General features: G+C 48.5%; 4 protein-coding genes across 5 annotated transcripts; 2 read left to right on the top strand and 2 right to left on the bottom strand.

Annotated features, from left to right (window-relative positions):
- Positions 1-3,114: 3,114 nt before the first annotated feature.
- Positions 3,115-17,351, bottom strand: slc37a4b (solute carrier family 37 member 4b). Of its 2 annotated transcripts, none has more exons than XM_056285105.1 (10): positions 17,133-17,351; positions 15,934-16,465; positions 14,386-14,618; positions 10,944-11,190; positions 8,860-9,012; positions 8,671-8,756; positions 7,521-7,634; positions 5,033-5,098; positions 3,677-3,815; positions 3,115-3,568 (listed from the first exon to the last, which is right to left on the bottom strand). In XM_056285105.1, the coding sequence occupies exons 2-10, from the start codon at positions 16,079-16,081 to the stop codon at positions 3,402-3,404; spliced, it is 1,353 nt and encodes a 450-aa protein (XP_056141080.1). In that variant the 5' UTR covers positions 16,082-16,465; positions 17,133-17,351; the 3' UTR covers positions 3,115-3,401. The 2 variants fall into 2 exon arrangements, with proteins under 2 accessions (XP_056141080.1, XP_056141081.1); XM_056285106.1 differs by having other exon boundaries at positions 15,934-16,427.
- A 62,036-nt stretch (positions 17,352-79,387) lies between these two features.
- On the top strand, positions 79,388-103,269 carry b3gat1b (beta-1,3-glucuronyltransferase 1 (glucuronosyltransferase P) b). Its single transcript, XM_056285060.1, has 7 exons — positions 79,388-79,437; positions 92,816-92,885; positions 96,630-96,772; positions 97,132-97,643; positions 97,805-98,101; positions 98,414-98,515; positions 102,749-103,269. Exons 3-6 carry the CDS (start codon positions 96,661-96,663, stop codon positions 98,498-98,500), a joined length of 1,008 nt encoding a protein of 335 aa, XP_056141035.1. The 5' UTR covers positions 79,388-79,437; positions 92,816-92,885; positions 96,630-96,660; the 3' UTR covers positions 98,501-98,515; positions 102,749-103,269.
- Positions 103,270-105,619: 2,350 nt separating this feature from the next.
- LOC130116985 (beta-galactosidase-1-like protein 2) lies at positions 105,620-128,029 on the bottom strand. The gene is made up of 18 exons (XM_056285104.1): positions 127,932-128,029; positions 127,763-127,831; positions 122,277-122,372; positions 120,401-120,509; positions 120,220-120,312; positions 119,985-120,066; positions 117,310-117,374; positions 117,121-117,205; positions 114,510-114,647; positions 114,236-114,316; positions 112,856-112,962; positions 111,996-112,142; positions 108,272-108,343; positions 108,094-108,172; positions 107,906-107,993; positions 107,709-107,820; positions 107,072-107,188; positions 105,620-106,194 (listed from the first exon to the last, which is right to left on the bottom strand). Exons 1-18 carry the CDS (start codon positions 127,967-127,969, stop codon positions 106,108-106,110), a joined length of 1,665 nt encoding a protein of 554 aa, XP_056141079.1. The 5' UTR covers positions 127,970-128,029; the 3' UTR covers positions 105,620-106,107.
- Positions 128,030-129,686: 1,657 nt separating this feature from the next.
- On the top strand, positions 129,687-143,548 carry ei24 (EI24 autophagy associated transmembrane protein). Its single transcript, XM_056284795.1, has 11 exons — positions 129,687-129,837; positions 132,186-132,322; positions 135,853-135,998; positions 136,131-136,191; positions 137,561-137,627; positions 137,740-137,864; positions 138,090-138,209; positions 139,825-139,936; positions 140,709-140,820; positions 140,991-141,065; positions 142,546-143,548. The coding sequence occupies exons 2-11, from the start codon at positions 132,281-132,283 to the stop codon at positions 142,706-142,708; spliced, it is 1,023 nt and encodes a 340-aa protein (XP_056140770.1). The 5' UTR covers positions 129,687-129,837; positions 132,186-132,280; the 3' UTR covers positions 142,709-143,548.
- Positions 143,549-143,803: the final 255 nt, after the last annotated feature.

The following is a 143,803-nucleotide window of genomic DNA, read 5'->3' as shown; positions in this document are numbered from 1 at the left end:
TACTTTCTGGACCGGGTTTTTCCCCACCTCCGCTTATATTGCAGAATAGAACAACTAAACCCAAGAAAACAAATAAAAAGCACGGCTTCAGCACCAAGGCCAGCTCCGCCCGCATCCGAGGCTGAAAGGTTAACGTCGTTTCTCCGGCGTCAACGCATCGTTTCACGTCCAACGGGGTTTAGGCTTCGAGGTTCCGCTACGCTGAGACTCGTTATTTATTTGTTTCCGGCGTCACCGGTTGACCGGTCATTTAAAGCGTAACGTTTCCCCACGGATTTATTTTTGGGGGACACCAACTTCCCTTTCCGCCTGATCAATCAGGAAAGGTGGGTTTTTGTAGTCACCCGCGTGACGATTTCCTTCGAATTAATTTTTTTGGTGAAATCACTCATAAAAATGCAGCCCTTATTGTTTTATATATATATATATTCTTACATATATATTAGAAAAAACAACTCGCATTTAGAGGCGCTGCTCAGCAACCAGCGTGTCGGACCGAAGCAACACAACCGTCCCCCTGCCCCCTCGCGTTCCTGTCCGTGGTTCCGCTGGCCGGACTCTGGGCTCGGCGTCACAAAGTACGGCCTTCCGCTCGGGTAAGGAGCCATTTCCTCCACCCGCCGAGTGGCCCGAACCCGCGTGACGCCGCCATTGGCTTGCTAGCCACCCCGCCGACGCCACCTGGCCCTCGGATGACGCCACACGGAGGGGGTGTGACGTCACTCCCTGCCCAGGACGCCGTCACGCCGGCTGTTGGCTGCTCCGCTCTAAATAGCACACGTGGCGTCTTTAGATGACGAAAGAGCGGCTCGGGCAAAATCCACTTTTGAACGGCTCGCTGGAGCCCGTGAATGCGTGTTCTCTTTACTTCCGGTACATTTTGGATCTTGCGCCGTTTCCTTTTCAGAAGACCATGTAATATTCTCTCGTGTGACGTCATGTGGTTGCCAATTTTCAATGGCGACACTTGAATAGACAACTCCTCAGTTATGTCATGAAGGATGGCTAAACCTGGATACTCACTGGTTTAAATCACTGCTGAAATCTCTCTCCCCCCCCCTCTCTCTCTATCTATCCATCCATGCACATATATATATCAATACAGATGCAGGAAAAAAAGTTTTAAGACACAGCAGCACAGGCCTGTTTCATGCTTAGCAGCTGATGGTTGATTTAAACGACTGCTGAAATCTCTCTCTCTCTATCTATCCATCCATGTATATATATATATATATATATATCAATACGGATGCAGGAAAAAAAGTTTTAAGACATAGCAGCACAGGCCTGTTTCGTGCTTAGCAGCTGATGGTTGATTTAAATCACTGCTGAAATCTCTCTCTCTCTCTCTCTCTCTCTCTCTATCCATCTATCCATCCATGTATAGATATATATCAATACAGATACAGGAAAAAAAGTTTTGAGACATAGCAGCACAGGCCTGTTTCGTGCTTAGCAGCCGATGGTTGATTTAAATCACTGCTGAAACAGCAATTATATTTATGAAATATAACTTAAAAAATAAATAAAACCAAGCAATAAAAACAGCTGTGCTGCCCGGACTCTTTAGCAAGCGGATATATCATGCTGCAGACCACTTAAAATGTTTTCCTTTTCAATGAGCTGAGTCACTATTTTAATGTAATTCATCAAATTAAAGCGCTCTCTGTGACATTTCCCCCTTCTTTGCGTTGAGAACTTCTTAACCCACCAAATCCAGCTTGTTGCCATCCTGGCCATAAATAACAATGTTTATCAGGTAGATTTTAAATTTCAAAAAGATTTATATTCAGGTGTATGGCATTTAAACATTCCAACAGCTGCTTAAAACAGTCATACTGTGCGAAACCCCACAAGGCTGTGGAGGCAGCCAAGTAAAACTCCCATTATTGTTGTTTTTATTTCTATTGCTTTTATTATTTCTTTTACTGAGTCACTGTGAGATAGTTATTGAGAATGACACTCTGATATGTAAAAAAAACTAAGTTTATTATTTAGGTTTATTAATTGAGCATTAGAGAGGGGGCAGGAAATTTTAAGGAGCAACTTCCTCCTGCTCCTTTTCAAACATATAATTCTTGTTTGATTCTCTATTGGTTTTATTTTTATCATTTGCTGATTTGTTTTATTTATGCTTGGTTATTTTCTCTTTTATTTTGCACGTTCAAAATAAAGATATTTGAATCCATACTTACCTCATTACATCCAAAAGCCTCAGTGTTTAGTTTGTCTTCCACAAAATAAAAAAAGAAGTAGGGATGAACAGTTTAATCGGGGTTGAACAAGTTTGAAATAGTAAAATAAATGGACAGAAAATGGACATTCATTGATTCTTTTTCCTATAGAAGTCAACACTACAGTTCCAGTAAATGAAAAATATGCCACAGTGGTGTTGAGTGTTGAGCCTCGGTAGGTACGACACTTTATCATCCAATTTCAGAAACCGTTACTTCATGTTGTGGCAGTGACACAATGCTTGTTTTCCCTGGCACAGGTTTGACGTAAATTCCAATAATTGAAAAATATGTCCGCGTTCAAAACTTGATAGGAAATACTGCACGGATGCTTGTGCTGTTGGCGTCGCATGCAGTAGTGTTGTGTATAAAAATATGAGTATGCTCTAGTATTGTTTTTCTTCAGTGACTACACAATCTTTCTTTTAAATCTGTGAGGTGAATGAGATGCAGTGAAAAGGAGCTATCGTGGATACGCCACACGATCACATCTGTGCAAATACCTAGACACAGCGGTCTAGAATCTGTAGACCCGTCAGTAAACATTCAGGAATTTAAAGATAACCGACCTCCAGCCGAAGGCAAGTTATGCAACGAGCTGCACACAGTCACATTTACTCTACCCGAAGACCAACCCGAAACATCACCTCCCCGACTATGTCGTCCCTTCCGCATGTAGCTTCACAACCCAACAGGCAAATCTTAACAGCGTCTTTTGGGTCAAAGGTAAAAATACAGTTCTTTCAAGCATCGCCAGAAGCACCAGAGATGAATCTCATGTCTCAACCACCTAATCTGTAGTTTTGCCATCCTATTATGATTATTATCATTATCGTTATTATAATTATTGTTATTATTATTATTACTATTATGTGCATGTAAGACAACTGGAGCTTATTGTGTCTTCAAGGTGATTTAATGTCCAACACGGAAATATCATTTAAGAATATCCTAAGAGCAACCGTCATCTATATCCATTCGACTAGTCAGCTGCGGTCTGGAGATGAGTAACCTACTGACACGGGGGTTGAGTCTGTGTGTTTGGTGGAAACTGGAGTTGTACGTAATGTGCAGGATATTCTGTGTGAGATGAGAAGTCAGCAGTCCAAGCACACCCGTCCATCCAGTCGTGTCACAGCGACCAGACAGCCGGCTCAGCCGAACCCATCAGTCCGTTTTCTCCACGACCCGGCCCATTTTGGTGCGCATGTTGCGCATGAGGAAGAAGCCGATCGTGGCAACGGCCATTGTCACCTCAGCTACCCAGAAGGCCACGTCCCAGCTGTGTTGTTTGGCAATAGTGCTGAAGGGGAGTCCGGCCATAAAAGCCCCAACTAGGAAAAAAGGGAAGCTTGGTTACCAGTATGAATGTGTCTGGGAAAAGTTTGCTGAAAATTCAACCAACACTGTTGTTCTGCAGGGGAAAAGAGCGAGCAGCCTACCATTGGCCATCAGAGCTACGATGGCATGGGAGGTTCCACAGAAGTTTGGCGGGGCACACTCGCTGGCGATCACTCCGAACAAAGCGATCGGTCCATACGAGGAGAATCCAAACATAGCCCCGAGGAAGAGGATCCAGATCTGTGTAATGCGAAACAGGAAATACATCCATCACGTGTTCCTGGATGTTCTCCCTGGGTTTCAACAGACAAGCTCGACTCCCTGTAAAGTGTCAACTGATCAAGGGTGCGGTCGCACATGTGCAGAATTAACATTGGCGAATATTCACCCCCCGTTCACTTCCATTCTACGCGAGCGAAGGGGAGAATAAAACATTCGCTTCCGGTGGGGAAGGAAATGTGCATCTTCGCTTCGTGCGAAGGTCAACTTTGGTGAACTCTGACCGGCGAATTCGCAGCCTCGCCCAATAGCAAAGAAGCGTGTGTGGCTGACTCGGCTGTAGTTTTCTTAGTGAGCCAGGATGGAGGGGACTGACTGTTGCTGTGTCTTTATTGTACGACATTGCCCATGAAAACTACAAATTGCCCCGTAAGAGAGATGCTGCCTGGCCGGCAGCGAGTCAGGAGGTGGGCACTGAAGGTAAATAAATGGAGAATTTATTAATAACATCAATTCATATTTCACAGTATAAAAATATAACTTGTACACCAACGTTCTTTGTCTAATTATATATATATATATATATATAACCTTTCTCTGGACTTCAGTGTACATTTTCCCGTCGCAAAAGCAACAACCGCTCATGTGTAACCGAGGACCACCACCACTCAAACGGACCACAAACCAGCGAACGGATCTCTGTGTGCGTCACATCTTGAACTGCCCACATTCAGCACAGCAAGATAGGAATCTCGCCTCGCGGGTGACGGTCATTCGCCGGCATTCGCGGGGTGTTCGAGTGGCGTGGCGGTCTATTCCGTTGCCTACCAACACGGGGATCGCGGGTTCGAATCCCCCGTGTTACCTCCGGCTTGGTCGGGCGTCCCGACAGACACAATTGGGTGTGCCTGCGGGTGGGAAGACGGATGTGGGTATGTGTCCTGGTCGCTGCACTAGCGCCTCCTCTGGTCGGTCGGGGCGCCTGTTCGGGGGGGGGGGGACTTGAGGGAATAGTGTGATCCTCCCACGCGCTACGTCCCCCTGGTGAAACCCCTCACTGTCAGGTGAAAAGAAGCGGCTGGCGACTCCACATGTATGGGAGGAGGCATGTGGTAGTCTGCAGCCCTCCCCGGATGGGCAGAGGGGGTGGAGCAGCGACCGGGACGGCTCGGAGGAGTGGGGTAATTGGCGCATGTGTGAGCGTAGCCTGACTCGATCAAGAGAAAACGGATGCATACCTCTTTTTCTGACACACCAATGAGGACGGAGAGAGGGTGGATGGCCTGGACCCAAAGAGGAGCCTCCTGCAAAAAAGATGTATACTTTTAGAACATTTATACGCAAAAAATCAAACAATGAAGGGCTTTTGTAGTACACACAGTGAGTACACACACACACACACACATATATATATATATATATATATATATATATATATACATACATATACAGAGGGTGGTCAAAATAGTGCAAAAGTCAACTAAACGATGGTTGAATACCAGTTAGCAGCATGTGCTAACTATAACGCCAGTTAAAGCAACACGAGGTGACTCACAGAGCTCATTCAGCGACCAAACCGTAGGTGCATCGGTCAAAAAAGTGAGAAATCTGGAAAAATCATGAAAACAAACGTCGAACAAGGACGGACGGCGCCGACAGTGAGGCGCTGCAGGTGCAAGTCAAAAGCACGGGGACAGACGGACAGCTCACAGGACTGAGACTACACACCAGAAAACTACGGCCTCAAAATGACCACAGAACTGAATCAGCAGGTTGGTCATCCGGTGCACAAAAACTTTGTGTTGTGCTTCACAAAGCCGGAAATCACGGCGGAGCTGCAGTTTGGAAATCAGCTGCACGCAAATCCAACGCACAAATCTGCACAAACTGGCGTGAAGACCCACCAGACCCGAACCCCGAGGCAATGGAAATGAGGATTTGGTCTAATGAGTGTCCCCCCCCCCCCCCCACCAATTTCCCCATATCTAGGCATTTGGTCTAAAGAGTATTTTTTTTTCCACATCCAGGCAGGTTCACGTTTGGAGAAACTCAAAGGACGCCTCCAACCCACACCTGCTGCCACCCGTTAAACATGGCGGCGGACTCGTGGCGGCGGCGTCGTAATGGTCCCTCAGACGAGTTATGAGCTCTGATGACTGCTCTGCGCGGTTGTGTAATGACCAAGAAACAGGAAGCCATTTTAAAGGACCAGGTGCATCCTATGGTGCAAGCACTTCCCTCAAGAGGTTCCCGTATTGCGAGACAACACCGCCCCCCCCGCACACGTGGTCGAACAGATTCAAAAGTGGTTTCACGAACACCAGGACGGCGTCCAACGCCTTCCGTGGCCTCCTCCGCCAGCCGACGGATTTAAACGTCACTCAACCTGGGGGTGTGATGAAACACAACAACCTGGGGGTGTGATGATACACAACACAACAACCTGGGGGTGTGATGAAACACAACCTGGGGGTGTGATGAAACACAACACAACAACCTGGGGGTGTGATGAAACACAACAACCTGGGGGTGTGATGAAACACAACAACCTGGGGGTGTGATGAAACACAACAACCTGGGGGTGTGATGATACACAACACAACAACCTGGGGGTGTGATGAAACACAACAACCTGGGGGTGTGATGAAACACAACCTGGGGGTGTGATGATACACAACACAACAACCTGGAGGTGTGATGAAACACAACAACCTGGGGGTGTGATGAAACACAACAACCTGGGGGTGTGATGAAACACAACAACCTGGGGGTGTGATGAAACACAACACAACAACCTGGGGGTGTGATGAAACACAACAACCTGGGGGTGTGATGAAACACAACAACCTGGGGGTGTGATGAAACACAACAACCTGGGGGTGTGATGAAACACAACACTCAACCTGGAGGTGTGATGAAACACAACACAACAACCTGGGGGTGTGATGAAACACAACACAACAACCTGGGGGTGTGATGAAACACAACACAACAACCTGGGGGTGTGATGAAACACAACAGCTCCTGCACAATGTCTTCTGTGCAGGAGAAGACAGACCTGCAGACACAATAGGCCGTGTCTGCGGATGGGAAGCCGGATGTGGGTGTGTCCCGTTTGCTGCACTAGCACCTCCTGTCAGCTGGGGGTGCTTGCTCGGGGGGGGGGGGGTATCATGATCCTCCCACGGGCTACGTCCCCCCGGTGAAACTCCTCACTGTCAGGGGAAAAGAAGCGGCTGGCGACTCCACATGTATTGGAGGAGGCACGTGGTAGTCTGCAGCCCTCCGCCGATCGGCAGAGGCGGGTGGAGCAGCGACCGGGACGGCTCGGAAGAGCGGGGTGATTGGCCAGATGCAATTGGGGAGGGGGGGGGGAAGGGGGGGGGTAATAAAAAACAAAACAACCCCCCCCCCACTATATTTCAACCTTAGTGGCTGTTCATCAGGGAAACATCTTGTTAAGTTGCGGAGGTGTGAAATAGATTTCCACCTCCTCCACCCTTCAACATACCCGGAGGCTTTTCTTCTGGAAGACCTGCCGCTACACACAGCTGAGGACTCGAATCCAATTATGCCAGGAAGGACCGAACATGTTCTGAAGGCAAAAAGTGACCCTACTCCTTATTACTTACTTGGTATTAACACACTGTCAGGGGTTCTGGTTTCTTTAGCCCCCCCGGGGTGTGTGAGTGTGTGTGTGAATGTGTGTGTGAGTGTGTTTATTACCTTAGGCACTTCAGGAGTGACGGTGACTCTGAAGAGGTACATGGACACACACATACCAGACATCATTAGCAGGAGCAGGCCGTGGCGAGGGTTGCCATGGGTACCCAAGCCTTGCTGCAAGGGCAAAGGGACATTTAAAAAACACACAGGATGTCCAGAATCCTAACGAGTAATCAATCTTTACCCCCCCCCCCAAAAAAAAAGCAAAATTACAGTGTGTAACAACCCGGGTCTCATTTTTGCAGGTTTTGCCCTCGTGCATGCGGGTTATGATATTTTACCCCCCCGGCTGCATTTTGGAGATTATGGCTGCGGGACCGCCGCTGGACCCGACGACACGAGAGTCAGACACGTTTCAACGAGTCCAGCCCAAACCCGACTACCCAAACCAGGGGTTCCCAAACTCTTTAGGCAACGCACCCCCTTCTACATCCTGACCGGACTGATGCACCCCCCCCCCCCCAATCCCCCAGTCATGGATAATGTGAGATCACGTACACAGTCTAAATGAGACACTAGAGTGTTGTTGTTGACGACTTGTGTTCAGTCGCCCTGTAAGACGCCATTGTAAAGCTGTGTCCAGCAGTGCTGCCACGTCCAAAATCTCCAAAATGGAGCCAGTGAGTAACATGAAGATATAACCAATACACACCATGGCAAATACTACAAATATGAGAACCATCCGTCCATCCATCATCCAAACCGCTTATCCTGCTCTCAGGGTCGCGGGGTTTCCTGGAGCCTATCCCAGCAGTCATTGGGCGGCAGGTGGGGCGACACCCTGGACAGGCCGCCAGGCCATCACAGGGCCCACACACACACACACACACACACACACACACTCACACTCATTCCTAGAGACAATTTACTAGTCACCTGACCTACATGTCTTCGGACTATGGGAGGAAACCGGAGCCCCCGGAGGAAACCCACACAGACACGGGGAGAACATGCAAACTCCACACAGAGGACGACCCCCCCCCCCCCCCCGAGGTTGGACTACCCCGGGGGCTCAAACCCAGGACCTTCTTGCTGTGAGGCGACCGCGCTAACCACTGCGCCGCCGTGCCGCTCAAAATAAGAACCAGCTTGCAAAAAAAGGGGGGGAATGTTCCTTTAATGTTGTTTCTCGAAACGAAGGGTCACTCACCCGAGACACAGCTCTGTCGGAGACGAAGCCTGCGGCCAGGCTGCCCATGAAGCCTCCCACTTCCAGGGCGCTCATGTAGGAACTGCCTGTTGGCAACACATTTGACAATCAGCACCTCTGCCCCACCTGTTTTACACGAACGCACATGAAGGGACTGAGCGGGGACTACGATTCGGTCAACATCCACACCCATGAGCGCCGTCTGCCCCTTCTCCTGGATGAGGAAGAGCTGTCCCCAGTCGGTGGCGGCCGTCTTCACCCCAAACACCACCAGGTAGCCCAGAGACAGCACCCACAGGAAAGGAGACAGCAGGAACTCCCTGAGGGTGCTCTCAATATTTCCTGGTGAGGGAGGGCAAAAAAAAAAAGGTGGGGTAAGAAATCTGTGACCCGTCCACACAGGCCGACAACACACCTGCAGAGATGCAACATTCGACACCAACAAGGCCGCACATGGCGTGATGCTGAATGAATTCATCACTCTCGCAACGATTATGATGATTTCCGAGGAGGGAATAAGGGAGTTGTTCAGGTCAGCAAACCAGATTTATTCATATTATTTGTCATAATGCAGCAAAATGTTTTTCTTTAAGAGCTGTCATAAAAAAGTGGACCTTGCTAGATTTCATTTTCTATCAACCAGCAAGTTTCAGCCGAGCAGTAAAGAGAGACTGACGTGCCCTTTCTGAACACATTTTTTTAACATTGGGAGTTTGAATCATAACCGAAAATAGGCGTGGCTTTAAGAATTCAAAGCTATTGGCTACTGTCTTCCTGGGTGGGCGGGGCTCGGTGCTACTCGTCACTTGTTATTTACAAAAAATGTTGGAGAGTGAGAGCGAGATCCTCCGCGAGGATTACAGTTTCGAGGAGGAGGATTCGGTGATACAAATAACTGTTAGCTAGCTAGCTACCTAGCCTATTGGCTACTGTCTTCCTGAGTGGGCGGGGCTCGGTGCCGCTCGTCACTTGTTATTTACAAAACATGTTGGAGAGCGAGAGCCTCTGCGAGGATTACAGTTTCGAGGAGGAGGATTCGGTGATACAAATAACTGTTAGCTAGCTAGCTACCTAGCTAGCCAGCCAGCCAGCCAGCCAGACAGATAGACAGATAGATAGATAGCAATACGCCGTAGCAAGATCAATAATAAAGTCTCAGCAAAATAGCACAAACTCGAGCCCAGTAGCCAGCAGGAGGGGGTGAAAGAACGGCTTCTCCGTGGGTTTACAGCATCTCGCTAAGGACACACCCTATATGCAAATTGACTGGGGTCTACGTATCCACCGGCACAATTTGTCATTGGACACCATCTACAGTCAATCACAGGTCTCTCTCGAGTGGCCGCAGACGAGCCGTTTTGGCCACTGAGTTTCTCCGTGGTCACATTCCAACTGGAACACAGCCTGTCAATAGGAATATTCAGATTTTCACATTGCAAATTGGGCCCACTTTAACGATGGGCCCAATTTCCCTCATTTCACTTATAACATGTGCCTGCACATTGTTTGTAATGACAATAAACTGAAGTGAATTGAATTGAATTGCAACGTGACTATTGCACATGATGGATATACAGCAAAGGCAATTCTGGAAGAAAAAAACAAAACACATTGTTCTCCTTTAGCTGTGCAGTGGAAGTCACAGTCCTCCTAACAGCTAAAAAATATTGTGGTACAAAAATAGTGTTGAACATTAAACCATTAAAAAGTTGAACTGTTTACAAAACAATGCAATTTTTTTTGGATTTTTTTTCTTCTCCCAATTGTATCCGGCCAACTACTCCACTCTTCTGAGCTGTCCTGGTCTCTGCTCCACCCCCTCTGTCGGTCTGGGGAGGGCTGCAGGCTACCACGTCTCCTCCGATACATGTGGAGTCGCCAGCCGCTTCTTTACACCTGACGGTGAGGAGTTTCCCCAGGGGGACGTAGTGCATGGGATGATCACACTATTCCCCCAGCCCCCCCCCCCAAACAGGCGCCCCCGACCGACCAGAGGAGAAACTAGTGCAGCGACCAGGACACATACCCACATCCGGCTTCCCACCCGCAGACACGGCCAATTGTGTCTGTAGGGACGCCCGACCAAGCCGAAGGTAACACGGGGGATTCGAACCAGCGATCCACGTGTTGGTAGGCACAGGAATAGACCGCTGCGCTACCCGGATGCCCCAACAGTGCAGATCTTGACTGTATTCAGGACACTACGGTAGCAGAGAGGGAAGCGGTCTTACCGTCCACTCAGATCAGAGGCAGGTATCGTTCTCTTTACGTACCTCCTTTCGCTCCCTTCTTGGCGGCGGCTTCGACGCTCGGCAGGCCGACGTCTTTCGGCTCATTCTTCACAAACACCAGACAAACGAACGAGAAGGCGGCGCAGAAAATGCCGGACATCGACAGGATGGTCCTCCAGTCGTAGTACTGCAGCAGCACCGTGGCCAGGATTGGGCCCAGACTGCCCGCCAGGTTCATACTGCAGGACAGCACAGACCACCAGGTCCCAAACTGGGAGGGCTCAAACCACTGATGGAGACGGACGAACACAGAGAGACAAACATGTTCAGGTCACAACAGCCAGGCTGATATGGTCGAATACTGGATCAACGGGCCAGTGTACCATTACACCTAAATCAAAACTGAAGGGGATTGTTTGGGTTACTTGTTTTCTCTGACAGCAAACAGATACCCCCACCCCCACCCACCCCACCGAACGTCCTGCTGAGCAACACAGCCATAGTAGAGACAGCACCACATTCAGTAGTCACCTTATATAATATCCATCCATCCATTATCCAAGCCGCTTATCCCAACCGGGGTCGCGGGATGCTGGAGCCTATCCCAGCAGTCATTGGGCGGCAGGCGGGGAGACACCCTGGACCGGCTGCCAGTCCATCACAGGGCCCACACACACACACATTCACACCTAGGGACAATTTAGTACGGCTGTTTCACCTGACCTACATGTCTTTGGACTGTGGGAGGAAACCCACACAGACACGGGGAGAACATGCAAACTCCACACAGAGGACGACCCGGGACGACCCCCAAGGTTGAACTACCCCGGGGCTCGATCCCAGGACCTTCTTGCTGTGAGGCGACTGCGCTAACCACTGCGTCACTCGAGAGCGAACGCCAGCCAGAATGACTGACGGGAACTGCCGGTCTGCATGAGCTAGCAGTTAGCTTAGCCTAACCCGCTTCTGTGTCCTGTCAGACAGCCCTCGGTGTTTCCTCTGTGTTTCTATAATGTATGACAGATATTCATAAAGACACCTACAACAGATTATTACTATTTATACTGTGAAACAAAGGGTTCAGCACACTTGTTCAGCACAATGCGATTTGTGAATTTATCCCCTACAGTGTTTGATGGAGATCATATTCAACGGTACTTTATAATGACCAGGACGCAAACTAGAGATGCAGAACAGCCCCATATTTTACTCACATATTACTCAGTAATCGCCTCCCATCAGGGTTCAGTTACACCTGTTTCACTCGTCTATTACTTGGTTATTTCTGTGCAGTAAGCGGCCTGTCATTTAAATGTAAAGCGTTACAACAACAAAAAAAAACCCTCAAACCCCAATTAGAATAAAGTCATAAATCCACAACAACTCTTATACCCCCCACCCCTGGAGTCTCAAGGATACTGACTTAGCATAATAATTTGTGTTGCTTCTAATTTTGATGCCTGGATTTTATCTTTTGCCAAAATGAGCAGATGTGAAAAGAGGTGCATCATTCCGACACAGGTCGGAGTCCCCGAGATGCTGACCGGGCTGTCGTTTCCGCCCGGTCCCCCTCATCCGGCGCTCACACTGATCACAGCCCGGTTCTAACAAAGGCCGACGGACGCGTCATTATGATAAATCGAGATACCGCGGCAAGTACAGAGAGGCAAAAATACTACCGCATAGTCTCACGGCCCTCGCGCCAGGAAATCGGGAGGGTTTTTTTTTCAGCAACGCCCTTTATTTTTTTCTTTAACCACGGACGTAGTGTTTAAATTTCCATTCACGAACACGCGGTTTATTGCCTCCGGAGTTACGCAGACATAATGTAATACAGCTGCAGCCATAAACACTGAAGGCTCGGGCACAGCGTGCGCTAAAGAGCACCTCGGCAACCGGCAACCCGAGAATCCGCCGGCCAAGAGACCACCTTATGTGTTCACAGGCCAGAGGTGCATAATAGAAAATTAACCGGGGGTGGGGGGTGTCGTTCATATCGGCTGCAGTGTGCACAAGCGGGCAGGATGAGGTGCCGTCAGTCACCGGTGTCTCTCCAGTAAAGAGAAAAACACATGCAAGGCCTCATGTTTATGTGAAACAAGCACAGGAACCTCTATATATAGCTTCCTGTAAGCCGATATACTCTCTCTCCCCCCTCTCTCTCTCTCCCTCTCACGCACAAGCCTATTTATTCCTCACTCTTTCAACGCTACGACTTCTACGCTAGTTTCTGATGCACAGCGGGTTGTTCGCACGTTTTGCAAAAAAAAGAATTGGCGTCTTGCCAAGTAAAATATGCTCAAGTATTCAAGTATGTTGGAAGCCCAAATAAATTCACGAGCGATACAGACGAATGAATGGTGTGCCCCAACTGCAAGAAAATAAGAATTCAGTGACATTTACTCCTCTGTTGTCCGTCTGTTGGAGCGCCGTATCGGGTCGAGATATCATCGAGTTTGCATTCATGCCAACGCGCGCAGGATAAATTCGGCATCTGTCATTTCAACCTACGTCTCTCTGACCCACATAAACAGTGTGTGTTGAAATTAAATGTGCAGTGGCTTGTGGATTAGCCCAGCTTTACGATAATGACCATTTGAATCAACAAACAGCTTGCCAGAATTTGGTCAATTCATGCAACTGTACGATGTCGGCTCAGTGGTTTATATACTTCGTGTAAAGCCTGGCATTAAACTCGTTCAAAAGACTTCAGTGAAAGTTTCAAAACTTTAGTGTTTTTATTCCATTTGGAAAGTTTCACACTGAAGAGTTCAAACTGACAACTGCCCCATAGAGCAGTTCCCCTTCTGACAGTAAAATGTGCCGGTTATTTTCTTTCGACATGTTTGATCTGTTCCCTGAGCGGTATCTGCCCTAACCAGTTCTTAAATAACACATCCCAGTGCTTTCTATACTGGGACCACAACGTGTCCGACTGGCTGGTTTACTCGGCCGGTGTCTGTGAAATATGGCTGCAGGCACGCACGTTATAAAAAGCATTTGTTCAGAACGAATGACGTCATGCCGGCGACTCGGGAGTCTTCAAACATCAAATCACATGTCGCACCTTTTAACCTGGACAGCATGTCGCTGCCGACCAATGACAATGCAGCCAGAACCAGCTGACATGTCCTCAAGTGGGCAAGTTCTGTGTCTGACCCAAAAGGTCACGACTATCCGGATAGATTTCCTCACCACCTTTATAACTGGGTCAGCCATAAAATGACAGGTGCTCGGTTGCCCACGCTCATTCGCTCTCTCTGACAGACAGAGAGAGAGAGAGAGAGAGAGAGAGAGAGAATATGAGTGGATGGTGCAGAACCTGAACTTGAGTTCTGCACCATTGACTCCCATTCTCTCCTCTCTCTCTCTCTCTCTGTCAGAGAGTGAGAGCGAGGGAAAGAGAGAGAGAGAGAGAGAGAGAGAGAGAGAGAATGGGAGTCGACGGAGCAGAACTCGAGTTTACGAGAGTTAACGGTGTTACCTTGCGCAGCACCCTCCCACAAGGTGGCCAACCGCAGCCTTGGCCGAGGCCATTGATAAACCAAAGCAGCGAGAACATTGCCACAGTAGAGGACCAGGAAAACGCCACGTTGATGCCGCCAACAACAAACAGGCCGATGGAGAAGAGCCAGCGGGCGCTGATCTGGTCCGACAGCACACCACTGATGAACTTACTGATGGCATAGGCCATGGTCTGGCTGCTGGTGATCAGACCTATAAAGACACAGTGGGAAATGACGACAGTGTTAGAACAATCCACAAATATATGGCGGCGCCACTATGGGCAAGGCTCAGCGTTTTCGGATTTTACCGACTTTCACCGAAAAACACCCAGATTTTTAAATCGATTTTCACCCGGATTTCATGTTTTCACGGATCCAAAAGTTGTTCCTGTTCGTGCGAGGTTATATAACAGTTTTCCTCGTGTGGCGAAATCCGGCATGCTGGATGGCTTTGAAAAATAAAAACCGAAAACGCTGAGCCTCGACTACGGGAGACCTCAATAGTTACTTAATAGTTAACTACAAACTCACTTTATAGTTAGAAATTCATCAAATGATGTCTACATGCAGCCCAAAAGATCCGGCACGTTTCAGAAACAAGCCGACGAGGAGACTCATGGCAGTTCAATTTGGGATGTCTATTTAAATTATTCCCACTCTTTTTAGGACATCAATGTCCAGGACTTTTCAGAGACATTTGCCGTGACTTTTCCTTTGATATACATGACAAACACTGCTCAAAGGTTATATTATTGAGTATTGACTATCGGAGGATGTCTCAACAGTCTCTGACGGAGTGTGTAAAGTTTAGCTCAGTGTTTCTCAACCCAGTCCTCAAGGACCCCCCCTATCCTGCATATTTTCTTTGCAACCCTGAATAGGTACCTGTTTGTAGTTATTCAACCAATCAGCGATGAATTGTCAGATGTTGCACACCTTGCATAATTAAGAGCTGCGAGATGATTGGTCGAGTAAGTACAAGCAGGGCTACCTATGCAGGGTTACAGTGAAAATCTGCAGGATCGGGGGTTCCTTGAGGACTGGGTTGGGAAACACTGGTTTAGCTGCTCACGGCACATACCGCCCAAACTACCGAGCACCGATATCACAGCTCAGCATCTAAAAACACTAAAAATCATGCTGCAACATGTCATCTCAGCGGGGAAAAGCCCGATTTCACAACCTAACTTTACAGTTTTCCATGAGCTCGGTCATTTTTCCAGGACATTTGATCAATTTTATACCTTCCCAGTGTTTTTCCGTGACTGGACAACTGGTCTATACATTTCTGGGTTTTCCACGGTGCATGGGAACCCGCTACAGTGCATGCTGAGGCTTTCGTACGTCTGTGTAAGTTTAGCGGGCAGTAGGAGCCAGCATTGTGGAAACCAACGCCAGCTCATACAACGCCTTTTATGAGGGAAGCACTGCTGCACACGTCAGGGATGAAACCGGTGCCCGTGTTCTCGTGGAAACGCTTGCCACTAGACAGGAAGCAAGGTGCTCAAAAGATGCTGTCGCCTCACCCAGGTCGTCCTTGTCCAGTTCAATCTCCTCCATTACAGCAGGCATGACAAAGGAGAAGGTCTTCCTGTTAAGGAAATACAGCGAGTACCCGGTGAACATGCACATGAAGATGACAACACGATAGTAGCCATAGCCCGTGGCAGCCATGATTCCGGGTATAAGAAGAAGAAGAAAAAAAAAAGGCTTCTGCAAAAGTGAAAAGGTTTCAAGGTTGTCGAGGGGGGTGACGAAACACTGATTTCGTCACAGTCTAATCCTGTGAGATTCTTGGGTCCTCTTGCGTTTGGGAGACAGGGAGTCCTGCTCGAGCTCAGCGTGGATCTCAGCCGGTGCGTTGCTGGGACTTCTGCAGACAGACGGTCAACGCTGTCCGGTTGATGTCTGCCTTGGAACAACGGAGATGCGAAATCAGACGCAGCACCGGCCGGTCAGCAGCGAGGGAAGGGGAGAACTATCGTTCCAGGGCGGCTGCTCCTTCAGTCTGTGGCTGCCCCTGGGAGACGTGAAGAAGAGCAGAGAGGACCCTTACACCTGGAAGATAAAGAAAACATGTCACCATCTAAAAGGACAATGTAAACATCTGCAATGAGGGCTGCTTAGCCTCTCTTGGAGGGTCATCTCCACCCTCAGTGGGACGATTAAATCCAGTGGAATCTGCTACACAACGGCAATCGTGTACTTTAATTCATTGCACAACTATGAGAAGAGCTGCCTTGCACCTACAATCTCAATTCTCAACCAGGCTCGGCTTGTTTTAGCAGGTCTCTGCCAAGAGCCTGTCATAGAGTGACCCCTTTAAATGACTTGGGGTGGGGGGGGGGGCTATTCGGTGTGCAGGCCTGCACAGTCAAACGTCAGCAAGTGCTGGGATATCAGATGTCGCTCCGTGGGAATTTTAAGTCAAACAGCAAAACTCTAAGAGCTGTAAAAGGGTCCGACGTATATGCATATATTAAAAAACCCCTCTCCCCAGTCCAGCCTGAGCAGCGTGTTTAGTAAGGTCTGCTGAAGCGCTGGAAGGTCAGGTGATCAGTTCCCGTTCTGCTTATCGACGTCACGGCCGGCTCCCCCCCTGGGGTGGCGAAACAAAGCCCCCCCCCAAAAAAACCTTCATTCTCCGGTTTGCACCGAGACGCCATAGCCGCCTGCCCCCCTGTTGATGAAAGCGTGTCATAACGACCCGGTTAATGAGGTTTACCCGTCCTGCGGATCCCGCTGGCAGCGCGCCGCCGTGCTCCGCTCCCATCCGCGCAGAAGTCCCGACTCCCATCCAAGTCCGCGTTTAACCCCCTGCGAGCTGCCGGTCCGGTCCCGACCCCCCCGCGTCACGGTGCGGGTTTCCCCTCAGCGCTGTGACGTGTCAATCCCGCGGGTGCGTGTTCGATTCCCTTTACGGCGCGGGGTCGTGCGGTGCGGTGTAAAGAACTGCAAAGGAGGGGGGGGGGTGTTATTTCCTCGTGTGTGTGTGGGTCGTGAGGTGCCTGAACACGTGTTCTGCCGCCATTGTTTTGGGGGACAAACGGGAAAGGCTCGCGACGCCCTCGCGTTATCGACCCCGCGTGACGAGGTCACTCATTGTCGTTAAACCACTTTGATTGTTTGGTCTTACTCGCTCGCGGCGAATTTGCGCCTGTACACGTCACAAACGCGGGAGCCAATGAGCGCGCCCTACATCGCCGGGGGAGCTATATGACGCAACCGCGCCGCCGGGCAGTCTGGTTTCTTATTGGACTGCGTAGCTGCCACTCAAATGGTTGCGCCCGCGGGGCAGGAAGGGGCGTTTCCAAAGGCTACTCTCGGAGCCAAACAAGGCAGAGGGGCGCAGGTTCGACCCAGTTTAACTTTCCTTAAGAGGTTAAAAAGACGTGTAGTCTGAATGCTCATCTTGTATGTATTTGTGTTCTTAATGTTTTGTATTTGATAGTTTTCAATAAAGTTTGTAAAAACAAAACGAGATCGAGCTTCGTCCCTCTTCTTCTTCTTACGGTTTCCATCAGGACCCTGTGAGGCCACAGCGCCCCCTCTGGCCGCTGTTAACGCGGCCTCCGAGGCCTCTTCTCCCTCTCTGTGTGTGTCTCAGCCTGAAACTCGCTCATCTCTTGCGGCTTCCTCGCCAGCCGATGGTGGAAGGATATTTCTGGATTTCTCCGTCCCTCTTCTTCTTCTTACGGTTTCCATCAGGTCCCTGTGAGGCCACAGCGCCCCCCTCTGGCCGGTGTTAACGCGGCCTCCGAGGCCTCTTCTCCCTCTGTGTGTGTGTCTCAGCCTGAAACTCGCTCATCTCTTGCGGCGTCCTCGCCAGCCGATGGTGGAAGGATAATTCTGGATTTGCCGTAGTCAGACTGCATTAGGAGCACTTCTGTTTTTCTATCGTCTTTAACGACAAGGGAGAAAGGGAGGCTTATTGTCATCACTTTACTAACTGAATCTCAGACCCATAAAAACAGGTATTTACAAAGAAACACCACTGTTCTTAGTATTCAAAACACTGAAGAGTGTTACCACATTAACACAACACACACACACACACACACACACACACACACCACAGTCTAATCACTGAAATGCTGTGATTTTAAAATATTTTGATCACTTTAACCTGATTTAAGTTGCTCCAATTCTGTCCTGTCTCTGTTTGCCCTTTGCCCTTTAAGTCAAGTCAATTTTATTTGTACAGCCCAATATCACAAATGACAAATTTGCCTCATGGGGCTTTAGAGCAACACAACATGCTGTCCTTTGACCCTCACATCGGATAAGGAACACCTCCCTAAAAAAAAACCCTCAGCCAGAACATTAAAACCACCTGAGGCCACTGCCATCGGGGAACACCGTCGCCATGAAGGGGTGTACCTGGTCTCCAGCGATGTTTAGGAAGGTGGTACGTGTCACGAGTAACATCCACATGAATGTCAGGACCCAAAGTTTCCCATCAGAACATTGCCCAGAGCATCATACTGCCTCCACCGGCTTGCCTCCTTCCCATAATGCATCCTGGTGCCATCTCTTCCCGGGGTAAACGACGCACACGCACCCGATCGTCCACATGATGTAAAAGAAAAGGAGATTCATCAGACCAGACCACCTCCTTCCATCGCTCCGTGGTCCAGTTCTGACCCTCACGTGCTCATTGTAGGAGCTTTCGGTGGTGGACAGGGGTCATCATGGGCCCTCTGACCGGTCTGCAGCTACACAGCCCCATACGCAGCAGGCTGTGACGCACTGTGTGTTCTGACACCTGTCTATCATAGCCAGCATTAACTTTTTCAGCAATCTGAGCTACAGCAGCTCTTCTGTGGGATTGGGCCAGACGGGCTCGCCTTCGCTCCCCACACGGATCAATGAGCCTTGGGTGCCCATGACCCCGTCACTGGTTCACTGGTTGTCCTTCCTTGGACCACTTTTGGTAGGTGCTGACCACCGGGAACCCCCCACAAGACCTGCCGGTTGGAGAAGCTCTGACCCAGCCATCTAGCCATCACAACTGATCGGGCAATTCAATTTCAGGGAGTTGCCATGAGTTCAGTGGTGCACAAAATAAGATTGTCGTAAAATAGATGCCATCTCCTTTACACAATCAGTGCAAGCTAACAACAAATTAGAAAATATGTTGTACACAGTACCTTATAACCAGCCAATTAATATTTGTTTGAGATAGTGGAAGACCACAGAGTGAGCATCCCTATTAACCACCAGCTGTTGTGCTAATGAAGCTACTCTTACAGTCAGTCCTATTACACAGCACATCGTTATGAATGAAGATACCAGGCAACATAAATCCCCATCTAGAGCCACAGGGCCTGACGCACGGGACAAACGCATTGCTTTGGGAGGGGCAAGTTCTCCATCTTACCACTAGATGGAGCCCGTGGACTGGACCGCATTATTGCTAGACGACTATGACGCTGCGTTCCCATAACACCGATGCTGGTTTTTTGAACTTACTGGGTTTCAGTTTGACATCACGAGTAATGATTTTGTGGTGTTGCATCGTGGCTTTTGATATTTCTGAACCCTTTATTCTTTCATTATTGTATCATAAGTCTTTGGCGTGCAGTTAAAGCTACAGGCTTACTGCAAAAACAGCTGCGGTAAAAATTGCGTATCGTTGCCACAAGAGATGCATGCAAGCTCACGTTTCCTCGTGTAAATTTATCACGTGGTGTCATTCGGGTCAAGTCAAACCAAACTCATGTGTACAGTCCTAAACGGGTTAATTCGCAGAGGGCTTTGCAATCGCAATACATTCACATCACAATTTTCAAAGCAGCTAGGTAGACTAGATGATCATGACCGCCACTCCTCTATTTGTAGACCCTCAACCGGAGTACAGAAAAACACCACAGGAAAAAAAAAAAGGGGGGGGGTGGGGAGAAACCCCAGGACGAATATGTAAACAGATAACGCTGCAGTAATGGATGCACAAAACAACTCAACGAGGCCCCGGAGCACTATATGCAGCACGGCGCCGAGGCAAAACAGAGGAGGCTCATTTGCGCTGTGGCGAAGTGCTGCGGCCACCCTCAGGTACGCATTTTTGCATGCGTTGAAGGCAAACCGCTGTACTTCAGTCTCAGCAAACAGGTCATCGGATTCCCTTTGCGATGCCGAGAGGGTTCGCAGACGGTATCACGTCACTCGCTTCTGCACAGAAACAACTGGCGGGGCGAAAACGGATCATACGCGTGCAAGAAGTTTTTCCTTCACCTGCACGTTTGTATGTTTCTCTTCTTTCTTGATTCGCCTGCCCTTGTTGACTCCCGGGCCATTTCATCGGTACTACTCTTTATTTTCAAACTCTTATGTGGGTCAGCCTACTTGTTAATCTGGTTTTTTATGTCTTTGCCAAAAAAAGGTGTAGGATTTTGGCTGTTTGAGTTGTGAGCTGCATTTATAAAGGCCCGTTCGTCCATCATCCAAGCCGCTTATCCGAATTCGGGTCACGGGATGCTGGAGCCTATCCCAGCAGTCATTGGGTGGCAGGTGGGGAAACACCCCGGACAGGCCGCCAGGCCATCACACAGCCCCCCCCACCATCACACATTCACACCTAGGGACAATCTAGTACGGCCGAGTCACCTGACCTACATGTCTTTGGACTGTGGGAGGAAACCGGAGCCCCCGGAGGAAACCCACGCAGACACGGGGAGAACATGCAAACTCCACACAGAGGACGACCCGGGACCACCCTCAAGGTTGGACTACCCCGGGGCTCGAACCCGGGACCTTCCTGCTGTGAGGCCCCCGCGCTAACCCCTGCGCCACCGTGCCGCCCTTACGAAGGTCCATTTCGGTGAAATATGTGATTTCACAGCCGGTAATAATCTAGAAAGATCCTTCCAACACGTTTTGTGACCGAGTTTATCGGTTTGATATCAATCACCTTCTGCTTGGGATTCATCGACACGGCACGCTGGCACGCGGCGCCGTTCCTTCAACCCGCTCTAACGACTTGTGAGCCGTAAATGCTGTGAACTCATCAGGAAACGGCGTTAAAACTCGCAAAGCTCGGTAGCCGGTAATTGGTTCCGATGTCCAGCCGTGTTTATGAAGTTGTACGTCAGCCGTACGTTTGTTTCCGGGTTCGTGTCGTTCCATTGCCGAGCAATTCGCTCAAATATCTGCTCAACGCAACAGGAGGAGTGTGTTTTATTTTACGTGGTTTCTGCAGGGACCGCTGGTGCGCTTCCAGCTCCATGAACTCTCTCCCAGGTGGGTCGTGTAAACTGCCCATGTTCAACCGGGCAGGGTTGTTCATCCATCCATCCATTATCCAGACCGCTTACCCTGCTCTCAGGGTCACAGGGATGCTGGAGCCTAGCCCAGCAGTCGTTGGGCGGCAGGCCGGGAGACACCCCGGACAGGCCGCCAGGCCATCACACAGGGCCATGTTGTTCAAAGTCCCGTAATTCTGCTCAAAATCCCTTTGAACGTACGCTTCCATGATCTCTCCACAGTATCTCATCAGAGCTACCTGCATGACCCCCCATGGAGCAGGCCTTCGCTATCTGGCCTTCGCTATCTGGCCTTCGCTATCCGGCCATCGCTGCAGGAAAGCATCGTGTCCAAAAGCGTGCAGCTCCTTCATTATTGAGCAGATATTCCAAATACTCCGGTTTCTCCATAATTTACCACAGGCTGCACGGTAACGCGCCACCGAGCACCGAGTGAACCCGGCATTTAGAAATTGTCCCGGCAGCTCGAGGGACGTTTGTTTATGAAATGCTCGCGGTGCGTTGCCTCGCGTGAATACAGGCTCGTTGAAGTCTTCCCGTTTCGCATGCTGGTCAGCTGGGAGACCGCGCTGTTTTGTAAATATTGCATGGCCGTGTCCCAAACACCATCACGTTATTTTAAATTATTGAATTATTTCACAACGCAGCTGTATTGTCGAAAGGTAAAATGCTCCAGTAATGCATATATAACACCACAGAAAACCCATTTAGCTTCTCCGGCCGTCCACCAAACAGGGATTGGTCCTTTTAAGGTTGTCGAGGGACAAGTGTTTCTATGTGTGTGTGCATGATTATGTTTATATATGCATGGCTGTGTGTGTGCTGGCATGGGCATGTGTATCCATGCATATATGTGTGTGTCTTTATTTTGTAATAATATACTATCGTGTCCATCTGTGTGGCGTTTGCGTGTTCCTCTGGGTACTCGGCTTTCCGTCCACCGTCTGAAGACATGCATGTCGGGTGCATTAGAGCGTCTAAGTTGTCCTTAAGTGTGAGCGGTGTGTGAGAAATCACGGGTGTGTGTGTGTGTGGGGGGGGGGGGCTGTAATGGACCGGCGACCAGTCCAGGACGTTTCCCTGCCCTCCACCCGATGCATGCTGGGATATACTCAAGCACCACTCGACCTTGAGTTGCATTAAACAGGTATAGTAGGTGATGGATGGATGGGTGGATGGATGGAGGGATACTGTTGTACTTGTGAGGACCAGTTAGAGTTCTGGGCATAAGTACTATACTTTGGACAGTGAGTGAATTGCAACCAGACCCCATTTTGAAAATTTAGCTAAAGGCTAAAAAATCAGGTGAAACTAGAAGCTGTGTCAAGCATTTAAACCTACGTTAAGACATCTGTAGCTCAATGTTGTGCTTGTCTGTTAGGTGAGAGGAGACGATTTTACGTCTCAAATCTCCATTTCCTGTTGTGACGAGACTACGGTCTCTAGAGGGGGTCTGGATGGAACGGAGGACACGGTACCGCAGGCTTTATTTATTAACAATCTCTCTCGATGTTGGGGGCGGCACGGTGGCCAAGTGGGTTTTCCGCTTCCGGTGTGGGAAGACGGCGGCGTGAATTCGCGTCTGTGTGGCGGCCTCACCCAGCGCCGTCCATGCAGCGTCTTTGTCCACGTCTAAGTTTTGTCTTCGTTTGATGACCGGGAGAGCTGGCGCTGGGTCGGCTGGGAGAGCGGGGCAGGGCTAAGCTAACTGCTAGCCCATGCAGGCCGGCATTCTGCACAGATGTATGTGTGTGGCGGACTTCAGACTACCTTTGGTCAAAAACCGGGGGCGAGCCTAGCTCAGTTCTGATTGGCCCAAAGCCTGTGTGAAGTGAGGCGGCGTTCCGGTGGGGGGAGAGAGAGTGAGGAGGAACGACACATCCATGGGAGGAACATTACGGTGAGAATGTCGCTGCTGGAGATGGCCTTTTCAACACTCATCAAGGCTGGATTACGGACCGGGCATGCCGGGCGAGTGCCCCAGGGCCCTGGGGCCCCGGACCACAAAGGGCCCCAAAAGGTCAGGGGTATTGTGTTCATGTATAGTAGGGATCCCCAGTCATACCCTACAAGGGACGTTTGTTCCAACCCTGCGTCATGATGCAGGGCTCCAAGCTATAGTCTCTACTGATGAGGGGGCCCCCAAGCGACAGTCTCTACTGTTGCAGGGCCCCAAGCTACAAAGTCTCTATTGATGCGGGGCCCCAAGCTATAGTCTCTACTGATGCACGGCCCTAAACTACAAAGTTTCTATTGATGCAGGGCCCCAAGCTATAGTCTCCACTGATGCACGGCCCCAAGCTACAAAGTCTCTATTGATGCGGGGCCACAAGCTAGTCTCTACTGACGCAGGGCCCTAAACTACAAAGTTTCTATTGATGCGGGGCTCCAAGCTATAGTCTCTACCGATGCAGGGCCCCAAGCTATAGTCTCTACCGATGCAGGGCCCCAAGCTATAGTCTCCACTGATGCACGGCCCCAAGCTACAGTCTCTATTGATGCGGGGCCACAAGCTAGTCTCTACTGACGCAGGGGCCTAAACTACAAAGTTTCTATTGATGCGGGGCTCCAAGCTATAGTCTCTACCGATGCAGGGCCCCAAGCTATAGTCTCTACCGATGCAGGGCCCCAAGCTATAGTCTCTACTGATGCACGGCCCCAAGCTACAAAGTCTCTATTGATGTGGGGCCCCAAGCTATAGTCTCTACTGATGCAGGGCCCTAAGCTACAAAGCTTCTATTGATGCGGGGCCCCAAGCTACAAAGTGTCTATCTATGTGGAACCCCAAGCTACAAAGTCTCTATTCATGCGAGGCCCCTAGCTACAGTCATGATTGATGCGGGGTCCAAGCTACAGTCTATATTGATGCAGGGCCCCAAGCTACAGTCAGGGGGGCACTGTACATGCGTGCCCTGGGGCCCCCTGGTGGGTTAATCCGGCCATGACACTCATACAAACACAACGCAGACTGAAGAAGAGTTACAATGTAACGTACCATAAGCCCAATTTGTTGATTAAGCACACGTGATGCTAATTAGCCTCCCTATTATAGAGGAGCGGAGCAGTGCTCCTCTCTCCGCGCTTCCACCCGATGGTAAACCACACCCCACTACCACACCTACATTTCTGATGTCCTCTGGTCCCTTATCTGGCTTCACGGTTGTGAGGATTAATTTACATGGCATTAATTCAAAATACATATATAAAGTGTTAAACACAAATCAAGTCCCTACATGTAAGCTGGGCGGTCTATTATCCGAATGGCCAGGCATCGGACGGGAAGCGGTGACCGATGTATCGCCACGATGCTGAGAGAGAAACCTCCAGCACCGAAGTCTTACTCTCATTACAAAGACACAAAAGTCCTCTCGGGGGCCCTCGGGCCTTCATATGTGTTCAGATGGGCCAGACGGCATCGTTGCATGGCACGGATGAGGCTCCCTCGTAAAGGGCCACCTCAGCAGGGCCCCAGAGCAGCCCCACAGCTGGGATACTCGACGAGACAGTCAATCCATCATAACGCCTTGCCACGGCACTGAGAAATAACAGCTTGGTGGAAAAGGAGAGGAATAATGAGTCTGGACCCACCACCGCCTGTCTCGATATGACACCCAGGGAGAAATTAGCCCACTTGTTCATCCCACTTCCACCAGTGGCAATAACGCCACCGCGGCAGGAGAGAGACAGGGCACACTGGAATTGGCTCCATATTCCAATTAATGCATCAAACTCGAAGCCCGGTGCGAAATACTTGGCAGGCCATTACGCCGCTGTCTTCCTCCCTTTCACCATCTTCCTGTTTCCGAACAAAGGACTGCCCTCCGGGGTGAGATATATTTCCCGAAGATCCAATTTCACCTGTGTGGAGCACTGTGTCATACTGTCAGGGAAATGCCACTCGCTTTCAACCCCTCCTCTAATAATCACTTCATTCTCCTTAATTGTGTTTGGGTGATGGGGGATGGGGGACGAGGGAGCCGGCGCAGCCCTCATAATCTATGGATGCATATGGAGAATAGGGTTTTCAAATAAGCACAGCACGTGGAGATTCATGGTATAGACGGGTGGTGTTGTGTGTTTGTGTATATGTGTGTGTGGGTGGGTGGTATTCTGGCTGTTTTTAATGTAAAAGAAGAACATCATTAGAAACGAGTCTGTTGTGTATGGAACTCAAAGCCGTCTCCCTGATCTAGAGCACATACGGCGTCATAAGGGTCAGGACTCTGCTAGGCTGATGTTTTCTCTCAGAGCCTGGCTCCTCGGACGCTTACGCCCCCCCCCAGCCTGGCAATCGGCACCCGACGGGGGCCGAGAACGCGGATTACAGGTGCAACGGCAAAGCCACGTAAACAAACCGCAAAATTCAATAAATATGCAAATTTCCTTCCATTTTTTTTATTGAGGGTCATTTTAAGACCTTCCGACCGACGTTTGAATTAATTGGATTGTACGAGCGTTGTAATAACGGCGCGCGTCGGTCGTTTATTAAACGGAGGCAGCGCGGGGACCGCAGGCTGGCCTCTGGGTGTCAACGCCACTTCCGTCTGGTGTAATTCCATCACAGCAATATAGCATTTCTGACTTATTAATGCATAACCGCATCAGAGGAGACAAAGCTCCCATCAAAGGTGTGCGGTCAAGTTGTCAAAGGGTTCAGGACAGCAATCGCTGGATTTACCAGGGACCGGCCAGCCAGCATGGAGATTAGTGCTGGTTTTTCCAGACAAGATTGGACTTCATGTCAAACCCATCACCCGGCAACTACTGTTAAACCTCATTCACCTGATATGATGTGTAGGTGTATGCACGGTTATGTTGGGCTGTGTTGTGTTGTGTTGTGTAAGCATAAAACATATAGAAATATATATATGAATTCATGCGTGTTATCACCTACAAGTCCTCCAACACATACGACCAGATATAGGTTGTATACCCTCTAATACGGCCCACAGGAGCGTTTCCTAAATTAGCGCCCCTACCGGCGACAGGAGATATGCCACAGATACTTTTTGCCTCTGTGCAACCCCTCATACCCAGGCTAATAAAGGCAAGTAGTCAGTAAATAGTGATAAAAACAACTTGAGACCGGCAGAATATGTAGTTAGTGCGTTTTTGTGTTGTTTCGCCGTCTAGTATAGTAACCCAGATTGCTATTGGCAGCACGACCACTAGAGGTCGCTTAACTTTAAAACGTAATCACGTATTCATAATCATCTGATGTCATTTTTCTTGCCCCCCCCCCCTTTTCTCCCCATTGTATCTGGCCAATTACCCCACTCTTCCGAGCCGCCCTGCTCGCTGCTCCACCTCCTCCCGCCCTCAGGTGTTAGGATTGGCCAGCTCTGCCTTTGAGTCAAGGCCGATGCGAACGTGCAACAACCCTAACCCTAGCCACATTTGCTAGCTGTTAGCCATTAGCCATGTTTGCAACCAAGCTAACTGTGCCAACTTAACTGTGCGTGTACGGTAAGCGAATATTTTTTTCCTAGGATGAATCCGGAAAGTTGACTGACAGGCAGATCTGGCCAATCCCGGCACCTGAGGGCGGGGACTTTCCGAATTCATCCTAGGAAAAAAATATTGGCATCCAGGGAGGGCTGCAGATCACCACATGCCTCCTCCGATACACGTGGGGTCACCAGCCGCTTCTTTTCCCCCCAACGGTGAGGAGTTTCACCAGGGGGACGTAGCGTGTGGGAGGATCACGCTATTCCCCCCCAGTTCCCCCTCACCCCTCCCCCTTGTACAGGCACCCTGACCGACAAGAGGAGGCGCTAGTGCAGCGACCAGGACACATACCCACATCTGGTGTCCCACCTGGTCTGTAGGGATGCCCGACCAAGCCGGAGGTAACACGGGGATTCGAACCGGCGATCCCCGTGTTGATAGGCAACGGATTAGACCGCCAAACCGCCCGGGCGCCCATCTGATGTAATTTCAATTTCTGATTTAGTAATCTAAAATTATTCTGTAGTAAATCTAAAAGTAACAATTCTGTTTTCGTAATCTTAACCTGAAGTTAGAAACCAGAGTTATCATGTGTCGAGGGAGACCGCATTCTCTTGTCATCCACACGTCAGCACACTTGCCCATTTGTACTGATCAAATAATGACGGTGGTCCAGGTCCGAAACCCAACCAGCACGCCAAGCAGGGCCTAATTCTGGTGTTTATTTACAGCAGCGTCCACCCATCCACTATCCAAACCGCTTATCCTGCTCTCAGGGTCGCGGGGATGCTGGAGCCTATCCCAGCAGTCATCGGGCAGTTGGGGGGGGAGACACCCTGGACAGGCCGCCAGGCCACCACACACACACACACACACACACACACGCACACACACACATTACACACCTAGGGACAGTTTAGTACGGCCGAGTCACCTGACCTACATGTCTTTGGACTGTGGGAGGAAACCGGAGCCCCCGGAGGAAACCCACACAGAGGACGACCCGGGACGACCCACCAAGGTTGGACACCCGGGATTCGAGCCCCGGGTGTCCATGAAATGTGAAAATTAAAAGGTCGTCGTAAGACTAAACCAAATACGTCGCTGGAAAGGTCCCTACATACAGAGCAGCATGATGTCGGTCTGAAGATTGTAAATGATCCTGCTTTGACATGTTGACCTCTGAACCTTGACCTCAGTGCATGTTGGAAGGCTCGTCTTTCAGCAACAGAAGTGGCTACAGACATGGGCCCGGCCCATCTTATTTTATTTACAGTGGCGTCAAACCTTAAAAGGTGAATTTAACTGAACCTAGCCTGGATAAAACTGTCCTCTTTTGGGATGCTGTAGCCTCCTGCAATCCATAGAATGTTTTTTAAACTTCTGTTGCCCTGCAGATATGTATGAAACTGCCATTTCAATTTTATCGGTATGATTCATTTTAAGAGACAACTGCCATATTAGCTTAGTGTATTTCACTTGTTAAGTGGTAACTGAACTGATTCTAAGGTAACCTGCAGTGAATAGCAAGGTAACTTTTACGAAATGCACTTCCAGTCTTAACAGATGTATCCTACGCATATCATGGATAAAACAACTTAATGCTATTTTAATGACCGCAGGGCCTCCCTGGTCACCATTTTCACAAAACCTTATCACGTCCCTGCCAGCAGCAACAACCTTCATCCACATTCCAGGACAGTAAGCTCACTATCCCAGACAGCATCCGGATGTGGCCCACTTCAGGCAGTGATGCGGCACTGGCGGCCTTCTTCTGGCCCTGACAAAATGGATGTGAGCCTGAAGTGGCCCACATGTGTAACAGCAAATATGGCCCAAATATGCCAAATCAAATGTGGGACTTTTCTGGCAAAGACGTGGTGCTCTGGGCAACATGTGATCTGGATGTGACCCTGAAGTGGCCCATGTGGTAAATGGTGAATATGGCCTAACTATCACAAAACAAATATGGGCCACCTTTGGCAAATATGTGGCACATGCGGCGTTGCTATGGCTTGGTTCTGACCCAGATCTGGCAAACAGGAGCGGACCGCCCAAGTGCCATCCTTCCACGCGGTATGTGGGCCGGATGAAGTATCGGGTGTGGGACGGGTCCGGGCCACAGCAGTTTTGCTATCTGGGATCCGATTACTTGGTGAATTTGAGTGAGTCTGTAGCAAAGGTCTTGAGGGAAAGAAATGCCTCATCTCTCAGCCTTTAGGTGTTATGCAGAGCAGACGAGTAAATCATCCATCTCCTCATTGTTAATTGTTGTTAATCTTGTTCCTGAGGAGTGTTGGAACAGCTGCAGAAATGCTCCCGAGCAGAAACGAAGACAGATTGTCATGGCATCGTAACAGATAACGATCTCAAAGACGGCATCTCAGGAAATGAGGGCTACGATAAAACATGTAATAGATTACTGGTATGTGGCGGTCAGTGGAAAGCATATTCGTATTCTCATTTATCAAATCGCTACCCCCTTTCTCTGTATTCAAAACAAATAAAATTAGCAGTAGTATGTGGTCTCAGAGCTTCCCGCAGGACTGGGGGGAATCCAGTGACGCGTCCCTGGATTCCTCCCAAAGATTCCTCAAGCAGTTAAAGTAGCGGTAAGCGATCCTGGCCAGAAGTTGGCAAGAGCTCGCTTTATTATGAAAACCGAAGAAGAATCCGCCCCCCTCACTTCTGTCTCAGAGCACAAAAACTGATTGACAGCAAGTAGTGACCAATAGAGGACAGCGGCTCGCAAAGAACTCTGCTGACTGGCTGATAAGAAGCAGGAACAGAGCACGTTTTCCGTTTCCATTTACAGCGGCTAAGTTTATTTATTTATTTGTTTATTATTTTAGTATTATTTATTATCATCTCATTATTTCTCATTATTATTTAATTTATTTATTATTTATTATATGCTTAGCACAAAAAGTAAGGAAATGTGTGTTTGGTAGATGATTTCTTTGTTGTACCAATGCTTCTTGGCAATAAATCGTATACGGTTGGAAAGCCTGTTTATTTGCCTTTTAAATGGGGCCACATGTGTAAGGAACATGTATTTGTGGGATGAGCGGCAGAGCTGAGTATGTGGGTTGCGCCCATGAAAAATTTGCCAAATCTTCTCTGCCAATGCCAAACAGCTTATTTTGCTGCTGCTATTGACTCTTGTGTTGAGCTTCTGGCACCCCAGGTGCTGACAATCAGCTGCATGATATAAGATTTATTGCCAAGAAGCATTGTTACAACAAAGAAATAATCTACCAAACACAAACTTCCTTACTTTTTGTGCTAAGTTTATATTATTTATTTAGTAGGTTGTTATTTTATTGTTACTTTACGTTTTATTCTGCTTAACTGATTTATTTTATGGTTATTTCACGTTTTATTCTGCTTAGTTGATTTATTTTATGTCTTTTCTGTATGGTTTGTGTACATGTTTTACGTCTCCTGTGGCGTGTGCTCATTGTTTTCATTCTAGAGGAGGAAAAGTTTTCAGCTGTAATGTTTGCCTTACTGTTGTAAATTTATCGTTTGAATAAAAAAATAATTTAAAATTTTTTTACAGCGGCTAGCTGGGCTACAGAGACCGGACCCAATTCTCAGTGGGTGTACTTACTTGACAGCTGTCAGGATGTAGAAAGAGTTTGACCAAATACTATGGAAACCATTCTGAATTAAAATCACTGACAGCCACTTTAATTGCGCTTCCTTTCACCCACACCAAGTCCCGAGAAGTCTGAGTCGTGCTTGCATCTCTTGCAACTGAACGTTTCATTTTGTTGCCCCACTTGTTTAGGTTCACATCCTGGAGGACTGACGTGTTTCGTCTCGGAAAAGACAGGAAGGTTTCTAACCAACCTGTAAGTCACATTCAGGGGAGTCACTACATCGGCTGACACGTTTACCGTAGTTTTGCCATTTACATGTGTGGTTATGTTTGTGAAACACAAACTATACAAAGCTGTGCGGTGCTACATAAATATAAATTACCACCAGTTTCACCACGTGTGGATATTAGCAGGATTTTCTGAGATTTGTTCCGTTTTCCTCCTGCCTTCAAACTCCACGTCCCCGTAGAAGTGTTAAACTTCACAGCACTCTTCAGCGGTTTCGACTGGAAGTATTTCTGTCCCGCTGGTCAGCGTTGTTTTCAACAAACAGCTCTGCAGCATAGACTGCTGTATTTGCTAACATAATCGCCCGCCTCCTTTTCTATTTCGGTTAAAGGATTGTGTAAAAACTTGTAAAATTAAGCAAATGGCTACGATAAGCCCATACTTATATATTTAGTTTGTCATTGGCCTTAATGAAATAGCAGTGCAAGGCGTTGCATAATCATTCTTGATTAATTCAACCCACTGCATATGAGAGACAGCAGTGGCGCGGTGTCCAGGGCTCTCCTTATTAACACTGCAATGAGAAAAGCTGCATTCCAGTACGCATTTATTATCAAACGGAGGGGCACCAAAGACACCGCTCATTATGCAGCAAGGGTCAAAATAATGCAGAATAACGTGCGTGGCAGGTTTTATCGGCTGCTTTTCTTCCACCACTTTCATTCTGAAGCCTTTTCTTGTGAGTCAAAACATGCAGGTCCTGTTTCAACTCTCAGCTCAGGTTTGTGCTTGTAGTCCATCACCACCCGGCCAGTGTTGCATAGGAATATAAATACGAAAGGAATGACTAAAAATACACTGAGTGAAGCTACACTTGGGAGAACACATGGGGAAAAAAAACCATGGAGGTCATTTCTCTTAACTAGAGAAACTGCATTTCGAGACGAAGAAAGGACATAACGAAAGAACACAAATATAGATTTGCCTCATCCACAGGCATTCACACCTGTATCGAACCACCCATCCATCCACCCATCCATCCCTTGCTGCTGCTTGGTGAATAGAGGTGAAACGAGCATCTGCCATTCTTGCGGCTATGGCAACAAGTCGTTTGTTTCTACCCTCTACGACCCACAGGAGCGTCTCCTAAATTAGCGCCCCCTATCGGCGGCAGGAGATGTGCCACGGATACGTTTCGCTTGTGTGCACTGTGGGTTTTCATCTACTTGTTGACCTCCTTTTTACAACGCCTCATAGCCAGGCTAATACAGGCAAGTAGTCAGTAAACAGTAATAAAAACAATAGAAACAGTTTGTTTCTGTGTTGTTTCGCCGTCTAGTAACTAAGTCTGCTATTGGCAGCATGTTTACCTACACAAACTTGACAGTACACAAACTTGCCGCACTTACCACAGTCATGACGTTCAGTGAAATGTGCAGACCACGCCCCCCCCTCTCTAGGCTCGTCGCATTTTGATTGGTAGCGAAGGTCAAAGGTCACACGACGACGAGGCACCCGAGACACCAGATTGTGGTTATTTACACGAGCGCTAGAGGTCGCTTAACCTTGAAACGTAACAACGCATACGTGGCGCTCAGGTGCGGGGACGCAGTGGCTGTTGGTCATGATAGGACAGGAATTTTAGTCTGACCAACAGCTTCGAGAAGTGTGGCTCTCACAAGGAACCGAGTCAAAAAAATTCGCCGAACGGTTAATATTGCAAACTCCGCTCCTCAACCGGAATCGATTCAAGACGGGCCGAAGCCTTCAACCCACCGAGCCTGCGATGATCAAAACCTAGGCCGACAGAAAAGATCACACAGCGTGGTCAGAGCCCAGCCGGCACACAGGGCTCGTCATTCCTGGATTATTTAAGAGATGCATTGGGGGGGGGGGGAAACAAGGACTCATATTGTGGCGGATATAAAGCACAACTGTTGTGTGTCTTTGTTGTGAACTGCATGATACGGGATCGGTCTTCAGTTTGTACCTGGAGGTAGGCCTACTTATTGACTGCACATTTCTCCATCGCACAGCAAACGTTACATATATTATTGTAACCGGTTATTTTCTTGCCCGGTGCGGGATTCGATACGTGGTGTGCTGCACCACAAGGCGACGTCACTAACCGCTCGGCTAAAGGGTCAGACCCGTTAGCTAGGGGCTAACGTGTCTTATTAGTAGTTTCCAGTCGTCACCCTCCCCGGAAGCGCGCCCTCGCGCTTTGTTCTTCCCGCGCTCCGGAGAGACTTCTGAGGATCTGCACACTTCCGGATCCCACCGCTGCAACCGGTTATTTTCTTGCCCGGTGGGGGATTCGATACGGGGTGTATTGCACCACAAGGCGGCGTCACTAACCGCTCGGCTAAAGGCTCAGACCCGTTAGCTAGGGGCTAACGTGTCTTATTAGTAGTTTACAGTCGTCACCCTCCCCGGAAGCGCGCCCTCGCGCTTTGTTATTCCCGCGCTCCGGAGAGACTTCTGAGGATCTGCACACTTCCGGATCCCACCGCTGTCACCAATGTAACCGGTTATTTTCTTGCCCGGTGCGGGATTCGATACGGGGTGTGCTGCACCACAAGGTGGCGTCACTAACCGCTCGGCTAAAGGCTCAGACCCGTTAGCTAGGGGCTAACGTGTCTTATTAGTAGTTTACATTATTTACATCTTATCCTGCTCGGATGCTCCGCACTGACGTTGTAAAATGGATGCTTTTGGACCGGTTCCAGTGAGCTAACGTTTGCTCACGTTTCCCGTTTTTAGCTAACCGACAAAGTAAGCTGACACATCAAGTACACTTGAAAACTTTTGGGCATCCGGGTAGTGTAGCGGTCTATTCCGTTGCCAACCAACACGGGTAGTGCTGGTTCCAATCCCCATGTTACCCCCGGCTTGGTCGGGCCTCCCTACACACACGATTGGCCGTGTGTGTGGGTGGGGAGCCGAATGTGGGTATGTGTCCTGGTCGCTACACTAGCGCCTCCTCTGCTCGCTCGGACTCTGGGCGCCTGTTCGGGGAGGAGAGGGGTAACTGGGGGGGGAGTAGCGTGATCCTCCCACGCGCTACGTCCCCCTGGTGAAACTCCTCACTGTCAGGTGAAAAGAAGCGGCTGGCGACTCCACATGTATGGGAGGAGGCATGCGGTAGTCTGCAGCCCTCCCTGGTTCAGCAGAGGGGGTGGAGCAACGACCGGGACGGCTCGGAAGAGTGGGGTGATTGGCCAAGTACAATTGGGGGGGGGGCAAAGGGGGTAAATTGTACTTAAAAATATCTTTTATCGAAAGATTGATTTGCTTGTTAGACGGTTAAAGGTGACTTAAACGTACTTACATCCCTGCCGATGGCGTTTCTGTTAAATCCTACCTACCGCATGGGCAATATACCAAGCGATAGAATACGAGGGAGAGGCCAAGAATAAATAGAGATGGGGGTGTTGAAACATATATATTTTGCCAATTTTTTTTAACCAATGACGACATATATATTAACTCGTTGTTTCTCAACCCAGTCCTCAGGGACCCCCTATCCTGCAGATTTTCTTTGCAACCCTGCATAGGTACCTGTTTGTAGTTATTCAACCAATCAGCAATGAATTTTGTCAGACGTTGCACACCTTGCATAATTAAGTGCTGCGACATGATTGGTCGAGTAAGTACAAGCAGGGCTACCTATGCAGGGTTTTACAATGAAAATCTGCAGGATAGGGGGGTCCTTGAGGACTGGGTTGAGAAACACTGTATTAACTGATAATGTTAACTGAAAATAATACAATTTCATTAACATCTAACAACAGCGTATGTTTTTCAAATGTATTCACTCACAGACCTTTTTGGAGGGGTAGCACCCCCACCCCTCACACACACACCCGAATCTATTCAGATGGTGCAGGGGTGAGCAGTCTTATCCAGAAAGGGCCGGTGTGGGTGAAGGTTTTTGCTCCAACCACGCAGTTACACACCTGATCCCACTACTCAACCAGTCCAGTCTTCGCTGAGGAACTTGATAAGGAGACATAGGTGTGTAACTGCTAGGCTGGAACAAAACCCTTCACCTACACTGGCCCTTTCCTGATAAGATTGCCCACCCCTGGAGCTAAATGTGAGAGGCTACGTGTCAGTGCGTGAACGAGAAAGAAGACGGGTTCATCCGGTGCATCGCATCCGGAAACACTCGCACAGTATTGACTTTATTAAAATGCTACGCTGGCAGCGCAAAACCGTGTTGTAGGGCTTCTCAAAAAGTCCTGATGCGTCTGAAATATTCTGACACGCAACATCGCTGCCAGTCAACTTAGGCATGTCAACAGCCCGGACACCTACTGTTCTGTGCTGAATTATGCAATGAGTTTTGTTACAAAAACAATAAAGAACCACCAAACAAACCCTTACATAAATAGGGAAGTTGATTTAAAGCACGCTCCTGCAGCAGTAAGGGAGGTGCGGAGGGGTGGGTGCAGTCAGAAATACACTTTTGCAGCATATTACAATGAAAGAGTGACAACAGTTGGCGCTCACGGTATAGGAAGGAGCCAATCAAGTGTGAATGCCAGTGGCTGCCACAATGGACTGCACTACAATGGATCTGTCAGCACACACTAGATACCGTTCTCCATCACTTGTCAACGGTGGAGGCATTTCCGCGAAGCTCAACATGATAAAAAATGTGATACTGTCAACTGCGTTTTTGTGTGAATCAGTGTGAAATGTCACGGTGTGGTGTTCTCGGGTGTAATACAAAGGGGCAGACCACTTTTTAAACAATTGCAGAACTTTGCTGGAGAAGCTCAGGCTCAACGCATACGGCCGTACTGTGAACTACTGTCCGACTAACTCATTTCACGTCATTGTCGTAAATATTAATCACTGTAATGTTGTACACATCTGTAAACATTACACAGGGTACGAACGCCGTGTGTGCAGCGCTGATGTGCCACTGACTGCGTTTACATGCACAGTGAAGTCGAGCTATGGTTAGGCCATGTAATTGGACTACTGTCGTTGTCCCAGTATACAAGAACCGGGGAGAATCGATTAACGGAAGTATGTCCGACCCCGGTACGGTAGGTGGCGATATGCCCCCTTTCAGCTGGTTGCTATTGGACCTTCTTCCGGTTGATCTATTGCATCACATACCAAACATGCGACAAACAAGCTAGCGAGCTAGTGTAATCGGTTACTTTCTTGCCCGGTGCGGGATTCGATACGGGGTGTACTGCACCACAAGGCGACATCACTAACCGCTCGGCTAAGGGTCAGACTCGTTAGCTAGGGGCTAACGTGTCTTATTAGTAGTTTCCAGTCGTCACCCTCTACCGGAAGCGCGCCCTCGCGCTTTGTTATTCCCGCGCTCCGAAGAGACTTCTGAGGATCTGCACACTTCCGGATCCCGCCGCTGCCACCAATGTAACCGGTTATTTTCTTGCCCGGTGCGGGATTCGATACGGGGGCGTACTGCACCACAAGGCGACGTCACTAACCGCTCGGCTAAAGGGTCAGACCCGTTAGATAGGGGCTAACGTGTCTTATTAGTAGTTTACACTAGCAAGCGGGTTCCATGTGGGGCGATGAAAACATGGACAACTTTACAGCGCCGTCCGGAAATGCGTGGTTCTCGCTCTAGCGCTCGCCATGTTGATACTACGCTGTTCGACTTCCGGGTGAAAGACCGCCGCGGGAACTATGGATCATGCGCGGAACGCCTAGGCCGGTTCAGGGCCTGTTGAAGCGTGTACACGCCAGAGTACATCGATCCCCGGCCGTATTATCAAGGTGTGTTAGCCCGACTTGGAGAAATTTGATCTTAGTACGACTTCAGTCGCACTAACACGTTTACATGCATCTTAAAAGTCCAGTTTTAGTCGGACTAACACAATGAATCGACTTTCTCTAACATCATGTAAACCAGTGTTTCTCAACCCAGTCCTCAAGGAACCCCTATCCTGCAGATTTTCTTTGCAACTCTGAATCGGTACCTGTTTGTAGTTATTCAACCAATCGGCAATGAATGTCAGATTTTGCACACCTTGCATAATTAAATGCTATGACATGATTGGTTAAGTACAAGCAGGGCCACCTATGCAGGGTTACAATGAAAATCTGCAGGATAGGGGGTCCTTGAGGACTGGGTTTGAGAAACACTGATGTAAACGTACCGACTGTCAGCTGCTGATCGGCAAGACCACTGCGCAGCGTTACAGTGTTCACAACTGCAGAAATAATCGGACACAAAAAATGTACCTCGATTTCCCATTCTGCGCCCAGTCTGCCGAGGCAGTTCTGCTCTCGCTTCAAACAAAGAAAATGCATTTGTTGCCCACTGCGGCGTGCTTTATGTGATGGGGGAGGAAGAAACTGGTCCAAGCTACATTCTGCTCCCCTGTGAAGTTACCCCATGGAGGAAGCCATTACAAGGTTCAGTGCCTTGTACAGCATTTTCCCTCTAAATAATACACGGTATTTACGCCTACATGATATCGATGTTGCTGGTTATTCCAGACATGTTGGTTATTCCACAGCACTGCAGGAAACCCAGACCTCTCTTAATGGCCTTTTTCCACCCAGTTTTTTTTTTTTGACGAATGGGGGATTTATGGGATTAAAAACGGACAAATAAACATGGATACTCCGGGATGCCTTATATTCTCAATCCTGTCAGCAGACATAACTGGCAGTACTAGTGCCAAGTTAGCTCCGCTGGACCATGCATTTAAATAGAAATACATTTCCTCTTGCCCCCTCAAAAAAATATGCTAATATCATTCGGTCACAGATAAAGAGGACTTGAAAGTCGGTTTTAGTGCAGCATCTCATTAATGACCGAAAATACTGCCTCCAGTATTACGTTTGAAACCCATGCATGATTTAAAACATGGTCCAAATTCACATTAATCGTCTTACTGGTTTGTGTTGCAAGAAGTGTGCTCACTTTTTATTTTTTTATTTCCTTATTTGTGTGTGTGTGTGTGTGTGTGTGTGTGTGTGTGTGAGTGAGTGAGTGAGTGAGTGAGAGAGAGAGAGCAGGAGAGAGTGAAAGAGAGCGAGAGTGAGTGGAAAAGACAAAGAGACAGAGTTAGTGAGAGATATAGAGAGACAGGAACGCGAGAGAGTGAGTGAGTGAGTGAGTGAGTGAGAGCGAGAGTGAGAAATACACAAAAAGAGAGAGTGGGAGAGAGAAAGACAGTGAGAGAGAGACAGAGAGAGAGCAGGAGAGCGAAAGAGTGAGAAAGACAGAGTGAGAGAGCGAGAGAGCGGGTGAGAGAGCAAGAAAGACACAGAGACAGAGTGAGTGAGAGAGAGCGAGAGTGAGACAGAGAGCGAGAGTGAGACAGAGTGAGTGAGAGAGCGAGAAAGACACAGAGACAGAGTGAGTGAGAGAGCAAGAGAGCGAGAGTGAGACAGAGAGAGAGAGCGAGAGTGAGACAGAGTGAGTGAGAGAGAGCGGGAAAGAGAGAGTGAGTGAGAGAGCGAGAGTGAGACAGAGTGAGAGACAGCAAGAGAGCGAGAGTGAGACGGAGAGAGAGCGAGAATGAGACAGTGAGTGAGAGAGAGCAAGAGAGCGAGAGTGAGACGGAGAGAGAGCGAGAGTGAGACAGAGTGAGTGAGAGACAGCAAGAGAGCGAGAGTGAGACGGAGAGAGAGCGAGAGTGAGACAGAGTGAGTGAGAGAGAGCAAGAAAGACACAGAGAGTGAGTGAGAGAGAGCAAGAGAGCGAGAGTGAGACAGAGTGAGTGAGAGAGAGTGAGACAGAGTGAGTGAGAGAGAGCAAGAAAGACACAGAGACAGAGTGAGTGAGAGAGAGCGAGAGAGAGCGAGAGTGAGACAGAGTGAGTGAGAGAGAGAGAGAAGGAGAGGTCGGCGTTCTCCCAATTTGCGCCAATACTCTCCAGATGAAATGTTATTTGTCATGTTGGCATGGCTGACAGTCAAACAGAGAAGAATGGATTACATGTGTGAACACTGCAAATAATCTCATACTTTACTTCCAGGTATCTTGAAATAGAGAGAGTGTGTTGCGGCGGCCTCGCCCAGTGCCGTCCAAGCTGGACGACAGCAGTCCAGGCCATTTAAATTCACTTTGCTTTGCCTCAGATATATTTCACAAATATTTTCCCCAAATCAGAAATTGTTATGGTGGTGCTCCGGACGGCTGTCATGATGTGTTGTGAACATGTGCATACTGTATATCAAAAAGATCTATTTCATATTCTCATTCTAACTTTTAGTTTACTTATCACTGATTATATGTTCTAATTGTATAATTTACTACTTTTATACTCACTGTGTTACATTAATTGCAGCCAATGAGCAACCCACAAAGCCAGATTCCTTGTATTTGAGGCACTACCGGCCAACATCGCTCATTCTGACACCGCTTCCGGTGTGGGAAGATGGCGGCGCGAATTCACATTTGCGGCGGCCTCACCCAGTGCCGTCCATGCAGTGTCTTTGTCCACGCCTGTGTCTAAGTTTTGTCTTCGTTTGATGGCTGGGACAGCGGGGCAGGCTAAGCTAACTGCTAGCCCACGCAGACCGGCAGTTCCGATAACACCGAGGGTGTCTGGCTGGGGGAGCTGGCGCTGGATCGGCTGGGAGAGCTTGGTCTGCTTCGTTCGGTGGACCCGGGGGACCACGGCCCCTGCCTGGAGCTGCGGCCGCGGAGCAAACCCTGAGGGCGGTCTGACAGGACGCGGAAGCGGGGCGGGCTAAGCTAACTGCTAACCCATACAGATCAGCAGTTCCGACAGTCATCCTGGCTGGCGTTTGTTCTCCTAACAGTGATTTTTTTTTTGTATGTTAGTTTGGGTATGTGTGTTCTTGTAGTTTTTGCATGCGTTTGTGGCTTTGTGTTGTACTGCCGTGGGCTGGGGGAAACAGCATTTCGTTTCATTTCACTGCAAGTGCATGACGTGAAACTACAAATGAAACGTGCCTGATTCCTGAACAGGGTGTGTTGAAAATGAGACGCTTCACCTTGGAGAAATGCACTGATTTAAATGTGTCACACCGCTCACGCTCCTTATATTTAGGTGAATGATGTCCACTAAGGTCGCTGAACATAAAATGCACAAGAAACTGGGCACGTTACCAAAGTGCTTCATCACAGACGCTCACAAAAGGCTCGTTGTTTCACCGACATCATAAAAAAGGAAATTATTCGTCAATTGTGTGTGTGAGGCCCTGACTTTAAGCTATGAATCTCTCTTGTCTGACCCCCCCAGCAAGCGACAGAGGGATGCAATACACTGCAATCCTGCAGCGAACATCAGCCGAGCACGTTCATGTCAAAAAGGTAGCCCGGGACGGCGTGCTTTAATTTCGCCCTTGCTACCACAAACTGGTAGTAATGCCATTTTCCATTTCATCGTGACACCATCTTGTTGCTCCTGAGCTGGGGATCTGAGGTTTGTCAGAAGAGCTTGTTTACAACAGCTGAGATATCCGGTCCTCTCTTATAACTCGATGTCAGTCTCAGGACGACCACTGCTGTCTGCGGTGTGGAGCGAGTGAAGCTTCACCCAGGATGTCCCCTTTGGAGAGAAATACAGCTAGGGCTGTGTATTGCCGAGGAATCTGGCGATACGATACGTATCACGATAGTGTCACGAGTCCATATATCACGATATATTGCGATACTGTAAGAAAGGCGATATATCGCGGTTTCATAGGCCTGTATTATTTGCGCTTATGCTACTTCCTGTCTCAGTTTACGGTGTTGGGTTGGAGTGGAGGAGTCAAATGGCTGAAGATAGATCACAACACTGCCATCTAGCGGTCGTGGGGTTACACACAACACAAAATGTTTGTCTCGAACCTTTTACATGTAAAGAATTAAAGATTGATTCAGTGGTTTTGAGAATCGATACAGTGTCACCAAAGATAACGTCGCGATACTTGAGTGTATCGATATTTTCTTACACCTCTACATACAGCCAGATCCTATATTCTTGTCTTTCAACAAATTCGCTTTTAGGATTAAAGGAGTCCTACTCTAATAACCCGAGTTTCTTCTTTCCTCCCATAAGTAAGCACTTAATCTGAGAGATGGGGAAATATCAGACCTAGATGCTGTCACATTCTGCTATGGGTTTCAGCATTTCAGGGACATTTTGTCAACGAAATATTGTTTCCCCCGGCACACAGCAGTGCAACACAAAGACAAAAGCACATCTAAAAACTACAGGAACACATACATCCAACTACCGGAAAAAAAAAAATCACTGTCCAAGAGAAGAAGAAAAAACGAACGCCAGCCAGGATGACTGTTAGAACTGCCGGTCTGCATGAGCTAGCAGTTAGCTTAGCCTGCCCCGCTTCCGCGTCCTGTCAGACCGCCCTTGGTGTTTCCTCCTCGGGTGCAGCTCCAGGCAGGGCCGTGGTCCCTGGGCCCACCAGACACAGCAGACCAAACTCTCACCATCAGACACACCTCCCCACACTCCACACGATGACACTAAAAATAGTCAATGCTAGGCGAGGCCGCCGCCAGACCACCTGCAGTGTTATCAGAACTGCCAGTCTGCATGGGCTAGCAGTTAGCTTAGCCTGCCCCGCTTCCACGTCCTGTCAGACCGCCCTCGATGTTTCCTCCTCGGGTGCAGCTCCAGGCAGGGCCATGGTCCCTGGGCCCACCAGACACAGCAGACCAAACTCTCACCATCAGACACACCTCCCCACACTCCACACGATGACACTAAAAATAGTCAATGCTAGGCGAGGCCGCCGCCAGACCCCCCGCAGTGTTATCAGAACTGCCAGTCTGCATGGGCTAGCACTTAGCTTAGCCTGCCCCGCTTCCACGTCCTGTCAGACCGCCTTCAGTGTTTACCTCTTCAGGCGCAGGTCTGGGCAGGGCCGGATGTGGTCCCTGGGCCCACAGGACGCAGGAGACAGCTCTCCCAGCCATCAAACGAAGACATAAACTTAGACGCAAACGTGGACAAAGACACTGCATTGACGGCACTGGGTGAGGCCGCCGCAAACGTAAGTTCGCGCCGCCATCGCACCAATTTAAGAAGTCGCATGGTTTTACATGCTGGTTCAATATTTTGCTGGTGGCGCCGTAATGTTATGAAGATTCTAAGGGCGCCAGACTAGAGGGGGCCCCAACAACGGTGCTCAAAAAATATTGAAAAGAAAAATAATTATCCCACCCGATTACCCAACGGCATATGGCCAGATCTTGTTGAAGACCCCCCTGATTCGCGGTCCACAGGAAGGAGAGCTCCACAGGAAAGAGCCCACAGGTTCAGTCTGGGCTATGGTGGCACCACATTCCTTTTTGTTAAGAGCATTTTATATGCAAATTTGTCAAACTAAGAAGATGGGTCCCTTGTTGGAGAAGCTGTTGATGAGGGGATTGTTGGGCAAGCTGGTAGCATGCGATGAAGGAGTTGAATGTTTAGAGAAGTCAGGAAGATAATAAATTAATTATTTGATTGATTAAATAAATAAAGGGCGCTCAGTCATATTCTTTATAGGGGCACAAAATCCCTGGCGGCACCCCGGCGTTTTGCTGCTGGTGATGTCACAACTGGGAACACCTGAATACCTCAACAGCTCCAACCAGCCAGGCCAGACAGCCAGCCTGAGTAGCATGTCTAAGAAGATGTGCTACACCCACCAAAAATGGTGTGTTTTCACAATGGGGAGAAAGAGAGGACATAACAAGTTAACGGATGTTGATAATGAAATAATTAAAGATTAAAGTGGTTGTCCTTAATTTCTTCACGGTTTCGTTTTTGCTCCTCAAATCCCAGCACTCCGTTCAAATGGATGTGATCCAGAACGTGCAGAAATCGATCGCCAGCAGATCACAACTTCCAGTGGTCACAGATTTTAGTGAAACGCCATCCAGATAATCGAGCAGTGGCGTGTAATTTGAAGAAGACTCATCAGTTAGGTCATCCAACATGGGAATACTGGGCAACATATCAGTCCATATAAAACATTTAATTAAACATTAGATAATTCTGAGCTTTGTGTTTTAGCATTAGTGGAGTGTTATTATTCCTTGTACATTGCTTTCTCTTCCCCATTCAAAATGCCACTTCCGTCTTCTTCTTCAGCTTCTTCTCTTCCTTTTGTGGCAGACTTGATGTTTTTCTTCTGTGAGCACCATTTGAATACTTGGTGGGTGCAGGTGGGTGGGTCTGCTGGCACCAGTGAAAATTAGCATATAGAGGAGCAATTACAGAATGCTGGTACGTTGAATGGCTGTTATCAAATGTGGTATTATTAAAATGAAAAAATATGGTTAACCATTTAAATTAATTTCAAATGTTTTTTTCCCCCCAAAGGAACCTTATTAATATGCTTAATATATGCCTGGAAATTATGCAAAAATTACCAAAAAATAGATGAGGTATGTCTCCTTTAAGTTTCATTTCATATATATATATATATACATATACATATGTGTGTGTGTGTGTGTGTGTATATATGTATATTGTCACCTTCTTAAAATAATGGCCTAAGTCATATTTTCAAGTTTTTCAAAAAACAGAATAAACTGACTAAATCAGTTTATTCTATGTCTAGTTGGTACCGCTCCACCTCTCGCACCAGCTCAGGCTCCTTCCCTGCCAGAATAAACTGACAAATTTTGTTTCAGTTTCAGTTTATTCTGTTTTTTGAAAAACTTGAAAATATGACTTAGGCCATTATTTTAAGAAGGTGACGATATATACGTGTGTGTGTGTGTGAGAGAGAGCGAGAGAGAGAGTTTTATATATACTGGCTGCAAACTAATTTCTCTGTGAAGGACAATAAAGATACTTTGACTTTACTTTATATATATATATATTCTCTGCTCATTTGTTGACACCATTGACAGTTTCTAGGGGAAAAAATGAATATATATATATATATATATAAATTGCACATCCAGGGCAGAAGGTTTGATTTCACGAGGTCCGCAAAATATAGACTTGACAAGAGACAGCGGAATCTGGGCGTCCGGGTAGTGTAGCGGTCTATTTCGTTGTCTACCAACACAGGGATCGCCTGTTCGAATCCTCGTGATACCTACTGCTTGGTTGGGCGTCCCTACAGACACAATTGGCCACGTCTGCGGGTGGGAGGCCGGATGTGGGTATGTGTCTTGGTCGCTGCACTAGTGCGTCCTCTGGAAAGTCGGTGTGTCTGCTCAGGGTGGAGGGGGAACAGAGTGATCCTCCCATGCGCTACGTCCCCCCAGCACCCCCTGTCAGATGCAAAGAAGCGGCTGGCGACTACACATGTATCGGAGGAGGCAGGTGGTGGTCTTTAACCCTCCCCGGATCAAGGGGAGTGGAGCCACGACTGGGATGGCTTGGAAGAGTGGGGTAATTGGACAGGTACAATTGGGAAGAAAAAGGAAGAACCACCACCCCCCCCCCCCAAAAAAAAAGAGATAGCTGAATCTGAACACTTGTGACTGCTGTATATGACATATACTGTATATGACATATAGATATGCCTTATAAGAGGCATATAGATAGTGTTAGTGCACCGTGATGCACCATGGCAGACAAATATCTGCACTGGGACGATAACAAGAAGGAGTGCGGTGCAGGGATGAAACCAGTGGGGCACAACACGGAGACAGGAATCATCAGACAATCCGCTGATGGAGTGACTTTATTGACTGGGGAAATAGGGCGGGGATCCTGGGGTTGATTCGGCGGCAGAAAAGGATGCAGCTGCTTCGCCTGATATCTCTGAGCTGCTCCTTTAGAGGCTGCCCTGAGCAGGCCAGACTGGCTGCAGGGGTGCTCCTCCAATTCAGCCAGATTGACATGGAGTGATGGGGACGTATGCCCTGTGTTGGGTTTTAAGAGGGGTGCTGGTCAGGGTACCGAGGCCGTCTCAAAGCAACATGATGTAATGTTTTCATTCATTTATTAAGAGCTGGAGTGTGGGCAAAGCAAATTGAAACCTCTCTGGTGCTTCAATGCACTGCTTAATACCACGGCCCCGGTGCAACAAGCACTGGCAGTACTGCAGCAACACCAGCGAATGAGACGGGATCCTTTATTTGCGCACAGGAAATGACGCTCGCTACAAGGCATGACAGAAATGAACGTGGGATTTTAATTTTTGTTTCTTTCTTCAGTAAAATACGTGTGTCCGTTTGCAGAAATAAAACATGTTGCACATCCCATGTTCATTTTTATCATAACTCATAACGAGCATCATTTCCTTTACGTGGGTGAACGACTATGTCTCGTTCACTAAATTAATAGAAAAATTACACAATGTCACTTCTTTTTTTTTGGGGGGGGGGGGGGGTTCCCCCCAGTTGTAGCCGGCCAATTACCCCACTCTTCTGAGCCATCTCGGTCGCTGCTCCACCCCCTCTGCCAAGCCGGGGAGGGCTGCAGACTACCACATGCCTCCTCCGATAAATGTGGAGTTGCCAGCCGCTTCTTTTCACCTGACAGTGAGGCGTTTCGTCAGGGGGACGTAGCGCGTGGGAGGATCACGCTATTCCCCCCAGTTCCCCCTCCCCCCTGAACAGGCGCCCCGACCAACCAAAGGAGGCGCTAGTGCAGCGACCAGGACACATACCCACATCCGGCTTCCCACCTGCAGACACGGCCAATTGTGTCTGTAGGGACGCCCGACCGAGCCGAAGATAACACGGGGATTCGAACCGGCGATCCCCGTGTTGGTAGGCGACAGAATAGACTGCTATGCTACCCAGATACCCACAATGTCACTTTAAGGGGGAAATGATCATGATTTTTGATCTGAAATTGTGCAGAAACGTGGCTGCCAGTGATGTCACTGGTGGACAATCTGTGAATTGCCATAAGGCATTGGGTTGCATACGCTACATCAACTGAATGTAGCATTGTTGTCTGCATTTTCTTATACAGTATGTCTATATACCCTAACTGTCTCTAGCAGTACAATATGCAGTATACATATGCCATATTGTAATGTAGCCCACCGAAGGTGGCAACAAACCAGATTGTCTGCCAGTTATGATACTGGCTGACCCTTTTCAGAGACACATGGAAGACTGCTGATAATTGTTGCTAATGGAGCGTTAGCCCAACAACATACTATATATAGAGATAATGTTGAAAAATATGATTTTCAACATTGCGGTTAGCGGTCGATTGATGAGCCAGCCAACCACCGACCACATCATTTAGCAAAGTTACTCACACCTTTTGTGGATGGCTAAAGTCAAAGTTGGGGTGAGAAGCTGTCCTCCATAGAGAGGGTTGGGGTTATAAACAGGAAGACTTTATAATTGCGACACGAAGAGCCCAACAAATCTGGATAAAGGAGAACCCTCAGAGAGTTTTTCGTTGAAGCTGTTCATGGTGAACGGTGAGCAGTCGACACGGTGGTGGAAGTAATATGTGAAAACTCAACAGACAGAATTTGCAGACCATTTGAAACTCTTCCTATTTTCCTGCCTAAGCACACCTGGCCAACCAATTTGGGAAGCAGGCAAGGACTTCAGAATGTCAGTTTTGGAAAGTTACGGAAAATGTTTGGATGCCGAATGCCCCAATCTGAACATGTGAAAGGAGCTTTCCAATGTTTTGAACAGCATTTTGTTTGAATCATGCAGCAGCCCATATCCTGATATGACAGGTGACCACCATCAAAAGAGCTGCTTCGACATACCAAGGTTGGAGGACAATGGTTACATAAGAAAATCTAAACTTTGGTCTCTGGTCTTGTTTGCTTTATCGATCAGAAAGCTATTCGAGAGGTGCCAGGGGTTGTTTGGACCATCACTTGGCACTAAATGAGATCTTAAGCTGAACCTCAGAGCTATTTTTAAGGGGCATCATGGGAGTCCATGTTGCTTCTTACCTATGGCAAAAAATTATCTCCTCCCATTTTTCCCAAGATGAATTGCAATCGACAGCTTTATGCAAATCTTCAGAAATAAAATGATCATACTTGGTTATGCATAACTGGACATGCTGTACTTTAACCCAGCCACTGAGGATGCACAAGCCAGTGCATTCTTAGTGCCAGTCCCAAATCGGGATAAATGGGGAGAGTTGCAACAGGAAGGGCATACAGCATAAAACCTCTGCCAAATCAAATATGCGGATCATAACTCAGGTTTCCGTACCGGATCGGTTGAGGCCCGGGTTACCAATGACCGCCACCGGTACTGTTAGCCAGCAGGGTGCCCATGGAAACTATGCTACTGTTGGACGAAGGAGAAGGAGAGGGGGAAGGCATGTCCAGAGGCAGCGGAAAAGGAGGAAGAGTAGAAGTGTGGAGGTGAGAGTCAGAACTTTGAATGTTGACACTATGACTGGTAAAAGGAGGGAAAGAGGTGGCTGATATGATGTAAAGAAGAAAGGTAGGGATACCGTGTGTGCAAGAGACCAGGTGGAAGGAGTAAGGCCAGGCGTATCTGAGGTAGGTTCAAACTGTTCTACCATGGTGCGGATGGGAAGAGAAACGGTGTAGGGGTAACCCTGAAGGAAGAGTATATCAAGAGTGTGTTGGAGGTGAAGAGCGTGTCAGACAGAGTGATAAGTATGAAGCTGGAAATCAAAGGTGTGATGATGTATGTTGTCAGTGCATATGCCCCACAAGCTGGGTGTGAGATGGAAGAGAAAGAAAAATTCTGGATTTGGGTTGGATGAAGTGGTGCAGAGGGTACCCAAGGAGGTGAGAATGGTGATTGGAGCTGAATTCAATGGGCATGTTGGTGAAGGGAACGGCGGTGATGAGGAGGTGATGGGTAGATATGGTGTCAAGGAGAGGAATGTGGAAGGGGAGATGGTGGTGCATTTTGCGAAAAGGATGGAAATGGCTGTGGCGAATACATATTTCAAGGAGAGGGAGGAACACGGTGGCGTATAAGAGTGGAGGAAAATACACACAGGTGGACTAAATCTTATGCATGAGGTGCGATCTGAAAGGGATTGGAGACTGCAAGGTGGTGACAGGGGAGAACGTAACTAAGCAGCAATGGATGGTGGTCTGTAGGATGACTTTGGAAATCAAGAAGAGGAAGAGAGTGAAGACAGAGCCAAGGATCAAATGGTGGAAGTTGAAGAAGGAAGACTGTTGTGTGGAGTTCAGGGAGGAGCTAAGACAAGCACTGGGTGGTAGTGAAGATTTGCACAATGGCTGGGCAACCACTGCAGAAATAGTGAGGGAGACAGCTGGGAAGGTGTATCATCTGGACAGAGGAAGGAAGACAGGGAGACTTGATGGTGGAATGAGGAAATACAGGAAAGTATATGGAGGGAGAGGTTGGCAAAGAAGTGGGATAGTCAGAGAAATTAAGAAAGTAGACAAGGAGATAAAGTTGTCTGAATCTGAATGTGAATCTGAGTGCAAGGAGACGCAGCGTAAGGTGAAGAGAGAGGTGGAAAAGGCAAAGCAAAAGGTGTATGGTGAGTTACATGAGAGGTTAGACACTAAGGAAGGAGAAAAGGACTTGTACCGATTGGCTAGAAAGAGGGACCAAGCTGGGTAGGATGTGCAGCAGGTTAGGGTGATGAAGGGTAAAGATGGAAATGTGCTGACAAGCGAAGAGAGTGTGTTGAGAAGGTGGACGGAGTACTTTGAGGAGCTGACAAATGAAGAAAATGAAAGAGAGCGAAGATTGGATGATGTGAGAATAATGAATCAGGAAGTGCGGTGGATAAGCAAGGATGAAGTGAGGGCAGCTATGAAGAAGATCAAGAGTGGAAAGGTGGTTGGTCTACATGACATAACTGTGGAGGCATGGAGGTGTTTAGGAGAAATGGCAGTGGAGTTTTTAACTAGATTTTTTTAACACAATCTTGGAAAGTAAGAAGATGGCTGAGGAGTGGAGAAGTGTACAGGCACTGATTTTTCAAGAATAAGGGTGATGTGCAGAGCTGTACTAACTACAGAGTTCATCAGCCACAGCATGAAGATATGGGAAAGAGTAATAGAAGCTAGGTTAACAGCAGAGGTGACGATTAGTGAGCAGCAGTATGGTTTCACGCCAGGAAAGAGCACCACAGATGTGATGTTTGCTTCGAGAGTGTTGATGGGGAAGTACAGAGAAGGCCAGAAGGAGGTGCACTGTGTCTTCGTGGATTTAGAGAAAGCATACGACAGGGTGCCGAGAGAGGAGGTGTGGTATTGTATGAGGAAGTCGGGAGTGGCAGAGAAGTAGAGATTGAGATGGTTTGGACATGTGTGGAGGAGAGATGCTGCTAATATCGGGAGAAGGATGCTGAATGTGGAGCTGCCAGGCAACAGGAAAAGAGGAAGGTCTAAGAGGAAGTTTATGGATGTGGTGAGGGAGGACATGCAGGTGGTTGGTGTGACAAAGGAAGATGCAGAGGACAGGAGGAGGTGGAAACAGATGATCTGCTCTGGTGACCCCTAACGGGAGCAGCCAAAAAAAGAATAATTGGATACGCGACACTTTCCCATTCTCTTCTCATATGCTGTTTAGGAAGGCCGCATGCACTGCTGATTTTAGTTTTATGACCTTTTTGATGGAATATCATATAATGCGCACTCCGTTCAGGCAGACTTTGTCGTACAAGTCAAAAGGGTTAAAACATAACAGCAAGATGAAGGCGTTAATCTGGCTCAGCTGATACATTTTCTGTGGATTTGGGAGATGTGAGCTGCGAAGGCATAATGATCAAGTCTCCATTTTGCTTGCGATCATAAATTAACAAGGCACAGTGATGTATTGCAGCCTGCCAGGGCAGCATGCAGAATGTTGCAGCAGCCCCTGGAATACATTCGCAGCACGCATAAAAACAGCTCACATAGTTAGACCATTAAATGAGGGACTATGACGTGACGGGTCCTGACTAATAACTGGTTTCTTTTCATGCTTGTCTGGCTTTGGAGGACCATAACTAGTTTTAAAATGCATAACCAGGGGTTGATTTGAGGGGGATGCTACCCCCCTTGTTAAACAAATCGACAAAAAACAGCCCTTTGTAATGGCGCTATGTGATATATCGCATTCAAAGAAATTTTATCACGTATAACAAAACTTTTAAATCATTCCAATTTGACATGCAGGATGTGTTTTTTGTTTTGTTTTTTTTGGAGGGGGGGTTGCTGTTCATAGCATGTATGGTATATGTTCTGTGTATGTTGAATTGCAAAATTTTAACAGTCAAAAGTATAGTGAGTGTAGAATCACTAAAAGTGACATGCTTTTTTTTTTATAAATCAACCACTGGCCATAACGGTACTAAATCTTATGCTTCACTTTTGGTTGGAGGAAAGGCGCCTGTGAGCTGCTCAGTGTTGGAGACTGAATGTATTAACATACAATTACAAACAAAAATCCAAGACTACACAGTTGAACACCGCAGTTCTTGGTACTGAAGATCTGGTAACCTCATGTGAAAACAAGTGCCCGTAAGCAAACACGGGCACACTCCACAACACCACCAGTTACAGCCAAGGTGGAGATACATAGGAGGAGATAATGAAGGAGGAGGTACAGAGGAAGAGGTATAGAGGAAGAGATAAGGAGGAGATACAGAGGAGGCAGTATAGAGGAGATACAGAGGAGGGGGTATAGAGGAGGAGATACCAAGGAGGTTTAGAGGAGCAGATACAGAGAGGGAGATATAGAGGAGGAGATACAGAGGGGAAGATACAGAGGCGGCGATACATAGGAGGAGGTATAGAGGAGGAGATATAGAGGAAGAGACATAGAAGAGGAGACACAGAGGAGCAGATACAGAGGGGGAGGTATACAGAAAGAAAGAGGGGAAAAGAAAGAGGGGAGGAGATATGACTCAGGGTGTTCTCAAGTGCTCTCGCCGAGTAGCACTTGGTTAATTGCTTGTATTATTTGCCCTGTGTGCTCATCAGATAAAGGCCTTTTTGCATGGGATCTCATTATCAAACACGTTGTTTGCGTCCTCTTGTTGTGGGAGGGCATGGGCTGAGGGTTAGCTTTCATGCAACTGTATTTTCAGACCAAAAGAAAAAGCTTTGAGAGGGAAGACGGCTCTCATTTCAGACATTATTATTCCCGTTCCCCTTAATGAAGCTGCTGCTGCAGCATCTTTCAAAGAGCCCACGAAAGGCCAAAACATATTTCCTCTTTTATCTGTACTTGACTTACATCTATTGAACACTAGGGTCTATAAACTCACATAAAACATTTTTGAATTATTTTTGTGTTCATAACAATGGCTTTTCTCTTCTTGACGAATACATTGATTTTTTTTTTAGTTGCGTCATATTGCACTTGTGGTCTTACTTGAGTGCCTCACAACCTGTACTGCATGGCAGGTCGGTTTCGGTCGCAATGAATTTACCAAGCACTATTCTGCCAATGAGATTATAGAGTATAGATTATTGACTATTGCAAACTGTTCTCTTCTCTCTCGTGTCTTTTCTCTCTCTCTGAACGTCGTCTTCTCCTTTCTCTTCTTCTGTGTGTGTGAACGGTGTGGCGTGAGTCTCCCTTGTGTGCACATGCAGTCTGTCCTCCTCCCATGTTTCCGTAGTGACGGTGGTCGCCACCTGGACGCTGCTTGGCATCCCCCTTATCACATTTTCTTTTTATATATATCTCATAAATCCATATAATTTTGTTATCCTATCTCAATGTTATATCCTTCTCTCACCAAGATGTGTGACTATTTTTCTTTTTTTTTTTTTTTACATGGTGACGCTGGTCACGTGGCTTGGGTCCTGGGCTGTTCCAGTGGCATCTGGACACTGCTTGGCATCCTGCGCATCACAGTCTTCATCCATCCATCCGGCCATTATCCGAACCGCTTATCCTGCTCTCAGGGTCGCGGGGATGCTGGAGCCTATCCCAGCAGTCACTGGGCAGCAGTCGGGGAGAAACCGCCAGACCATCACAGGGCATATTCTTCATAAATTTTATAATTCCATCATAACCCTGTTGTCCTCTTTCAATGTTGAATTGTGTAAACTGTGTAAACACAACATCCATTGCACGTTGTCCATCTTGGGGAGAGAGTTCCCCTCCCTCTCTTGCTCTCCCTGAGTTTTCTTCCTATTTTTTCTCCCTGTTGAAGGTTGTTTTTTTTTTTTAGGGAGTTGTTCCTTATCCAATGTGGGGGTCTAAGGACAGGATGTTGTGATACTGTAAAGCCCCTTGAGGCAAATTTGTAATTTGTGATATTGGGCTATACAAATAAAACTGACTTGACATGACTTAAATCGATGTCCACATTCTTCTAAAGTATCCGGCCATCACTGGCTGTCAGTGAAAATGAGCTCCCTCCCTTTACAAAGTCCCATCTGACTATTTGGTTTCATTTAGATTAATGTCAAATCATGAAAGTTTGCGGCGCTGTAAATGCTGTTTAATGGGATCTTTGAAAAACAAATGTCTGTTCCTATAGGAATTGTGGTTGAAGCTGTATGAGATCATTTACATCTATCAAGGCACATTTGGCACGAACATTACAAAGGGACACAATATTTGTATGCCATTTCACCCAGGAAGATAAAGCTAAAGTTAGATTAAGGTTTGGGTCAGGGTTGGGGTGAGGGTGAGGGTTAAAGTTAAAAACAATAAGGTCAGAAATGGTTAAGGTAGCATTGTCCAGGGGAAATAGATACAAATAGAGAGTACCCATTACAACCCTGCTGGACCGTGCTGGGCTGCAGATGACTTTCACTTTTTTAACGGGTCAAATGTGTGAGTAGCCCATCCATTGAAATGGAAGATGACCCCTTTGAAAAGCCCCACGTTGTGGAGCTGTAAGAGTGATTGTAATGTTGGCCGTTTCATTGACCTCTCTCATTTTGGTTGAACGGTAGTTCTTAGTTTCCACTTATTCACACCCACTACTAGTGAAACGGGCTGTTTGGGGGGGGGGGTCATTTACAAAAAAAAAATATTCATGAGCCTACTCTCAGGGTCGCCTGCTGGAGCCTATCCCAGAGGTTTGGATGTCGATGAATGGAATGAATATTGATGAGCCGTTACTCTGATTGGGTGGCAGTTTCGCTGGCCCCGCCCCCTTCCTTGACTGAAACAATGGCTGGTCAACCAGAGGCTATGTTGCTCTGTGCATGTGCGGCCTTGATCGCTCCTGGTGCGACACCGCTTCGAGGGATTATTTTGAATGGCTTTGGGGAACAAAATTCTGATAAATTTTGAAGATTTATACCCGAATTGTGGGTAACAAAACAAAATGTCATGGGTGATGTTGTTGTCGGAGATATGTCTTGTGCAGCAAGCGAAAAAATAACAGTACAGGTAGTCCCCGGGTTACGAACGCCCGACATACGAACTCCCGTGCTTACAAACCACCCCCCGTAAAGCCTATCATTTAAACAAATGGAGTTACACACAAAGGTTCGTACCGACTGTAACCCTTCTTTTGGTAGCGTTCCCCGCTTCTTCTGGCGTGTGGTTAATAAGCCTGCTACAATTTCTCATTGTGTATTTTATCCAACGTCTTCAATTTACACCAACGCGGCAAGACAGTACAGAGCCTCACTTCGCTCTCCCGGCAGTGGCGCCCCCAAGGGGTGGCCACAGCCACCCTGATACTATCCCTGCCCCCCCCAGCCACGAGTCGCATATGCAGAATATGCTTCTGATAATGCACAATATGCTTCTATCTGATATTTTACATTAGGTGCTATTCAATAATGTGTAGTGGTTATGGGGCTACGTAATTCCCCTTATTGAGCTAGTAGGAACGTTAGTTTACAGCTGCTGTTTCCTCGGTTCGGGTTTACAGTGACACACTTCCGCTGCGCGGGTTTGTTTTTGTAATGGCGGAAGGAACAAATGGCGCACGTTGTGTAGCCGAAAGAGAAAGTCGTCACGACTCCTGCTTGAGCTCCTCTACAAATGTATATTTTTCTTAACTCTCATATTGACAGTTTCCAACTAGCCTATACAGTATACTGCAACAGCATCATAGAATTCCTGAAATTCAGTCATGGCTTTTGGTTTTGGTGTGCCACCCCAAGATTTTCAGTGGCACCATTCGGCCCCCCCTATGAAAAATGTCTGGGGGCGCCACTGGGCACGGGGAGTCCGCAACCTTCCCCGCACTTGCCCCACTCTACATGTTACTGCCCCTCTGCGACCCCCATAACTGCCCCCCCTGAACAATTATAGGTAGGAACCAATAGGCAAGGGGCATGAAACAACAACCTAAATATTACACACGCGCAAATGTACAAACAAAACCACAGTCAAAACGTGTACAGCAGGGGTCCCCCAATTACTTTTCATAGCGGGCCACTTTTAGGGCCACTTTTAAAACCATGGGCCACTCAACCTCCAGCAGCATGTTGTTCGCTAGTTTGTTTCGGTGTCGATACGTTGCAGGTATTATAATTTAAACAGAGATTTTTCATCTATTTTTCGATATATTACTAGTCTTACTTTTACTAAGAAATGAAAAAAAAAAATTTGGTAGGGAAATAAAAAAATTCTTCCTTCTGGCATTTCTCCAAAAATTCTCGCGGACCATAAATCAACCCGTCACGGGCCGGACGTGGCCCGCGGGCCGCCTATTGGGGACCCCCTGGTGTACAGGAACCAAGGCTGCGTAACGGACGGACGGACTACTTTGCGCGACGCTCCCGAACACTGCGCGTTTTAGGCGGCTTGTCGGCCCGAGGCGGAGGAGCGCTGCGCCGCCGCCGCCATTTTGAGTCGGATTGCGTAACCATTGCTGTGTGCGCGTTGCGTTTTCACTTACATTTTTTTCGTGTGTTTACCCTCGTAGTCGCGGCTTCAAAGCGCAAATCCCACGCAAGTGTAACCGGTTATCTTCTCGCCCGGTGCGGGATTCTGCACCACAAGCCGACGTCGCTAACCGCTCGGCTAAAGGGTCAGACCCGTTAGCTAGGGGGCTAACGTGTCTTATTAGTAGTTTACAGTCGTCACCCTCTCCCGGAAGCGCGCCCTCGCGCTTTGTTCTTCCCGCGCTCCGAAGAGACTTCTGAGGATCTGCGCACTTCCGGATCCCGCCACTGCCACCAATGTAACCGGTTATTTTGTTGCCCGGTGCGGGATTCGATACGAGGTGTACTGCACCACAAGGCGACGTCACTAACCGCTCGGCTAAAGGGTCAGACCCGTTAGCTAGGGGGCTAACGTGTCTTATTAGTAGTTTACACAAGTGATGGCGACGCACCAAAGAAAAGGAAAACGATCGAGACTGAAAGGAAAGTGGAAATAATAGAGCGTTCGGAGAGGGCCCTTACCCGGTGAGGAGGGCTCTCGTTTCCGGCGTCAAACGGCCGACGTCCGCCGGTCGCGACCCGCTCCCGGGACAGCGGCAGATGGGGAGTCTGAAATGTAAGAAATGTTTCTTTAAAGTGTATTATACTTATCCACACGCCCTCTCTCTCGACTATAAATACTGCACCGTAGTTAGCTTTATTATTATTATTACTGTGTGCAATTTGGGAGAAAACGGAGACGAACAACTTCCCTCTTTCACCACCGCCCCGCGTGTCGTTAGTTCCGTATACGTCACCCCGCCCAACCACGTGGTGCTACGTCACCATGGCCACACCCTGAGCCCTTAAAGTGAGCGCGTCAAATTCATGCACGCTATGGTGAATTATGTCCGTAAGTCCGCTACAGATGCATTATCGTACTTTTGACGTTTTAGTTAACATATATACTATGCAGTAAGACAGACGTTTGACTAATTGACGCTAGATGTGAACTGTACGCAACTGTTCCGACTTGCATACAAATTCGACATAAGAACAGGCTGAAAAACGGAACCCGTTCGTAACCCGGGGACTACCTGGAAAGGCTTTTCTACCAGTCGTCTTTCGTCCCTCTTTTTATAAAGGACGAGCTGGGTTTTCATACAGGGCTTCACAGTAAAATTCCGTCTGAGTCCCTTTGCAGAACCTTCTTTTCAGTTTTCGGTAACACTTTAGTATGGGGAACGTAGTCACCATTAATTAGGTGCTTATTAGCATGCAAATTAGCAACATATTGGCTCTTAATTGGTCATTATTACGTACTCATTAATGCCCTATTCTGCATGGCCTTATTATACAACCAGTAAGCCATTAACTATGAGTTGTCCCTCTATAACCTCAGAAGTATTGCTTATTAGTAGTACCATCTCAATATGCTTTGCTTAGTATGGACTTTATAAGGTGGTAGTACCACAAGAAGAGTTATTCTCCCTTACTAACACTTAATGAATATGGTCTGTTCTTACATAACAACACACAAAACTACAAGTGTTCATAGTGTTACATTACTCTAAATTAAGTTTTTGTTACTTAGAATATGTTCCCCATACTAAAGTGACATCCTGATCATTACTAATTCACTAGTAATTAAGTTTTTTCATGTTCCCCGTACTAAAGTGTTACCCAGTTTTTAAATCGGTCGTCGTTTTTCCAGTTTGCTGCAAATTTCGACGAGGCCCTCCTGAACTGTATCTTGTCCCTTTTGTCGGTGCAGATGACAGCATTGTCAAGTGTCAAAACAGGGGTAAAGAATGATCGAACAGTCCAAATAACAGGAAAGAAACAGATAGAAAAAGGACTTCAGAAAAGCTTAAATGTGCAACAAAGTTCATTTGTCAGCCATTATACACTGAGAACAAGGTTGTTTTTTCTCATTTGGCTTTGGTCGGCAAGCTTTTACAATGTCAAAAATAATACTAATTGACTCCAGCGAGGACTCCTGCATGATCCCTAAATCTGCACACATGGACTTTAGTTGTTTCTCCCTTACTGAATAATGTAGCGAGGCCTTTTGGCACGTTAATAATTCATACTGTGATACAACATAAGCTTGGCTGAGTCCTGCTGGCTTGAAAGAGTTAAGTTGGTGAAAATCTAAAAATGCATTTCGTGCACACACACACACACTTTTCCTCCACACGAGGGGGAAAGGTGCTGGTGTTGTGGAGAGCATTGTTGATCTACAAAGCGCTTAACGAAACTCTTATTGTGATGTAATTAGCTGCAGCGTAAATGGATGTTGCCACTCAGGCATGGTCCTTCATCCTGCCTCTACAGGCTTTCATTAACAAAAAAAGTACTGCCCTGGTGTCGGTATCACACGGTGTGCAGTCAACATAATGGAAAACGTAGCGGCCTAAAAACAAGTGGGGGCCCCTGCATGCCGTTTGTGCATTAACTTGCTTAAATTTGTTGAGTTGTTGGTTTTAGTCTCATTTGCATTTCAGCAAAGTAAACAATACCTTGAACTTCAGTCTATTTGTAATTCCAGTAGTTGGTTTTTACAACACACAAAGGCCGGGGAGTCCCCCCCGCAGAATACCAATGGAGGCAGAGAAGTGATTTGTTTGCCGGTTCGGGAGGGCCTGGCTTCAGGGCTTTTGTGAAGGATGAATTAACACACATTGTAGGCTGCCCACCGAGACACCCCCGGACAAACACCAAGGCGCTCAGCTCGGCCCAACCATTTGGGGTTTTCGCTGCTGTTGTTGTTGTTGTTTTTTTCTTCTTTCTATTGCTCGTTCTCAGCGTCTGGCACCTTTTTTTAAAATTTCATTTTTCTTTCACCATCCCTGCATCAGTAAGTGTTAACCTTTCCCATCACTCTCGTGTTAGCAGTTTGTTAGCGGCGTGATGGTGACTGCAAGGGATTTGCATGCTCATAACTCGGAAATTTATCTTGAATTACTTGCACGCTAAACAGTAAATGATGCCGAAATAAACATCTTTACAAAGAAACGCACACGTCTTTAATGCTAGCTGTAGAAACTGCTGGTGATTCATAAACCGGGAGGGTCACACACAGCCATGAACGACTGTGGTCTGAACATGTGTGCAGGAATAATGAAGCGGCTTCACAGTGCTGAACCGCAGTGTGTGTGTGTGTGTGTGTGCGCGCTTGGGTTAGAACGGAGACAGAATGGGGTTTTTCTATCCTAATGGGGACCAAATGTCTCCATTAGGGTAGAAAAACCAGAAACCACCAAGCTTGTGGGGGACATTTTTTGGGTCCCCGTGAGGACAAGGGTCTATTTTAGGGTTAGGACTTGGGTTTAGGTTAAGGGTAGGGTAAGGGTAGACATGTAGCTATGATGGTTAAGGTTAGGGTTAAGGGCGAGGGGATGAATGTAGTCGATGAGTGGTCCCCACAAATATAGAGAAACATAGTTTGTGTGTGTGTGTGTGTCGTTGTTTTACTATCCTCGTGGGGACCCGATATCCTCAAAGAGTAATCGGTTGGGGTTGTGGCTAGTATTATGGAAAGGCGTTAAGGTTGGGGTTGATTTTAGTGTTTGTGGTTAAGGAGGTAGGATTTTCACAAACATAAATATTTCACTCGGCGTTGCTGAGTTATGCTGTTCCTCTTTGGTGGCTTCGCCGCCGATTTCAGTTGGCAGTGACTATATATATTTTGTGTCGGCCCTGTGATGGCCCGGCGGCCTGTCCAGGGTGTCTCCCCGCCTGCCTGCCCAGTGAGTGCTGGGATAGGCTGCAGCATCCCCGCCACCCCCCCCGAGAGCAGGATAAGCGGTTCGGATAATGGATGGATGGAAATGTTCACTCCCAGCAAGGGTAGAAAGACAAGTGGCGTGTGAGTAGTAGTGACTGTGGAACTGCATCTCCAGCGTTGCCTGCAGTCTGAGGGTTTTAGCTTTGCAGGCGTAAGGGACATAACGAACAGGAGAGGTGGCTTGTCCCATGGGTTAAATTGTTAGCGTTTTGTCTTTTCTTCGGCAGCCCGGTATCCGAGGGAGAACGATCACCGTTCCGGGCCTTGTCCTAGTTTCTTTTCATGTCTCTGGGGACCAATTTCCTGGGGATCCGGGAGTCTGTCAGCCCAAAATGCTCGCAGGATCCCCAGGTGCTTTGACCTACTTGTATTTCTTGCAAGGCAAACCAGTGTGGTGTACCGAGAACCGCTCACAGTTGCACACTGCACCCAGTCATTACCGGTGGCATTCGTAGCTAAAATATTGTGATTAACGTCTTTTGTTTTTTTCCACAAAAAGAAAAATTAATTGACTAAAATAGTTCATCAGTGAAAACACATGTTTTAGTTTGCTTCGCTTGTCGTACCATGTGTATCTCATCACAGTTCGCTACCAAATCACTTCATGCAACATTTCCAGAAATATAACTTCTGACGTTGTCTTGGTTACAAGGCCTAGGTTATGTTCAAGGATATAATCTTTATTTAGAGTGCTGAGGCTATTTCAGTATGACACGATCCGATAGGGCCCAAGTGGAGCCATCAGTCATGTTACCGAACGCCACCTTGTTTCATAAATTTTGCATCGGAGCACATTAATTTTTTTGGTGCCTTTTTTTCCAATTACCGAGACGTCACCTGACGTGCAGCGGCTCATTATTTTGCAAAGGTTAGTTTTGAGTTTGCTGAATTACCTTCAGGAGTGTTGCAGTCCTTGTAAATGTCACACCCCTCAGAAGTGGGAAGTCGGGGCGTACTGATTTTCCACGGTGGGATCTTTCACCGTCAGAAGCGGTGATTTTATCTGTAACTTTTGGAGAAATACTACAAACGTGTACGGGGAGCAGAAATATTGTACGGCGTGTGCACTCTATACTGTACATGTACGAGGGTTCGTTTTGCAAATTGTATGCAACCACTGGTGTTGTGGAGGGTCTGTGTGTGGAGGGGGTTGGTCTGTTCCTCAGAGCAAAGACTCCCCCAGACCCTTTTAGATATACTCACATATGTCTTGCTCCAAGCTGTGTCTGCATCCCTCTCTCTCTCTCTCTCTCTCTCTCTCTCTCTCTCTCATGCAGGGTATTCACGGAGTGTAAAAGGAAAGCGAGACAATGGGTGACAGCGCCAAACAAAAAAAGGTAAAGCGAGACAAGAGGAGAGAAAGAGTGACAGAGGGAAAAGAGGGGGGGGGGTGGTGGAGATGGGAGGAGAGAGAGAGAGAGAGATGGAGGGAGGGAGGGAGGGCGGGAGGGAGGGCGGGTTCAGTACAAAATAAGCTGCCCTCTCTTTTCTCACGTCTCCGCGGCGCTGCACGGTGCGCACGAGCTCTGGAGCACGCTGGGTGACATGCACATCTCCGAGCCCCGTTCATTCAGGGATGCGGCGTTCCCGTGTGCACGTCGGCACCGCCGGTGAGACGCAGAAAGAGAACGGCTGTTTCCAGCGAGGCTTTGAAGAGACATTTTGAGCTTGGGAGCAGAAACAGTTGAGGCTGAGGCGACTACATGCAGTAAAAAAAAAAAAAAAAAAAAAGGGGGGGGGGACGCTGTGCTGCTGCTCAAGTCTGCGATGAAGGTAACTCTGACTCCCCGTATAGTTTCCTTTCATCTGTGGCTTCCGTCAAATATGCAAGATGTATAGACAAGGCATACATTATGCCTGTTGGTTGGTACTCTCCTCCTGCTCTGCTTTACACTCTCTCGCTCCAGCTGACGTTGAAGTGGATGCTGACGGCTGCAAACACACGCATGTGATGAGTTTTGTGCCTCTCGGTGTCTCACCGGTGCTGCGAGACAGGACTTTGTCGTTGCCAGTGGTCTTTTGCATGTTGTATCTTGGGTTATTTGTCTTGATTTTACAAAAGCGAAGGTGACATTGTGGTTGTGTGGGGTATTTGCATTACAGGCCGGCTTACAAAAAGACCTGACGTTAACATTTGAGTCCAGTGTTGTGGCCTCCAGATGAGAGGAGACCCGGGACACATGTGAATTCAATTAAAGAGTCGAAGGGGGTGTTGTAGATACCAGGCAATACTATCAGAACTGTAACACTTGTTCCCCACTTTGTGTTGTGATACATGCCCATTGTTCAGTTCTCTGGACATGTGGCCGTTGGGTTGCTCTTGTGATTTCATTCGTTTTAGCAGCGCTCTGCAAACTTATCTGACAGCGAACGCAGTTCACCAGAACCAGAATCAGGTGTATTGGCTGCACAGGTTTGCACACACACACGCGGAGTTCGACTCCGGTTCCGTGGCTCTCGCGGTGTATTTAGCGTCGAATAACAACACAGCGACACAACAATCCTCAGATATGCACACAAGGATTGACTTTACACAGGCGACATAAGAGGCAATGAAGTGCATTGGTGCAGAGAATATATCTGGGATGCCTCCTTCCTAAATCACCATCAGCGTGGGAGGTGTAGCGTTATATTTTGTTCATCTTTTGAATATTTAGTATCACAAGTGCACTTTTAAACACAATCGTGCAATGATTCAGTTATTTCAGTTCAACGGTAAAAGCGGTGAATTGCCGGTAAATGGTTTGGGGTAACAAAATGTGACCTGACTGTATTCTAGTAGTTTAAGGGGGGCATCACCAAGGACGAGCCGGAGCGGCACGTCTACTGTAAACCTATGGCAGCGTGGAAGTGAGACACATTTGACCGTTTGTATGTAAATGGTATGACGTGAAAATCCCCGTCAGACTCGGCACACAAAACATCTTAAAGGCCGTTTGGTCCCTGGTCTGTTTAGCAGGGGTCCCCAATAGGCGGCCCGCAGGCCACGTCCGGCCCGTGACGGGTTGATTTATGGTCCGCGAGAAAGAAAGAAGTTTTTTTTTTATTTCCCTACCAAAAACAAAAAAAACCTTTTAATTTTTTTTTGGAAATAAAATTTTGGCCACTACTGTATGTGAAATAATTAATTTTTAGTAAAAGTAAGACTAGTAATATATCGAAAAATCTCTGTTTAAATTAGAATACCTGCAACGTATCGACACCGAAACAAACTAGCGAACAACGTGCTGCTGGAGGTTGAGTGGCCAGTGGTTTTAAAAGTGGCCCTAAAAGTGGCCAGTATGAAGAGTAATTGGGGGACCCCTAGTTTAAAGTGACCCCGGTCCCTCGAGCACCGTAACAGAATGGATGGTACTTTAACGACCAGCTTCGGGTAAGAAAGCGTCCCAAGCACCAACAAGTCTTTCCCGAGCAAGTTCGATGTGCTTAATCCATAATGATTTATTAAAAATGCTATAGCTGGTGACCTCTACTGAGGCCTGTTCGTAGCAACAGGAGTTCAATGTGTCATTGCTCCTCTATGTGCTGTTTTTCATTGGCACTGACTGGGATCGCCATTCCCGCCAATTATTCAAATGCAATGGCGCCCGCGCAGGAAATGTGTTGAGTCTGCCACAAAAGGAAAAGAAGTAGAAGAAGAACTAGAAGAAGAGGAAGGTGAAGGAACTTGCATATCGAATGTGGAACATGGATGTATTGTAACCGGTTATTTTCTTGCCCGGTGCGGGATTCGATACGGGGTGTTCTGCACAAGGCGACATCGCTAACCGCTCGGCTAAAGGGTCAGACCCGTTAGCTAGCTAGGGGCTAACGTGTCTTATTAGTAGTTTACAGCAGTATAGTAGAACTACTATAATACAGCCATGATGTGGAAGAGCAAGCGGTAGGCGCTGAAATACAAACCTAAACATTATTGGGGAGTCCGGGTGGCGTGGCGGTCTATTCCGTTGCCTACCAACACGGGGATCGCCGGTTCGAATCCCCGCGTTACCTCCGGCTTGGTCGGGCGTCCCTACAGACACAATTGGCCGTGTCTGCTGGTGGGAAGCCGAGTGTGGGTATGTGTCCTGGTCGCTGCACTAGCGCCTCCTCTGGTCAGTCGGGGAACTGAGGGGAATAGCGTGATCCCCCCCCCACGCGCTACGTCTCCCCGGTGAAACTCCTCACTGTCAGGCGAAAAGAAGCGGCTGGCGACTCCACGTGTATGGGAGGAGGCATGTGGTAGTCTGCAGCCCTCCCCGGATCGACAGAGGGGGTGGAGCAGCGACCGGGACGGCTCGGGCTCGGACGAGTGGGGTGCGTTATAGCCGCTCAATTGTGTTACACCAAAATCTGCAGCCGCTTAAAATGATGAGCTGCACGTGAGCACTTTCTGCACGTTTGGGAGCGTTCATTTTGTATGGACCTCTGGGGAGAACAAGCTATTGTGACCACCAGATGATGCCAAATCCACCAAAGCTGAAGAAACGTAAGGATAACCTCTTTAAATTTACTTTTTTTTATCCAAATGCATCATAATTAGAAGCAAAATATTCATTTTTTTAACATTATAGAATTGCAATTACCTAAACAGGGGAAGAATTTTGGGGGAAACCTCTGCTTTTGCAACATTATCAAATAGGGTATTTCATTCTCCATCGGTACATTAAGTGGTTTGGGGTTTTTTTTCCAAGAAAAAAAGAAAACAACTCTGAAGGATATTCAAGAATAAACATGTGAGCTTCGAGCCAACGCCACAGGCTTGGAATGCGTTTTATTTATTTATTTATCTATCCATCTATTCTGCTGTGCAGCAGGCACCCGGCCATTGATGCACATTGCAAGCAAGTTCTTTTGATTCGGTTTGTTTGAGGCTGCTCTTCCCGGCTGAAAGATTCACATCAGAGACAGATTCCCGCTTAAAGCAGTGTGAATGCAGCACGAACAGATCAATACACAGTACAGGGTCTGTGCCAAACCACTTCTGTCATCCCCCGAACAGGAAGCCTGCTCTTTTGAAGTTCCCAGTATGGTTTTGGGCTTTCATGTCAAATATACAAGGCTTATTATACATGGTGTGATCAGAAAAGCACCCCAAAAACCAGGACGCGGCTGTATGTACAGGGGTGAGAGTCCAGACAGCAGTGGCGCCCCCAAGGGGTGGCCAGGGGTGGCCACGGCCACCCTGATAACTATCCCTGCCCCCCCCGCTGCCCCCCCCAACCACGAGTCGCATATGCAGAATATGCTTCTTGATTATGCACCATATGCTTCTATCTGATATTTTGCATTAGGTGCTGTTCATTTAAATCAATAATGTATATTTTTCTTAACTCTCATCTTGACAGTTTTCAACTAGCCTATACAGTATACTACAACAGCGTCATAGAATTCCCGAAATTCAGTCATGGCTTTTGGTGCACCCGTTTGGCCCCCCCTATGAAAAATTTCTGGGGGCGCCACTGCCAGACGGTAATGCGGCACTATCCTCATCGGCATCCTGACTCATAGGCCGCGGAACGCATTTCGAATGGGTAGGGCCACGAATGACGTGACGCCCCCCCCCCGTAACGCATAACTTTATTTATTATTATTTATTATTGCCGTTTTTATTTGTCTTGATTATAGCCTACGCTTGAGTCACAATCAAATAGTATAATCAGTATGATTAGAAAGCATAAATCGTTTGACACGTCAAGTCCAGCTGCATAGTGTAACCCGTTATTTTCTTAGTTGTTTACAGTCGTCACCTCCTCCCGGAAGCGCGCCCTCCCCGCTTTGTTATTCCCGCGCTCCGAAGAGACTTCTGCACACTTCCGGATCCCGCCGCTGCCACCAATGTAGCCGGTTATTTTCTTGCCCGGTGCGGGATTCGATACGGCGTGTACAGCATCACAAGGCGACATTGCTAACCGCTCGACTAACGGAGGCTGACCCCCTGCCGATCGGCCAGTGAGTCTTTTTGTAGGTTACAGTGGTCGCCCTCTCCCGGAAGCGCGCCCTCACTCTTCTTTATTCCCGCGCTCCGAAGAGACTTCTGAGGATCTGCACGCTTCCGGGCACTTCCGGATCCCACGGCTGCCACCAATGTAACCGCGCATATTTCCGCCCGCTGCGGGGTTCGGTCCGAAGTTGTACTGCCCCCCGATCGCCAGCGGTTCGGGCCCCTTTAGCGGTTAGCGATGTCGCCTCGCGGTGCAGTACAACCTGAGTTCGAATCCCGCGGCGGGCGGAAATATGCGCGGTTACAGTTTGTTTGAAGTCTTGTCGCTTTCCACTCGATCAAGTCAGCAGAGGGAACGGAGCCGAGCTGTGAACGAGTCGCAGTCTTTACTGACTAGAACAGGGGTTCTCAACCTTTTTGGGGTCCTGGACCCCCTGCGTATTTTTGATCTACCCTGAGGACCCCTCCACCTGATCTTGGGGGAGGGGGGTTGCAATTTGATAGAAACAGTAGAAACTGCATTTTAAATTGCATTATAGCATTTATTCACTCTTTGGGGCAAAAATAAGAGCTTTCAGTTGTAACTTAGATATAGTTAACAAAACAGAATTCTTATGCAGTAACTTTCAGATATATGTAACAAAACAGAATATGTATTCAGTAACTTTCAGATATATGTAACAACACAGAATATGTATTCGGTAACTTTCAGATATATGTAACAAAACAGAATATGTATTCAGTAACTTTCAGATATATGTAACAAAACAGAATATGTATTCAGTAACTTTCAGATATATGTAACAAAACAGAATATGTATTCAGTAACTTTCAGATATATGTAACAAAACAGAATATGTATTCAGTAACTTTCAGATATATGTAACAGCACAGAATATGTATTCAGTAACTTTCAGATATATGTAACAACACAGAATATGTATTCAGTAACTTTCAGATATATGTAACAAAACAGAATATGTATTCAGTAACTTTCAGATATATGTAACAACACAGAATATGTATTCAGTAACTTTCAGATATATGTAACAACACAGAATATGTATTCAGTAACTTTCAGATATATGTAACAAAACAGAATATGTATTCAGTAACTTTCAGATATATGTAACAAAACAGAATTCTTATGCAGTAACTTTCAGATATATGTAACAACAGAATTTTTATGCAGTAACTTTTAACAATGCAAACGGGAGCGAGATCTCTTACTAAAATACAATAAATTACACTTGTGAAACAGATGTAATTAGAGAAAAAAGTCCTGTTACCCTTTATAGTTTAGGTAGATAAAGGTCTCAGTCACATTTGAGTAAAATAATCCTACTTCTATAAATGTCATAGGATCTTTTTTTTTTTAAAGATATTTTATTTTCACGGACCCCTTGCAATTACACCACGGACCACTAGGGGTCCGCGGACCCCCGGTTGAGAAACACTGGACTAGAAGAGGACAATTAGTTTGTGTGTCCTTGATGTTTGTCAATCTGCCATGCTTACCACGTTTTGCCAGGCAGAGGTCTCGCGTTGTGACACGAGTCCCTAATGGAAACTTGGAATGACACCTTTCAAAATGGTGTTTAATTGACTGCCGGAGACTCTTAAATAGGGCAAAAGGATCCCCAAAGTGGATGTGTTATGCATGACTTATTATACAGCAGTATATTTGGAAACAGCTTATCAGCAGCATGACTTTCACAAGTACAAGAGTTATGGTTTTCTGCGACCGTAGAAGAGAAAAGGCCGTTGTCTTGCAGGCGTGACTGATACCTTCGACATACAATTCACATATTCAGTAGATGCAGCACATGACCACAACCCGGCAGCCCTCAGCGGTCCGGCCTGTTGTTAGCCTCTGTGTTTTCAGACTCATGCTAGGCCTGCCAGCGATGTCTCCTGCGGTGCGGGCGATACGGGTTCGCGTCCCGGCCGCGGCAGTTCCTGCGGTGTCCCCCGAATTCGCTACAATGTGCTTCGTAAATCAGCAGTCACCTGCCAGAGAGCCTTGTGTTAGCGGTGTCCCTGTCAGGGAAACGAACGCCTGTCAGTCGTGGCAAGAAATGTGAATTTTGTATTTGGACCTTTGCGTATACGTTTTCGAACACTCGCACAGACTTTGGTCAGTGTGTGTTTTTGTGCTCTATATATAGCTTAGATCTTTCTTACTTCTTCTTCCTCCTCCTCCTCCCCCTCTTGTTCCCTGTTTCTCAGGGGTCACCACAGCAGATTTTACAGTTTCTAACCGTACCTAGATGTCTTTTTTGAGTGTGTGTTTGTTTTGTGTGTTTGCCCTCCATATTCAGTGTATCAGGAACACACAATTCACAAGTTGTGCTCCGGTGTGAGGACTAAGTACAGCATGGAAATGAAAGCAGTGCGGTGCACCTGCCTGGTGTGCTGTGCTTACACCATTCTATCATCCATTATGTATGTTACACGTATGACGCTGCGGAATTTCCCGTTTTGTCTGTTGTTTGGTGTGTTTTGTGTCATGCATTTCTTCTTTATAGCTGCAAGAAAACACATTTAACCGGGCTTGTAGTCTGACAACCAAATTAATATGAGCTGACTTGGCTAAATTTCAATACAGAGCCAAGGTGGGGCAACGTCAATACTTGCCAAGGGGGGCAAGTGAATCTGTCTGGACTAGCTAAGATGGCTAGCAGCCCCCCCCCCGGGATGCTACTGAAAGAGAGGGTGTGTCGCTCCACAACCGGCAAGCTGAGTGAATTTTGAATTCAGAGAATTGCACATCACTCTAGCTCAGCCTGCAGAAGACACGATGCAGCGGTTGCGGAGTGTTGCGAGACGCCACGACTCCATCCCATCATGAACAGAAACAGAAGGAGCAGGCCAACCAGAGGAGGCGCTAGTGCAGCAACCAGGGCACGTACCCACATCCGGACACAGCCAATTGTGTCTGTAGGGACGCCCAACCAAGCCGGAGGCAACATGGGGATTCGAACCAGCGATCCTCATGTTGGTAGGCAACATAATAGACCGCTGTGCTACCCGGGCGCCCGCATTATGGATGTTTCTATAATCAGGAAAGGTGGCAGGCAGTCTAGTCTAAAGCTGAGTCCAGGCCCTGCACTTTATTCCTAGCTGTGGTATGTGGCTGAGCTCCTTTTCAGTGTGTTTTCACATATTGTGAAAGCACCTTTAGAGCAGCATGGATGAAAGTGGGTTAAAGTTTATTTACATAATGCTTCCCATGGGTTTTACTCACAGCTAACACGCGGGTAAATCTTTTATTTCTTTATTTATTTTTATTTTTTTTAGTTTTTCTGATTATTTTTGTGCAACCAAAACAGTACTGCCAGGCCTCATTCTGCAAAACCTTGCAGGATGACAAAAAAGACAAGAATTTGCATATGCAGCTGCAAAATAACCGTGCACGTTAACAGGGCGTTTCTATAAAATGTCCTTCGCCTGAGATTCTAACGTGTTGTTCAGACACTTTCCCCAATTTCCAGCTATTTTATTGCTTCCTTGATCGATTTTCTAATATTCAGTGTGTGCAATTGTCTTCGCCGTTTCCTGCGAGTCTCTGGACCTGCTGGATGTTGTTTGCCTGCAGTGAGATTCTGAACACATTTTCATTCAATTTTCTACTTTATGAATACATTTCCATGTCCAATACGGTTCTGTGAAATCCGGAGGCAACAACAACGGCGCTGTTACGATGGTGTGCTGAGATACCACCGGCGACCACATGCACACAGTTATTGCCCTTAACTTGGTTATGAAAATAAATGGATCTGGCTAAATACAGACGAAGCGGGGGTAAATGGTCCCTGTTTTCAGCCAGTACATACACTCACTGGCCACTTTATTAGGTACACCTTGCTAGTACCGGGTTGGACCCCCTTTTGCCTTCAGAACTGCCTTAATCCTTCGTGGCATAGATTCAACAAGGTACTGGAAACATTCCTCAGAGAGTTTGGTCCATATTGACATGATAGCATCACGCAGTTGCTGCAGATTTGTCGGCTGCACATCCATGATGCGAATCTCCCGGTCCACCACATCCCAAAGGTGCTCTATTGGATTGAGATCTGGTGACTGTGGAGGCCATTTGAGTACAGTGAACTCATTGTCATGTTCAAGAAACCAGTCTGAGATGATTCGAGCTTTATGACATGGCGCGTTATCCTGCTGGAAGTAGCCATCAGAAGATGGGAACACTGTGGTCATAAAGGGATGGACATGGTCAGCAACAATACTCAGGTAGGCTGTGGCGTTGACATGATGCTCAATTGGTACTAAGGGGCCCAAAGTGTGCCAAGAAAATATCCCCCACACCATTACACCACCACCACCAGCCTGAACCGTTGATACAAGGCAGGATGGATCCATGCTTTCATGTTGTTGACGCCAAATTCTGACCCTACCATCCGAATGTCGCAGCAGAAATCGAGACTCATCAGACCGTTTTTCCAATCTTCTATTGTCCAATTTTGGTGAGCCTGTGCGAATTGTAGCCTCAGTTTCCTGTTCTTAGCTGACAGGAGTGGCACCCGGTGTGGTCTTCTGCTGCTGTAGCCCATCTGCCTCAAGGTTCGACGTGTTGTGCGTTCAGAGATGCTCTTCTGCATACCTCGGTTGTAATGAGTGGTTATTTGAGTTACTGTTGCCTTTCTATCAGCTCGAACCAGTCTGGCCATTCTCCTCCGACCTCTGGCATCAACAAGGCATTTTCGCCCACAGAACTGCCGCTCGCTGGATATTTTCTCTTTTTCGGACCATTCTCTGTAAACCCTAGAGATGGTTGTGCGTGAAAATCCCAGTAGATCAGCAGTTTCTGAAATACTCAGACCAGCCCGTCTGGCACCAACAACCATGCCACGTTCAAAGTCACTTAAATCACCTTTCTTCCCCATTCTGATGCTCGGTTTGAACTGCAGCAGATCGTCTTGACCATGTCTACATGCCTAAATGCATTGAGTTGCTGCCATGTGATTGGCTGATTAGAAATTTGCGTTAACGAGCAGTTGGACAGGTGTGCCTAATAAAGTGGCCGGTGAGTGTATGTCCAGCTGTAATGTGTCAACGACTGCTCCCAAATGGACTCATACTTTGACTGTAAATACAGGGATCATGCAAACACCTTACTCGGTTAGTTGCTTTGACCATGGTCATATTTGTGACATTGCGATAGGTCAGGAATTTTTAATTATTTTGATTAAAGCCTCTGGGGCAACAGGCGCATAAATCTGTTTTATCCATAATCCTTGCATCCAAAATGACCTGAAAACAGAATTGATAAAGGAATATTAGCCAAGGCCTCCTTTGCTGTGCATGCTAATATCGTTTTTCTGAAATATTTACACTTGGCGGCACGGTGGTGCAGTGGTTAGCGCGGTTGTCTCACAGCAAGAAGGTTCTGGATTCGAGCCCCGGGGTAGTCCAACCTTGGGGGGGGGTCGTCCCGGGTCATCCTCTGTGTGCAGTTTGCATGTTCTGCCCGTGTCTGCGTGGGTTTCCTCCAGGGGCTCCAGTTTTCTCCCACAGTCCATAGACATGTAGGTCAGGTCCCTAGGTATGAATGTGTGTGTGTGTGTGGGCCCTGTGTGACGGCTTGGCGGCCTGTCCAGGGTGTCTCCCCGCCTGCCGCCCAATTACTGCTGGGATAGGCTCCAGCATCCCCGCGACCCTGAGAGCAGGATAAGCGGTCGGATGATGGATGGAAGGATGGATTTTTACACTCACATTAAGGGTGCTTGATAGATTCCTGTGACCTGTGACCTGTGTCAGTGAATGAAAGAGAAGGCCGGCAGCACTAAAAGTGATTTTCTAGAGCTGGAATATTTTCAGGCTCGACACGTTTGGTAAAACGTTTCAAATGTTTCATTGCGTTATTGAACCAGTTCGTAAGTTCTGGAGCACTTCCAGAATCCACTTGGTAAAGGAAGTCGTCTCCCAAGAGCGTCACGGACGGCAGTCTGGCTTCTCTAATGTCAGACTCTGGGAGAGTCGTCAAAGTTAACAAATACTGATCGGCCACTGAATAATTCACGCCGTTTGTAGCATCTCTTATGTTTGTACAGCTTATAGATGATATGATGAATTCCTACCAGGGAGGTTTCAGTCTTTATTTATGTGGACCTTACACACTGGCGCAGTGGGCGAGATCGTTGATATTGATTTTACCTTGTTAACAACCTCCCCAGCAAGGCTGAAAACTCGCTGCTGTCGGCTTCTCACCTGCCTCAGCTCCTGGCGCACTGATTCAAATTAAACATAGAACACAACACACAAACACACACATACTCTCTCTCTCTCTCTCTCTATTGATTTCCAGCCTGAGCTATGTCGAGCAATATTGCCCTGATTCTGCTTATTATTGCACATTGTGTGTGCTTGTGTGTGCGTGCATGTGCGTGCATGCGTGCAAGCATCCGCATTAACAATTTTGCCCCACCACCGAGGCAGGAAAAGTCTTTGTCCAAGGAGGTTTTGTTTTCGTAGGAGTAGATCCGTAGATTACTGCAGGAATGCGGAAGTGAGATGTAAAGCAGACAAGCGATACGCAACATGGATCGTCTCTGTCTGCTACCAGAAACACAAGCTATGTCAAATTAAAGATACAAACTGACTCTTGAACACTGCCATGCGAAGTAACGTGCCATTAACGCTGCTTTAGATGTGGATGCTGGTTGGATTTCCATCTGACTTGCATGATGAATTCTGGGTCCTTGCAGTGTTTCACCTCCTGTTTATTTGGATTGAGGTTTTGAGTTGTTATACTCAGTGACGGTGGGGTAAACGCAGTAATGTTTACCTGGGCAAGACAGAACGCTAGCATTAGCAGTTGATGTTCGTTTCAGTTGGTCGCGTGCATGCTCGTGCCAAGAGACACACAACCTTTGCAGGGTATGACACTGCTGTTCGTGCTTTCATTTCTGTTAGAATCAGAACCAGAAACATTTTATTTGTTGTTTCATTTCATGCACTTCGCACATGAAGTGGAACGAAACATCATTTCTCCCAGCCCACAGCAGTGCAACACAAAGACAAGAACACATATCCAAAAACTGCAAGAACACATATATCCAAACTAACACATGTATCTAAACTAAACAAACAAAAATAAATAAAACTCACTGTCCAGGAGAACGAATGCCAGCCAGGACGACTGTCAGAACTGCCAGTCTGCATGGGCTAGCAGTTAGCTTAGCCTGCCCTGCTTCCGCATCCTGTGAGACCGCCCTCGGTGTTTCCTCTTCGGGTGCAGCTCCGGGCAGGGCCGTGGTCCCTGGGCCCACCGGACGCAGCAGACCAGGCTCCCTCAGCCGATCCAACGCCAGCTCTCCCAGCCAGACACGTTCGACACACCTCCCTGCACTCCACACGACGACACCGAAAACACAATCGACGCTAGGCGAGGCCGCCGCCAGATGACCCTCGGTGTTATCGGAACTGCCAGTCTGCATGGGCTAGCAGTTAGCTTAGCCTGCCCCGCTTCCGCATCCGGTCAGACCGCCCTCAGTGTTTCCTCTTTGGGCACAGCTCCGGTCAGGGCCGTGGTCGTAGTTAATTAGTTAATTAGTGATTCGTTACTTTGTCATTTTATCGAAGCTAAAGATTTAGCATCTGGGACCTGGTCTGGATCTCATCCCCCTTGTTTGAAGTTTGCACTTTCTCTCCCTTCAGCCACACAGGTTTCCTTTAGTGTCCCAGTAGCCTGCCACAGTCCAGCAACATGAGAGTCAGGTGACTTGGTAATGCTAACTTACAGTAGGTATTGATGGGAGTATTGACATTTGTGGGTCTGCGCTTTGGCCCTGCAATGGACAGGCAACAACAACCCTTCTGTTAATACTCTATGCAGCAACTGGCATCAATTTGCTTTCAGTGGATAAAGATTATGTCTAGTCTGATTAATATAAATGTTACATTTGCTCCCATTTTCGCCGAATCTGCTATAAAATTAATAGTGAGTGTCCAATGGAGTGTCCAATGCTTGAATGTAACAATAACATTTCGTTTAAGATGAAATTCATTTGCATTTCAAACTGCTGTTTACATTCATCTTACGGGAAAACGTTTGGGTAGATGATGACAGCATACAAACAGAGGTGGACATTGAGATTTTTTGGCCACAAGTTGTCCCAGAAGAATTGTCACTAGCCCAGTATGTGTGATGCAATTTTCAGATTTAAACACGTTTGATTGTTCATGACAAGGGTGAACACTGCGTAGTTCGATGGTCCAGGGATGGACGGTCGCTCCCAGTTCTCCAGCTCTCCGCAAATATTCGCTCGTTTTCCCTCGTACATTTTTGACGAGGTTTTTGGGTGTGGTGCTGGGACAATATGTGCAAAAACTAAACAATTTATATATAATTCATATTAAAATGTATATAAACTCATACAATTCTGATCTATTGCTGTGCTGATAGCTAATACCCTTTGACACTTCCTGTAGCTGTCCCTGAAATGTTAAACTTCACATCATCCACACTGCCACCGATCAGCCAAAACATTGAAACCACTGACAGGTATATCTCATTACAATGGCACCTGTCCAGGGGTGGCGTATATTGGGCAGCAAGTGAACAGTCAGATGTTGAAGTTGAGGTTTTGGAAGCAGGGAAAATGGGCAAGCATAAGGAGCTGAGGGACTTTGACAAGGGCCACATTGTGATGGCTAGACAACTGGGTCAGAGCATCTCCAAACCGGCAGGTCTTGTGGGGCGTTTCCAGTATGCAGTGGTCAGTACCTACCAAAAGTGGTCCAAGAAAGGTCAACTGGTGAACCGGCGACAGGGTCATGGGCACCCAAAGCTCAATGATGCGCCTGGAGAGTGAAGGCTAGCCTGTCTGGTCCGATCCCACAGAAGAGCTAGTGTAGCTGAAATTGCTGAAAAAGTTAATGCTGGCTATGATAGACAGGTGTCAGAACACAGTGCATCGCAGCTTGCTGCGTATGGGGCTGTGTAGCTGCAGACCGGTCAGAGGGCCCATGATGACCTCTGTCCACTGCCGAAAGCGCCTACAATGGCCATGTGAGCATCAGAACTGGACCATGGAGCAATGGAAGACGTTGGCCTGGTCTGATGAATCACGTTTTCTTTTACATCATGGCGACATCCGGGTGCGTGCGCATCATTTTCCTGGGGAAGAGATGGCACCAGGATGCACTATGGGAAGAAGGCAAGCCGGCGGAGGCAGTGTGATGCTCTGGGCAATGTTCTGCTGGGAAACCTTGGGTCCTGGCATTCATGTGGATGTTGCTTTGACATGTACCACCGACCTAAACATCGTTGTACGCCAGGTGCACCCCTTCATGGCAACGGTATTCCTCGATGACAGTGCCCTCTTTCAGCAGGATAATGTGCCCTGCCACACTGCAAAGATTGTTCAGGAATGGTTTGAGGAACATGACAAAGAGTTCAAGGTGATGCCTTGGCCTCCAAATTCCCCAGATCTTAATCCGATCGAGCGTCTGTGGGATGTGCTGGAAAAACAAGTCCAATCCATGAAGGCCCCACCTCGCAACTTAAAGGATCTGCTGCTAACATCTCGGTGCCAGATACCAGAGGTCCTTCAGAGAGCTTGTGGAGTCCAAGCCTCGACGGGTCAGGGCTGTTTTGGCAGCACGAGGGGGACCCACGCAATATTAGGCAGGTGGTTTTAATGTTTTAGCTGATCAGTGTATAAGCATCTTCACAGTAAGCACAAAGCCATAATTGTATACTTTAATATCTTTAATTATGTTAATAACTATATACTTTTTGAGATTTTATTCATGAGAATACACGTTCCTTGAAGCGTTGCCTTTACCGACGAAGTTTCCTGTGCGAGTTCGCTACATGGCACCACCGTCTTCACTGAAATAGAAGAGATCCACGACCACTTCTGCTACCATGACACCTTCTGAGTTCTGCTCTGCCCCATGTCTCGCCAGTAATCCACAATTTTGTGAATCCGGGCATCAATTTTAATTAAGCAGCTGTTTATCAGAAGCCTGTCAAAGACTCAATATAACCATTTGGCCTTGCTCGTTTAGCGTTTAAATGCCACTCAAGGTGGATGACGACCATCGCAAACAAATTACAGCAGACTTATTCATGAGCAGCCTCTTAACTGATGAGACTTCCTACACATGGAGAGTGATTAGTGTTGCCCTCCCTGTGTTTTCCTCGTCCTTTAAATTAGTCACCACCGAGTTACTTCTGATAGCTGGGCTGCAGGAAAGACAAAATGTCAGATCCCATTAGGGTTTATTCTCCTTTTTTCCATCTTCTTTGGGTGAAAGAAGCTAGCACAGCTATGCGTGTTATGAGGAAATAGTTGTAAACTATATTCTCAAGGATTTGCCGTGTACTTCTGAGAACACTGGTCAGGAAAAACTGCTCGGGATGGGAGAGAGGAGGGACGGACACCAGTGTTGGAGAAGTGCCGACCACGATGAAAGTACACGTGTGGAGGAAGGAAGTCGTACACGCTCGTAGCCACGACGCCAGAATACTTTAATAAATTACCCACGCTTCCACACGACAGTCTTCTTCAGAAGGGGCATAACAACTCAACAGACGTTAAATAGGGAACGGGAGGGCGTCCGGGTAGCGTAGCGGTCTATTCCGTTACCTACCAACACGGGGATCGCTGGTTCGAATCTCTGTGGTACCCCCGACTTGGTGGGGCGTCCCTACAGACACAACTGGCCGTGTCTGTGGGTGGGAAGCCGGATGAGGGTATGTGTCCTGGTTGCTGCACTAGCGCCTCCTCTGGTCGGTGGGGGCACCTGTACAGGTGGGAGGGGAATAGCGTGATCCTCCCACGTCCCCCTGGTGAAACTCCCCACTGTCAGGTGAAAAGAAGTGGCTGGCAACTCCACATGTATGAAAGGAGGCATGTGGTAGTCTGCAGCCCTCCCCGGATCGGCAGAGGGGGTGGAGCGGCGACCGGGACGGCTCGGAAGAGTGGGGTAATTGGCCCGGATACAATTGGTGAGAAAAAGGGGGGAAAATTTTGTACATTTAAAAAAACTCTAGAAAAGGAAAATGTTGTTATAGTTGGGTTATTTGTGTGTAGGATTTAGGTTGTGTGTCACCACATTTTAAGTGATTGGATGGTCATGGAAGGGTTGTCCCATTACGTGGGTCCAAACCGTCATGGAAATTGTCCTTATGGAGCCAGTGTGTCATAGTACACTGAATATGTCCCATTCATGACCCGGCCTCAGTACTGTGCCCCGGCACAAAGGCCCCTCCAATTATGATCTGTGACACACGAAGGCCTGTCGCCATTATCAGCAGCAGCAGCAGCACAGCTGTGGATGAGATCATTATTCCGAGATTCCCAGCAGGACACATTCGCACCTCCCTGAAGCGCTGAATTACCGATACTGCAACATCAACGGCCCGCAGACTCCCAATAGATGCTTTTTGTTTACAACCACACGGAAGCTCAAGCTCTCGGTACTTTTGTTAATATAACCAGCACACTGATGTCCCGTCCTCTTCAGGATGAGCTGTGTACAGGCAATATACTGTGGAAATACAGACCCTGAAAAACAACATGAAATGAAATGAAATTGGACATGCATAAAGACAAAATGGGGTAAGGCATATATATATATATATATATATATATATATATATATATATATATATATATATATTAAAATTCAAAACCCCAAAATTAGGATGAACGATTCCAGAATAGAAAAGTAAATATGAAAAGTGAAAAAGCGACAGGGAAAAGTTAATTTTTTTCCCCACGCTGACAAGAAGAAGAAGAGGGAGAAGAAGAAGAAGAAAGAAGAGGAAGAAAAAGACAAAAAGACTTTATTGTCATTGTATACAACACATCGAAATGAAGAGCGCTGCTCCTGCTTGGTGCGTTAAAGACACCGGGAAACTCAACACAACTAAACAAAAACAGCCAAACAATTCAAATAATATGACAAATAAGTAACCACAGTGTGATTTTGTACTTGCATGAGGACACATCCCGCATCCGGAGTTTCACCTGACAGTGGGGGTTTCACCTGACAGTTAGGGGTTTCACCTGACAGTGGGGGGTTCACCTAACAGTGGGGGGGTTCACCTGACAGTGAGGGGTTTCGCCTGACAGTGAGAAGTTTCACCTGACAGTGAGGAGTTTCACCTGACAGTGAGGAGTTTCACCAGGGTAACCATTTCAAATGGTCTTTGATGGAATGTCATTAGAAATAACGAAAATGAAAAATCAGCTGGAACAGGATCAGCAGCAGTAATTAGGGGGCCCCTCTACGAGCCCCTACTGAGCGGGGCTCTCAGGCCCCCCTCCCCCCATGCTCGTTCCATTACCCCCATTCAAGATTGACAGGGGTGTAAAGTGGCGTTTTATTCCCCCCCCCCTTTTTCCCCCCAATTTGTTTGGCCAATTACCCCACTCTTCCGAGCTGTCCCTGTCGCTGCTCCACCCCCTCTGCCGATCCGGGGAGGGCTGCAGACTACCACATGCCTCCTCCGATACATGTGGAGTCGCCAACCGCTCCTTTTCACCTGACAGTGAGGAGTTTCACCAGGGGGATGTAGCGCGTGGGAGGATCACGCTATTCCCCCCCAGTTCCCCCTCCCCCCTGAACAGGTGCTCCGACCGACCAGAGGAGGCGCTAGTGCAGCGGCCAGGACACAGCCCACATCCGGAGTTTCAGGAGTTTCACCTGACAGTGGGGGGGTTTCACCTAACAGTTAGGGTTTCACCTGACTGGGGGTTTTCACCTCACAGTGAGGGGTTTCGCCTGACAGTGAGAAGTTTCACCTGACAGTGAGGAGTTTCACCTGACAGTGAGGAGTTTCACCAGGGGGATGTAGCGCGTGGGAGGATCACGCTATTCCCCCCACCCCCCTGAACAGGTGCTCCGACCGACCAGAGGAGGCGCTAGTGCAGTGGCCAGGACACATACCCACATCTGGCTTCCCACCCGCAGACACGGCCAGTTGTGTCTGTAGGGACGCCCGACCAAGCCGGAGGTAACACGGGGATTCGAACCGGCGATCCCTGTGTTGGTAGGCAACGGAATAGACCGCCACGCCACCTGGATGGCGTTTTCCTTTGCTTTCAATGGATTTGTTTACACTATACTCCTTTATCTCTGTAATTTTAGTTTTCGAATACAGGACCAAGACAGAAATGGATAAATTGGAGATTTAAGATATTTGCAAGACACTGACACGTTATATCACGTGTTTCTTCCATCCGTTATCTGAACCGCTTCTCCTGCTCTCAGGGTCGCAGGGACGCTGGAGCCTATCCCAGCAGTCATTGGGCGGTAGGCGGGGAGACACCCTGGACAGGCCGCCAGGCCATCACAGGGCCCATACACACCTGAGGACAATGTAGTACGGCCTATTCAGCTGACCTACATGTCTTTGGATTGTGGGAGGAAACCGGAGCCCCCGGAGGAAACCCACACAGACACGGGGAGAACATGCAAACTCCACACAGAGGACGACCCGGGACGACCCACCAAGGTTGGACTACCCCGGGGCTCGAACCCAGGACCTTCTTGCTGTGAGGCGACTGCACTAACCACTGCGCCACCGTGCCGTCTTTTTTACGATGTAAAAAAGAAAGAAGAAGAAATGTCCAGGTAGCATAACGTAGGACCTTCCTGTTTGTTGCAGCGGATGTTTAAAACCGACAACTTGCTTTGGTATTATTTTTAACTTTTGACATTTACCATCCATCATTCTCTCCCATTAGTCATCATGATTCAGTCAAATGAACTTTCATTATTTGACTTTTTTTTTTTTTATCCTGTTGAGGAAACAATTCTGCCAAATACCCGTCGGCAATTTAGAATACAAGAAAGCATAACTGGATTATTCATGGAGCAATGTCAAAATGGGCACGCTGGAAATGAAAAATAATGACAAAGCAGAGAAGGTTTGAGATCATTAAAGTTTCCATCCATTAACCAAACCGCTGATCCTGCTCTCCGGGTCGCGGGGACGCTGGAGCCTATCCAAGCAGTCACTGGGCGGCAGAGTGGGAGACACCCTGGACGGGCCGCCAGGCCACCACAGGGCCGACACGCACATCATTCACATCACACATCGTTAAAGTTTCTCTGTTTTTAATTTGAGGCCGTAAATGAGTCCAAAAGCCTCCGACAGTCATGTCAGCTTGTACGAAAGACTGCTCCGATACCCTCCGGGTGATGCGTCACATGATCACCCGAAGGTGAAATCGTGCCGTTCCAGTTGTGAGAAGTGCCACGTTTTACCGGCTGAAGTACAGGGCAGCTTTGGTCTTGACAAGCTCAGAAGGTCAAAGACACAACGTGATTCCCGGTAACAGCCCTGAAAGTCTTGGCATTCTGTCCGGTGCCGACAGTACCTCCCGTTTCCTGCTTCATAACCTATATCGGCATGTACCGCCGGATCAGATCCGTGTGCTGTCTCCGTGCGGCCTTTTCTCCAGCTCTTTAAATCACAGACTTATTTTCTGCGTCATCCAAACACCCCTCGAGACTCAAGAAACCCATTCACGGAGCGCACCCTTTTCATGCCGCTCGCCCGGAAATGAAAGCGAAATGAATAGAGATGCTCCCTACTATCTTGGACATGTGACTGGCCTCGCATAAACAGCCCCAATGTTGTGCGCGGCTGTCTCAATATTTTGAACTCCTGCTTCGTCCCCGAGGCAGAATTCCATTGGTGGAGCTGTGACATTTTTAATGCGATTTATCCCATTGTCCTGGGTCCCCCGGCCATGCCTGCCCCTCGGCCCCGTCCCCTTGCCGTCAGCTTTGACAATCCCGGCCTTTGTTTTAGCAATGAGTAGCGGCATTCTTTCAGAGGGATGACCTCCTCTGTCTCTACAGGGGCTGGCTCTGACAACGCGACCCTGCATGAGGATTGGATAGCGCCCACCGGACGCTGTCACCCAACTGGCTAGTCGTCTCACCCCCCCCCCCACACCCCGCAGTGTTTCTTCTGGTTTGTGGTCAAAACACTCTCTCCTTCACCGGGACGAGAACTTGATGGATCCCTCAGATCACGCTAGCTGACACCTCAAGGCCCATCATCATCACCATCACCATCATAATCATTACCCTTGTCATCATCATCATCATCATCATCATCATCATCAACACAGCTCAACTGGACTAGGCTGAGAAAAAATACGTCTTCTGTCCTCTCTGTGAGTATGAATCTCTTGGTTTCGATGACAGCTATTACTGTTGTGGTTATTAGACGAACACTTCCTGGTCGTTCAGCAGGAACGGGAGGCTGAACTCTTGACATCAGAAACGCTTCACTCCCATGCTGCACACCATGCACACCGATGAGCCGCAGCACTGGGAGCAAGTGAAAGGCACTGCGGTGAGCTACTGTTTCGGCAAGGCTAAACCTTTTAATCCCGGCGCACAATTCCCACATCTCGGGCCAGTGGCAGCAGATGAGGCTGTTAAACTAGATTTAACAGCTGTACATCGTTCTGTAAGATGGATGCTGTCTTTCACGACACGCCTCGTGCAGAAGTCACCATCGCGAATTAACGACGGCTGTCGAGATGCAGACGGCTGTAGTGAGGATTTAATGGGGAAAATAACGGCACACTGTTATGCCAGGTTCCTGTTAAGATCCCTGTACAGTGAATTTGCTAGCGCCAAAGGTGGTGTTTCTGTCACTCGATGCAAATAAATTACCTGTGGAGAAAAGGAACAGTGGGCGAACATGTGATTTGTTGATTGTTGTTCTGATGAATATTGCATACGGCGTGCAGTATCCTCAGCTGCACTGAGTATTTGCTTTGCCCTTGAGTTTCTAACCACGTGGTCTACGTTGTAAGGATGCTAACAACACTGCAAAGGTGCAGTGACAGGTGTTGCAGAAAGTCATCGCTGCTGTGATGGATGGCATACAAACATAGCGTGTACTGGACTGTGGTCCTGCTCAGTGCTCGCCGGGATTGTTGCCATCGAGAAGCTCTCATCAGCTTGCCCTCGGTTTGTGTCTACCTCAGCTCCTACCCAGACCCCGGTATTTAACCGTCATTAAATAATTAGAAAGGATTTCACAGTTGAGAAAGGATTTAAAAGATGCCTTCTGAGAGGTCTGATATCAGACGAGGCCTATTTATAGTTTAGACGAGCTCCCCTGCAACTTTTTAAACGCCTGATAAGAAGCTTATTCTCTTGAAGCGCTAACTGGGTTTGGCATCTTCTGCCTTGTTTCCTCCACCTCTCTCTGAGCGAGTCAGGGTCCGTCGGTGTTCAGCACTGGGCTGACGTGTCTGCAGTCGGTAATGCCAGACCCCGAGTTCGTTTGGCTTGTTATAGCCTCGTCCCAGAAGCTGTGTGTATGTGTTAGACTTGTTAACGTTGGGTCTTCGTCCATCTTTTTTCAGTTTTCGGGTCCAGTGGTACAGGGCAAGGCAATTCAAAATGCCACATACCGTCTTCCTGTCTGTTGCAACAGCAATGCCTAGAGGGCCAGCCAAGTACTGTGCATGAACGTACTGTTGTTTGATATAAAACATTTCTAAATGCTGTGGAAATACCAAATAAATTGACAGTTTTGCATCTTTTGGGGGTGGCAGGGTTTTTTTTATCTAATTATGTCAAGCATATATCGTTGTGTGTGTGCACCCCGGGGCTGCAAAATGTATTAATTGTGTTTTGACCGGTAAAGGTCAAATTGAATTTCTTCCAGAGCTTCCATATCATGAAATCGCTGTTGCCAGGCAGAGTTTTATGACTGCATGGAAAAGTGCTGCGCGCACCATGCGGACAGAAATGAATCCATTCACCACTTTGTTTATGAAACTCAAAAATATAACTGTTCCAAGCGTCCAAGTCTGAAATAACTTATTACATATGTATTTAGCTTAACCATCACTTCATATTGTGAGGTGGAAGTATGGCTCTTAGGGTGCAGACCAGTGGCGGCTGGCCAGTACAGAGTGCTGGGGCGCCGCCCCCCTTCAGATATCAAGAGATGAAAATCTACTTAAACATGTTAAATATAATTTAGTTGTATGATGCAAATAATGATGAAATAAAAGTGTTGTCAGTCTGTGAGCTCCTGTCAGCAGCATTAAATAAGGGTTCAAATGGTGTTTGGTTGATTTCTGTCTGAGTACATATACTTCCTGGGCCAAACCATACCTTATGTAAGCCCTCAAACTTGTGGCGAGCAGGTGACCCGAGGCTGCTGTCTGATTGGCTTCTTCAGGTTTTCCATGGGGGCGCAGGTCTGTGTCGCCCCAGACACTCCCACTTTTACTGGCATTGTGTTGTTTTAATGTTTTTTTGATCTACTGTGATTGGACGATTCTCGTGGCTGTCAATCATGTTCACACCCGACACCACGTCTCGTCTCGACTGTCAATCATCCACCGTCTACGAACCCTGATAACATCTATAGGCCGCATCGTCCTTCTTAATAAATCTGTGACTGTGTGGACATTAAAGCAGCTGTCAGGTGTGCTGTGCCAAGGTAAATTGCCCCCCCCCCCAAAAAAAATGTTTAGCACCAGCCGCCACTGGTGCAGACCAACAACCCATGTTGGCATTTCAAATAGATGCTGGACTCAAGGGATGTTTAAGTTAGCTTGTCCAGCGCCCCCCCCCCCCCGCCCCTGCAGAGGTCATTAATACACCTTCAGTATTAAAAGACTTGCGTGGCCACTGGATGAGTTGGTGTGGCACAATTCTCGTTCTGTGTCCAAGCCCAGATAAAGATAACCTGTGAAAAATCTGCTTTCAGTCAAATCTCAGGCATTTCGGTTCATGCCAAAGATTTCGGCCTCGAACATTGTTCCTGCGGGCCGTAGCCAAGATAATGGAGAAGGTCGGCGTGTAACCCAGTAACATCTTCCCAGTAAACCCAGAAGCACAAAACTGGTTAGAAACACGTAGCGTTTGATTCTATTCTGTTCTTTTACATTTTCTGTTTAAACTAACGAGAGCGAGTAATGAATCCGGTGCGCTCCTGGTCGACTGAGTTGGGGTCCGTGCGGAACCACCCCAATTCTGAAGACCGACCCGAAATAGAAGCACGGGGAAAGTTGAAGGGAAGTGAACTATATGGGGTAGGGGAGGCAAAAATGCCCCGACGCCAGGGAAGATGTCCGCTGATTATATTTTTCATTTCAGGGCAGGAAGTTGTTTAATGGCACTGTGGATGTGTTTTCTCCTGCCCTGCTGGTAAGACATGAAACTAATGAACCTTGGTAGATGTTCTGATGCAGATTATAAGAGCAGCCCGATGTGGAAATCTATATTCAGCTTGTGAATGATGCTAAAAGTGATGGCTCCTCTTTCCTCAAAGCAGCAGTTTGATCTTGACTCTGTAAGCTGACAGCGTGCTCTCGCTGTCGGCGGCTAGCGATGTAGTCCTGGTGTGGGGTTTGGGTCTTACTGTGAGACCTGTGGATTAGAGTCATGATGCTCTAATGACGCCACCCATCCACCCATTATCCAAACCGCTTATCCTGCCCTCAGGGTCGCGGGGATGCTGGAGCCTATCCCAGCAGTCACTGGGCGGCACACGGGGAGACACCCTGGACAGGCCGCCAGGCCATCACGGTTTTTTTGGGGGGGGGGGTTCTAATTTTTTTCTCCCTTTTTCTCCCCAATAGTATCCGGGCCAATTACCCCACTCTTCTGAGCCGCCCCGGTCGCTGCTCCACCCCCTCTGCCGATCCGGGGAGGGCTGCAGACTACCACATGCCTCCTCCCATACACGTGGAGTCACCGGCCGTTTCTTTTCACCTGACAGTGAGGAGTTTCACCAGGGGGATGTAGCGCGTGGGAGGATCACCCTATTCCCCCCAGTCCCCCCCCCGAACAGGCGCCCCAACCCACCAGAGGAGGCGCTAGTGCAGTGACCAGGACACATACCCACATCCGGCTTCCCACCAGCAGACACGGCCAATTGTAGGGGACGCCCGACCAAGCAGGAGGTAACACGGGGATTCGAACCGGCGACCCCCGTGTTGGTAGGCAACGGAATAGACCGCCATGCCACCCCGGAGCCCAGAGCAACTGGATTTTGCAGAATCAGAAGCAGAATCAGCACACTTTATTCACCCCCGAGGGGGAAAGTGGGTAATTTTGACTCTGTAAGCTGACAGCGAAGACCAGAGTGATGGAGATGGTACCAATATGGAGAGCCGGGGGAATAAGGGAGAGAAGGGGAAGTCAGTCTACGTAAAGCCCTCGTCTGGCCAGCGTTGTCACACGGAGCTGAAAGCTGGGCAGTGGAGCAAGCGGCGGCAGACAGGATCGAGGCCGCAGAGATGTGGCTTTATCGTAGGGTGCTTCGAATGAGTCGGACACAGAAACGAACGAAAGCGAGCATCCTTAATGAACCAGGGACAACAAGAGGACTAATGGCGCACGTAATGAAAAAGGAGAGCTATCGTTCTTCGGGGCCACACGTGTCGTCCAGGTGGAAGTAAATGAACAAAGACAGCGATTTTGGGAACCACACCAGGGGGGGGGCGACCAAAAAGGCAGTATCTGATGACGTCAGAGAACGGCTTGGTCTGAAACTGTCGGAGGCGACAAGACCAGCTCGGGACCGAGAGGACCGGAGGAGACTTGTCTGGCAAGCACGTCATCCCGATGGTGCTGGCAACCCTCGCTAACGAGGAGGCCCTGGAGAGGAAGCTGACAGACTGCTTTCGCTGTCGTTAGCTAACGATGTGGTTTCGGTGTGTGTGTGTGTGTGTGTGTGTGTGTGTGTGTGTAATGGCGGTGGTTTGATTCCTACTGTAAGACCTGTAGATTAGAGTCCTGGTGCTCTAATGACTCAAGTTTTTGAGTTGTTTTTTTTTTAAATTTTCTGAGTTTTTGGACTTTGGACTTTCATTCCTCAACTGATCTGATTCAGGCAGCGCAGTGGGGGGGTGGGGGGTGGGCTTACACGCTCAATCAGTTTCCCACTGGCAGAATGGTTGAGCGATGGCTTAATTATATACTAAAATAATACTCAGCAGTTATAGGAAAGTATCTCAAGGTTTTTTAATATTCTAACGCGTGAGAGATATTAAGCCCAAGCGATGGCAGCACTGCTAAACGTGTTAATAATGTGTCGCTGGAAACAAGAAGAGTTTTTCTGTTGACGAATTTATCAGGCCTACGTGACTAATGAACGTGACGGTTGGAAGTCACGAAGAAAGACGACGTTGACCGGTCACGTAAAATGTGCTGCATCCTTTAGTCAAGTGATTTTTTTTATTTTTTGATTTAAAATGATCCTTTTTATGGCAGGGAGAAGCAACGATTCAGCGGCACGGTGGCGCGGTGGTTAGCGCGGTCGCCTCACAGCAGGAAGGCGCTGGGTTCGAGCCCCGGGGTCGTCCAACCTTGGGGGTCGTCCTCTGTGTGGAGTTTGCACGTTCTCCCCGTGTCTACGTGGGTTTCCTCCGGGGGCTCCGGTGTCCTCCCACAGTCCAAAGACGTGCAGGTCAGGTGACTCGGCCGTACTAGATGGTCCCTAGGTGTGAATGTGTGTGTTGTGATGGCCTGGCGGCCTGCCGGGAGCATCCCGGCCACCCTGAGAGCAGGGTCGGCGGTTCGGTCAGTGGCTGGGTGGGTGGATGGTTTAAAGAACGTGATGATGTTGATAGCAGGGGGAAGCAACGACTCACACACTGTTCAGCGACGGTTTGTATGTCCGTGCCAGAGGGGCAACGTCAGCTCACAGCCTCTTAAGCAGCCGATAAAATCCTACCGCACATCAGGCGGGGCTTGTTCTCGCGCAGCAGATACCGTTTCAAATGACCTGTGATGGACCGTCATTAGAAAGAAAGAAGACGAAAAGTCAGCTGGAACAGGGACGGCAGCGGTAATTAGGGGGCCCCTCTACGAACCCCTGCTTAGCGTGGGCTCTCAGCCCCCCCCCGTGTTAGGGGGTCCCTCTACGAACCCCTACTGCGCATGGGCTCTCAGCCCCCCCCCCGTGTTAGGGGGTTCCCTCTACGAACCCCTACTGAGCATGGGCTCTCAGCCCCCCCCCCGTGTTAGGGGGTCCCTCTATGAACCCCTACTGAGCGTGGGCTCTCAGCCCCCCCCCGTGTTAGGGGGTCCCTCTACGAACCCCTGCTGAGCGTGGGCTCTCAGCCCCCCCCGTGTTAGGGGGCCCCTCTATGAACCCCTGCTGAGTGTGGGCTCTCAGCCCCCCCCCGTGTTAGGGGGCCCCTCTACGAACCCCTGCTGAGCGTGGGCTCTCAGCCCCCCCCCTGTGTTAGGGGGTCCCTCTACGAACCCCTGCTGAGCGTGGGCTCTCAGCCCCCCCCCGTGTTAGGGGGTCCCTCTATGAACCCCTGCTGAGCGTGGGCTCTCAGCCCCCCCCCCCCGTGTTAGGGGGTCCCTCTACGAACCCCTACTGAGCATGGGCTCTCAGCCCCCCCCCGTGTTAGGGGGCCCCTCTACAAACCCCTACTGAGCATGGGCTCTCAGCCCCCCCCCCCCGTGTTAGGGGGCCCCTCTACGAACCCCTACTGTGCGTGGGCTCTCAGCCCCCCCGTGTTAGGGGGTCCCTCTACGAACCCCTGCTGAGCGTAGGTTCTCAGCCCCCCCGTGTTAGGGGGTTCCCTCTACGAACCCCTACTGAGCATGGGCTCTCAGCCCCCCCCCCCCGTGTTAGGGGGTCCCTCTATGAACCCCTACTGAGCGTGGGCTCTCAGCCCCCCCCCGTGTTAGGGGGTCCCTCTACGAACCCCTGCTGAGCGTGGGCTCTCAGCCCCCCCCGTGTTAGGGGGCCCCTCTATGAACCCCTGCTGAGTGTGGGCTCTCAGCCCCCCCCCGTGTTAGGGGGCCCCTCTACGAACCCCTGCTGAGCGTGGGCTCTCAGCCCCCCCCCTGTGTTAGGGGGTCCCTCTACGAACCCCTGCTGAGCGTGGGCTCTCAGCCCCCCCCCGTGTTAGGGGGTCCCTCTATGAACCCCTGCTGAGCGTGGGCTCTCAGCCCCCCCCCCCCCGTGTTAGGGGGTCCCTCTACGAACCCCTACTGAGCATGGGCTCTCAGCCCCCCCCCCGTGTTAGGGGGCCCCTCTACAAACCCCTACTGAGCATGGGCTCTCAGCCCCCCCCCCGTGTTAGGGGGCCCCTCTACGAACCCCTACTGTGCGTGGGCTCTCAGCCCCCCCGTGTTAGGGGGTCCCTCTACGAACCCCTGCTGAGCGTAGGTTCTCAGCCCCCCCGTGTTAGGGGGTCCCTCTACGAACCCCTGCTGAGCGTGGGCTCTCAGCCCCCCCCCCCGTGTTAGGGGGCCCCTCTACGAACCCCTACTGAGCGTGGGCTCTCAGCCCCCCCCCGTGTTAGGGGGTCCCTCTACGAACCCCTACTGAGCGTGGGCTCTCAGCCCCCCCCCCGTGTTAGGGGGTCCCTCTATGAACCCCTGCTGAGCGTGGGCTCTCAGCCCCCCCCATGTTAGGGGGTTCCCTCTACGAACCCCTACTGAGCGTGGGCTCTCAGCCCCCCCGTGTTAGGGGGGTCCCTCTACGAACCCCTACTGAGCGTGGGCTCTCAGCCCCCCCCATGTTAGGGGGTCCCTCTATGAACCCCTACTTAGCGTGGGCTCTCAGCCCCCCCCCCGTGTTAGGGGGTCCCTCTACGAACCCCTGCTGAGCGTGGGCTCTCAGCCCCCCCCCTGTGTTAGGGGGTCCCTCTACGAACCCCTGCTGAGCGTGGGCTCTCAGCCCCCCCCCGTGTTAGGGGGTCCCTCTATGAACCCCTGCTGAGCGTGGGCTCTCAGCCCCCCCCCCCCGTGTTAGGGGGTCCCTCTACGAACCCCTACTGAGCATGGGCTCTCAGCCCCCCCCCCGTGTTAGGGGGCCCCTCTACAAACCCCTACTGAGCATGGGCTCTCAGCCCCCCCCCCCGTGTTAGGGGGCCCCTCTACGAACCCCTACTGTGCGTGGGCTCTCAGCCCCCCCGTGTTAGGGGGTCCCTCTACGAACCCCTGCTGAGCGTAGGTTCTCAGCCCCCCCGTGTTAGGGGGTCCCTCTACGAACCCCTGCTGAGCGTGGGCTCTCAGCCCCCCCCCCCGTGTTAGGGGGCCCCTCTACGAACCCCTACTGAGCGTGGGCTCTCAGCCCCCCCCCGTGTTAGGGGGTCCCTCTACGAACCCCTACTGAGCGTGGGCTCTCAGCCCCCCCCCCGTGTTAGGGGGTCCCTCTATGAACCCCTGCTGAGCGTGGGCTCTCAGCCCCCCCCATGTTAGGGGGTTCCCTCTACGAACCCCTACTGAGCGTGGGCTCTCAGCCCCCCCGTGTTAGGGGGGTCCCTCTACGAACCCCTACTGAGCGTGGGCTCTCAGCCCCCCCCATGTTAGGGGGTCCCTCTATGAACCCCTACTTAGCGTGGGCTCTCAGCCCCCCCCCGTGTTAGGGGGTCCCTCTACGAACCCCTGCTGAGCGTGGGCTCTCAGCCCCCCCCCGTGTTAGGGGGTCCCTCTACGAACCCCTACTGAGCGTGGGCTCTCAGCCCCCCCCCCGTGTTAGGGGGGTCCCTCTACGAACCCCTGCTGAGCGTGGGCTCTCAGCCCCCCCCCCCCGTGTTAGGGGGTCCCTCTACGAACCCCTGCTGAGCGTGGGCTCTCAGCCCCCCCCTCCCCGTGCGCGTCCCATTACCACCATTAAAGCTTGACAGGGGCGGAAAGTAGCGAGGCTGTCTTAGGCCCACTTTGATTTAACACAAGTAACGAACTAACAAACAAAAAAAATGCAATGGGCGTCCGGGTGGCCTAGCGGTCTCATCTGTTGCCTACCAACACGGGGATCGCCGGTTCGAATCCCCGTGTTACCTCCGGCTTGGTCGGGCGTCCCTATAGACACAATTGGCCGTGTCTGCGGGTGGGAAGCCAGATCGCTGCACTAGTGCCTCCTCTGGTCGGTCAGGGTGCCGGGGGGGGGGACGCGCTACGTCCCCCTGGTGAAACTCCTCACGGTCAGGGGAAAAGAAGCGGCTGGCGACTCCACGTGTATGGGAGGAGGCGTGTGGTAGTCTGCAGCCCTCCCCGGATCGGCAGAGGGGGTGGAGCAGCGACCCGGACGGCCTTGGAAGATGGGGTACCAAGAATGTATGTTCAGTCTAACCCAACTACTAGTCTCAAGCGAAGCCCAGTGTAATGTAAGCTGTTGCTGGTCGTTTCTGCGGAGTGTCTCGCGGTGCTGTTGTGACCAAACACGCAAAGCGAGAGTCTGCGAGGCGGCCCACCCGCCCGCCCGCCCGCCCGGCACCAGCACAGGGGTCCGTTTAATTATTCCCTACAGTCACCACAGTTTTAGTTGAGTATGAAATACGGCCCACGGTGCCGCCCTGTGGTTGCACTCATCGCAGCGGGGAAATCATTATCACCGGCGTGCCATGAAACCGAGGCCTGGGTCCGGGTTTGATTGACAGGTATAATTGTGTTCCATAGCAGCAAACCAGCCCAGTCCCAGTCCTCCGCTGCACGGTGTTTACTCGGAGCTCTGCAGCTTCAACAATCAGCACAAAGTCTCACATCCACAGCCACTCCTGCTAGCAAGTCTGCTCCTTGGCCCTTTCTACCTTTCCTCTAAATCCGTGCCGGGTTTCAGACAAGTCTCCGCCTGGGGGACGAGGCGGCGCAGGGGATTAGCGTCTCTGACTCTGTGTTTGTAAATGAAGCTTACACATAAGCTTGTATATCTTGCTTACTGTTGTGTCACTTGTGCGACTACTACTTGCAGCTATTTTGTGCCCCTTTTCTACTGCGTGGTGCTGGTACCGGCTCGACTCGACTCTGCTGGCTTTTTTTGGTTTTCCATTGGACAGAAATTAGGGGCAGTAGCTGGACCAGGTACTTTTTTTGGTACCACCTCCATCGAGTTTCCAAGTGAGCGGAGCCCATACTAAAAGGTGACATGAAAATACCACTATCCATCCATCCATCCATTATCTTAACCGCTCATCCTGCTCTCAGGGTCGCGGGGATGCTGGAGCCTATCCTAGCAGGCATTGGGCGGCAGGCGGGGAGACACACTGGCCAGGCCATCACAGGGCCAACACACACACATTCATTCATTCATTCATTCCTAGAGACAATTTAGTACGGCCGAGTCACCTGACCTACATGTCTTTGGACTGTGGGAGGAAACCCACACAGACACGGGGAGAACATGCAAACTCCACACAGAGGACGACCCGGGACGACCCCCAAGGTTGGACTACCCTGGGGCTCGAACCCAGGACCTTCTTGCTGTGAGGCGACCACGCTAACCACCGCATCACCGTGCGACCCCACCACTATAAATAAATAAATAAAATAAAATTTCAATATAAATAAATATAAATATAGGTATATCTATTTACATTTATTTAAATATAAATAAAATCTTATAAAATAAATGAATAAAAACAAATAAAATATAAACATATTTAAAAATATAAACAGAAACATGAAATTATAAAAATATAAATATAAACAAAAATATAAATAAATATAAATATGTATATTTGTTTAAATATAAATCAAATTATGTAAAATGAATACAGATAAAAATATAAAAAAAATAAAAATAAAATGTATTTGTATTTATTTAGATATAAATAAAATCTGACCATTGGTCGGTCAGAGAGAAACGGAACGGCTCTGTTTATAACCAGGAAATGCCAAAGCCAGTCTTATGAAACTTATAGTTGATAATATTTGTAAAAAAAAAAAGTATTTGTTGTCAGCAAATCTCTTAGTGCCACTAATATTGTTCATGTGAAGCACACATTTAGAGTTGGTCTTGTAGGTTTTTTTGAAAATAAACCACTCGTGTGGGGCGCTGGTAGACAAGGGAGGAAGAACTAGTCCACACACCCACAAATGACCAGGGGGGCTTCGGCCTGAGGGGATGCCATCTGCAGTGGAAAACCAAATCCCAAAAAGTAGAGTGGAATAGAGTAGAGTCGAGCTGAGCCGTACCATGCAGTGGAAAAGGGGCGTTGGTGAGGGTATTGTGGATGCTGCAAACGTCGCACGGCCTAAAAGTGGGGACGCGGAGGGATTCGAGGCAGAGGAAGTGGATGTTTGTTGGCCTGAGACGCAATGCAGACTGTTGATATCTGCAGCATCGCGGCTAAAAGCGAGACCCCTGTAAGACCCTTCCTGATGTGATAATTAGCCTTTTGATCTCGCACGCCGGGGTTGAGCCTCTTTAATCAAGGATTAATTACAGCTCCGCGGTTGTGATTAAGAAGTGCAGGATTGGCCTGTTTGAAGGGGACTCTTGAAGGCCGGGCGACGGCGGCTGCTCGGGCTTTGCATTCGGCATTTCACGCTGCAGATTAAAGACAGGGATATTGTACCGCCGTTATGAATGACCAATAGGACCATCTCGGAATCTCACACACACACACACACAGACACACACAGAGCTTTTGTGACTGATGAGTGTATTTACCTTCGCTGGTTCTGCTAGGGGAACCTTGTAATTGCTATCCGTCAGCCATTAAAACGTGTATGGCTGGCAGCACTGACAAAGGCACTGACAAAGGAACTGACAAAGGAAGAGCCAGGCAAGCTCTCCTTGGCTGTGTGAATTTGCCTTCAACCCGAGCAAATAAGACAGATGAAATTCGTGCATGCAAGTGGTTTTAATTTTTGCATAAATACACAAATAGCAATAGTTGCAGCATCTGATATACACACATATATGTATAAAACTTTGTCAAAAGAAACACTCAATGGTAGGGAAAGTGCTCAACAAATAAGGAGCAAAATAATCCATTATGGCATGAAACAGGCTTGTACTGTCTCATAAAGAATTTACTTGAATCACTGGATTTTATATACTATATATACATATATATATATATATATACACACACACACACACACACACACACACACACACATATATATATATATATACACTACCGTTCAAAAGTTTGGGATCACCCAAACAATTTCGTGTTTTCCATGAAAAGTCACACTTATTCACCACCATATGTTGTGAAATGAATAGAAAATAGAGTCAAGACATTGACAAGGTTAGAAATAATGATTTGTATTTGAAATAAGATTTTTTTTACATCAAACTTTGCTTTCGTCAAAGAATCCTCCATTTGCAGCAATTACAGCATTGCAGACCTTTGGCATTCTAGCTGTTAATTTGTTGAGGTAATCTGGAGAAATTGCACCCCACGCTTCCAGAAGCAGCTCCCACAAGTTGGATTGGTTGGATGGGCACTTCTTTGAGCAGATTGAGTTTCTGGAGCATCACATTTGTGGGGTCAATTAAACGCTCAAAATGGCCAGAAAAAGAGAACTTTCATCTGAAACTCGACAGTCTATTCTTGTTCTTAGAAATGAAGGCTATTCCATGCGAGAAATTGCTAAGAAATTGAAGATTTCCTACACCGGTGTGTACTACTCCCTTCAGAGGACAGCACAAACAGGCTCTAACAGGTACTATTTAATGAAGATGCCAGTTGGGGACCTGTGAGGCGTCTGTTTCTCAAACTAGAGACTCTAATGTACTTATCTTCTTGCTCAGTTGTGCAACGCGGCCTCCCACTTCTTTTTCTACTCTGGTTAGAGCTGCTTCTGGAAGCGTGGGGTGCAATTTCTCCAGATTACCTCAACAAATTAACAGCTAGAATGCCAAAGGTCTGCAATGCTGTAATTGCTGCAAATGGAGGATTCTTTGACGAACGCAAAGTTTGATGTAAAAAAAATCTTATTTCAAATACAAATCATTATTTCTAACCTTGTCAATGTCTTGACTCTATTTTCTATTCATTTCACAACATATGGTGGTGAATAAGTGTGGCTTTTCATGGAAAACACAAAATTGTTTGGGTGATCCCAAACTTTTGAACGGTAGTGTATATATATATCCATCCATCCATCCATCCATCCATTATCCAAGCCGCTTGTCCCAATCGGGGTCGCGGGATGCTGGAGCCTATCCCAGCAGTCCCTGGGCGGCAGGCAGGGAGACACCCTGGACAGGCCGCCAGGCCATCACGGGGTTGACACATTCACACCCAGGGACAGTTTAGTATGGCCGATTCACCTGACCTACATGTCTTTATGTGATGTGTTAATTTGAGGTGTTAACTGTGTTAATGTGTTAATTGGAGGTGGGCGGCACAGTGGCGCAGCGCGGTCGCCTCACAGCAAGAAGGTCCTGGGTTCGAGCCCCGGGGTAGTCCAACCTTGGGGGTCGTCCTCTGTGTGGAGTTTGCATGTTCTCCCCGTGTCAGCGTGGGTTTATAAAACAATTTTTAGCTATCCTTAGCTAACGGAAGATTGTCCCTAGGTGTGAATGTGTGTGTGGGCCCTGTGTGGTGGCCTGGCGGCCTGTCCAGGGTGTCTCCCCGCCTGCCGCCCAGTGACTGCTGGGATAGGCTCCAGCATCCCCGTGACCCTGAGAGCAGGATGAAGCGGTATAGATGGATGGATGGATAATGTTGATATGTGTAAAGCCTCCGAGAACAACATCACATGTCCGTATAGAAACACAAAGCTAACTTCTCAGACTGGTATTCAGACTATGAGGCACAGTGAAATGTGATAATCATGTGTGCTCTGTGTTCCTCTCCGCAGGGATGACGGACTAACCGGGGTTCAGCAGCGGAGACGCTCACTTGACTGACGATGGGTGTAGGCTATAAATGTGGGTAAGACGCTGAGCAGTTTCGTGCCTCTTCAGTGCAGTACTTTGAACTTATAACCCCGCCCGGAACAATTTGGAGTTGGTTTCTATTACTACCGCTGTCCACAGGTAGTAAACGGCCTTGAGTCTGAACACCGCCAGTTCAATGCTGACTCACCGCCCGGCCAAACCAACGCATCGCCGACACTACCCGAGGAATGCTCTCTGTATTGTTGCAGCAGGCTTTCAGACGAGACAAAAAGAGGAGCTGAGAGCATTTTCTGACCTATTTTCTCGCGCGCAATGGCTGCGGCAGGCAGCGGCGATGCCTTGACAAAACGCCTGCCTGCGGCGTGCGCCTGGCAGCTGCGCGGCTCCTCAGTGGAAAGCCTCCAGATGAGATTCAACAATACAAATCACACAGTAACACAATGACGGGCCATTAGACGAAGGAAACCAAAGGACCGGCTCCTCCATTCACTGGTGAAGAAGAGATGCTAAATATAACTCTGAAGTGGACAACCGCTCTCTAAAGCATGGCCAAACTCGTCTCGTATAAGCCAAGTCAGTTTTAGTTGTGTAGCCCCCAATATGACAAATTACAAACTGGCCTCAAGGGGCTTTACAGCAACACAACATCCTGCCCTTAGACCCTCGCATCGGATAAGGAACAGCCCCCTAAAAAAAAACCTTTAACGGGGAGAAAAAAGCTCAGAGAGAGCAACAGAGGAGGGATCTCCCTCCCAAGATGCACAACGTGCAATGATGTTGTGTTTACACAATTCACACAATACAACACTAAATGAGGATAACAGAATTATAAAAATTATGAAGAATAGGAAGTATAAGGTTTGACCCCGGATGCTTTGAATGGCACTGGCTATCTGCTGATAATAATAATAATAATAATAATAATAATGACATCACAATCTTATGGGACATGCCAGTACAGACAGATCGTGAGATAAAGGCCAGCAGACCACACATCGTCATCAAGAACAAAAAAGATATAAGCTGCCTCCTCATCGACATGGCCATCCCGACTGAAAGGAGCACCTCAGTAAAAGTAACTGAAAAACAATCCAAGTATAGAAGGCCTTGAAATCCAGACTGAACGAATGAGGGGGATGAAAACCACAACAATACCAGTAGTGATAGGAGCCCTGGGACTTGTAAAAGAAGGGATGGAGAAATACACCCAACGGATCCCGCCGGGTAACATCAGAATACAAGAAATACAGAAGATGGCACTACTGGGAACACCTCATATCCTAAGGAAGGCACTATCCATCAAATAGACTTCTACCTCATTCTAACCCAGACCCAAGGAATGGACCCGCCCGCTTGTTATATTGGATTATGGCATGAAGTTAAAGGACATTTGTATAATAATAATAATGATTATCATCATCATCATCATCATAATAACCATCATAATAATAGCATTGCACTTTGTTAAAACAAATTCACTAATCGCTTCACCATCAAGAAAAGGAACTTGTTAATTAAAAAAAGAGAAAAAGACTGGGTATCCGGGTGGCATGGCGGTCTATCCCATTGCCTACCAACACGGGGATCGCAGGTTCGAATCCCCGTGTTACCTCCGGCTTAGTCGGGCGTCCCTACAGACACAGTTGGCCGTGTCTGCGGGTGGGAAGCCGGATGTGGGTATGTGTCCTGGTCGCTGCACTAGCGCCTCCTCTGGTCGGTCAGGGTGCCGGGGGGGGATAGTGTGATCCTCCCATGCGCTACATCCCCCTGCTGAAACTCCTCACTGTCAGGTGAAAAGAAGCGGCTGGCGACTCCACATGTATGGGAGGAGGCATGTGGTAGTCTGCAGCCCTCCCCGGATCAGCAGAGGGGGTGGAGCAGAGACCGGGACGGCTCGGAAGAATTGGGTAATTGGCCAAGTACAATTGGGGACAAAAGGGGGGGGGGTCCAAAAAGACTAAAACCGTGAGTAAAACATCCAGAAATTAAGGATAAAGAATTTGGGATAGGCATAATTTTAGAAGTAGGTGTGTATTTCACAAGCCTGGTTTCTGTAGGGCCGAAATGTCCCAGCCAGAGGCTCTGGCGGCACACAGCATGGCGGCCCTTCGACTCGAGCTTCGGCTGTGAGCGTCTCAGGATACAGCCAAAGGGCTGATAAATGTAGTCAGGAGCTGATTTCACACTTGCCTTAAGAAGACTGTATTATCTGGAAATTTATTCATTTTTTTAATGAGCTCGCGGGACGTTCAAAGAGGCTACAGCTGAGACTGAGGTTTTCCTCACTGCTACACTATTGTTATGTACTATTTGCATCATTTCAGTTTTTGATCATTGATACCGTGCTCATTTCTCAGTTACACCTGTGCAGGTGTGACTGGATGTGCTCTTGGGCAGTAACAGTGGCTAAACCGCATCTCACGATGATTCAAGTTGTCATTTAATTGCTGTTAATGTAAATGAGAAACACGGCGACTATTTACGGGCTGTCGATCATATTCTCCCTGAAGCACGGTGAAGAGTTGCAGTAGTCAGGTGGAGAAGATTTACTTTTCATTGGAAACATCAAACTCCTCGCCGGAGGAGGAATAAAGTCAGGATGTCAAGTCAAGTCAAGTCGGTTTTATTTGTGTAGCTCAATATCACAAACTACAAATTCACCTCAGTGGGCTTTACAGCAACACCACATCCCGTCCTTTGACCCTCTCATCGGCTAAGGAACAACTCCCTAAAAAAAAACTACAGGGGTCAGAAGACTTGGACTCGAGTCAGAAACTTGACAGTGGAAAAAGACACGCAGCTCGACTGTGACTTCAACACCAGTGACTCGTAACTTCACTTAGACTCGAGCCTTCTGACTCGAGACACTTGAGACCTTGTCCAAGACCAAACGCAAAATGCTTTTTAAAGAAGTTCCAGTTTGAATCAATCCATGACAAGTACACGTTTTAAAACAAGCATTCACGATTTGCATAAATTCAGTGCGTTAACACACCTGTTGTTGAACTTCTGAAATGGCATTACATTTAACGAAGAGCACATAATGACCCATTTGGGACTTTGAACTCAAAGCTTAGGACTTGACTTGGGACTTGAGTGCCAACACTCGAGACTTACTTGTGACTTGGAAAACGAGGAGTTGGTCCCACCTCTGTCTGTGAGCATCATGAAAGAGGTTTCAGACTTACGCAGGCGATGCAAACCTTAGCGGTTTTTTATTTATTTATTGTTGTAAAGCAAGATATCAGTGAATCAAGAACAACTTTTTGGGTGGAAGTTCTAAGATTGGTTGTTACATTGACATCCTCTGATTTGCAACTTTTAGCAACAGTTGTTTGTATAATTAATGTTCATTGGATTCTTCACTGTTGTTTTATTCAGTATCTCCACAAGCGTCCAGAGCTGCTTTGTGTTAAGTAACATTAAAGAGGCATCCTGGACGTACAGTCATCTCTTGCACTCTCAGTCATGGTTTTCTATTGCAGTGTCTCCCAACCCAGTCCTCAAGGAACCCCTATCCTGCAGATTTTCTTTGCAACCCTGAATAGGTACCTGTTCGTAGTTATTCAACCAATCATCAATGAATTATGTCAGATGTTGCACACCTTGCATAATTAAGTGCTGTGAGATGATTGGTCGAGTAAGTACAAGCAGGGCTACCTATGCGGGGTTACAATGAAAATCTGCAGGATAGGGGGTCTTTGAGGACTGGATTGGGAAACACTGTTCTATTGGATACCAATGCAGTCATTAACCAGGTGATGTGTCCTACAGGTAACAACATGGCACAGGTTTGACCCCGGAGATGCCGAAGAGACGAGACATCCTAGCCGTTGTGTTGATTGTGTTGCCCTGGACACTACTCATCACTGTTTGGCATCAAAGTGCCATCACCCCCCTGCTCGCTATTCGAAAGGGTAAAAAAAGAAATCGCTCCTCGTCCTCTTCCAGTTGGCTTCATCTGATGCTTTGTCTTAGATGTGAAACACCTCATGAGCCTGAAGGCTTCTAATCCATAATTCACAACCTCACAATAGCTGTAGTACTGTCTGCGTAGGTTCGGGGGGGAGATGCAAACCCTCCAAAATTGATCGTGAGTGAATGCATCTGAAAATACTTTCGGAGAAATTGTCAGTCAGACTGATTTGATGAAAAGAAATACAAAATGGCCCATGTAATCACATTACTTGTCAGACAAAGAAAATGTGGACAAGAAACACACAGCTCACATCACACGCAGGCTGTAACACATGACTCCCAATTTTCCTGGTTCTAGATGACAGTCATGCCAGTCGCTCCAACTCCAGGAACACCTTTGCCCTCAAGGAGTCCTGCTCCCAGCAGAACCGGGACATCGTGGAGGTGGTGCGCACTGAGTATGTCTACAGCCGGCCTCCGCCCTGGTCGGACGTGCTGCCTACAATCCATGTCATCACCCCCACCTACAGCCGGCCGGTGCAGAAGGCGGAGCTGACACGTTTGGCCAACACGTTTCTCCACGTCCCCAACCTGCACTGGATCCTGGTGGAAGACTCTCAGAGGAGGACCTCACTCGTTAGCCAGCTCCTCAAGGACTCGGGCCTCAACTACACCCATCTCAACGTGGAGACCCCCAGGAACTACAAAGTGCGGGGGGACACCAGAGACCCCCGAATACCAAGGGGAACCATGCAAAGAAACCTGGCCCTGCGCTGGCTCCGGGAGACCTTCAGCGTCAACAACAGCCAGCCAGGGATCGTCTACTTTGCAGATGACGACAACACGTACAGCCTTGAATTGTTTGAGGAGGTGAGGCGTGGGGCACCCTCCGTAGACTTTTACACAAAGGAAAATAGGAATGGCTGTTGACATTCATTCTATGCAAACATTCCTGTAGACATGTCTGTAAAAGATAGAGAAAACGTCTGACCAGGATTAAATCTCTCTCTCTCTCGCTCTCTCTCTCACAGATGCGTTTCACCAGAAAGGTGTCTGTGTGGCCTGTGGCCTTTGTGGGTGGCCTACGTTACGAGTCCCCCAAAGTGAACACCCTGGGCAAGGTGTTCGGGTGGAAGACTGTGTTCGACCCACACCGGCCCTTCGCCATCGACATGGCGGGGTTTGCGGTGAACCTGCATCTCATTCTCTATAAACCTCAGGCTTATTTCAAGCTGCGCGGCGTGAAGGGAGGATATCAGGAGAGCAGCTTACTGAAGGAGCTTGTCACTCTCAACGACTTGGAGCCCAAGGCGGCAAACTGCACTAAGGTGAGCTGTGGGTTTAAGCTTTCTAATAAAAGACCCTCCAATGGTCAAAGAGCATCCAGCAGCATATGTAAGCATGCATCAGAAAGCATGTGGTAAGATCCTCGGCCGTCATCACAATTTGTTCTCAAAGTCTGTAAACTGTCAGATTATCGACAACACTCACACACCCAACAGTTCATTTCAAACATATCTATCACCAAGCAGCATCTACATGCCGGATTTATGACTAGCCGTTTTTTTTTTATATTTCATACCGTTCAGGCGTATTTTCATTGCTCTCCCCATCCCCCCACCACCACTTTTGTCTCCAAGGTATTAGTATGGCACACAAGGACGGAGAAGCCCGTGTTGGTGAATGAGGGCAAGAAAGGATTTACAGACTCTAATGTGGAGATATGAGGGCCACCAACATTGGTAATAACAGAGACACAGTTCTGCATGTGACTCTGATCCTATAGCACAGTAATCAGTAATTATCTGTGTGTGTGTGTGTGTGTGTGTGTGTGTGTGTGTGTGGGAGGGGGTATTGTCACCTTGTCGTGGTGGAGAAGCTTGCGTGGTCCTGAGATCCCGAGAGCAATGTCATCTGGAGCTATGCTCCTGGTAAGGTCACCCATGGTGGTAAGGTCGAGGGGGAAGTCCCTTACAAAGAGAAATTTGACCAAGACCTCAATGGTGGAACAACTAGAGGATGATGGCTGACTTTAGGGGAGCATCACAACGGCTGGGAAGGCGGATGAAGGCTGCAGCAGAAATGGGCCCCCAGTCATCTTGGACTGCATGCCACTTGATCCTGACCCAGATCTGTCAACGACCATGTGGTGGCTGTCTGTGCAGCAGTCTCTCCACGTTAAACAAAGTCACGCACAGGCATCCTCCATAAAGGGAATCCACCCTAACATTCTGGATTAAGTCCTATGGCGACCGGCAAGTGGCAACGGGGGCAGGAATGTGAGATCTGGAAGCCCCTAGTAATGAGTCGGCAACTCAGGCAGTGGGTGCTAGGTTCAGTCACTGGGCTCTTGAAATGAGATAGAAAGATCCCTTCAGTAGCTGCACCCACAACTGAGCAGCCCTCTTTAGGATCCAATCTGCTCACCCCACCTGGGGTAGGGGCTAAAAAAGGTGCCCTAAAAATAGCCTGCCTCAAACTTCCTGACTGGATTACTGCATCTAGAGGGATCACCACATGCTGTCAGAAACAAAGAAACATGAACTTTGGAGCCTGGAATGTGCACACACTGATGGATAGTGCAAGTGACAGACCGGAGAGAAGAACCGTGATCATCGCTAGAGAACTGAAGAGATGCCGGATTGACATAGCTGCCCTTTCTGAAACCCAACAGGCAGACGAAAGAAAACTGAAGGAGGAGAAGGGTGGCTACACTTTCTTCAGGAAAGGAAAAACTGGTGATGAGCCAGGGATCCATGGTGTTGGATTTGACATCAGGAACCAGATTATCATTCACCTGTCTGAACTTCCTGTGGGAATCAGTGAGCGTCTCATGACCATCTGTCTGGTGCTTGCCAACAACCAAATGGCAACAATTGTGAGTGCCTATACCCCTACTTTAGACTCCGAAGAGGAAGTAAAAGAGACCTTCTACGCCTGCTTAGATGAGACACTGTCAAGAATCCCCCAAGGAGGATAAGATTATTCTCCTAGGAGACTTCAGCACCAGGGTCGGCCGAGATCAACACCTCTGGAAGGGCACTATAGGAAAGGAAGGCATCGGGAACATCAACTCCAATGACATTCTGCTTCTTAGCAAATGTACTCAGTATGACCTCAACATCACTAACACTCTGTTTTGCCAGAAAAACAAATTTAAGGCATCTTGGAGACACCCCCGCTCCAAACAGTGGCATCTCCGTGACTATGTCATTGTACGAACCAGAGACCACCATGACGTGAACATCACAAGGGCCTTGATCGATGCAGATGACTGCTGGATAGCTCATCGCCTCATCCGCTCCATGATGTCCATCAAATTCAAGAGAAAGAGGAGGGTCCAAAAGAAGCCGATCCGGCCAAGACTGAACCTCGGAAGCCTGAATGAAACTGCCACCCAGCAGCGACTTCAGGCCTCTCTTGGGGAAACCCTCCAACAAGATTATCCTGATGACATTGAGCAGCACTGGAGCCTGCTCAGGTCCACCATCCTCGACACTTGCAAAACCACCCCTGGGTACAAGTCCAGAAAACTCCAGGACAGGTTTGATGAGAATGACACAGCAATAGAACAGCTCATCTCCAAGAAAAGGAGGGCCTTTTGTGCCTGGCAAAATTATGCGGCCTGCAAGGCTAAAAGAGTGGCTCACTCCAGACCTGAGGTGGACATCCAGAGATGGGTGACGGAGCTTAAGAACTCTTGGTGGATGGAAAAGGCTCTGGAAATCCAGCAACTGGCTGACACCAGAGGCTTTTTCAGTGTTACTAAGGCAGTCTACGGTCCAAGCAACCATGGCTTAAACCCCCTGCGCTCAAAGGATAGGCAGGAGCTGTTGAAGGACGAGTCCATTAACGCCCAATAGAAGGAGCACTTCCAGGAACTCCTCAACTGCAACAGCACAGCTGAACCAGATATTGCCAGCCACATTCCACAGAGTCCCATCAGAGAAGACATTTGGGAACCTCTCACCATGACAGTGGTTCAAGATGCCATCAGGAGCCTTAAGAACAACAAGGTCGCCGGTCCAGATGGGATCCCAGCTGAGAGCTTAAAGGAAGGTGGACTAGAGCTCCTGTACCACATCCACGCCCTCCTCCTCAAGGTCTGGGAAAAAGAAGAACTTCCCTCAGAGTTCAGGTATGCTCTAATAGTGGCCATATTGAAGAAAGGGGACAAGCCGGAATGTGGAAATTACAGGGGCATCTCACTCCTGCCAACAACAGGCAAAGTCCTCACTCACATCCTCCCAAACCGACTGCTAAAACTGGCTGAGGCAAGTATTCCCAGAATGTCAGTGTGGCTTCCGCCCATCCAGAGGTACAGCAGACTTGGTATTTACAGCACGCCAACTACAGGAAAAATGCCGTGAACAAAGGCAGCCTTTGTACATGGCTTTCATAGACCTGACAAAGGCCTTTGACTCAGTAGACCGCCAGGCTCTGTGGGGTATCCTATCAAGATATGGCTTCCTTGACAAATACATCAGAATATTGAGGCTTCTACATGATGGCATTTCAGACACAGAGCTCAGCAACAGCAGCTCTGAGTCAGAGCCCTTTACTGTGGAAATGGGTCAAACAGGGATACGTCATTGCACCCACCCTTTTTGCCATCTTTAATGCCACCATACTCCACCTCATTGGCAAAGAGCTGCTACGGGGAATCCCAATCCTATACAGAACTGACAGCAGGCTCTTCAACCTTAATAGGTTCAAGGCCAAGAGCAAAATCTGCGACACCACCATCATGGAGCTTCAGTATGCAGACGACAATGCCATTGCAGTACATTCCGCAGAAGACCTCCAGGACATTCTGAATGTCTTTGCCAAAGTATACAGAGCCCTGGGTCTAGCATTAAACATCAAGAAGACCCAGGTCCTATAGCAGCCTCCACCCAACCAGCCATGTATTCAGCCCACCATAAAAGTGGACAACAAAATTATTGAATATGTTGATCACGTCCCCTACCACAGTAGCCTTCTCCCCTCAAAAGCTGATATCGACTCTGAGGTCAACCATCACCTGAGTTGTGCCAGTGGCGCTTATGCCAGACTCAGGAAAAGAGTCTTTGAAGACCGAGACCTTAGGGCCCAAACAAAACTCCTGGTCTACAGAGCTGTTGTTCTCCCCACCCTGCTGTATGGAGCAGAGTCATTGACCACCTACAGCAGGCACCTGAGAGCCCTAGAACATTACCACCAAAGATCCTTACGAAAGAGCCTGATAATCAGCTGGAAGGACAGACGCACCAACATCAGCGTTTTGGAAGAAGCCAACATTACTAGCATCACCACCACAATAATGCAGCACCAACTCCAATGGACAGGCCATGTCATCCACATGTCTAACACACATCTCCCCAAACAGATCCTGTACTCCCAGCTGAAGGAAGGTCAATGACCTCCTGGCAAGCAAAAGAAACGTTTCAAGGACAATATCAAGACCAGTCTGAAGAAGTTCAACATCACATTGAGCAACTGGAAACACATTGCACTGGATAGGCACTCCTGGAAGAAATCCGTGCAGGAAGGAGCTGCACGTCATGAAATTGAACGCCACTTCGCTGCAGAGAAAATGCAACAGCACCGCAAGGAGAGAGAGAGAAAAAGGCTCAACCACCACCACTTTCCTCTGTCCACACTGCACCAAGGTATGTGGATTACGGCTCGGCCTCTACAGCCATCTGAAGACCCACAAACAGACAACCCAACTGAGAGGACAGCCATACTCACTTCGAGTGACCGCCAATGAAGATGATGGTGGTGTGTGTGTGTGTATGTGTGTGTATGTATATGTAGGAGGGGGTATAAAACCAATATAGGATGAAATTTGGCCTTTTGCTGTTCCTAAATCAAACAAGCCACTTCTCTGGGTTTTTAAAAAAAAAATATATATAACATCTTTATTACCAATTAAGTATTGTTTGTCAGCTATGACTCTTCTCATTAAATGCTTTATCGTCTTTTTTTCCAAGGGAGGGATTTCATGCTGGAGTTCAAACTGGATTTAAACTACCCACAAGTTCTACACAGGAGCAATCGGTCAGGTCGGTAGCGTTTTACAGCACAGCGGCTGACTTCACCACCAGTCGGGAACGAAGACGAAACCACAGGGTGGCACATAGCAAGGTGCTTGTGGCTGTGGCGTATCAAAGCACAGACGAGGCTCTGCACCGCCGGCAGCACTGACTGATGTGACACACTGGCAGGCTGTTGCCAGAAAGAGCTTGCCTGTCGGGGTCTCTCCACGGAGCCGAGACAAAAGGACCCCGGGGCAATTTAAACTACAGGAAGAGATGGCACAGCAAGTAATAAAAGAGCCCCCTCAACCCAGACCACACCAGCCAACCATCCAATCAGCACTTAAATAGGCTCCTTTTGTTTTGAACTGCACCGCCTGTCTGGGCACAGGGCTGCCCAGAGGAATAAAAGGAATAAAGCGGCCCTTGTCTTGAATGAGTCAGCATTGACTGACAGACTGCACTGAGAGGGTATGAACCCCTCCCCATCACACACACACACACACACACTCTAAATGTATGACACTGTGCTAGTTAGATAGCATCCCAACCCAGCACTAATTAGGAGTCCTGTATCTCCTAAACATGCATACTCACGCGTGCTGTCACAGAGCGCACAAAATCCACACAAATGCACACACACACACACACTGAAATACAGGGAGCTATTATTTACTACAGCATCACGCCCTTACTGTAATATTCACTTTTAATTCACCTTTATATTTATTTTCTTGCCCCCTGTTGAACTATGACACCATTTAACACTACTGAGTTCCCTCAGGATTTTTTTGTGTCAGCCGAGCCACTCGGTCACTTGATCGAGCCTTCGGAAGAGAGATTCGGGTCTTTACGCCAGACTTTTGTTTCTGAGAAACTGGCACCAACTACCTGTTAGCGGTCAGCAGCAATGCCAGCGCAAGTCAGTAAGCTATGAAAGCATTGTTCCCCAAACTGCTTCCCCAAAGTTCTGTCAAAACAGTTCCAGTCGTTTGTTCTCTTGTATTACTCCTCCTGAAGGATGAACGAGTTGCAAGCAATTTTCAGGGTGTGGTTTTCACACCCCATCGACTTGCACTTGCATTGTTTTACCAATGATAACAGCATCTGGTAACAACATCTTAGACTCTGGAGGAGTTGTGAATGTCCTTGGAGGGGGTTTGGTCCGTTTTCACTACGATAGTTTCCTCCGTAGGGTGTCTGGGCTCAGCCTTAGAGATAGGGTGAGGAGCTCGGACATCCGGGGGGAGCTCGGAGTAGAGCCGCTGCTCCTTCGCATCGACAGGAGCCAGTTGAGGTGGTTCGGGCATCTGATTAGGATGCCTCCTGGGCACCTTCCTTTGGAGGTTTACCGGGAACGGCCAACTGGGAGGAGACCCCGGGTTAAACCCAGAACTCGCTGGAGGGACTACATGTCCAATCTGGCCTGGGAACGCCTTGGGATCCCCCAGGAGGAGCTGGAGGGGGTTGCTGGGGAGAGGGACGTCTGGAGCGCCCTAGTTAGCTTGCTGTCAGCGCGACCCGACCCCGGACAAGCGGCTGAAGATGAGATGATTAAATGAGTTTCCCACCAGAATCTGTCATTGTTCTACTGTTGTCTGTCCCCTTCCAGCCAATGTATCGGTCTTACCCAATCCATTCATGTCGTCCTCAAAACATGTGTTATTTTCAAACTTGTTGTCGAGTTGTTTTCAGTGCAATAAATATCAAACATTGTGTAATATAGTCACGCAATACACAGCAGTACAACTCAAAATGTGTTGTTTTAGCAGACATACCCACACGGACAGAACACCTGGAGGTAAAAAGGGTTTATTTGGTCATTCTGCTCAATATGTGAAGAGCCCGGCATGTAAAAGTTATAAAGGCCTTCTCCAACTGATTGTGTTTACTCTGCGCTTGACTGTTGTTCATTGACAAGAGCGGTTTCTCTTTACCACACTTCAGTGTTAGCTGGACGCTCCCTGCACACACTTGATCTGCAGCTAGACAACACATCAGCGGAGCTGGTGACTTCAGTTCTCTCCGGATGGCGGATGCATTGCCAGGGGACGTTAGGTAACAGGTAACATTTGACCCATGACCTCAGAAACCATCTGCTGTCCTGAAGAAAAAGGCATGGAAATCCCCCCCCCTTTTTCTCCCCATTTGTATCCGGCCAATTACCCCACTCTTCCGAGCCGTCCCGGTCGCTGCTCCACCCCCTCTGCCGATCCGGGGAGGGCTGCAGACTACCACATGCCTCCTCCCATACACGTGGAGTCGCCAGCCGCTTCTTTTCACCTGACAGTGAGGAGTTTCACCAGGGGGACGTAGCGCGTGGGAGGATCAGGTCGTTCCCCCCAGCCCCCCCCCGGACAGGCGCCCCGACCGACCAGAGGAGGCGCTAGTGCAGCGACCAGGACACATACCCGCATCCGGCTTCCCACCCTCAGACACGGCCAATTGTGTTTGTAGGAACGCCCGACCAAGCCGGAGGTAACACGGGGATTCAAACCAGCGATCCCCGTGTTGGTAGGCAACAGAATAGGCCGCTACGCTACCCGGACGCCCATGCATGGAAATTTCTCATGCTAATGTTGCAAAACTACTATATTTTCAGTAAGTGCAGAAGTCCTGAGGAACTTAAATGTGGTCCAGATCCACATCCGGTGATTGAGATAACTTGGTGCACCTTCCATTGCTGGTAACAGTCGGGGTAACCCCTGTTTACACGCTGTATGAGGACAACGCAGATCTTACATTTGCACAGCTGCTTAGATGACCGTGTACAGCAGACACGTGCTCGTGAATTATTCATGAATCTTCGCACGCCGTCATCCAGCGGTACGCTCAAAAAAAACTGAACTGTTGGATTTTGTTAACAACGTTGTGTCGAGTGGTAAAATCACCATTTACTTAACACAGTTACATGGAACCACTTGACATAACCTTCTTTTTATTTATTTATCTGCGTGTAAGCGCTTTGCTTACGGTACACCGCTCATTTGGAAGTGATGCTTGATGATGTTGGCACGGTTTCGGCCGGGTCTCGGGTCTCAGAATGTTATTTTGCTGTCCGTAAGACTGCCTGAAAAGGATCAATATCCGCAGGCAAAATCAAATCCACTGACCTGCCCTGGCAATGCACGTCGGTGTCCGGAGAGGGTTTATGACATGTTAGAAAACTACGCTGACACTTTGCAGAGACGGAAAAAAACCCCCCCTGATGTGGCAGCCAGCACTGAACATGGTAGAGAGAAGACGACAAAAGCTGCAGGAAACAGTGTCCATGTCTACGTTTCGCCACGTTACGGGCAGCTAAGGGAGGACAGTCACAGTATGTCCGCTGCCATGCCGAGGTCAGCCGTGTCCTCAAACTGGATCTTGTAGTCCGCCTCTTGCTCCTCGAACACAATGATCTGATTGGCGTAAACAGAGAAGGAGAGATGCCGGTTTAGGACCTTGCAGGGGGATGAGAAAACCAGGACTCAGTCAGAATTTGCAAGATGAAATGTTTTCTTGGCCCATTATAGCAGCGTTTCCCAACTCAGTCCTCGAGCACCCATTGGACTGCAGATTTTCGACGTAACCAAACCCAACAGGCGCTGGCCGAGAGAAGGACGCCACACAGGAGAGCTAACCCGCCAGGCCGGGACTCCACGGTCTACACCCATCTGCAGGCCAGGGCCAGTCTTTCAAGGATGAAGATGTACACGTCCTGCTGGAGTCGCCGGCCGCTTCTTTTCACCTGACAGTGAGGAGTTTCGCCAGGGGGACGTAGCGCGTGGGAGGATCACGCTATTCCCCCCAGTTCCCCCTCCCCCCTGAACAGGCGCCCCGACCGACCAGAGGCGGCGCTAGTGCAGCGACCAGGGCACACACCCACATCCAGCTTCCCACCCACAGACACGGCCAGTTGTGTTTGTAGGAACGCCCGACCAAGCCGGAGGTAACGCGGGGATTCGAACCGGCGATCCCCGTGTTGGTAGGCAACGGAATAGACCGCTACGCTACCCGGACGCCCCGTAAAGACATTTTCAGTGTAACCCTGCACAGGTAGGCCTGCTTGTATTTACTCAACCAATCAGCCCTTCAATATGTCCGATTTGGCACACCGGCCATGATGAAACACTTTATTATGACAGGCTGAGGAACTACAAGCAGGCCTACATATGCCGGGTTACAATGAAAGTCTGCAGCACGAAGGGAAACTTGGGCGACTGGGTTGGGAACAGCGCGTTATAATGGAAGAGTGAAACAGTTATCAGCACTGCAAGTTTTCTAATCCAGTCGTACCTGGTTGATGCCGCTGTTGAGAAAGGGCCCGGGGAGGTAGAGAGTTTGCTGGGGACCAATTGACCAGTAACGTCCCAGGTTCAGTCCGTTGATGAACACGACGCCTTTACCCCAGCCCTGTGGATATGGACACACTAAACCCTCACGGCACAGCGTAGTTCTGTTGCATCCACCTCTTTACAAACATCCATCCATCCATTATCCAAGTCGCTCATCCCAATTGGGGATGCTGGAGCCTATCCCAGCAGTCATTGGGTGTCAGGCAGGGAGACACCCTGGACAGGCCGCCAGTCCAGCACAGGGCCGACACAAACATTCACACCTAGGGACAATTTAGTAGGGCCGGTTCACCTGACCTACATGTCTTTGGACTGTGGGAGGAAACCGGAGCACCCGGAGGAAACCCACGCAGACATGAGGAGAACATGCAAACTCCACACAGAGGACGACCCGGGACGACCCCCAAGGTTGGACAACCCCGGGGTTCAAACCCAGGACCTTCTTGCTGTGAGGCGACCGCGCTAACCACTGCACCACCGTGCCGCCCCTCTTTACAAACACTATAGTGTATATATATATATATATATATTAAACAGTGAAACACTATGAGAAAAATATTAAGTTCTTATTTACTTACTGGGAGCTTCACAAACGTGTCGCTGGGATAACCATACGTGAACAGTCTCCCCATGAAGAAGCCCGGGAAGCTGGGGCCCTCCGGTAGGGCCTTCCAAGGCGCTTGATAGAGACTGGGATAGGGCGTTGTAACAGTTCACCATGACAGAAAATCTAAACCGATGTGCGGTGATTTAATCTTAACAAAAGCGGACAAACCTGTCAATAAAGTCGGGTTTCATATCCAGGGCGTAGATTGTAAAATCCCGCAAAGGGATACCGTTTAATAAAATGTCTCCCAGGAGGCCTGCAAGGAAGCAAATCAAATCTGACGCGTACACCCCCCGCAGCGCTCCAGTGATTTAATAACTTACAGCAAATGCACTATGCTGCGGCTTCATCAGTACCTTTGCGCTGATTATCGAGGTCTTCCCCCTGATGCAGCCGACCACAGTTCTCCACCAGCAAGCTCAAGGTCCGCCGCCCCTGCAGCGAGAAAGACCTTTAATGTGCAACAAGAGTCTGTCCTCCGTAGAGAAAAGAGCTGCGCACGACTTGCCTTCAGCGTCCATCTTGGTGCCGTACCTTACCATCAGGAACGGCCAGCTCCAAAGTCCAGCGCTTGAAAATCCCGACGTAGCGTCTATCTACAAACACCTTGGAGGAAAAACGCGGTAGTTTAAGTGACTTCGTCATTATCGTCAATCAGGAGTACAATGACATTCTAGCGCCGTTTCAATGCATATCGCGGTTTTTCCAACATCACAACATGATGAACATCCATCCATCCATTATCCAAGCCGCTTATCCAGCTGGAGCCTATCCCAGCGGTCACTGGGCGGCAGGTGCCCAGATAGCATCCGAATGTGGGCCACTTCAGGCAATGATGTGGCGCTGATGGCCTTCTGGCCCTGACAAAATGGATGTGAGCCTGAAGCAGAGGCGTAAAAACCCGGTCCAGAAAGTAAAAACCCTAACCGTGTCTTTACTCCACCCATGTACTAAACCATCAGATTGCACTGACTAGTTTCCCAAATCAGCTGGTTTAAAACATGGACGGAGTAAAGACATGGTTAGGGTTTTTACTTTCTGGACCGGGTTTTTACGCCTCTGGCCTGAAGTGGTCCACATGTATAATAGCAAATATGGTCCAAATATGCCAAATCAAATGTGGGCCTTTTTGGCAAAGACGCGGTACTCTGGGCAGCATGTAATCTGGATGTGACCCTGAAGTGGCCCGTGTGGTAAATGGTGAATATGGCCCAAATATCACAAAACAAATATGGGCCACCTTTGACAAATATGTGGCCCATGTGGCATTGCTATGGCTTGGTTCTGGCCCAGATCTGGTAAACAGGAGTGGACCGCCCAAGTGCCATCATTCCACACGGTATGTGGGCTGGATGCAAGTGTCAGTGTGGGACGGGTCCGGGCCACAGTAATTTTAATATCGGGGTGGGGAGACACCCTGGACAGGCCGCCAGTCCATCACAGGGCCGACACAAACACCTAGGGACAATGTAGTATGGCCGAATCAGCTGACCTACATGTCTTTGGACTGTGGGAGGAAACCGGAGCACCCGGAAGACCCCACACAGACACGGCGGGAACATGCAAACTCCACACAGAGGACGACCCCCAAAGTTGGACTACCCTGGGGCTCAAACCCGGGACCTTCTTGCTGTGAGGCGACTGCGCTAACCACTGCGCCACCGTGCCACCATTATAAACATTGCAGTTGGATATTACAATATTCCTAGGTTCTCCATCCTCTTATCCATGGAAAAGTGTGAAATCTGTAATCATCCAAACAAAATGCACAACAAAATGCATTTATTTTAAGTGTTACAATAGCTTAAAACACGAGTATGCTTCTCTAAGTAAAGCATTTACATAATTTCAATTCAAACATTCAGAGATGCAGAAGTCATTACATTAAACCTCTTCACAGCATCCGTTCATTGCAATTCCACAATGCGATCCGGGGGAAATGCTCCAATACCAAAATCTTCATGGCTTGGTGTCACAATTTTGCACTGAATAGATATTTCCCTGGAGCACACCCTCCGGTGTGCCGGAGGGTGTGCTCCAATTATCGGTGCATCACATTCTCAGCCTCCCTGGTAAAGTCTACCCTAGGGTGCTGGAAAGGAGGCTCCAACCGATTGTCGAACCTCGGATCCAAGAGGAACAATGCGGATTCTGTCCTGGCTGTGGAGCAATGGACCAACTCTTTACCCTTGCAGAAGTGCTGAGGTGGGCATGGGAGTTTGACCAGCCAGTCTACATGTATTTTGTGGACTTGGAGAAGGTTTACGACCATGTACCCCGCGGCACTCTGTGAGGTACAGCGGGAGTATGGGGTACCGGGGCAGTTGTTACAAGCCATCCGGTTCTTGTATAACCAAAGTGAGAGCGGTGTCCGCATTCTCGGCACAAAGTCAAACAAATTTTCGGTGGGTGTCGGACTCTGCCAAGGTTGTCCCTTGTCGCCGATTCTGTTTGTGATATACATGGACAGGATCTCAAGGCACAGCCAAGGTGAGGAGTGTGTCCGTTTTGGGAACCTCAAAATTGCATCACTGGTCTTCGCAGATGATGTGGCTTTGTTGGCTTCATCAGAATGTGACCTCAGGAGCACACTGGGGTGGTTTGCAGCTGAGTGTGAAATGGCTGGGATGAGAGTCAGCACCTCCAAGTCTGAGGCCATGGTTCTCTACCGGAAAATGGTGGATTGCTCCCTCTGAGTTGGGGATGAGTTGCTGCCCCAAGTGAAGGAGTTCAAGTATCTGAGGGTCTTGTTCACGAGTGAGGGTAGGATGGAGCGGGAGATTAACAGGTGGATTGGTGCAGCATCAGTAATGTGGATGTTGTACTGGACCGTTGTGGTGAAGAAGGAGCTGAGCCGGAAGGCAAAGCTCTCAATTTACCAGTCAGTCTTCGTTCCAACCCTCGCCTATGGTCATGAGCTTTGGGTAGTGACTGAAAGGGTGAGATCACGGATACAAGCGGCTGAAATGGGTTTCCTCCGTAGGGTGTCTGGGCTCAGCCTTAGAGATAGGGTGAGGAGCTTGGACATCCGGAGGGAGCTCGGAGTAGAGCCGCTGCTCCTTCGCATTGAAAGGAGCCAGTTGAGGTGGTTCGGGCATCTGATCAGGATGCCTCCTGAGCGCCTTCCTTTGGAGGTTTACCGGGCACGGCCAACTGGGCGGACACCCCGGGGTAGACCCAGAACTCGCTGGAGGGACTACGTGTCCAATCTGGCCTGGGAACGCCTTGGGATCCCCCAGGAGGAGCTGGAGGGCGTTGCTGGGGAGAGGGACGTCTGGAGTGCCCTACTTAGCTTGCTGCCCCCGCGACCCGACCCCGGAGAAGCGGCTGAAGATGAGATATTTCCCTGCACCCCTTCAATTGACATTATGTTAATGACTCTAAATCAAATAACAACATTGCAGAGAAACTGGAGTGACAAGACCACTAACTGACTGGAACAAACTGTGTGATAGGCGGCATGGTGGCGCGGTGGTTAGCGCGGTCGCCTCACAGCAAGAAGGTCCTGGGTTCGAGCCCCAGGGTAATCCAACCTCTGGGGTCATCCTCTGTGTGGAGTTGGCATGTTCTCCCCGATTTCATCCCACAGTCCAACGACATGTAGGTCAGGTGAATCGGCTGTACCAAATTGTCCCTAGGTTTTAAATTCTTGTGTGTGTGTGTCGGCCCTACGATGGCCTGGCGGCCTGTCCAGGTTGTCTCCCCGCCTGCCGCCCATGACTGCTGGGATAGGCTCCAGCATCCCCGCCACCCTGACAGCAGGATAAGCGGTTCGGATAATGGATGGATGGATATTTATATTGTATCTATGTATGTCCATTATCCAAGCTGCTTATCCGAATTCGGATCACAGGGATGCTGGAGCCTATCCCAGCAGCAAAAGGATGTAAATAATGCAGCTGTCCAAGACGTCATCAAACCAGACTAAATCACATTATTTGTCAGAATCACTGTTTTTCTTCAAGTGTAGTCGTAAAAAGGCGGACGTTGCTGTATTTCTTTTTCTATCAGGCAGTAAGACTGGACTGATGGGTCCAATGTGCCTCATACTGCGTCCTCTGCAACGTGACCGTTGCACATGAGTGCACCGCAGCGCCATTTCTGAAACAACACACTGCTCAGCCATGTTGGGTGGTGACCTCCTCTGCTAGTTATTCCTCTGAAGACGTCAAAATTGATGAAAGAGACCTCCAGGTCCCGATGTCCAGCAGCAGGTGCAAGAGCTGCCACGGTCGTGTCATGTGCCGGGACGACTTACCAGGGCGCGGTCTCGAACGTTGTCTCCAGATTTCAATAAGCCCCCGCTGGTGATGGCGGTCTCATACAGAGCGTAGCCATACGACTGGCCGTTCCCGTTGTTCACCGGCAGACTCTCCATGTTTACCGGCTTGGACGACTTAAATGGCTGCAGAGAAAAGTGAAGTACTTTTACCAACCTTTTGTTGAGACTAAAACAACACAACTTTTTTTTTTGTTATAAATTCATTCTGATTTAATTGATCAGTAACACTTATCATAACAGGCTATCCATTACACAGAAATAACCAAGTAATATATGTGTATAATAGATGTAATTTAACTTTGATGAGGGGCAATTACTGAGTATTTATGAATCACATTGTACCAAACACAAGTATTTTGTGTCACAGGGCTAAATAGTAATAGTAATTATCAATTATAGGTGTCTTTATAATTATCTATCATATATTATAGAACATAAGGTGGAGATTGAATGTGGTGCTATCTTTACTATAGTTATCTTTCCAAGCAGGACATTCAACATTCACCTTATATTCAAATGTAGCAGATAATTGCCATTTTAGCCCTGTGATATTTATACTTGTGTTGGGTACAATGTGACCTGTGAATTCATCCCATACAGTGTTTGATGTTGATGATATTCCAGCGCTTTATAATGACAGGGAAGCAATCTGGAAATATGGAAAAGCCCCAGTTTTACTCACATCTTACTCACATCTATTCTACTCATATTATGTCTTGGTTATTTCTGTGTATGCAACGGCCTGTAATTTAAAGTATTAACAACCTATTGATACAGGTATTTATATTTGCATTGTGGACACACACACACACACAATTAGAGACCCACACACTTACCCCCTCAGTGAAGCTCAAGGCCTCCCACAAGGACAGGTGCTGGTACATAACAGCCGGCTCGTATGATTCCCTATAATGCAGTGCCGGCATATTAGGGAAATTCTCCCCTCCCACACACAGACAAAAGAACCGGTCAGGTGAGAAGTTCAGTCACAATCCTCATGTTTTTTTTTTGTTTTTGTTTTTTATCAAATACTCCAGAATTAAAGTTGCTACAGGGAGAGTTGGCTTTTTGGTGCCTTCGTGCCCCCTTGTGGAGAAAAGTGATAGAGAATCCAGCAAGCACGTTTAATCAATATTTAGCAATAGCGGATCTTCTCCAATGGTCTCATATGCTTATGTCGGTCATACAGGGCAGTGTTTCTCAACCGGGGGTCCGCGGACCCCTAGTGGTCCGTGGTGTAATTGCAAGGGGTCTGTGAAAATAAAATATCTTTTAAAAAAAAGACCCTATGACATTTATAGAAATAGGATTATTTTACTCAAATGTGACTGAGACCTTTATCTACCTAAACTGTAAAGGGTAACAGGACTTTTTTCTCTAATTACATCTGTTTCACAAGTGTAATTTATTGTATTTTAATAAGAGATCTCGCTCCCGTTTACATTGTTAAAAGTTACTGCATAAAAATTCTGTTGTTACATATATCTGAAAGTTACTGAATACATATTCTGTTTTGTTACATATATCTGAAAGTTACTGAATACATATTCTGTTTTGTTACATATATCTGAAAGTTACTGAATAATATTCTGTTTTGTTACATATATCTGAAAGTTACTGAATACATATTCTGTGTTGTTACATATATCTGAAAGTTACTGAATACATATTCTGTGTTGTTACATATATCTGAAAGTTACTGAATACATATTATGTTTTGTTACATATATCTGAAAGTTACTGAATACATATTCTGTTTTGTTACATATATCTGAAAGTTACTGAATACATATTCTGTTTTGTTACATATATCTGAAAGTTACTGAATACATATTCTGTTTTGTTACATATATCTGAAAGTTACTGCATAAGAATTCTGTTTTGTTAACTATATCTAAGTTACAACTGAAAGCTCTTATTTTTGCCCCAGAGAGTGAATAAATGCTATAATGCAATTCAAAATGCAGTTTCTACTGTTTCTACCAAATTGCAACCCCCCTCCCCCAAGATCAGGTGGAGGGGTCCTCAGGGTAGATCGAAAATACGCAGGGGGTCCAGGACCCCAAAAAGGTTGAGAACCACTGAGCTAGAGGCACAAAAACTAATCTTGAGATTTATAAATAATCAGTGAAAAACTCTGGTAGCAGCTTTAATTGATGGAGTTACTTTATTTCCTACTTACCGGTGTCGTTCTTGATATCTGGCATTGAACTTACTGCTGTATCGACTGAACAGGTCCCTCAGGAGGTGGTACTTCGGTGTGTAGTCCCCGGCCTCGGACAGCGGAGCGTCATAGTCTGTAACCCACAACAAGTTAAAGGCGCGATGACGACGCGTTCACTGCCTCCTAGTGGTCACAGTCAGTACTACATCACAGTGGGCAAGTAAAGAAACTCCCAGCACCTTGAGGACACCATACCGTGACTATAATAAACGGTTTATCTCCATGAATTTGTCTGTGACAGTGCAAATGACTCATACGGAACCAACCGTAGCTTTGGACCAACGCTTTAAAAGAAGGATCCGCAAGCGCTCCGCTCATAAAGCCGAAACTGGACCCGCCGTGGAACATGTAAAGGTTGACGGACATCCCTCGCCTGAGAATCTCCCGCACGGTGGACACCATGTCTGTCAAAGGGAGAGATGTCAGTCATTCTGTCTGTGCTGCGTGAACTCCTGTGAGAAGGGAAGAGCGGATCATGACCACGACAAATTCCCACACTGCACTAATTACGCCCGGCTAATTGGCCGACTGAGTTCCCGGCCCGATATGTCAGGTTGACATAGTGTGTAATGTGGAGCAGGCATGGCTCAATGCCCCCCATGCTGGGAAAGAGTGAGCAGGACCCCAGGCTAGCTAACGGGAAGCAGTGTGAAAATACACGAAAGGGGAATTTTAAGTAAGTAAAACTTGTATAACAGTTACACATTACGTCATAAACGCATCAACAAGACGCATCAATTACAAGAGTATATACACAGAATAAAACATGCACACGTTCTCGTTACAACAAGCAGCAAACACTTTTGAGGGGCGGTAAGAAAACCCTGAGACGAGGACCCAAGTGGCTGCAGACGTGTATGGGGGGTCACGTCCATTTTAACCTTTTCCGGAGCTCATCTTCCAGATTTGGAGATACGGTACTTTTCCCTATCAGCTATAGTCAACGTTGCTTATTCATTATAAGTTGGGCCGTTGTATCATATGTAGGTTTGATAATAATGCTGTTGTTTCATCCTTATTTTCAGCTCTTTGTGAGTTAGTTAAGAAAAGTGCTTCACAAATAGTAATTGTTAATATTATTATCATATTGTTACTGATATCTAATAAGACTGGAGAACCTCTCATTCCACTTCAGGACAAATGATTCAATCATGAAGCCCACCTGTCTGTCTTATGAGCGGATAAAGCGGGAAAAATCTTGAATCTTGAAATTTTGTTGGGAATTTAATGTCCTAGGAAATTCTAATTCCCAATAACCGCAGTCGCCCAGCTTCAGAATTCACCCAGCTCAGCCCAACAGCATACTCCTCTTTAAAAACCAAAAACTGATTTAAGCTCAAATCTGGAAAACATTTTTTCTCCATCCATCCATCCATCCATCCATCCATCCATCCATCCATTATCCAAACTGCTTATCCTGCTCTCAGGGTCACAGGATGCTGGAGCCTATCCCAGCAGTCACTGGGCGGCAGGTTGGGAGACACCCTGGACAGGCCGCCAGGCCATCACAGGACCCCCCCCCCCCCACACACACACACACACACTGGGACAATGTAGTACGGCCGAGTCACCTGACCTACAGGTCTTTGGGCTGTGGGAGGAAACTGGAGCCCCCGGAGGAAACCCACACAGACACGGGGACAACATGCAAACTCCACACAGAGGACGACCCGGGACGACCCACCAAGGTTGGACTACCCCGGGACTCGAACCCAGGACCTTCTTGCTGTGAGGCGACCGCGCTAACCACTGCACCACCGTGCTGCCATCCATCCATCCATCCATCCATCCATCCATTATCCAAACCGCTTATCCAGCTCTCAGCATCGCGGGATGCTGGAGCCTGTCCCAGAATCACCTTTTAACGGTAACTGCTTCACCTTTTCAGATCTGAAAAATAAGGAAAAATATTTTTGATGTTTGACGTTTTTCTCCATTTTCCAGACCCATTCAAGAACCCTCTGTTGGGGCCCAGCTAACTAAGCCTGGCCCAGGCCACGCATCGCCTTAAAAGTAATTAAGGGATTTTTAAACATCAATCCTGCCCTTAATGGGCAGCCGGTGCAAAGAGGCAAGAATGGCGATTATGTTGGACCAGCAATCGGTCTGGTTTAAGTGAGTGGCTGTCACATTCGCTCCGCGCTCGTTGTAGTCTGGACGAAGCGGCCTGGCTGAGACCGGCAGAAAAGACACTGCAGTGCTCTAAACGTGAACAAATGAAGACGTGAGTAAAGTGCTCCCAAATCTAATCTCTGGTAACGTTTCTATTACGGAGCAAACAAGACAGGACCGTCTTTGGTAACATCCACCCATTATCCAAACCGCTTATCCTGCTCTCAGGGTCGCTGGGGCCTATCCCGGCCGGCGGTACTGGGCGGCAGGCGGGGAGACACCCTGGACAGGCTGCCAGACCATCACACAGGGCTGAAACACACACACACACACACACACACACACACACACACACCTAGGGACAATTCAGTACGGCTGATCCACCTGACCTACATGTCTTGGGACTGTGGGAGGAAGCCGGAGCCCCCGGAGGAAACCCACGCAGACACGGGGAGAACATGCAAACTCCCCACAGAGGACGACCCCCGAGGCTGGACTACCCCGGGGCTCGAACCCAGGACCTTCTTGCTGTGAGGCGACCGCGCTAACCACCGCACCACCCTCTTTAGTAACACGTTGGTCGGAAATCGTGTGCTGGATGAAAATAACACCCTGGTTCTTAGCAGGCCTTATTAATACCTGGGGCTCATGGACCAATACGACTCTGCACCTCACAAATAAAGGGACCCGGGTGCATCGATAGGGTCTATATGATTTGGGACGATTCTGGTGAAAGCGTGTAAATGAAGGCTGCCTTCTCCTTACCTTCTGAGGGGAGCACATTGTGAAGATCCCCCCACACATCGGACCCTCCCGTCCAGTAATCCATCACCATCATAGGGTTGTTAGGCTACGAGACAGAAAAGTGCCAATAAACCCGTGTGGACGGTCAAACGTTACATTTACTGTTGGCACGGTGGAGTAAGTTGGATACGTGAAGGGTTAGATAAATACCTGGAGAGCGAGCAGAGTCTGTAAGTCCCTCCGATTTAATTTCTGAAGCTTCAACGCCCTGATGACTGCAAGAGCACAGGTCACAAGGTCATTTGTGCGTTTGTGTGTCAGTGTTTGTGTGTGCAGGGCTGGATAGGAAACTACCTGCCCCACTGGAAACGTCATCCTTAAACAGTCCTTTGGGTTTGTCGAATGAAGCAGCATGATGGGATAAAACTCAGTCCCTTTTAGGTCACATAACAATGTTTGAGGTATTGAGGAACAGCTCGTAATAAAAGGCCAAAAAAAAAATTACAGGCTTCGGCTCACTTTTTTTTTAAACCCAGATCCATTAAAACTTAGTTAGGCATCGTTTAAAATCGGTCATCTCGCAGTACCGTCACACATATCTTCATTTATTTTATATTTATGCAGATTACGTTCTCGATAGGGGCGAAATCGGATTTCATTCAGAATTCGTTCATGCCAACGGTGAACCGCCTGTAATACGGTGATGCAGCTGTGGAAGCAGGAAGTCCGGTAGCCTGCCCGATCCGCTCTGCACATGTGCAGAAGTCCGTGCATGCACAGAAGGGTTATGGGTTCGGGAGAGAGGTGAAATCCTGTGCAGACTTCTGTGCATGTGCAGAACGGATCAGGCAGCCGACACGGACCGGGTACAGACACACACTTCCAGAGATAACCGACCCGTCGTATGACGGCTGACGACAGTGACGCGACAAGGGAAGCATATCTGTATAGGCGGATTATGAGAAAATGGGGGCACAGATGCGTAGCCCCCCCCACCCACCCACCCAAGCAGGATAGGAACGCTGACTTGCAGCCAACAGCACAACAACTAAACTCACCTGTCCCTCAGCAGGATTTACAGCACACATGCATAGTTAATGCCAACAGCATATTATCGAAGAAATTCACCTGCAGTTTCCTTCAGTTGCTCAGCAGGACTTGGGGGGGGGCTCTGTGATTAACATGAATGACTAAGCCCTTTGACTTGTGTCGAGAAATGCAAAGATGATAACAGCGACTTCACAGAGGTTCTGGCTTAGGGCCCCCTGGGCCTGAGCCCTGTAGGCCCGTCTGGTAATCCACCTATGCATATCTGCTGATGTGCAGAGCGCAGTTTGTGAATATCTTTTTCAATGGGACACATTTTAAGACATGTCTGACCGTATTCTGAACTTCCTGTTTTCAAAAAGGAGCTTCTGAAGGCGTAAACGATCGCCCCATCGGGCCGTGTGAAACCCGAGCAAGAAGATTCAGCAAAATGGCAAGTTTCTTAGTACCGAAGTGATAAGCAAATTAATTTGTCTGCAATTTTAAGTGATGCCTTGCACCGTTTCCGATGCAGAGATCTGGGTTCAAAAGCACGAGGACCATATTACCTAAGGATACATTTCAGGTTTGCACACAATAATTGCTATTATTACCATACTTCATAATCAAGAATCGGGAACATTTATTTGTCCTTTCGTTCCATGTACCTGCACACATGAAGTGAAATGAAACATTGTTTCCTCCAGCCCACAGCAGTGCAACACAAAGACAAAAACACATATCCACACGACAAGAACACATATAGCCAAACTACAAAAACACATATATCCAACATATCAAAAAAAAAAAAAAAATCACTGTCCAAGAGAGCCAGGATGACTGTCGGAACTGCTGGTCTGCATGGGCTAGCAGTTAGCTTAGCCTGCCCCGCTTCCGTGTCCTGTCAGACCGCCCTCAGCGTTTCCTCCTTGGTGCAGGTCCAGGCAGGGCCGTGGTCCCTGGGCCCGCTGGACACAGCAGACCAGGATCCCTCAGCCGATCCAATGCCAGCTCTCCCAGCCAGACACCTTCAACACCCACCCCCCCCCGCACGCCACACGACGACACAAAAAACACAGTCAACGCAAGGCGGGGCCGCCGCCAGGCCACCCTCGGCGTTATCGGAACTGCCAGTCTGCATGGGCTAGCAGTTAGCTTAGCCTGCCCCGCTTCCGCGTCCTGTCAGACCGCCCTCAGTGTTTCCTCCTTGGTGCAGGTCCAGGCTGGGCCGTGGTCCCTGGGCCCACCGGACGCAGCAGACCAGGATCCAACAGCCAATCCAGTGGCAGCTCTCCCAGCCATCAAATGAAGACACAAATTTAGACGCAGACGTGGACAAAGACACCGCGTGGACGGTCCTGGGTGAGGCCGCCACAAACGTGAAATCGCGCCGCCATAAAGATCAAACATCGCCATCTTTTTACATTACATCACATGTTTCCCCTCAGCAGCTTATTGCCGGCATTAATTGGACATTCTTGACTCTGTAGTAGCCTAGCTAACATTAAATAGTTAAAAACAGGCGGGGCTTTCAACGATATTAAGGCACCTGATGCCTTGTTTATACCCGCCTTGTATGGTAGCGAGACATCGTCACGTCTATCACCATTCATATGAACGTACTAGCAAGTAAGTCGTCGAGTTTGGATATTTTTCTGTCATTTGTACGCCTTCTACGAAGTAATGCCTTTTCATAAATATCTGAAAGTAGGATACAACATTTTCTCGGCTAGAGAACAAACTCCTGTGGCAGAGTTTCCGTTTCTTTTGTTTTATTTCAGGGAACACCTAAATCTGTCACAGGTGTTACGGGTGTACTATTACTACCCAACCCTGGCTGTATCTATAATACACCGTACCTCCAGTCACACCCCCTGCCTTCAATCCACTGGTGCTGTCTGACGTAAGCAGGAGTTCACTGATTCCTCTGGACTGCAAAGCCTTTCCAAGTCCCCCAACGAGTAAAACAGAAAAAAAAACACCAACATAGTAATCAGCATAAAAATTTAGCCATGAGCATCAACCTATTCATTTGTGTGTGTGTGTGTGTGATTGTGTATGTGTGGTTGAGTGCATGCAGGCGAGTGACGTTACCTCCTTGATGAAAAGCATATAACTCTCATCCTTGGCAAAGGATCCATATTCATTTTCCAACTGCACTGCAATAATGGGGCCTCCTTTCTTAAACTGTAATATCACAAGAAACAGTTTGATGTTTGACTATAACCTGAAACAAACCTCAAAAACTATTTGCTTGTTTTAAAAAAACAATGACCTGCAAGGGAACGACTTTGGGAATGAGTTTATCAAAGAAAGCGTTGACAGCTTCAGTGAATTCTGGGTAAGTTGTCCTCAGCCTCATGTTCCCATCGCGGAGAAGCCAACTGCAAAGACACAAACACCGAGATGCTGAGAACTGACCGTCACACGGCGCTGCAAGGACAACGGACACATGCTCCTTTCCCGCTGCACGGTACCGGCTCGACTCAACTCTACTCACTTGTTTTTGGTTTTCCATCAGGAAAACTTAGGGATAGTACCTGGTACAAGGTACTTTTTTTGGTACCACCTCCGTCGAGGTTCCACGCGAGCTGAGCCGATACTAAAAGTTGACATGAAAATACCACTATAAATATAAATAAATAAAATAGAAAAAAATTTATAAATACATTTTTTTACATTTATTTAAATATAAATAAAATCTGACCACTAATTGGCCAGAGATAAATTGAACAGCTCTGTTTCTAACCAGGAAATGCCAAAGCGAGTGTTATGAAACTTGTATTATAGTTGCCAATCTGTCTGAAGCCATGGTTCTCTACCAGAAAATGGTGGATTGCTCCCTCCGGGTTGGGGATGAGTTGTTGCCTCAAGTGAAGGAGTTCATGTATCTCAGGGTCTTGTTCACGAGTGAGGGTAGGATGGAGCAGTAGACTGACAGGTGGATTGGTGCAGCATCAGCAGTAATGCGGACGTTGTACTGGACCGTTGTGGTGAAGAAGGAGCTGAGCTGGAAGGCAAAGCTCTCAATTTACCAGTCAACCTTCGTTCCAACCCTCATCTATGGTCATGAGCTTTGGGTAGTGATCGGAAGGGGTGAGATTGTGGATACAAGCGGCTGAAATCAGTTTCTTCCGTAGGGTGTCTGGGCTCAGCCTTAGAGATAAGGTGAGGAGCTCGGACAGCTGGAAGGAGCTCGGAGTAGAGCCACTGCTCCTTCGCGTCGAAAGGAGCCAGTAGAGGTGATTCGGGCATCTGATTAGGATGCCTCCTGGGCGCTTTCCTTCGGAGGTTTACCGGGCACAGCCAACTGGGAGGAGACCCCGGGGTAGACCCAGAACTCGCTGGAGGGACTACATCTCCAATCTGGCCTGGGAACACTTTGGGATCCTTCAGGAGGAGCTGGAGGGTGTTGCTGGGGAGAAGGACGTCTGGAGTGCCCTACTTAGCTTGCTGCCACCGTGACCCGACCCCGGAGAAGCGGCTGAAGATGAATGAATGAATGAATGATCGATCCATGTAAAAAAATTATTTTTTTGTCAGTGAATCTCTTAGTTACACTAATATTGTTCATGTGAAGCACATTTAGAGTTGGTCTTGTTGATTTTTTTTTGGAAAATAAAACACTTGTGTGGGACGCTGGTAGAGAAGGGAGGAAAAGTCAACACGCCCACAAATGTCCAACAGGGCTTCGCCGTGACGGGATACTATCTGCAGTGGAAAATGAAATCCCAAAAAGTAAAGCGAGTAGAGTTGAATAGAGTAGAGTCGAGTTGAGCCAGTACAATGCAGTGGAAAAGGGGCAATAGAGGGCTCCACAAAATGGACAAGTCCCATTTAGCCTGGCTCCTCTGGTTCCCCTCGCCAATGAAACAAAGACACTTTTATGGTGCGTGTTCAGGCGATCCCTGCAGATTCGCCAGCATTTGTAATTTCATTACTTGTGCTGAGGAAGAACATTTCTCTTTAACAATGGAGCAGTGAGCAGACTTTTAGATTCACTGGCACCTTCTCATTCACATACTGTCCATTTCATTTTATAATAATGAGCATTCCTTAAGCTACCATGCAAGATCACATAGTCACTTCTTTTTTTCCCCCTCAAAATCTATGGACAAACAAAACGGTAGTACTTATTACACTCCTCATACCTTGGCAGTCCCCCTAAATCCAGCTCAGAGGAAATATAGGGTCCTGGCCGGAGAATCACCCACAGGCCCAACTCGGCTGCAAGGTTGATGTAAGCTCTGAAATCAATACGGAAAATCAAAAAATAGCTTCTATTCTATAACATCCCCACTAAATGGAGAGAATGCAAGACTCTTCAAGGTTCCCTCATGAGTCCCATACTCAGAACCATGCAAATATACGCGGATGATTTTTTTTCTCCTGTTAATCACAATGGCGTCCGATCAAACGTATTGTAACCGGTTATTTTGTTGCCCGGTGCGGGATTCGATACGGAGTGTGCTGCACCACAAGGCGACGTCACTAACCGCTCGGCTAAAGGGTCACACCCGTTAGCTAGGGGGCTAATGTGTCTTATTAGTAGTTTACAGATCAAACGTATCTTTTCTGAAGCAGGCGAAATCAGCTTGGTGACGACGGCCTTACGTTTCTCTTTAGTTACTTAGCGTCTGAAGGGCCGTTCACACGGCCACGTTTTCAACATAAAACGGGGAGGTATTGTTGCGTTTTGGCCGTTCGTTCACACGACGACGGCGTTCTGGGGGCCTGAAAACGCAAACTTTCGAGACCGGGTTCCAGAGTGACCTCTTCTGAAAACGCAACTCTCCAGCGTCGCCGTGTAAACTCGCGAACCCGGTTCCGGCAGAAACGGTGACGTCACGGCTCCACTTCGCACATGCGTATTACGTTTTCAGTCAAATAGACATGCGCGAGTAAGAACGCATGCCGTTATCTCTGCTACGTTTATTAACGCTCCTTCAGCGTCAATAACCATCACCATTACTGTGAGCGGCGGAGACGCATTATTTACATGCGCCAAATCCTCAATCATCGTCCGTCCAGACGAACCTATCTGGACGTCTGTTTACTCGCCGCTCTGAGAAGAAAGCGTTTGTGCGCAGGCGCGTGGTGTGATCGGGGTCCGCCGAAACGCCGGAAGGGCTCTCTACCACAACGTTTCACCGCCGACTAGTGGCCCGGCATGGATACTACAGCGCTTTCGGTCGTTTTTGGCGGATCCGTGTGCAAGCGGATCGTATTCAAAACGATGTCGTCTGAACGCGGAACTTCTTTAAAACGCAAAGGAAAAACTTCCGTTTTTAGCAAGACCGCTGTCGTGTAAACGTGACCCGAGTGTCCTTGGGGCGGAGGCAAGGGGTGTGGCCCGGGGGTCCACTTAAGGTCTGGCCACACCTCTGGCCATCCACGCAACACCGCTATTCCGATGGCCTTACGGTCGCTCCATCCCAGTTCTGACACCAATGTAGCGAATTCGGGGGGACAACGCAACCACAGAAACTGCCGCGGCCGGGACGCGAACCCGTATCGCCCGCACCGCAGGAGACATCGCTAACCGCTAGACTAAAGGGTCAGGCCCGCGAGCCAGCGGCCAGCGGGTCTTCTTATCCATGCACGTTACAATACTATGCGCTCTATCGCCATGTGCTCCATAGCGGTTCTGCGCATGGTTAGGGGAGGTTAGGGGTTAGTTTGGATTGTTATCGACTCGCGCTACGGGAGCATTTTTCGACAAAGCAGCACAAATCGTCAGAACACGGGCATCACAAGCTATAAGCAGCCTGGCTGTGTCAGTTTCCTGGCAAATGGAAGAATTGAATAAGCATGTAGCGGCTCCTGTACGGTTTTAAAACAGCGACCATTTCAAGCAAGACTGCAGACTTTCAGTGCGGACTTAGCTTTTGTCGGTCTTCGTTTATCAAATATTTGGCGATAGGCGTGTAAAATTCAATGGAATTTGTTTTTCCGCGGCTTCATGCTAGCGTGAGATTGGGGCTCAGATGCGTGAGTCTCACACTCGGTGCGTGAGAGTTGGCAGCCAAGTGCTAATATGCAAAGTAACGCAAATGGATAACTTTGCTAGTACTGCCCATAATGTTACGGTTGCTATATTTTGATTTTGTGCCCGTCATGCAAAATGAATGAAAGCCACTTTATTTGACATTGTATTCTTACGATGGATTTGTTCTCTGCATTTAACCCATCCTACTTTATAGTAGCAGTGGGCCGCTGCGGTGCCTGGGGGACCAACTCCAGTTCTTCTTTCCGACACAGACAGGATTATATTAACCCTAACATGCGCGTCTTTTTGACGGTGGGAGGAGACCGGAGCACCTGGAGGAAACCCAAGCAGACATGCAAACGCCACACAGAAAGGACCTGGGACGGCCTGAGGTTCGAACCCAGGACCTTCTTGCTGTGAGGCAACAGTGCCGACCACTGAGCCACCGTGCTGCCCAAATGAAGAGAAACATAACTTCCTACTTCGGTCAGTGTGGTCAGAAATCAAGTAATGAGAGAAGGGAGAGTGGTGCTGAGAGGGGGATGCAGAGACAGAGTCAGACAGTAAAGGGGAAGAGCAAGTGGACTTACAGGTACAGCACACCACCACCTGCCTTATGCATTTAGCTGGAGTACCTCTAGGATTCTGCCTTCAACGGCTGATGTGGAATATACTTTTCAAAGCCAATGCAAGTAAAAAAAGTTCATCACCTGAAAACCTCACGTGATGATAATTTTAACTTATATGTCTTTACCAACAGATGACACTTACCCATTCAGACAGTGACGGTGATGCCAGAGCACAGATCCCACCAAAGTGGATGTCAAGCTTGACAGCTCACTGGCCAGAGGACCAGCAAATAGGGGACATCTCCCTATCGGCCTGCATTCAGCCAGTATGAGTTGCACCTGCGTATTGGTTGGCCTGTGATTATGTGCACCTGTGCTGGGGACTATTTAACGGGTTGTTTGCGGACGTTCTCTGTCGAGTCTTGGAGAGGCCTCACGTTTGTCTGCGGAAGCGGTTGGAGCCTCGTTGAGAGAGCGTTTGCTATTTTATGTTTAGTCTAGTTTGCGTTATTGCCTGCCCTGGTTGGCAGCAACCTTTTGTTTTGTGTTTTTGCTAAAGTCCAGTAAAGAGACTTGGTGCTTCACCCTCTGCCTCTTCTCTGCAATTGGGTGCAAATACACCGCGTTACAAAGGTAGGTTACAGTATGCAAGCCACAAGCCACTGGTTACTGCTGTGCTACCGTTTGTGTTTTATCTGTTTGCCTTAAATGAGTTGCAGTATCTCAGGGGCTTGTTCACGAGTGAGGGTAGGATGGTGCGGGAGATTGACAGGCGGATTGGTGCAGCATCAGCAGTAATGTGGACATTGTACCGGACTGTTGTGAAGAGGGAGCTGAGCCGGAAGGCTAAGCTCTCAATTTACCAGTCAGTCTTCGTTCCAGCCCTCACCTATGGTCATGAGCTTTGGGTAGTGACCGGAAGGGTGAGGTCGCGGATAGAAGTGGCTCAGATGAGTTTCCTCCGTAGGGGGTCTGGGCTCAGCCTTAGAGATGGGGTGAGGAGCTCGGAGCAGAGCCGCTGCTCCTTCGTGTTGAGGTGGTTCAGGTATCTGATCAGGATGCCTCCTGGGCACCTTCCTTTGGAGGCTTACCGGGCACAGCCAACTGGGAGGAGGCCCCGGGGTAGACCCAGAACTCGCTGGAGGGACTACATGTCCAATCTGGCCTGGGAACACTTCGGGATCCTTCAGGAGGAGCTGGAGGGTGTTGCTGGGGAGAGGGACGTCTGTGGTGCCCTACTTGGCTTGCTGCCACCGCGACCCGACCCCGGAGAAGCGGCTGATGAGTGAATGAATGAATGCCTTAAATGATGACGTTTCAAGAAACCATTACAAAAATGTGGTCTGCACTTGTGACATCAGACCATGTTGTTTTAACTTGTGTACCTCAACTGACAGATGAAAGACTTGGTGTATCAAGGGCACAACAACACAGTTGGGCCTTCAATGAAATGCCCTGACCAGAGTGGGCCACCAGGTATATGATGGACATTCATACTCTTGCATACGTTTATATATCGATATAATCCATTATCTGAACCGCTTATCCTGCTCTCAGGGTTGTGGAGATGCTGGAGCCTATCCTAGCAGTCATTGGGCAGCAGGTGGGGAGACACCCTGGACAGGCCGCCAGGCCATCACAGGACCGAGAGACACACAAACCCATTTTGACTTGACCCATTCATACCTAGGGACAATTTTTAGTACGGCTGATTCACCTGACCTACATGTCTTTGGACTGTGGGAAGAAACCGGAGCACCCGGAGGAAACCCGCGCAGACACGGGGACAACATGCAAACTCCACTCAGATGGCCCGGGACGACCCCCAAGGTTGGACCACACCGGGGCTCAAACCCAGGACCTTCTTGTGAGGTGATGAGTGGCATGACTGAAATGGCTTATTTCCTTTTCTTGTTTTAGACATCTCCAGTTTTCGAGCCGAAGCACCAGTCCAGCCACAGCTTGCAACATTTCCAAGGACGGTCATGGGGGACGGGCCAAGAAACTTGAAGACCTCGTGGTATTCCCGTCACAAATGGACTGAATACTCTGTAAAAGGATGCTGTTTATTGTTGTGCCTGCAGGCACTTTGGCCTTTCAAACACTGACTCTGTTTTAACTTCAGATATAGATTCAGGTTTTATATATGGGCGGCACAGTCTTCGCACAGCAAGAAGGTCCTGGGTTCGAGCCCCGGGGTAGTCGAACCTTGGTGGTTTGTCCTCTGTGTGGAGTTTGCATGTTCTCCCCGTGTCTGTGTGGGGTTCCTCCCACAGGCCCAAGACATGTAGGTGAGGTGAATTGGCCATACTAAATTGTCCCCCATACTAAATTGTCCAGAGTGTCTCCCCACCTGCTGCCAAATGACTTCTGGAATAGGTTCCAGTATCCCCGTGATCCTGAGAGTAGGATAAGCAGTTCAGCTAATGGATGAATCAAGATGTGTAAAACCTGAACCCAGGACCACATTGTTCTTGCTGTGAGGTGTCTGCCCTAACCACTGTGCCACCCTAGATATAAAATTTGAGTCCTCATGGTGTACATGATGGTCGCTGTTGTGAGTGACCAAAAAAAATTGACTACGGCGGCTTGCCACGCAGGAAAATAAAATTAACAAGGCTCGGTTTCTGTGCCACCCCAATGTAATTGTCTCAGCCTGCCCCCCTCCCCCCATCACAATGGTCTGGCTCCGCCACTGGATAAGTTGTTGCTGCAGCAGCGGTTGTCAGGTTGGGCTCCCCTGCTGCCTGCTCCCCGGAGCTCTGCTCGGCTGACGACCAAGGCCCGATACCAACTCCCAACAGGCCCCAAGCAGGTTATATTGTGAGGTGTGAGAGGGAAAACACAAGGTGGGTTTATGTTTAGAACAACAAAACCAACATCAGGGGTACGTACTGGGGAGTTTGGTTTTAATGCTGAGGTTCACAACTGGGTCGTGTGTTTAGGGCAGAACCTAAACCGGCTGTCGCTGCAGGGCAAAACTCGTTTATCCAACACTGATTATGGAGGTTAAGCATCACATGCATTGTTCCCAAGAACACAGCGAAGGCTTGGAAATAGAAAACAAGTGCACCCTTACTGCAAGTCCAGCTGGGTGTGGAAGTGGAAGGCGCCTCTCTCCGGCTGGTGTAAACTCCAGGGCACGTATCTGCAAGGACGCATGACGGTCTCGGTTAGAGGCGAGTCAGGGACAGCGCTCGTGCAACACGTACTACAGCAGATCGGGGGGGGGGGCAAGCAAGTCCTACGTGGTGAGGGTGTTGATGCCACAAGCCTTCATCTTCATCAGACGGTCCTTCCAGTAGGCCCTGGGGACACGGAAGTAGTGGACGGATCCCCCAAGGACCCGGAAAGGCTCGCCCTCTAAGGTGAACTGCGAGGAGTTGGCCACCAGGCCCACTTTCCTGCTCGTTTTCCTCCCCCCTGCCTGCATCCTGGAGAAGAATTGGAGGTTTGTGTGTCTCTCTCACACACACACACACACAATACACCACCACATACACACTGCTGAGCCGGAGTGGGACCCCATGACCGGTCAAATGTTTGGCAGCACTTTGGCACAATCCGTGCAAATGGACAAATAAGCAGCGACACATCTTGATTTGGAGAAAAATGTGACTGGGTATCAAACGGTGCTCTTTCATTAGGTTGGTTTCTTTGCCATAAAGTTAGATGATGGGGGGGGGGGAGGTGCTGCACGGCTATCTCTGAGGGAGAGGTGTATGCATGAAAGTAAGAACTTACCCAAAGTATCTGTACATCATGAAGCCGACGACGCCTAAACAGAAGAGTACATACTGCCTTTTGTGCGCGTTTCTTCTCCCCAGACCCACCATGGATGAAGCGCAGGACCCTGTCCCGTAGCGCCGCCGCAACACGCCCTCAGAGTCCCCGCGGCGGGCGCGCGCCTCACCCGGCCACCCGCGCGCAAATGAGGCGTGACGGGAGGAGGCGCCGCCCCTCTGCGAGGCCCTGGCACGCAAATCAAACGAGCTTCTTGCATTTTTGATCGTGGGTGGGCGTCTCCATCAAATTTTAACCCAACTTTGTACAATTATAACAATTTTATCCTGGGGGGGGGGGATTACATGAGGATGGACCCGGTCAATCAATCAATCAAAATGTATTCGATGAGCACAGGTCGTGCGTTAACATGCAGCGCATGCGCTCTTTGCACCAAGTAAAAGTGCAGTTAAAAAGGTCACGAGAAAAGAAAAATGATCAGTGTTGAAAGATGAAGTATCTCAGTGACACTAGAGCAAATTTAAGATCAGATTATTTTTGGGTGATTTAACAAATATAAAACTCTATGTATGTTGTGCTTTTCTGCTAAGATTTTCACTGGGAGTGACGAAGAAGGACAGGATTAGGAACCAGTATATTAGAGGGACAGCTCAGGTTGGACGGTTTGGAGACAAAGCAAGAGGCAAGGTTGAGATGGTTTGGACATGGGTGGAGGAGAGATGCTGGGTATACTGGGAGAAGGATGCTGAATATGGAGCTGCCAGGGAAGAGGAGAAGAGGAGGCCAATGGATGTGGTGAGGGAGGACACGCAGGTGGCTGGTGGGACAGAGGAAGATGCAGAGGACGGGAAGAAATGGAAACGGATGATCCACTGTGGCGCCCCCTACCGGGAGCAACCGCAAGTAGTAGTAGTAGTAGTATATTGTGCTTTTCATACATGAAATGCAGCCCAAAGTGCTCACATTGGAGACGCAAATTAAAAACGAGCATAAAAAGGTAACGAATTTAGAATAAAACAAAGCTATCGATGTAATAAAATAATACACTAAATATTGCATTTTTAAAATATTTTATTCCTTATTGTGCTCCCCATTATAGTTTTCGTTTCATATAACTGCTAAAATACGTTTCATAGTATCGTCGACCCACGTGTGACTCATAAAAACTGAAAAACAAACCTGACTTGACGCATAAAAGTCACGTTTTTCCTCCCGTTGTAGTTTTATCGCGGAAGTGCACTACGCATCCCATGGTGCTTAGCGGTACGCGCATGCGCAGCGGCCCATTCGGCGGCCTGTCCGCTAGCGTTTGTTTGGATTTGTTTTTCGTGACACATTAGCTTGGGAGGGGGGGGCGAAAACACGAGAGACTCGGCCAAATTAACCCCCACTTAAAGGCTGCCGCATGAGGTAAGGAGCGTCCGCTTTCCCCGCGTCCGCCCCGGGCGGGGCGCTCGTCGGGCGGCCGAAAGTCGCGCCTTGTGTCGTTGATCCGCGTCTGGCTCGGACGTCGCGCGGAGCGGACTCGCTTATCCGGCGGCTTCCTGTTGTCTTTCCCCCGCCGTCCCGCCGCCGAACCGCCGTGCGACCTGTTAGGCGTCCTACGAGGCCTCGGCGGTCCGGGCCGGCCGGGTCCGGGCCGCTGTGGGCCGTCGTCTGTCTGACGTGTGGTAGTTACACAACGCTGCACGTATGAGGAACCGGGGTCCACTCGCGCCTCTTGGTGAAGGGTCGCCCTGCTGTGCTTCTTCACGTCGCTGCTTGTTTCTCTGGGGGGGGGGGGGGTTCTGAGACCCGAACAGCTGAAGAACAGGGTCTGCTGCCTCAAACAACTGGGCCCTGGGTTCTGGGTTTGAGTGCCTCACACTTGAAACCCCCCCTCCCCTGCCTCGAACAGGGTCTGCTGCCTCAAACAACTGGGCCCTGGGTTCTGGGTTTGAGTGCCTCACACTTGAAACCCCTCCCCCTGCCTCGAACAGGGTCTGCTGCCTCAAACTGGGTCCTGGATTCTGGGTTTGAGTGCCTCACACTTGAAACCCCCCCCCCCCCCGAACAGGGTCTGCTGCCTCGAAACAACTGGGCCCTGGGTTTGAGTGCCTCACACTTGAAACCCCCCCCCCCCCGCCTCGAACAGGGTCTGCTGCCTCAAAACAACTGGGCCCTGGATTCTGGGTTTGAGTGCCTCACACTTGAAACCCCCCCCCCCGCCGCCTCAAACAGGGTCTGCTGCCTCAAACAACTGGGCCCTGGATTCTGGGTTTGAGTGCCTCACACTTGAAAACCTCCCACCACCCCCTGCCTCGAACAGGGTCTGCCTCAAAATAACTGGGCCCTGGGTTTGAGTGCCTCACACTTGAAACCCCCCCTGCCTCGAACAGGGTCTGCTGCCTCAAACTGGGCCCTGGATTCTGGGTTTGAGTGCCTCACACTTGAAACCCCCCCTGCCTCGAACAGGGTCTGCTGCCTCAAACAACTGGGCCCTGGATTCTGGGTTTGAGTGCCTCACACTTGAAACCCCCCCCCCCCTGCCTCGAACAGGGTCTGCTGCCTCAAACAACTGGGCCCTGGATTCTGGGTTTGAGTGCCTCACACTTGAGACCCCCCACACCCCCATTTATTGCTATAAGAGGCAACTTGGGATTTCCCTGTATCTGAAAAATGTACCTTCAGCACATTTGCACACCGTGACCAGCACACTGGGTGAAGATGGCACACGATGGTCGCTTTCTGGGAAGTTGACATTGCATTGTGATAATGGTGTCCACACTCCTCTTCATCAGAGGCTTCCTCAGCAGCAGCAGCAGCGTTTCACATAAATGGTGACGCCCCGGTGTTAGCATTAGCTTCTTTTCTTTTCTGCATGTAGTATTTCTTTTGGGTGGTAAAAAGTATTGCGGTGGCGGTGAATCAGCACAAACTGGCTACCAGAAATTTCAAGTAAAGATAACAGTGATCTGGCGACTCCCGCTGAGACGAGACGGGCGTCGGACCCGGGTCTTAAAAAAAAAAAAATAAACGCTGGTGTTGCCCTTTAAACCAAAGAATGTCAGTAGGGTATCGGTTTCTTCGGCAAACATTTGCATGAAACGGGAAATAACAGTCAGAAATACCCTCAGAAGCAGCAGCGTAACAGGCCAAATTTGAGGACACCCCCGATCAGCAACATTATTATTCATATTTTAGATATTCTATTTCAGTCAACTTGAATTATGTTCGTTTGTGGGTTTCCAAGCTGGTAAGAAGTCAGCCGGCCATTACGTCACCAGTGGAGCGGCTCCCGAAATAGAAGAAGGAAGAAAGGCACTTCATTTGGTTGTAGTACAGTTGTTCGGTGACAGTGAAATGTGTTTTCTGCATTTAACCCAACCTGTTGTATGGGCGCAGGGGGCAGCTGTGATGCCTTGGTCAGGGGCACGGGCAGGCGTAGTAACCCTAACATGCATGTTTTTTTCTGAGATGGTGGGAGGAAACCGGAGCATCCGGAGGAAACCCACGCAGACACGGGGGAGAACATGCAAACTCTACACAGAGCCCAGGGACCTTGTTGCTGTGAGGCGACAGTGCGAACCACTGGGCCACCGTGCCGCCAGCAGTTTGTCGAAAGAGTGTCAAAATAGCCTCGATAATCGTTGTGGGACATGACAGATTTGAATCTTGATTTTCCAAATTCTAACCTTTAACTAACTAACCCCCGAAAAAGGAGTTGCTTTGAGTCTACTGAGTTCTTGTGTTTTTCCTCCGGCTTTGTGTTGTGACAGGTTACTGGGTAAGCCCGCCCCTGCCATGAGAACTGACCACCAGGTCACCAGCCCCCACTCCTTCTGCAGTTGATGGATCCGCAGCTCATCCAGAGATGACAGACAGCGTCAGGGCCTTCCTCCGCAATGTTGCGACGGTCAGCAAACCCACTCGCTATATAGATAGATGTGCACAGAAGGCACAACGGACGTATCTGAAAACTATCCTGTACAGCTTTGTCTTTTCAAATGGCACAGACACAGGGGTCGTCCGGGTGGCGTGGCGGTCTATTCCGTTGCCTGCCAACATGGGGATCGTCAGTTCGAATCCCCGTGTTACCTCCGGCCTGGTCGGGCGTCCCTGCAGACACAATTGGCCGTGTCTGCGGGTGGGAAGCCGGATGTGGGTATGTGTCCCGGTCGCTGCACTAGCACCTCCTCTGGTCAGTCGGGGCACCTGTTTTGGGGGGGGGGTGAGTGATCCTCCCATGCGCTACGTCCCCCTGGTGAAACTCCTCACCGTCAGGTGAAAAGAAGCGGCTGGCGACTCCACATGTATCGGAGGAGGCATGTGGTAGTCTGCAGCCCTCCCCGGATCGGCGGAGGGGGTGGAGCAGCGACCGGGACAACTCGGAATGGTGGGGTAATTGGCCCGGTACAATTGGGGAGAAAAAAGGGAGGGGGGGATGAAATGGCAGAGACACAAGTATGATTGTTGTTAAATTAAGCTGTCATGGATATTGGAGGTTAAGCATCAACATTAAGACGAAGGTCAAAAGACACCAAAACAGGTCTGATACCTAAACAGATATACTATTAATTATGGGGGAAAAAATCAAAATGACAGATGATGTATATTCACTGTAAAATGTGAATTATATTTATCATTTGTGATTCAGCATAGAAATGGCATACACTCCTTTGACAGCTTTGTCATTTGATTAGTTTCAGTGAAAACGCAGTAGAATTTCTGTTTTAAGTCTTTACACATGCTCAGTACTCCAGGTTAAGACACTCACAGACGGTTGACTCAGTTCATCTGGACAAAATGTTTACTGAGAGAGAAACGTTTCACCGCTCATCTAAGTCAAGTCCAGTCAGTTTCTGTTTGTATAGCCCAATATCACACATTACAAATGTGCCTCAGTGGGCTTTACAGCGACACAACATCCTGTCCTTACACCCTCTCATCAGATAAGGAACACCTCCCTAAAAAAACCCCTTTAACAGGGGGAAACATCAGGGAGAGCAGCAATGGATGTTGTGTTTACACAATTTACACAACACAACACCGAAAGATTATAACAGAATTATAATGGAATAATCACATTTATCAAGAATATGATACGCAAGACGCCGTCTCGTCGGCAGAACAGTGGTTGGTAAAGTCATTGAGACAGAAACCGACCCGCCATGCAGCCCAGGTTGTGAAGCACTCCACTTAAAGGCAACTAGTTGTAGGTTAAGGCAAAAAGATGAGTTTTAAGTTTGGATTTCAAGGACTCACCAGACTCTGATTGTCTGACGGCGGCAGGCAGGTTATTCCACAAGAACGGGGCCCCGATAGGAAAAGGCCCTGCTGCCGCCAGCTGACTTCTTAACTTTGGGTACACACAGGAGCCCTGTATTTTGAGAGCAGATGGACTGTACGGTTTAATGAGATCAGACAGGTGAGATGGGGCCAGCCCATTTAGGATGTTATGAGTCAGCAGAAGCACCTTGTACTCTGATCTAACATGGATAGGAAGCCAACGAAGGGAGGCAAGAATTGGTGTAATATGGTCAAGTGTCCTAGATTTAGTTGGGATTCTAGCAGCAGCAGTCTCCACTGACTGCAGGTAAACCCCACCCTTATAAACAATACGGCGGCATACCGACCGAAACCAACCGCCGGGTTTCATGCGTCAATTGCCGTGACGTTTCAGCGGCAATGTGTGCTAACTGCTTTTCTGTATTGGTTATAAGGGTGGGCATACCGGCAGTCAGTTTAGACCAGTGGTGCCCAACCCTGCTCCTGGAGAGCTACCCTCCTGCCGGTTTTCACTCCAACCCTGATTTAACACATCCGGTTCAGTTAATCAAGGTCTTGGTCAGTAGGTAATTAGTAGAACCAGGTGTGTTAAGTTAGGGTGGGAGTGGAAAAGGGCAGGATGGTAGCTCTCCAGGGGCAGGGTTGGGCACCACTGGGAAGAGGTCACTGAGACGAGTGATGAAACGTTTCTCTCTCAATAGTCGTGTCCAGATGAACTGATTTAACTTCCTGTCATGTCTGTTGTCGTATTCTACTGTGTATTCTTGTATGTTGTACAGGGATGAGCAACAAGTCTTTTTTTGGGGGGGGGGGGGGGTTCTCCCCAATTGTATCCGGCCAATTACCCCACTCTTCCGAGCCGTCCCGGTCGCTGCTCCACCCCCTCTGCTGACCCGGGGAGGGCTGCAGACTACCACATGCCTCCTCCGATACATGTGGAGTCGCCAGCCGCTTCTTTTCACCTGACAGTGAGGCGTTTCACCAGGGGGACGTAGTGCGTGGCAGGATCACGCTATTCCCCCCAGTCCCCCCCCCCTGAACAGGCGCCCCCGACTGACCAGAGGAGGCGCCAGTGCAGCGACCAGGACACGTACCCACATCCGGCTTCCCACCCGCAGACATGGCCAATTGTGTCTGTAGGGACGCCCGACCAAGCCGGAGGTAACACGGGGGTTCAAACCGGCGATCCTGTATTGGTAGGCAACGGGATAAACGCTCCCCGGACGCCCCCGACAAAGACTTCTAAATATTGTCTATGACCCGTTTGCATGTGACGCATGGCAAAGTTTGCTTGAATGACCCTTAGGAGAAGCAACTTGTAGAGATTTTTTTCTTTTGTTCTTGTTTGTGATGAGGTTTCTTTCCACTTAGTTTCTAGAAAAGCGCTATATAAATGTGATGATGATGATGAATATTGTCTCTATGTCGCTGAAATAGTGAGTGAGCAGCCGCAGCTCAAAACGTGTTTTATAATGTCCGTTGTGAGTGCTGCACGTTCATTCTGTCGTCTCTCTCTGCTACATGATGATGGTGTTGAAATATGTCTCTGTAGTTATCATAGAGGTTTCAAACCAGCAACACAGCAGTATCAAGCATACATTGATTTCTTTGTTTTTATGTTTTTACTTTTTTTTTTTTTTTTACTTTGTACGGTGGTGCAGTGGTTAGCACGGTCGCCTCACAGCAAGAAGGTCCTGGGTTCGAGCCCCGGGGTAGTCCAACCTTGGTGGGTCGTCCCGGGTCGTCCTCTGTGTGGAGTTTGCATGTTCTCCCCGTGTCTGTGTGGGTTTCCTCCGGGTGGTCCGGTTTCCTCCCACAGTCCAGAGACATGTAGGTCAGGTGAAAGACATGTAGGTCAGGTGAATCGGCCGCACTAAATTGCCCCTAGGTGTGAATGTGTGTGTATATGCGTGTCGGTCCTGTGATGGCCTGGCGGCCTGTCCAGGGTGTCTCCCCACCTGCCGCCCAGTGGACTGCTGGGATAGGCTCCAGCATCCCCCGCGACCCTGCGAGCAGGATAAGCGGTTTGGATAATGGAGGGATGGATGGTTCTAGAGGTTTGGCGAAACATAAAACAGTACAGGGCATTTCAGTAGTAACCAGAAGTTTGACAGATAAACAGTGAGTCATGTATATTTCTTTTTTAATGCATTCCAGGGGATCAAGGACTCCATTTTGGGGATTGGAACGATCTCTAAGCTGGATGCCCGCATCCAGCAGAAGAGGGAAGAGCAGCGGCGGAGAAGAGCCAGCGGGGCTCTGGCCCAGAGGCGGGCGCAGAGTGAGGAGCGCAGACCTGACAAGTGGGAACGCAGAAACTCTTCTCCCTCATTATGAACTTCACTTACCCGACCCTTTCTGCTTACCATGTAGATTATTTGCATCGTATTCTTTGGTGTGTTTGTCATATTGGGCTGTTGTGTTTTCTTCCCCAGTGAACCCAAACTAGCCAGTCGGATCTTTCAGTGCTGCGCCTGGAACGGGGGAGTGTTCTGGGTAATGTGCTTTATTCCGCTGCCGTTGCATTTCAGACAAATGTGCTTACTCGTAACTGGAGAAACTAAAGCTGCAGCTTGTGTAAGTTTCCATAAAATCACTACTACTGGCCTCTGGGTGGCGTGGCGGTCTATTCCGCTGCCTACCGACACGGGGATCGCCGGTTCGAATCCCCATGTTTACCCCCCCGGCTTGGTCGGGTGTCCCTACAGACACAATTGGCCGTGTCTGTGGGTGGGAAGCCGGGTGTGGGTGTGTCCTGCTCGCTGCACTAGTGCCTCCTCTGGTCGGTCGGGGCGCCTGTCAGGGGGGGGGATAGCATGATCCTCCCACGCGCTACGTCCCCCTTGCGAAACTGCTGACTGTCAGGTGAAAAGAAGCGGCTGGTGACTCCACATGTATGGGAGGAGGCATGTGGTAGTCTGCAGCCCTCCCCGGATCGGCAGAGGGGGTGGAGCAGCGACCGGGGACGGCTCGGAGGAGTGGGGTAAATCACTACTACTGCAAAAATGTGTCTGGGCATGTGACATCCCGGACTCTTGTTCTCCGCTGTCTTGTCTTCCAGCGGAAAAATGTCATGGATCCTGATCCATATTCCAAGCCAGTTCAGTCGTAAGCCATGACTCTTCAGCAAGCTGTAGGCTGTGGGCTAACAGGTATTGGAGGTGGTGTTTCAAATCACACTTATCGTCCTTTTTGCAAAACGGCTTTATCTATGCGTCAGCCTACGACAGCGTCCTAGAGATACTTTAATGCTCATCGTCTTACAAGCTGCAGCTTTGTTTCATGTCCCATGAAATAAAGAAATGTATTTTCATCCCCGTTAGCCCTTTTCTCAGCACTTGATTTACGTCTCTAACACTTGTACTCTGGAATTTCAAACCAAGAAAAAGTTTCTGTTCATAAGAACGACGGCTTTTCTGTCCTATAGTCATTTAGTTTTTACGTCACACTGCCTTCACAGGCGCACAGTTAACAGAAATGTCCAACTAATGGGAGCGATATTGGAAGAAGACAAGTGATCTTCTGCCACCAAATTCAAACTAGCCAGTATCGATGTCCATCCATCCATCTATTATCCGAACCGCTTATCCTGCTCTCAGGGTCGCGGGGATGCGGGAGCCTATCCCAGCGGTCCATATTCTTCTAAAAATGCCTGGCCGTTATTGCCTGTCAGTCAAATCGAACTCCCTCCCCCTCACAAAATCCCGCCAGACGGTCCTGTTCGAGTCAGACATGCATCATGTCAAAACGTGGAACTCGGTGGCGCTCTAAATGCGGTTTCATGGGACCTTGAAGTTCAAGCACTGACGCTCATCTATCCCTTATGCAAGCTGTTTAATCAAGCGTGTCACCGTTTCCTTTCCAGCTCAGTCTGTTTCTCTTCTATCGAGTGTTTATCCCACTGCTGCAGACTCTCACAGCGAGGATCATCGGTATGTATGCCTGCTAGCAACGGCGTCTAGTCTCAAGCCAGCGGTAAAACCTGCTCAGTTTAGGATAATCCGTCATCACTGTTCCCTCTCTCTCTGCTCTGTCTCTGCGTAGGTGACCCCTCCCTCCACGGCAGCGTGTGGTCCTGGCTGGAGTTCATCCTCACATCAGTCTTCAGTGCCCTCTGGGTGCTCCCTCTGTTTGTACTCAGCAAGATAGTCAACGCCATCTGGTTCCAGGTCGGACCTGAATACACTAGCTTTTTCCAGATTATCGCCACAGCCCCTTTATTCTCCTCGTACAGTACACATAGAGGAACTTGTCTTGATGGCTTTAGAGACACACAGACAGCCAGTATCGCCAGCGTTATTTACTGACAGTGCAAAAATCACAAAGCAGCAAATCTTAGTGCGTATATAGTAATGTTCAACTTCCAAACTTCCGCATCTCGTTCTCCATCATAGGATATAGCTGACTTGGCGTTCGAGGTGTCTGGCCGCAAGGCTCAGCCCTTCCCCAGTGTGAGCAAGATCATTGCAGACATGCTCTTCAACCTCCTCCTCCAGGCCCTGTTTCTCATCCAGGTATGTGCCTCAAACCCGTGGCTTGTTTTTTTTGTGCTCAGTCTCTGAACGCTGCCGCCGTGTCCGTGTCGACCTCAACGCCATTAACGCTGCCTACCCCATAAACCTGCCCTCGGTTTTACGTGCCGGGCTCTTGTATGAACGCGAGCCAGAGTCGGTATCCCGTGTAGGTTGTATTGGTAATTTGCCAACTCAAGACCGAGTTAGATTTAGGGAAATATTGCCAAACGAGACAGTTTGCAAAAAAGCTGTAAGATCGCCGTGTTAAAACGCTTTCACCGGAGCAAGAGAACCAATCACAAGGCGTGCATTCACACCTCTTTCACAGCAGCCGGGAAGCAAGAGATTAATGTGTAAACCAGCAAAAGTAAGAGCACATTTAGCATCCGGGTAGCATAGCGGTCTATTCCGTTGCCTACCAACACAGGGATCGCCAGTTTGAATCCCCGTGTTACCTCCGGCTTGGTCGGGCGTCCCTACAGACACAATTGGCCGTGTCTGTGGGCGGGAAGCCGGATGTGGGTATGTGTCCTGGTCACTGCACTAGCGCCTCCTCTGGTCGGTCGGGGCGCCTTTTCGGGGGGAGGGGGAACTGGGGGGAATAGCGTGATCCTCCCACGCTCTACGTCCCCCCCGGTGAAACTCCTCACTGTCAGGTGAAAAGAAGCGGCTGGCGACTCCACACGTATGGGAGGAGGCATGTGGTCGTCTGCAGCCCTCCCCGGATCTGCAGAGGGGGTGGAGCAGCGACCGGGACGGCTCGGAAGAGTGGGGTAATTGGCCGGGTACAATTGGGGAGAAAAGGGGGGAAAAGTCGAAATTAAAAGACAAAAATAAAAATGTTGGCAGTGCCATAGTTTTACGACATGTTAGGCCTCCTACACGAGTAGGGAACAAGATAGGACACATGGCCGTGTGTAAATAAACGCCAACTTTAAATCTTACACACAGAAACTGTGTATGTGTGAACAGGGAAACCCAGCAGCGGTGCTGGGAAATATCATCCCAACAGTGTTATGAAATGTATGTTGGAAAGCATCCCGGTTCACTTAAAGCTGTTCTCACCCTGTTTAACATGTTAACTTTCAAGTTTATGTGTCATATATGAAAGCAGGTTTACACCCCCCCCCCCCCCGTTTTTCTCCCCAATTGTACTTGGCCAATTACTCCACTCGTCTGAGCCATCCCGGTCGTTGCTCCACCCCCTCTGCCGATCTGGGCGGCGCGGTGGTTAGCGTGGTCGCCTCACAGCAAGGTGGTCCTGGGTTTGAGCCCCGGGGTAGTCCAACCTTGGGGGTCGTCCCGGGTCGTCCTCTGTGTGGAGTTTACATGTTCTCCCCGTGTCTGTGGGTTTCCTCCAGGTGCTCCGGTTTCCTCCCACAGTCCAAAGACACGCCGTACTAAATTGTCCCTAGGTGTGTGTGTGTGTGTGTGTGTGGGCCCTGTGATGGACTAGCGGCCTGTCCAGGGTGTCTCCCCGCCTGCTGCCCAATGACTGCTGCGATAGGCTCCAGCATCCCCGTGACCCTACTTAGGATAAGCGGTTTGGATAATGGATGGATGGATGGACTCTGCTCTGTGTTTCCGCTCATGTTTTTTGCTCTGGACCTTTCAGGGTATGATTGTCAGCCTCTTCCCCATCGATGCCATTGGACAGATGATAAGCCTTCTCCACATGTCTCTGCTCTACTCTCTCTACTGCTTTGAGTATCGCTGGTTCAACCACGGTGAGACACTCGAATCTGTTTATCCACTTCAAACGCTGCAGTCTAGGACCATCACTAATGAATATTTTGGTAATCGAGCAATCTATCAATTAGTCTAACAATTAGTCTAACAATTATTTGCGTTAATATCGGACAAGAAAACACTGCTTTTATCCAGTTTCACCTCGGGGATGAATAAAGTAGTTCTGATTCTGATTTCTGATGAAGTGTTTTATTTATGAGCATCAGTGTTATGTGAGATTCACTCTGGCCTACAATTTCAGGTTCCCCCCTTTACCCTCAGTAATTTAATATCGCCCTCTCTGTGATGTGCTTTCTTTATTTCTGGTCCATATTTTTATATTTTCATTGTTTTCTTACTTCTTTTAATGTAAAGTGACCTTGCGTGTACAGAGCGGGGCCAGTCACACTGGATTATGGATTTGTAGTCGGGATGGTCTCAGTTGCGTTGCTGCAGCGTGAAGGTTGTGCTGTTGCGGTGGGCAAGTCCGGCTTTGCCGTGCTCGCCCACCGCTGCATTTCCTTTGTGTTTTAGTTCACAAAGGTCCCAAATCTTAAATATTTTCTGCCCTCATCTTTGCTTTCCTTCCATTTACTCGGCGCACACGCCAAGGCAAGTTTAGACACGCGTAAAGAGACGAAAGGAAGCTTGGAGGCAATTTTTGTAAGCGAGTTGATCAAGTTATGCGGTTACGCATGACAGCCCTGCTGCAGTATGTGGAAAAAAAAACACAACCGTGTCCTAACTGAGTGCATAATGTTTCATTTTCAGGCATTGAGATGCATCAGCGGCTGTCTAATATCGAGAGGAACTGGCCCTACTACTTCGGCTTCGGTTTGCCCATGGCTCTGTTGACCGCCTTGCCCTCCTCGTATATTATCAGGTAGGACCACCAATGCCGCGGACTTGTCCGACATGTCCCCTGCTCTCTGTGGTGAGACCCGACTGAGCCCAGCCATTTTCACGATACCATTTAATAGTTGCAGCACGCATTATAAATGCATTTAGCGTTTTTGACGTTGTCTTTTTTTCTTTTCGTTTTGTTTTACCTAGTGGCTGCTTGTTCTCCATCCTCTTCCCCCTCTTCATCATCAGCGCTAATGAGGCAAAGACCCCAACAAAACTCTAGTGAGTGTCAACAAGAAAAACGTGTAAAACTGATTGTTTCAACTACACCTTTCTCCACAAGCATGGCCGACATACTTGTGTTTCGTCTCAGTAAAGACCGGTTCTCCCCATTGCCGGCGATGATCAAACACCAACTTTTGTCGCCTCCAATTCAACCTGTGATCACTCATGTTGTGTTGCAACACAGCATAAAACACAACACAGGTGTTGCTGTTGACATTTCTCTGTCTGTGCTGTCAGATGACTGCACGTCTATAAAAAAGTGATTTGCTCAGAGATCACAAAATGCTGACAGCCCTGAAATTACCATTAGCCTGGATTAACCGGTTAGCATTTTATGACCCTCGATCAAATCACTCTTTTTCCAGTCGTGCAGCCGTCTCAGTTTGACAGCAGAAATGTAAAGATGTGTCAGTGATAACACCTGTATTGTGTTATATGCTGTGTTGAAACACAAAATAAGCAATCACAGACGCAAGCGAAGTCGACGGAAAGTTGTTTTTTAACATCGCAGGCGATGAGGTAACCCAGTCTCTACCCTTCTGTCATGAAACGGAAGTACGTCGGCCATGTTTGTGGAAGAGGTGTTTTAAAACTTTAATTGGATGGGTGTATCATAGAAAATGTGAAACATACAGAACAGTGTGAAACATACAGAACCATGCTTCTTAGAAAGTGACATTGTTTTTGTCAGATATATGTGTAACAGTACTAACAACAAGTGCAGGGAACACTTCAAGAACATAGCTAAATAAAAATGACAAATGACATTAAGAACAAAATGTACTCAGTATATTTAAGTTGTGGCGGCGCAGTGGTTAGCGCGGTCGCCTCACAGCAAGAAGGTCCTGGGTTCGAACCCCGGGGTTGTCTAACCTTGGGGGTCGTCCCAGGTCCTCCTGTGTGTGGAGTTTGCATGTTTTCCCCGTGTCTGCGTGGGTTTTCTCCGGGTGCTCCAGTTTCCCCCCACAGTCCAAAGACATGTAGGTCAGGTGAATCGGCCATACGAAATTGTCCCTAGGTGTGAATGTGTGTGGGCCCTGTGATGGCCTGGCGGACTGTCCAGGGTGTCTCCCCACCTGCCGCCCAATGACTGCTGGGATAGGCTCCAGCATCCCGCGACCCCAATTGGGATAAGCGGCTTGGATAATGGATGGATGGATTTCAGTTGTATAAAGGCACAGAGTAGGTACAGACAAGGAAAAAGAGGACACAAAAAAAACCAAAACATTATTTTGCTGTGCTGTGCCACACAATCTCAGACAAAATGAGGGATGTTTTGGTTGCCTTTCTACTTGGATGTATATTCTTTAGGGAACTGGAGAGAATTTTAAGGTCTGCCAAAAAAAAAAAAAGTTCAGGTCAGAATTAGTTATTCTTGATTTATGAATGTAGAATTTACATAGAAGGCTGAAAGAAAAAGGTCTATCAAGAGACACTGACCATAATGGGGGTGTGTGGGGGGGGTTCTCCATTTCAGCCACTTCCAGCTGCGCCTCTTTTCTCTGGTCGTCCTGATCAGCAACAAGCTGTTCCACAAGACAGTCCACCTGCAGTCCTCCCTGACCTCATCCGTCTCCACGGAGAAGCTGCCGTCTCCCCATACCTCCCCAGCCCGCCAGAGACTCCCATCAAACCAGTGATTTTCACCCCCCCTCCCCCCAGCTCTGTGTTGGTAGGAGGAGAACGGAGAGCAGCCCATGTGTGACCGTTTCAGTCAGTGGGAAAGATCCGTTCTCTGGAGAGGGATTCCTCTCAATGGAAGGATTTGCGGTTGAGGGTTTACATGTTTTTAACTCGTCTTTTTGCCCCCTTTGTTTTTTCATTCGGAGCACCGTCAGAAAGATTTAAAAGAAAAGGAAAAAACACTTAATGTGAAGCAGAAATTTGCGATCGACTGCCCTGTGCCTCACACTCAAAACACACACGTATACGCTGTTTGTTTGTCATTCAAAGCGGTTCTTTTTTTTTTTAATTTCTATTTTAGCCTAAAAAGTGCCATTTGAGTGTCCCTCAATTGATCAAATACAGCACAAGAAATCACGGACGGTTCTGTTAAGTTACACCAGGTTGACGAGACGTCAAGAAGGATTTTTTGGCTCTTCTTTGGAGGGGGCTTGTTTGCGTTCAGAAATGAAGCACAGTCTTGTTTCATTCACCTCGTTTTTAATGTTGCAGCTCTCCTTCACCTCTCGCGGGTCAGATGCTGTCATTCACGTGAAAATCTATTTCTCTGTAAAATTATAGCATCCCTGTTGTTCCTTCGGAGTCCCATAAATGACTTTGTACAATTTAAAAGGCAGGCTGTTTTATCCTGTGAGTACTTTTTTTTTAGTGAAATTTTACGAGATGGCAAGAAGGCTGGCGAATATCTTAACTGAGTCTAACAAGCTATCGATATTATTCATGTAATGACAGGAGAGCAAATCAAAGTTTTACTCCTTTCTGTGAATAAATGTGGCAACTTGTGGGCCGGAAAGCTCTTTTAAATGCACATTTTTCCGTTCTGCGTGTATCTTAGACAGATGGGAAGGTGAAGCTATGTGGCTCTACTGCTGGGTCAGATGACACTGCCAAACTGCTTCATCTACATTTGATTCATTCACCTCGATAGAAGCCACACAAAGCTCTGTAGCATAGAAAGTCACATAGTTCATATATGTCTGGTGTCCCCTTCAGCGGAGATGTATACCATGGCTGATAGGGGAGTAGTCTTGCCATGCTTATTCTATAGTTTC

Source organism: Lampris incognitus, chromosome 8 (genome assembly GCF_029633865.1).
Source record: "Lampris incognitus isolate fLamInc1 chromosome 8, fLamInc1.hap2, whole genome shotgun sequence".
NCBI classification, from domain to species: Eukaryota; Metazoa; Chordata; class Actinopteri; order Lampriformes; family Lampridae; genus Lampris; species Lampris incognitus.
Note: the sequence above shows the minus strand (reverse complement) of the source record. Positions and strands in the feature narration are given on the sequence as shown.

Coding starts and splice junctions, on each gene's coding strand:
- slc37a4b (XM_056285105.1), bottom strand. CDS start 16,081: ATGGCTGCCACGGGCTATGGCTACTATCGTGTTGTCATCTTCATGTGC. Junction 14,619..15,933: donor ACTGGACAAGGACGACCTGG/GTGAGGCGACAG, acceptor GTGTCTTTATAG/GTCTGATCACCAGCAGCCAG. Junction 9,013..10,943: donor CAAGAAGGGAGCGAAAGGAG/GTACGTAAAGAG, acceptor CTCCCTCACCAG/GAAATATTGAGAGCACCCTC.
- b3gat1b (XM_056285060.1), top strand. CDS start 96,661: ATGCCGAAGAGACGAGACATCCTAGCCGTTGTGTTGATTGTGTTGCCC. Junction 96,773..97,131: donor CCTGCTCGCTATTCGAAAGG/GTAAAAAAAGAA, acceptor TCCTGGTTCTAG/ATGACAGTCATGCCAGTCGC. Junction 97,644..97,804: donor GCCTTGAATTGTTTGAGGAG/GTGAGGCGTGGG, acceptor TCTCTCTCACAG/ATGCGTTTCACCAGAAAGGT.
- LOC130116985 (XM_056285104.1), bottom strand. CDS start 127,969: ATGAAGATGAAGGCTTGTGGCATCAACACCCTCACCAC. Junction 127,832..127,931: donor GGCATCAACACCCTCACCAC/GTAGGACTTGCT, acceptor GCGTCCTTGCAG/ATACGTGCCCTGGAGTTTAC. Junction 117,206..117,309: donor AGACTCTGCTCGCTCTCCAG/GTATTTATCTAA, acceptor TCTGTCTCGTAG/CCTAACAACCCTATGATGGT.
- ei24 (XM_056284795.1), top strand. CDS start 132,281: ATGACAGACAGCGTCAGGGCCTTCCTCCGCAATGTTGCGACG. Junction 135,999..136,130: donor GAGGAGCGCAGACCTGACAA/GTGGGAACGCAG, acceptor TTTCTTCCCCAG/TGAACCCAAACTAGCCAGTC. Junction 140,821..140,990: donor CCCTCCTCGTATATTATCAG/GTAGGACCACCA, acceptor TGTTTTACCTAG/TGGCTGCTTGTTCTCCATCC.